General features: G+C 36.0%; 2 protein-coding genes across 4 annotated transcripts in view; both read left to right on the plus strand.

The window, feature by feature from the left end:
* The first annotated feature begins 1,384 nt into the window (after window positions 1–1,384).
* Window positions 1,385–115,851, plus strand: LOC101895038 (glutamate receptor-interacting protein 2). Of its 3 annotated transcripts, XM_059121951.1 has the most exons (10): window positions 1,385–3,241; window positions 67,715–67,837; window positions 93,067–93,279; window positions 96,216–96,406; window positions 100,217–100,512; window positions 100,701–100,864; window positions 112,205–113,450; window positions 113,519–113,721; window positions 114,947–115,422; window positions 115,485–115,851. In XM_059121951.1, the coding sequence occupies exons 1-10, from the start codon at window positions 3,118–3,120 to the stop codon at window positions 115,584–115,586; spliced, it is 3,138 nt and encodes a 1,045-aa protein (XP_058977934.1). In that variant the 5' UTR covers window positions 1,385–3,117; the 3' UTR covers window positions 115,587–115,851. The 3 variants fall into 3 exon arrangements, with proteins under 3 accessions (XP_058977934.1, XP_058977936.1, XP_058977937.1); XM_059121953.1 differs by lacking the exons at window positions 1,385–3,241; window positions 67,715–67,837 and adding an exon at window positions 92,745–92,911; XM_059121954.1 differs by lacking the exons at window positions 1,385–3,241; window positions 67,715–67,837 and adding an exon at window positions 92,852–92,957.
* A 24,961-nt stretch (window positions 115,852–140,812) lies between these two features.
* The window catches only part of LOC101899359 (pancreatic triacylglycerol lipase), a 7,593-nt gene continuing 4,226 nt past the window's right edge, over window positions 140,813–144,179 (plus strand). Inside the window, exon 1 of the mRNA XM_005183196.4 lies at window positions 140,813–141,279. Within this exon, the coding sequence (XP_005183253.1) occupies window positions 141,162–141,279 (118 nt within the window). The 5' untranslated portion in view covers window positions 140,813–141,161. The remainder of the gene's footprint in view (window positions 141,280–144,179) is intronic.

Below are 144,179 nucleotides of genomic sequence, written 5' to 3' on the forward strand. Positions count from 1 at the left end.
CATTCGGTATTTTTAAGATTTTAACGGAATTTTTAACGGATTTTATTGTTTTTGAGAACTGCCAAATTCGTTCCAAATGGTGGAGGGTATTCAAAGTTCGGCCCGGCCGAACTTACAGCTTTTTTACTTGTTCTATCATAGGAGTTATTTTAAAATAACTCCTTTTGAGAATATTCCAGACAAAAGACAAGGGAGCTGATGAGGGTCTTAAACTGTAATTTCAACGAGGCACGTTTTGGCCGTGTCAAATTATATATCAGACTTATGGCTGAGGGTATAAAAAGGGGATGTTAGTTAGACAGCTTATAACTTAAAGATGGCTGGAGGGATTTTTACAATTCTCACCAATTCAGAATGGCCTTTTGGCAAAAAATTATAAACAGCTAGCAAAAAAATTATCTTGCGATATTTTTTATGTCTTGTCATATTTTTTATCGCATGAGATTTTTCCAATTTGACATATAATATTGAATATTACATTTTGCAATGTTTTTCACACCTCACAGCCCTGTGTTGGGGGAGTCTATGTAGGTCGCAATTATCGTCTGATTTTCACGAAATTTTGAATGGGGTAGGGTTTGGATCAGAATGGAAGCATATTATTATTATTTTTATTTTTTTACATTTTCGCAAAATATTTATGGGTTTAAAATGAAAAAAAATGTTAAATAAATAAAAATAATTTGTTGAGATTTTCCAACTAAGAAGCAGTAGACATTGAATTTTTAATGACGTTAGACTTCAGTATAGAGCAGAGTAACTTAGCATTTTACGAAATCACAAATATTCATATTAATTTTTCAATGTAGGTCCAAATTTCGCAGTAGCGCCCACAAATAGGTACTTCCTGATTTAAGTTATTTCAAGGGATATGGTCACAATTTCTAATAGATTTGGCTGAATATTAACATTTTAGTTTTTCCTAAAGAATATATTAATTATAGGCATATATTTCGGTACAGTCCCCATATAAATGAGCCTCACAAATCCATTTCCCCATCACATTTGGTATTCTAAGCAAATGTTTTAGGTCAGAAGAGCCCAAAAGGGGTATTGAAAGTCCATACAAATTGTTTATTTGGAGGGCAACATTTAATATTTGTTTTTGTGCAATATGTTCATTAGTTAAGACACAAACCCCTGAGATATTCTCATTTCCGTCAACATGTTTCATGCCTTGGCAAACAAGCAACTCACACACACATACGTATAGGCCCCCACACAAAACATTCGCGTATCAACAACAGTGCTCACACAAACAAAACGGATGCAAAGGAACCCCTGGCGCTAATGTCAACGCCGGCAGCGACGTCAACGTTACCATGCCAACAGAGGCCTGCCATGCATTGCTGATGACAAATCGCCTATGTTAGTCAAGCAAAAGCCGCGTATGAAGCAACAACGTGATTTGGAATAACGGGAAAATTGCTCCAAATTTTGCTCTGTTCTCCCCAAAATAAAAATTTGTTGAAAATTCGTATTTGTTGTAAAGAAAATGAGAATGAAAGTGAGAGCGCAGAGAAGCAACAGTTGTTGAGTTGATTCTTGGATGTTTGTTTGCAAAAGAAGAAGAAGAAGAAGCCCTCTTACACTGAAGTGAGGCGAATTGTTGTTAAGTGTGTGCGTGAGTGCGTGATTTACAGGCTATTCCTTTTGGTGAGGAAAATCGGGCCACATGAATGTAGATCACTGTTGAGTGCGTGTGTTGTCGGCTCGACTCCTCTCATTTGGGGATCAGTGGCCATAGTAAAATATCGTGTGGCCGTGTAAAGACGGTCGTTGTCGGTATTCTTGCTTGGGATTGTTGCGTTACGCCGTTGTGTTGTGTGGAAGCAAAGCAAAGAAAAAAATAATTCTAATTGGAAACCAGGCAGATAGGCCTTAAAATATATCGGAAAAAAGAAGAAGAAAAAAAAATTGTGAAAATTATGTGACGTTATAAAGAACTAATCGAGCGTAACGGAGTTCAAAGAAAAATGTGAAAAAAACCCAAGAACAACAAAAACGGAAGAAATAAATTTATGCTTGAAATCGAAATAAATGATAGCTCGCGGGTCGTTTGAATATTGAAAGTGAAAACGGTTTCCTTGATGGTTTTGTGTTGTGGCGACCAAAATACGCTGAGTGAACATCGAAACGACATAGTTTTTCTTTTTTGGTTTTGTGAAAATCCAAGAAAAACAAAACACTAATGAATCCCCCAATATTGGATACGCTGACCTAAGTCATTCGTGTAGCGGTCTACGCAATTTTTTTCACTTTAACATTTTCAAGTTTTATGGTTGATTCATTTTCACTTTTCGAATCGAGAAAAGTTTTTGTTTTTCGATTTTCTGTGGGCTGGCTGTAACGGTGGCGGCCAAAATTACGAAAAACGTGTGCCAAAGTTTGTTTTTGTTTTTAGCTTTTTTTTCTTCTTCTTCAACAAATGAGTGACGTCGTAAGTGTGTTTTGTGTCGTCTTGGTTGTCGTCGTCGCCGCGAATCGCTGAGTTCATTTGAATTGTCTGGTGAATTTCGTGCAAGAAGGGGGAAATTTATCCCCCTTTGCTATATAACCTATAAAAAAATAGCATCGTTGTCTGACAGAATATTCTTGCACCACAGCATGACAAAGATAGCCAGCCAGCAAACAGACAAAAAAACAACAACTATAACAACAATAACGTGAAAAATATATATTTAAAAATAAATGCAGTTTTGAAGAAGAGCCACCAAACATCATCAGAAAATAGCAAAAACACCAACAAAAAATAAAGCAAAGAAGAAGCAGAAAATTCACAACAACAACAAAAATCATTGAAAAGTTCTTTTCTCTATTCGGATAAATTTCGTATTCTATGAAATGTAAACAATTTCTCGTATTGGTCTAAAATCCAAAAAAAAACCGAAATAAATTTATAAATATTTTATTAAAAATAAATAAAACAAAGTAAACAAAAGAAGTTGATTTCAACAAAACAAAAAGTGCCTAAACAAAATGTTGTGCTTACAAATGTGAGAAATTTCTAAAATTTCAAAAAAAAAATATTTTGAGTGTTGAAAAAAATTTTGGCATTTGAATTGCAAAAAATAAGAAAAATCGGATATCCAATAAAAAGAAAACCCTAATTTCAAAATGAAGCTGTGGAAAACCAAAAAACCCATTAGCTGTGTTTCCGGCCGCAGTGGCCCCCTGAAAAATGATGACAAACATGATGCGGTTGGGAATGGGGCAATGCAGTTGGCTCCCATGTTGTCGGGTAAGTTTTAATACTTTTAAGTTGAACTAACCGAAAGTCGGATGAAACTTCCGATGTCCGATGCGTATTCGGTTTGACTTCTGACCGAAATTTACCGGACCGAATTCCCAGGGACCCAGCGGAAATTCGGAAGGAAAACTGGAGTTGTCGCACCGGTCTAGGACATTGTAAGCATTTCTGATTTTTTTTTTGCCGACGTTCTAACAGTTTACGGACCGAGTTCGGAAGAATGGTCTCTGATGTACATATTAAGTTCTGATATACATATTAACAACAACTGTCATAATGTAATGACGAAAGCAAATAGCAATAACATCTTTCTTAATAACTGTTGAGAGAGAGAGAGAGAGAGAGAGAGAGAGAGAGAGAAAGGTACTCTATTTATTATCTTTATTATAATTGCTCAGAATTCGGATCTACGTTGGTCCGACGAGTCGGGCAAAACTTCAGACTTTGAGCAGATGTGTCGGACGTCCGACAATTGGTTCTCTGGGTCGTTTCGCAAGTTATGAGATACATAAATACTGAAAATTGTGACCGTTTTCGGGGGAGGTATCAGAAGAGGGCCGATTTTGTAAGTAGAAATACTAGAACTTTCGAAGTTTAGAAAGAAACATATGTTAATTTTGGATTTTATGAGAGTTATAATTATTCAAAATTTTGATCCGTGGTGGGGAGAGGTACCAGAAAGAGTAAACCGATATATCCCATCACCATTCCGGATAGGTTGTTAATAAAAATATTGGTATGCGTGACCCGTTGTGTTGGAGATAGCAGAAGGAGTGGTCCGATATATTTCATCTTCATACGAAATCTTGTGTTGGTAAAATGTGCGAAATTTGAAGAGGATCGGATAGTAAATTCGCATTTTATGAGACATATATGAATTCAGAATTTTGACCCATTATGGGGGAGGTACCAGAAAAAGTGTTGTGTTGATAGGCATATTGACATGTACTGATGCTTGTTTCGCATTTTGTGAGCTTCATGGTTATTCGAAATTTTGACTCATTTTGATATGGTGGGTCGACATTGTCCACTTTTGCATCTGACCTAGCACTCACAAAAATAAAAAAAAATATATATTTTCTTTGAAATTTTGCAACTTTTCTGGGGGAGGTACCAAAAAGAGTGGACCGATGTAGCCCATCTCAGAATTCGATCTAAGTTTGACAATAATTTTAAAATGTACTAAATTTGGGCCAAATCGGGTATTCCAGCAAGGCAGACAGAGGCACAGACGGCCACTCCTAGATCGATGCCGAATGTCCTGAAACGAAATTCCAAACGATAACTATAAATATTTTTTCCGTAACTGATTTTTTTGAGATTTGACACTATGTGAGTAAGAGAGCTATAGGTGCGAGAAAATGTGATAAAAACATTTAAATATCAAATTTTATGTTTTTCAAGTACCTACCTAAAATCGTCTGTAGAGTATATGAATGTCAAAATATATGTTCTCGTTACACTTGTTTTACCGTTCGAGAAAATGAAACAAAATGATACGAAAAATATTGAGTTATAAGGCTTCCCTAAATAAAGACATGTCATCTCAGAAAATATATATAATTTAGGGCCACTAGCGATAAACTCATTTCGCCATAACTTACTACATAGACTTCTCAATTTTGGAAATTAATTTTGAAATTAAAATTCTAAAATTTGGAAATTTGTTAAAAAGTTGCAAAAATTATGAAAATAGTATCATCTTTGGCTTAACATTGTCTATGGTTTCATTTTGCCAAAAATAGACTTTTAAAGTAATATTATCCATGGAAGGCATTGATAACTTTTATTAACCCATACGGCCAGCTGTTTCCCCTTTACGCTTTCCTTGCAATGTCTGGAGCTTTATCACTTCCCAAAGATGTAATCCTTCCAATTTAAGAGCCATTAGCATCATAAATTTGACTCAAATCTTAATCTAATTGCCTGTCATTCATTCGGTAACAATTTCATTGGATGAAAAGCAAAACAATGCATTTCTATTGAAACTAAACCAACCCCCCACCACCCCAAAAGCACATTCGAGGGGGGTATTTTCATGGACCTTCTTCATTAATACAATTTCAATTTAATTTAAATTTATGGCTATTTGTTAGCTTTAACTTAGCCCCCCCATCCCCTTACCCCATATGTTGCACTTACATGCATACATACTTATTGGCGGGTATTCATTATTTTTTTGTACTCAATTGTTTCTTTATGGTATTGTTTATGATATTCCGCTCCATATGTGTGTGTGTGTGTATGTGTGAGGGAGAGAGTGTGTGTCATTCGCTATTAGACAATTTCAAGTGAATCGTAACGCGTGGCCCACTAAAGGCCAGTAAAATCGTACGCCATTCATTTATTCTTAAAGTTCAGCGTATTAACATTTCGATTAATGCAACATGTTTGTTCGCTGGCTGGTTGGCTGTCTGACTGTCTGTCCGTCTGTTTCTCCGTTCAGTTATAGACATTAGAAATTCGAATGACAAAGCTCATTTGGTGTGCCTTAAATTGTTAGTTAAATTTATTTGATATGAGATTTGTTTTATTTTAATAACTGTAATTGATATGATTTTGACATTGTTGTGTGTGTGTGTGGGTGGTAGTGGGAGAAAATTGAATTTTAATATAGAAGATAGGTAATACTGATTTCTTTTTATATCCTCAGTCATATAGCTAGAGAGGGTATATACAGGGTTGCCCATAGTCGACGGACCCATCTGGCAACGCCATAACTTTTGACAGAGATGTCACATCGCTTAATGACATACCGCGTTTGAAGCGTCAGTCTAAGCAGATTTTTACCATGAACCAATACACGCCACGCGAGCGCTCTGAAATAGTTGAAATTTACATCCAACAGAAGAAGTCAATTGTGAAAACTCAACGTGCTTTTAAAACATTAAAAAATGTGAGAAGTGCGCCTTCGAGTGGTAAGGCTCTTTCTAATCCGAAGAGGCCATATAAAAGTAGACCAAGGCGATCGGCCGAGAATATCGCTGCCGTACGAACCAGTGTTGAGAGGTCCCCAAGAACATCCCAAAAACGCCGTTCTCTGCAGTTGGTCATGGCTCGGTCCACTTTACAACGGATTATTCGCATTGATTTGCAGTTGTTCCCGTACAAAATTCAATTGACGCAAAGAATGTTGCCTGCGGACAAGCCTCGTCGATTGGAAAGGGCCCAAAGAGTCATGGGTCCGTCGAATATGGGCAACCCTGTATCATTTGATACGGCCAAAATGTGACTCATCGATATAACGATTTTCGAACCTAGGTCTCTTTGGACCAAATCCGTTTCAGAAGTCGATCTAGTGATGTTCGTCCGTCCGTTTGTCCGGCTGGTGCGCACGATAACTCTGGAAGGGAGTATACGATTTGGTCTAAACTTGGTACATCGAAATGGTATTATCAAACATAGATTGAGTTCGGAGATGGGCAATGTAGGTCAACTCCCTTTTGTTACCTCCCCCACAAAAAGCATAAAATTCTCAAAGAAAATAATGTACCAAATAGCACGAGAAAAGGATCATTCGATTTTGTTTAAAATTTGCAAGTCCCATCATTTTTGCCAGTCCTAGATCAGGTGTGTAAATGGACCGAATCGGACCACTCCATCAAGTACTTCCCCCACAAAGGGTCAAAATTTTGAATAATTGTAATTCGTATAAAATGCGATGACACACATCACAATATTTTTATTAACCCAAGGTCCAGTGTGAAGATGGGATATATCGGTCCACTCCTTTTGGTACCTGCCTCACAAAAATTTTAAATATTCATGAAGCTCATAAAATGCGAAATCAACATTCGATTCCATTCAGACTTGACAGATCTCAATATTTTTATCACCACAGGATCTGATATAAAAACGGTAGAGATCGGACCATTTCTTCTAGTACCTTCCTCACAAAGGGTCAAAGTTTTAAATAACCAAAACGATTATAAAATCCGAAGTAAGCATCCCGATCTCTTAAAATTTCGCCCAACCCGTTATCTTTACTAGCACAAGATTTGCTGTGAAGACGGTCCACTACTTCTGGTACTTCCCCCACAAAGGGTCAATATTTTGAATATCCATGAAAATCATAAAAGGCGAGATTAACATCCGATTCCATACAGAGTTGGCACATTTCAATTTCTCCATCAATTTAAGCGGTATTTTTTTTTACCCACCACTATAGTATGGAGGGTATATTAAGTTTGTCATTCCATTTGTAACACCTTGAAATATACATTTTAGACCCAACAAAGTATATATTTTCTTGATCAGCGTCCGTCTGTGGAAATCACCTTAGCTTCCGAACGAATTGAAATAGGTAGATACAATTTTACTCAAATATATAGGTCCACGTTTATGTATTGCCCCTACATAAGTGTACCTCCCTAAATTCGGTAGTTTAATCATTTTAGCGACATTGTTCCCCGACAGAGTTTAAAATTTCGTATTTTAAGTTTTTAATAGGTACTACAGTTATAACGAGTAGTTTTATCTGGGGCTGAGGTGAGTTCAGTCGTTGCCAGGATCATCCTAAGTACCCACAAATCTTAAATAGAACACGAGTGCTTATAATTTCAGAGTTTTTATATTACGACTAATATATGAAGAACATGGGGTGATTTTTAGATTGCTCGATACGTATGCAGGGGGGGTTATTGTCGATACGGAGCTATCTGGGTCGTTTCTCAGCTGGTCAGAGTTCGTGAGTTGTCGGTTCGGGAGTATTCGGGTAATCTGAAGTTGTCTTAAGTATTCGTGTTGAGGGCGACTTGGAAGTAGAGAGTTATCGGATTGCTGTCGGCTCTTAAGTATTCGAGTTGATATCGATTCTAGTTCTCCGAAGTTTTTGGGTTGCTGTCAGGAGAAACTTTAATTAGTGGGAGCGACAAAGCGTTAGGTGCTGGCTATGAGCTTGGAGCTCACTAAGAGCGTGGAGTTTGCTATGAGCGTGGTGCTTGCTGAGAGCGTGGAGCTTGCTATGAGAGTGGAGCTTGCTAAGAGCATAGAGCTTGCTATGTGCGTGGTCGAAGTATTTGCTAATTTCATTCGTAATTTGTCGGCGGAATCCGACAATCTCGGTGATGATAACTAAACTATAAATCCGGGTTATGCAGTTAAGTGAATGAGAATTTTTTTGTATGAGTTTAAAAAATACTGGTTTATTTAGAAGATGCAAGATAATGAAACGTTCACGTTCCACAGTCTATGACAGAAAATTGTTTATGTAGGTCCAGGTCTTCGCATAGCCCCCATATATCGGTACCTCCGTATATTCGGTATTTTGATGATTTTAGCGACATTGTTCACCGGAATTGTTTCAAACTTGGTATTTGAAGTTCGTAATGGATACTACAGCCCGTGACAGAAAATTGACTATGCAGATCTACGTCTTCGTATAGTTCTCACATAAGGATTTTCATTTGAGCGAAGTCATCGGATTTTTTTTTAAATTTTAAAAGTTCCTTCCAAATGATGGAGGATATTTAATGTTCGGCTCGGCCAAAGTTAGCAACTTGTTTACTTGTTATACCACTTTGTGTTGGGGATATTATAAGTTTGATTGGGTCAAAAATTATGTAACACCACGAAATATTGATTTCCCACATAGGAAAGTATATATGGATCTTCCTATCTCGCCGAGCTGAGTCGATCTAGTTATGTATGTCCGTCCGTCTGTCCGTCTGTCCATGTTAATTTGTAATCACTCTACAGGTCGCAATTATAACCCGATCTTCACGAAATTTAAAATGTAGGTGGGGTTAAGGTCAGAATAGAACCCTATTTCTTTTGGAGATGATCGCATAATATTTAGGGGTTGAAATGGACCAAAAACTGAAAAATTTCCTGATTTTGCAGTTGTTCTACAGGTCACAATACTAGATCAATCGAAGCGAAAGTCAGCATGGGGCTAGAGCTTTGGGCTGGGTAGAAGCCTTCCAATTTTGATGGTCATCGGGTAATATTTAGTGTGTGAAATAGGCCACAGCATTTGTGATAAGTTAAAGTGAAATTTTCCATTAACCGCGAATATTTTTAATGCCGGAGAAATCACAAATAGACGAACAGGCCAATTCTGACCGTTAGGTAGATGCCGATAGTAAAAATATCGGATATATATAGAAAAATATATACAATGTATATATACAAAGGAAGGGTTTGTTAGCTAGAATGCTTTTATCTCCAGAATGGCTGGAGCGATTTTGTAAATTTAGAATGTCCTTTTGGCATAAAATTATAAAATCTAAAAAATCGCATAAAAAGATGCCAATAATGATGTTAAAATAGGTTTTGTAGAATTTTGTGACATATTTTTATTTTTTCATATTTTTTATCGCATGCGATTTTTTCATTTTTTGAAGTATGCATTTTGTAATATTTTTGTCACCTTACAACACAGGTTGGGCCCTGTTATATATAGATTGCAATTATCGTTCGATCCTCACGAAATTTTTGACGAAGGTAGGGTTAGGCTCAGAAGGGCTAAGTCTATTGTTTTCAAAGATGTCCGCGATATATTTAGGGGTTGAAATGGACCAGCAACTCAAAATGTTCCTGATTTTGCATCCATTATAAAGGTCACAAATAGAAACCAAAGGACACGAAATCTTGCATGAAGTTAGAATTAAAGACAGCGGGTAGAATAGACCATTACTTTTGTGTGAAAAAATACCAACATTTCTTACAGGCGATATCCGAAATACACAATAGGCGAACTTCTGGCTTTCTTATGTTGATTTCGTTGACCAATATAGCCAACGTAGACAAGCAAATCATATAGATGAGTCTAAATTTAGAGATATAGAGGAGCCTCTTGCTTTTAAAGATGATTGCGAAGTAGTTTAGTTATATTGACCCAAAAACAGAAAAAAATTCCTGATCACACAATTAAAGCCGATCGTCACGCCTAAAAAGAGAGATAAGAAAAGGGAAGATTTTGTCATTGGATTATATATAGCTGTGAAATGGACCACAACAACTAACAGCACGACGAAGTGCGTAAATATTGGGCAAATGTCCATGATCAAAATGCTAAGGGTTATATCTGGGCAGTGCTCCATGAAATAATTTCAAAAGCGAAATCTTCTAAAAGGGATTTGGACTTATGTGGGGGCTTCTAACATATTGTAGTGTTGTTGGGTATCACATGGTCGGCCCGCACGACTATATCCTTTACTTAATTGTTTTAATATAAACCTTCACGAAGTGATATCAGGCACTCTATAGCAATGTTATTTGGTATAAAATACAAAAATTATCTCTATCAGATTTAGTGAAAATCGATGCAGAATTGGATATGCCTCCCATATATTGGGTTCCTCTGAAACCAAACTATAACCGCTTTAAAGCCAAATGTTGATAGGTGGTATTATCTACTTCAAATAAATTCTTTTGTTACGGGAACTCTACTAAATATGCAATGTGGTGTAGGGTATCATATAGTCGGCCCCGCCCGACTTTTGACTTTTCCTTACTGGTTTTACAATACCTTTTAATGGGTTATTCGGCCCTTATAGCTTCCAAGTGTTTGCTGGGAATCAATTTAGGAGAGCGTATAACGAGGTGATAATTTTTGTGTATTGTGTCGCAGATATATTGCAGATATTTCAACAACACCAACAACAATGATATCTTCTCGATAAGAAACTGGCGTTTAATTTAGCCAAGAAGAATGCACATTTTTCCACAAACTTCCTTATTGTCTGGGCAGAGTTAGAGTCCCTGTGTGTGTGTGTACGTGTGAAAGGAATGCTTTTTATTATAAACGATGTCTTCGACTTTCTTTAATGGCAATGTGTGACTTTCATTGTGTGCTTCGCTGGTTGGCTGGCAGGCTGTCTGGCTGACTGCCTGTCTAACTGACTGGTAATCATCAAATATTTTCTGCTCTAGCGTAAACCACATCACGTTTTTGTTGATGGTTGACTTTCAATTGAGTGTGTGCGTGTGTGTGTAGGCATTGCAGTTTTCTCAAGTTCTATAGAGACAAACAAAAAATTGAAGAAAATTCTTTATGCTCTGCCCATGTGAGTGTGTGTGTGGGCACTTGTGTGCGAAGTTATTTGGTGTGTGTGTGTGTTAGTGTGAGTGTGTTTGAGAATTGCATTTAATGAATTTATGGCATTTGTACGCGTAATTAAGAATTTAATTAAAATTTCTCATACATCTGCACACACACAGAAAGAGAAGACATCCATATGTTTATATCTCTGTGTGGGTATTGTAAACTTGCACATGTCGCTCTGTGTGTGTTGTCATAGTTATTTAATGGAATTATTCATCATCTATTGTAGCTAAATTTGAAAATATTTGATTTTTTTTTGGATTGAAGAAATATTCTTGGAATTCCTTTGCCATTCATGTGTTTGCAAAATAATTGTAATCAGAAAAAAATTCTTCGTCATAAGGAAATTCTGTTGAAAAATGTAAGCAGTTTGTTTTTGTTGTTGGTTTCTTTGCTTTAATTATGCCTGGCAGCCGTCAGTTTTTATTTCGGTAATAAATTGTTATTTTTGGGACAACACACTAAAACGCTTTTTAACACCCACTAAAATTTCGTACAACAAGAGAAGAGCACTTTTTCTTGTGTTCTTCTTCTTCTGTTATTGTTTCGATTTAATTAATCATAAAAAAATTGTATTGTACTGCAAAACAAAAAAAGAGTGTACGTCGACGCTACCATATGTTATTTTTAAATGATTAATGAAATATTGTTTACCGAAATTCTTTAAATGTCCATTATTTTGGAGAAAAATATGTGTATATTTAACTATCTGTAAAGAGATTTTGGAAATTGTGTATCTTGCAAATGAGAATTGGCGGGGTATTCAAAATAGGGTCGGTATCCTTGTGTGAGAGCGTCCAGTGTGCAAAATTAAGTGTATTTGGCAATAGTCCCAATAAAAATTTGAGGAAAATTGTATCCCAAAGCAGATTTTGGTTACTTTAAAAAAAAAAAAAATATATTTATATATAAAAAATAAATAAATAAAAATAAGTAAATAAATAAAATAAATTAAAAATTCCCTTTAAACGGTATGAAAGCAAGTCAAAATCTCCAAAAAAATTATTTGTCATAAAATTCTACTATAGCTAAAATTTTACCTTAAACCCAAGAATTTATAAATATTAAAAACACGTTCTAGGTTTAAAGCCTTATGTGAGCTTATGAAAAATGCTCCTATAAACCATAATTGTTGAAAGAAATACAAATAGTGGGATTTACAAAGGTAGAGCAGAGTCGTAGTATCCATTCTTTTTCTGTGCAGTATTTTTTTTTTTTTTTGAAAATTTCGACGTTTTCTTGGGAGAGGTACAACAGGGAGTGGACCGATATTGCCCATCTCCGAACTCGATCTAAATTTCATAGAAATATTACGATGTACGAAGTTTGGGCAAAATTGGATACTCCCTTCGAGAGTTATCGTTCGCACTAGCCAGCCAGACAGACAGACGGACGGAAGAACAAATATCGCAAGATCGACTACAAATTTCCTGAAACGGATTTGGTCCAAAGAGCTCTAGATTCGAAAACCGTTATTTCAATGAGACATGTTTTGGCCGTATCAAATGATATATTCCCTCTCTGTAGCCATATGGCTGACGGTATGAAAAACAGATAATTCGGAAAAAAATGCAGATAATATTGAAAATTTTTTTTTAAGACCAATATTGTTAATATATATATATTTTGTTACATATATCAAGTATACCAGTATCTTTTGTGCAGAGACTCCATAAAATTTTATCTTGAATATTTTCTGCTTTGAAGCTCTCAACAAAAAATGAAGTATTATCGGAGATTTTGACATAGAATAGAAACATGTTGTATTAGCAATAAAAAAACATAAGCATAAAATTTTCACTCATAATATATACATTTCGAATGTAATTTTCCTAACAACTATTAAACCTAGATATATGGTTTATTTTAAGATATACACAGTGTTAAAAAAAATTTAATTTTTTTTTTAAATTTTATTGAATGAAAACAACCCAATTAAAAAGCAGTAAGTTCGGTCGGGCCGAACTTTGAATACTCTCCACCATTTGGAATGAATTTGGAAAATTTCAAAAATATAATCTGTTAAAAATTCTGTTAAACTCTTAAAAATCCCGAATATAGCCGTTATATTGGGGTCTACATGGGCATTGTTTGTCATAAGCTATTACCAAATAAACGGTGAATAATGTAATTGACATCATTAAAATACCGTATATAGGGAGGTATCGTTATATCGGAGCTATACCAAGACCTGGACCTGCAAAGACAATTTTCTGTCATATGCTGTAGCATCTATTACGATCTTCAAATACGACATCTCAAACAATTTCGGTGAGTATTGTACCTAAAATCGTTAAAATACCGAATATAGGGAGGTACTGACATATGGGGTCTATACGAACACCCGGACCAGCATAGACAATTTTCTGTCATAGGCTGTAGCATCCATTACGAACTTCAAATACGACATCTCAAACAATTTCAGTGGGTATTATACCTAAACACGTCAAAATACCGAATTTGGGGAGGTACTGATATATGGGGCCTAAACGAAGACCTGGACCTGCAAAGAAAATTTTCTGTCACAGACTGTAGATCCCATTACGAATTCTAAAAACGTAATTTGAAACAATTCCGGTGAACAAAGACGATAAAATCATCAAAATACCGAATAATGCGAAGTATCGTTATATGGGGGCTTACGAAGACGTGACCTGCATAGACAATTTTCTGTCGTAGGCTGTAGCATCCATTACGAACTTCAAATACGACATCTCAAACAATTTCAGTGGGTATTGTACCTAAACACGTCAAAATACCGAATTTGGGGAGGTACTGATATATGGGGCCTAAACGAAGACCTGGACCTGCATAGACAATTTTCTGTCACAGACTGTAGATCCGATTACGAATTCTAAAAACGTAATTTGAAACAAGTCCGATGAAAAATGACGATAAAATCATCAAAATACCGAATATCGGGAGGTTCCGTTATATAGGGGCTATACAGGGACTTGGACCTGGACAGTCAATTTTCTGTCTTAGGCTGAAGTCTCCCTTTGGAACTTCAACTACCAAATTTGAAACCATTCCGATGAATAATGTCGCTAAAATCATCAAAATACCAAATATCGGAAAGTACAGTTATATGGGGGTTATATGAAGAAGTGGACCTGCACAGACAATTTTCTGTTTTAGGCTGTAGTCTCTCTTTGGAACTTCAAATATCAAATTTGAAACAATTCCGGTGAATAATGTTGCTAAAATCATAAAAATACCGAATATTGGGAGGTACAGTTATATGGGGGTTATACGAAGAAGTGGACCTGCACAGACAATTATCTGTCATAGGCTGAAGTATCAATTACGAACTTCAAATACCAAATTTAAAACAATTCCGGTGAATAATGTCGCTAAAATCATCAAAATACCGAATGTCAGGAGGTACCGTTATATTGGGGCTATATGAAAACGTGGACCTACATAGACAACATTCTGTCTTAGGCTGTAGTCTCCCTTTGGAACTTCAAATACCAAATTTCAAACAATTCCGGTGAATAATGTCGCCAATATCATCAAAATACCGAATATAGGGAGGTACAGTTATATGGGGGTTATACGAAGAAGTGGACCTGCACAGACAATTTTCTATTTTAGTCTGTAGTATCCCTTTGGAACTTCAAATGCCAAATTTGAAACAATTCCGGTGAATAATGTCGCCAAAATCATCAAAATACCCAATATCGGGAGGTACCGTTATATGGGGGCTATATGAAAACGTGGACCTACATGGCCCATTCACGAACTTAACCTGCCTACTGGCAAACTAAACATGTCTGCGAAATTGTAGCCTTCTATCTCGATTCGTTCGAAAGATAGCGTGTATTTCGAGGAGTTACAAACGGAATGACAAAGTTAATATACCCTCCATAGTTTGGTGGGGGGTATAAAAATAATAATAATAAATAAATAAATAATATACATGATCAAAAAACAAATTCATATTTTGACCGGCAAGTTTTCTGGGAGTTCATTTGCAAGCACTACCCGTGTCTAACCATATTTTCCTAACCTAATACTTGCAATGCGAAATAAAATAATCAATCTCAAACAAATAATCGAAATTTTTGTCTCCCATGGGGCACATTGATTTTGATTTTCAATAATCCAGACTTGTCCATGGGGTTATGTTTTCTCTTCTCCATTTGGAAGTAATTTATCTGGCATTTAATAATTTCATGGCGCCACTAAATGTCTTTAATTACCCTTAATTTTAAAAAGAAAACATTTTATTGATTCATTTAAATTATCACCAAATTTATGGGTGTTAAGAGACATCTTCACCGAAGTGAACATGACAATGAGAGAGAGAGAGAGATCATTGCAATGATCTTGACTCAAACACATAAATAATATATATGTGTGTGTGTGTATGTTCCTAAGCAAGAGAAATAACAATAATGTTATTTTTTTGAAAATAAACAAAACAAATTGTTATCTTAAGACAGATTTTCAAAAACAGGGTACCTCTTCTTGGAATACATCTTAAAACTCTCAATTGATATTAATGTTTTAAGTGTCTTCTTAAAAGTGGTGTTTGTCATGGTGGTGGCGGTATTGTAGGAGACACATTTTATTAGGATACCATATGAACCTTAGAGCCTTTTTGAGCATTGGATCAAGTACTCGAATTCAAATGTGTGATGTTGTGTAGAAACAACATTGATTGTGTTTGATTTGAGCAAGAAGATGATGGGGTGTCAGAAAATAACATTCGCTAAGCATCCGGGCATTTTTTATTTGCTCTTAGTCCTGCTGCTATTTTCTTGACTCTTGCAGTTTCATGTTAGTTTTTTATACCCTCCAACATACTATGGAGGGTATATTAATTTTGTCATTCCGTTTGTAACTCATCGAAATAATTATTTTAGACCCAACAAAGTATATATATTCTTGATCAGCGTAAAATTCTAAGACGATTTAGCCCTGTCCGTCTGTCCATCTGTCTGTCCGTCTGTCTGTCCGTCTGTTGTAATCACGCTATCTTTCGAACGAATTGAGATAGAAGGCCAAAATTTTGCACACATGTTTATTTTTTCAGTAGGCAGGTTAAGTAAATGGGACATGTAGATCCACGTTTTCATATAGCCCCCATATAACGGTACCTCCCTATATTCGGTATTTTGATGCTTTTAGCGACATTATTCAACGGAATTGTTTCAAATTTGGTATTTGAAGTTCGTAATGGATACTACAGCCTATGATAGAAAATTGTCTGTGCAGATCTACGTCTTCGTATAGCCCCTATATAACGGTACCTCCCAATATTCGGTATTTTGATGATTTTAGCGTCATTATTCACAGGAATTGTTTCAAATTACGTATTTAGAGTTCGTAATGGGAACTACAGTCTGTGACAGAAAATTGTCTATGTAGGTCCAGGTCTTCGTATAGGCCCCATATATCAGTACCTCCCTATATTCGGTATTTTGACGATTTTAGGTACAATACCAACCGAAATTGTTTGAGATGTCGTATTTGAAATTCGTAATGGATGTTACAGCCTGTGACAGAAAATTGTCTATGCAAGTCCAGGTCTTCGTATAGCTCCGAAGTAACGATACCTCCCTATGTACGGTATTTTGATGATTATAGCTACACTATTCACCGTTTATTTCAAGATTCGAATTTAAATGTGGTAGTGGCTTATGACAAACAATGCCTATGTAGGTCCACGTCGTATAGACCCCAATATAACGGCTATATTCGATATTTTTTAAAATTTTAACAAAATATTTTAAGTATTTTATTTTTTGAAAATTTCCAAATTCTTTCCAAATAGTGGAGGGTATTCAAAGTTCAGCCCGGCCGAACTTACTGCTTTTTAACTTGTTTTTTTTTCAACTTTTCTCTTTTCTTTCTCTTTCATATCTACATTGATTTTATCGGTAGGTACAATGATCAATGTCAAATACTATGCCAAATTCTGCGTAGTCTAAACTTGAACATTTCCTGTTTTCAAAATTATTTTCTGTTCTATATTTTTTATACCACAGATGTTCCCGAACACATTTCATTTCCTCAAATAATTTTCTGCCATTCAATCATCAGTTTGACCACATTCTATGGAATCGTTGACATTTTCATGTTTGTAATTATTTTGACATTTTCAATGAATGCTTAGCTTGATTAGAAACGATCAATAGATCAATTTATTTTGTTCTACTTGTTTGCTTCTATTGCTCGTTGTTGTTTTTGTTGGGTTGAAAAGGAGTTTATGGTTGGGCAATGAAGATGAACTATCGAGAACGCCCACCCAGTAGTGTCTTGATATATTGTAGTTTGTTTTGAGTCGAGTTGACTGCTAGTATTAATACGAAACATTTAATTAAAACTGAAATTCTTTGAAAAAAAAAATACGTTATGGGAAAATGAGATGGGTGAAAAACGATGAGACATACTCGGTGAAGTTGAGACATACTCGGTGAAATTTACAAAATTTTCCATTCTTTTTTTATACCCTCCACCCAACATACCAAAATGGCTTGAGAATAATATTACAATAAGCTTATGAACATAAGCCTTAAGCTTGAGAAAATCTTGAGAAAACATTGAAAAATGTTTGTGTAACAAGTATAGAATAATCGAAACGGAACCCTTATTTATAAGCTTATACTTGAAATTGTAGAATAAGCTTACGAAAATAATAGTATATTAAGCTTATTTTTGTAATAGTATAAAAATTATTTTTTTAATTTTTAATCATTTTTCACATTTTTTTCTTGATGGACATCCCAGTAGTTACTGCCTCATGTGGCCTTGATACCCTGACGCTTTCTTCTCCCTTATTTGAACTTCTGCATCTCTTCCACTAAGACTACACATCTATTGAATTCCTGCAACTTTTTTGATGCTTCCAATCTGAAATGGGATTGGAATAATTTATGTGAAAGATTCCCGGATTTATTATCCATCCATACCTTAAGGGTTCTTTCCAGAAATGGGTCCTAAATTCACGTGATTTTGTTTTTTGCCAAAGAAAATAATTTCTTGCTGACAATTTTCACAAAATATCAAAACTAATTTGTCAACAAAGAACAGATTTGAGAAATGTTTGTGGAACATAAGTGTTTCTCAAGCATTGTTGAAAAATTATATTTTTATAATATTGTTCTGAAGCTGTATTGTATTTTTGGTATGTTGGGGTATATTAAGTTCGTCATTCCGTTCATCGAAATAATATAATCATTTTAGACCCAACAAAGTATATATATTCTTGATCAGCGTAAAATTCTAAGACGATTTAGCCCTGTCCGTCCGTCTGTTGTAATCACGCTACAGTCTAAACGAAATAAGATAGGAAGCCAAAAATTGTGCACAGATCTCTCTTTTGTCTGCAGGCAGGTCAAGTTCAAAGATGGGCTATACACCCTCCAGAATATCTTCGCGATAATATTCGGCATTTATTTTGCTGCCGCGGTCGATTAATACGAGCGGTGAGCGACCATCGGCTGTTATTGCGGCCCACACCATCACCATAAATAGGATAGACCAATAGACTGGGATAGACCAATGTATCCCATCTCCACAGCAGATCTTGTGTTAGTAGAAATATTGAGATGTGTGGAATTTGAACAGAATCGAACTCTTATTTCACATGTTATAAGAGTTATAATTATTTTAAATTTTGACCCTTTGTGTGGGAGATATTTGAAAAAGTGGGCCAATATTGTCCATTTTCGCACCTGAAATAGCAGTGACAAAAATATTGGGATTTGCAAAGTTTGAAGAAAAATGGATGATCATTTCGTGATCTATGCGGTAATTCATTGTTTTGTGAAAATTTTGCCTATTTTCGAACTCGATCTAAGTTTGATAATAATATTAAGATGTACCGAGTTTGAATCAAATCGGATACTCCAGCCAGCCAGACAGATGGACGCCCCTAGATCGACTCCAAATGTCTTGGAACGGATTTAGTCCAAAGAGACCTAGGGTCTAAAACAGTAATTTCGATGAGGCCCGTTTTGTCCTATCAGCCATATGACTGAGGGCATAAAAAATGCGATATACTGATAAATTGAATAAGTATAACTATTAAAATTGGTCCATGTTTAGAATAGAAGCTATATATAGATGGATTTCAATTTACATATCGAAATCGCAATAAATAATAAGAATAAGGAGCATTCTTAAGCTTTTGATTTAATTTCGCTATTGAATTTCGTAAAATTTATTATTTTGATTTTTCTGAAAATAAAAGATCGGCTGGAAAAATTGGCAACTGGCCCTAAGTGCTTAGGATGCCCACATATAGGGAAATTCAAAGTTTCGAAAGTCAAATTTACATTTTAAATGTGGAACTGGCGTAAGTGAACGTCCTTCTTTAACTAATATCCTTATTCAGCCTAATGCGGTCCTCTTCAATTCCATTTGTTCCACTGTACCAAGCGTTTTATTACAACAACAAAAATTGGATCCTATCATGTCGTACCAGCGATATTAGTGACATTACAATTGCTTTTGTTGTTGTTTGTTGTTATGCTGACATACACATATGTAGGCATATGTGTTTGTGCTCTTTCTCTTTATTTATGTTGTTAATGATGGTTCTTCAGCAATGTTTTGATTTGATGACTTTTGCGGCTGCCGCTGTTGTTGGCAGGTTGACTTCACTGACTGACTGGCTGCCTGACTGCTCTTGAAGTTTCTGGTGATGATGTTTCCCGCATTTTTCCTGGCAATTGCATTTGTTCCTTTTCCTTTCCTCCACTCCTCTATGCCTCCACCACCATATGATGCATTTTTGTTGGCTTTGTTATTTGTTTGCCTATGAAATGTTCCTCTTTAGGGGTTACATTTGGTGGAAGATTATTATTGTTGTTACAGTTTTGCTTCGTTTTTTTTTCTGTTATTATTGCTTATGTCTGCTCGCTCATACGTATGAGATGTGGAGATTTTGTTGCTACCAATGTCGCTTGCAACCAAAAAAAAAAGAAGCGAAACGAAAGCTTCGCAATGTTTGTTTATTTGATTTCGTCGTTGTTGCTGGGAATATGCCAGCAAAACAGTAGCTGCCGACATAAACAATTTGTTCATATTTTGATGCTTCGAAAAACATTTCCAAGTGGTATTTGGAGTAAATGTTGTCGACTTTGTATGAAAGTATGTGCCCTAAAAATATTCGGGTGGTTCGTATCAAAACTTCGGGTCGAGAAGACGGCAAGACGGCATAGAAGAAGACTCAAAATATTGTCACAGCAGTGGATTTTACCTCTGTTGTTACGATATCATCGTAACATTAGGTTGTTTTAAAAGCCAATGCAATTTAAAATGAATTGAAATCAACAATGGAATATAATTTTGAGTTCAATTTTTTGATTTATAGGAAATTTTCTTTTGTGAGACTGCTCTGTAATTATGTTTCTGTGCTAACATGTCTCTTTCTCTGATTAAAAACCAAAGGAAAGGTCTCCCCCAGTCCCAAAAAATAAAATAAGGGCAGTTGTGTATTTGAAGTTCGTAAGACATAAAATTGTCTATGCAGGTCCACGTCTTCGTATAGCCCCCATATAACGGTACCTCCCGATATTCGGTATTTTGATGATTTTAGCGACATTATTCAGCGGAATTGTTTCAAATTTGGTATTTGAAGTTCGTAATGAATACTACAGCCTGTGACAGAAAATTGTCTGTGCAGGTTCACGTCATCGTACAGCCCCCGTATAACGGTACCTCCCGATATTCGGTATTTTGAGATTTTAGCGACATTATTCACCGGAATTGTTTCAAATTTGGTATTTGAAGTTCGTAATGAATACTACAGCCTATGACAGAAAATTGTCAGTGCACGTCCACGTCTTCGTATAGCCCCCATATAACGGTACCTCCCGATATTTGGTATTTTGAAGATTTTTGCGACATTATTCACTGGAATTCTTTTAAATTATGTATTTGAAGTTAGAAATCGATACTACAGCCTAAGACATAAAATTGTCTGTGCACGTCCACGTCTTCGTATAGGCCCCATATAACGGTACCTCCCGATATTCGGTATTTTGTTGATTTTTGCGACATTATTCACCAGAATTGTTTCAAATTTTGTATTTGAAGTTCGTAATGGATACTACAGCCTAAGACATAAAATTGTCTGTGCAGGTTCACGTCATCGTACAGCCCCCATATAACTGTACCTCCCGGTATTCGGTATTTTGATGATTTTAGCGACAATATTCATCGGAGTTGTTTCAAATTTGGTATTTGAAGTTCGTAATGGATACTACAGCCTATGACAGAAAATTGTCTGTGCAGGTCCATGTCTTCGTATAGCCCCCATATAACGGTACCTCCCGATATTCGGTATTTTGATGATTTTAGCGACAATATTTACCGGAATTGTTTCAAATTTGGTATTTGAAGTTCGAAATGGATACTACAGCCTAAGACATAAAATTGTCTGTGCAGGTTCACGTCTTCGTTCAGCCCCCCCACAAAGTTACAGTATTTTGACGATTTCTCACCGAAATTGTTTGAGATGTCGTCCTTGAAGTTCGTAATGGATGCTACAGCCTGTGATAGAAAATTGTCTATGGAGGTCGGTATTTTGAAGATGCTACATAATACCCGTTTATAATATGGTAACAAACAATGCCTATGTAGGTCCACGTCGTATAGACCCCAGTATAACGGCTATATTCTGTATTTTTAAGATTTTAACAGAATTTTTATCGGATTTTATTTATTTATTTTTTTTTTTTTTTTTTTGAAAATCGTTCCAAATGGTGGAAGGTATTCAAAGTTCGGCCCGGCCGAACTTACTGCTTTTTAACTCCCGATATTCGGTATTTTGATGGTTTTAGCGACTTTATTCACCAGAAATGTTTCAAATTTGGTATTTGAAGTTCGTAATGAATACTACAGCCTGTGACAGAAAATTGTCTGTGCAGGTTCACGTCATCGTACAGCCCCCGTATAACGGTACCTCCCGATATTCGGTATTTTGAGATTTTAGCGACATTATTCACCGGAATTGTTTCAAATTTGGTATTTGAAGTTCGTAATGAATACTACAGCCTATGACAGAAAATTGTCAGTGCACGTCCACGTCTTCGTATAGCCCCCATATAACGGTACCTCCCGATATTTGGTATTTTGAAGATTTTTGCGACATTATTCACTGGAATTCTTTTAAATTATGTATTTGAAGTTAGAAATCGATACTACAGCCTAAGACATAAAATTGTCTGTGCACGTCCACGTCTTCGTATAGGCCCCATATAACGGTACCTCCCGATATTCGGTATTTTGTTGATTTTTGCGACATTATTCACCAGAATTGTTTCAAATTTTGTATTTGAAGTTCGTAATGGATACTACAGCCTAAGACATAAAATTGTCTGTGCAGGTTCACGTCATCGTACAGCCCCCATATAACTGTACCTCCCGGTATTCGATATTTTGATGATTTTAGCGACAATATTCATCGGAATTGTTTCAAATTTGGTATTTGAAGTTCGTAATGGATACTACAGCCTATGACAGAAAATTGTCTGTGCAGGTCCATGTCTTCGTATAGCCCCCATATAACGGTACCTCCCGATATTCGGTATTTTGATGATTTTAGCGACAATATTTACCGGAATTGTTTCAAATTTGGTATTTGAAGTTCGAAATGGATACTACAGCCTAAGACATAAAATTGTCTGTGCAGGTTCACGTCTTCGTTCAGCCCCCCCACAAAGTTACAGTATTTTGACGATTTCTCACCGAAATTGTTTGAGATGTAGTCCTTGAAGTTCGTAATGGATGCTACAGCCTGTGATAGAAAATTGTCTATGGAGGTCGGTATTTTGAAGATGCTACATAATACCCGTTTATAATATGGTAACAAACAATGCCTATGTAGGTCCACGTCGTATAGACCCCAGTATAACGGCTATATTCTGTATTTTTAAGATTTTAACAGAATTTTTATCGGATTTTATTTATTTATTTATTTTTTTTTTTTTTGAAAATCGTTCCAAATGGTGGAAGGTATTCAAAGTTCGGCCCGGCCGAACTTACTGCTGTTTAACTCGTTTTTCTTTAATAAAATTGGCATATGAAATTATTATAACAACAAGAATTGACTTCCTGGTTCGTTCTTATACTCCTCTTTTTTTCCAATTTTTCGCTTTCGTTTTGATTTTCATCATCACCTATTATTTCAGAGTAGACCTACAGCACACAGCTTAATTTATAGCCCGCACAGGCCCAAGGCAAAAATCCCTCCACTTTCACATCAAAAGTGGATGCTTCTCAAAAGACCAATATTGAGGATAAAAAAAGAGTTCATGAAATGGTGTTGATGAAAACTTCTGTAGAAGATTTTTCAAAATATTCTCAACGACGATGATGATGACGACGATTATTATTTTTATGTTGCTCTTGAGGACGGTGTTGATGATGTCTATAGGGGTTTCCGTTTATGTTTTCCTTTTGCATTTAGGGGTAAATATTTATTATTATTCTTTTTTTTTGCTTTCTTCTTAGGATCCCAAAACATTACCCATTTATTCCAATTCCTTTTCAATATTCCAACAAAAAATGTGGTTGTCGATGAGTTGGGCAGTCGTGTGACTGTTTGTGTTTAATTCGTATTGTGTTTATGTTCCGCTGCTCTTACGTTGCCTTAACGATGTGTGAAAAATGCCACAAATATTGGAAATTCATGTTTTCCGAGATTTTTAATGACATATGTTGGCACATTTCAACGAATGCATTCGGTAATTTGGAATCGCTTACACTTTGATGTAGAAAGGAAAATGTTGGATTTACATGGGCTCCCTCCATTGGACATTTGGTGGCGTTGTTGTTGTTGCGATATGTTTTCCTCCACAGTGTAATTTCTCAGAAATTTCAACATATGTATTAAATTTCATATTTGATTTTCATTTGAGGGGCCACGAAGTTTCCTATATTGGGCAATCGTAAGCCATATCAATGCATGTTTGTCGTTTTTTTTTTTTGTACAGGTCCTTAAAGGTTTTTTTCATGTTACTCTTCCTCGGATAAAACACTGCCGTTAGGCATTTTTATAGCAAAATCAGCTGAAACCTGACATTTGGAGTTTTTGAAAAGTCTGTTCTCTTCTTGCAAAAAATGTCTGATTAAGGTCCACCAATTGGTATTTTTAGTTTTTTTTCAAGTTTTTCCCCACAATTTCCAAAACAAATTAGTTAATAATATGGGTTTCGCTATTTGAATCATTTTTTTATATCCTCAGCCATATGACTACAGAGGGTATATATCATTTGATACGGCGAACATATGCCTCATGGAAACAACGGTTTTGGACCCAAGGTTGCTTTGTACCAAATCCGTTTCAGGACATTTGGAGTCGACCTAGGGGTGTCCGTCGGTTTGGCTGGCTGATGCGCACGATAATTCTCGAAGGGAGTATCCGATTTAATCCAAACTTGGTACATCGTAATATTATTGTCAATCTTAGATCGAGTTCAAAGATGGGATATAGGTCAATTCCTTCTGGTAAATCTCCCACAAAAGGTCGACATTTCCGAAAAAAAAAGAAAAAAAAAAAAGACAGAAAGAGAAAGGATAATACGATTTTGCTCCAACATTGGAAATCTTAATATTTCCATTAGTGCTAGGTCAGGTGCGGAAATGAACAGTATCGGTCCGGACACAAAGTGTCCAATTTTTGAATAAGTATAACTCTTGAAAAAGTTTTGAATAACCAAAACGATTATAAAATCTGAAATTACCATCCGGTTCTCTTCATATTTCACACATCCCATTATTTCTACTAATACAAGATCTACTGTGAAGATATAATATATCGGTCTACTCCTTCTGGTACCTCCCCCCAAAAAGGGTCAACATTTGGAGTACCCATTTAACTTATAAATCGCGAAAATAATATCCGATTCCACGCAGATTTAGTACATCTCAATATTTCCATCTGCAAAAGATCGATTATAATTATGGTAGAGATCGCACCTTTTCTTCTGGTACCTCCCCACATATAGTTCAAAATTTTGATAAAAAAACGCTCAAAGAAAGCGAAATAAGCATCCAACTTTTTTAAATATTTTTTCCAAGGACCAAAGGGCCAATAAACGTGGATTTTTTAAATATTTTTTTCCAAGGACCAAAGGGCCAATAAACGTGGATTTTTTAAATATTTTTTTCCAAGGACCAAAGGGCCAATAAACGTGGATTTTTTAAATATTTTTTTCCAAGGACCAAAGGGCCAATAAACGTGGATTTTTTAAATATTTTTTTCCAAGGACCAAAGGGCCAATAAACGTGGATTTTTTAAATATTTTTTTCCAAGGACCAAAGGGCCAATAAACGTGGATTTTTAAATATTTTTTTCCAAGGACCAAAGGGCCAATAAACGTGGATTTTTTAAATATTTTTTTCCAAGGACCAAAGGGCCAATAAACGTGGATTTTTTAAATATTTTTTTCCAAGGACCAAAGGGCCAATAAACGTGGATTTTTTAAATATTTTTTTCCAAGGACCAAAGGGCCAATAAACGTGGATTTTTTAAATATTTTTTTCCAAGGACCAAAGGGCCAATAAACGTGGATTTTTTAAATATTTTTTTCCAAGGACCAAAGGGCCAATAAACGTGGATTTTTTAAATATTTTTTTCCAAGGACCAAAGGGCCAATAAACGTGGATTTTTTAAATATTTTTTTCCAAGGACCAAAGGGCCAATAAACGTGGATTTTTTAAATATTTTTTTCCAAGGACCAAAGGGCCAATAAACGTGGATTTTTTAAATATTTTTTTCCAAGGACCAAAGGGCCAATAAACGTGGATTTTTTAAATATTTTTTTCCAAGGACCAAAGGGCCAATAAACGTGGATTTTTTAAATATTTTTTTCCAAGGACCAAAGGGCCAATAAACGTGGATTTTTTAAATATTTTTTTCCAAGGACCAAAGGGCCAATAAACGTGGATTTTTTAAATATTTTTTTCCAAGGACCAAAGGGCCAATAAACGTGGATTTTTTAAATATTTTTTTCCAAGGACCAAAGGGCCAATAAACGTGGATTTTTTAAATATTTTTTTCCAAGGACCAAAGGGCCAATAAACGTGGATTTTTTAAATATTTTTTTCCAAGGACCAAAGGGCCAATAAACGTGGATTTTTTAAATATTTTTTTCCAAGGACCAAAGGGCCAATAAACGTGGATTTTTTAAATATTTTTTTCCAAGGACCAAAGGGCCAATAAACGTGGATTGAATGGTTGGTTTGCTCTTGATTTCTGTAAGGCAATACCCTTCATGTATAAGTATGTTTGTTTTATATAATGTCTCAAAGGTTGTTTTCTATAAAAAATTATATCTTATATCCAAATGAAAATAATAACATTTTTAGCTCTCCCTAAATTTTTTCATTTAAATCATTTCAGTAACATTGCCTTTCCCACCTACCACACACCCACCCTCCCTCCTAATTTATGATGCTGCACCACGAATGTGCAACACTTTGAATACCAGATTTAGTAGTCTATAAATCCATATTGCTTGTTGTTTTTAGTAACATTCGTTTTATGCCCACTTTCCGTTTTCGTTTTAAATGTTGCACCACCACGTTTGCCTGTCCTCCTCTCCCTTGTGACACCATCGTGGCACATCTCAACCCACAATCATCAATTTCCCCCACCAAAAAAGTATTATGATTTTTAACATTTCACTCATTTTGCTTTATTTGGAGAAAGTTTTATCATTCCAATTTTCGGTCTCCCTATCCGCGATGCACTGCAACGACTCCATGGAGAATCGGTATTGTTTTGCCTACCCCTTTGGGGGTTGGCAGCATGCATAGACATTAAATGCTGGATAGATGCTTGATGACATGGCTGATGGCTGCTAGCCTGTTTTATGATTATATTTTTTCTCAAACTATAGTCGCACTTATTAGAGAAATTCCAACGAATTAAGGATACCCCAAAAATAGCCTAATGGAGGGGAGTGTTGAATAAAATGTAAAAATAGAAAGATATAGACTTTTCATTAGATTTACATTTTGGTTGATTTTCAAAAAAATTTAAATCAAACAATTCAAAATCCTCCTTTGATGGGCTGGGCGATAAGGTCAATACGTACCAAAAGAAAGTGCTTCGTTAATTTTAAATTTCCAAAAATTTCTACGGAATTTATATTAAAATCAAGTTAGAAATGATCAGCCGGTTTTTCGAAAGATGTATATCCTTCGCCAATGTGGGTTTATAAAAATAAATTTTGACTTGCGTTATAATTATTAAAAGGTTGACCCTATATTGGGATGGTACTGAAGGGGTGTTGTTTTATTAAATATTACAACGCGCCAGATTTGGGCTATATCGACGACTTCCTTTACATGCAAGATTTTATAATTTTTTTAAAATTTTGAAATATGCGTGAGTTTCCAGATATGCTGATAAAAGTTCCTCTAATGCCGATAAAAAATATTGGGACTTGAAAAATGTAATGGAAATCGAACAAATATTTCCAATTTTTATTCTAATATTTATTAATCAAAATTTTAACCTATTGTGGGGAAGGAAGTCAAGGAGTGGCCGTTTACATATTCCATATTCACCTCAGATCTCTGTTTCAGCAAAATATTAAATATGAAAAATATATGGAGGAGAGGTACCAGCGGCTGAGCAGATTTTTATCAATTATAAGTAAAAATATTAAAATATGTGAAATTTGAAGAGAATCGGAGGCTTATTTCGAATTTTATGATCGTTTTGTCATTTAAAATTCTTACCCCTTTGTGGGGGAGATACTTGAAGGAGTGGTCCGATATCCATGATCTTCTCACCAAATCTTTTGTTGGTAGAAATATTGAGATGTGTGAAATTGGATGAGAATGAGAAGAATGAATCGGATGTTTATTTCACATTTTATGATCGATTCTGTTATTCAAAATGTTAACCCTCTGTGGGGGAGGTACCAGAAGAAGTGGACCGATATATCCCATCTTTACACCGAATCTTCTCTTGATAGAAACATTGGAATATACGAAATTTCAAGATAATCGGACTCTTATATCTTTTTTTTTATGAATTATAATTATTCCAAATTTTGACCCCTTGTGGAGGAGGTACCAGAAGGAACGAACATATATATCTTATTTTTGTACCAGATCTTGTGTTGATATAAATATTGAGATATACTGAGTTTGGAAGGCATCGAATGCTAATTTAGCGTTTTATGAGCTTCGTGGCTATTCCAAAATCTGACCGTTTTTTGGAGGTACCAGAAGGAGGAGACCGATATACCCTATTTTCACACCAGAACTTGCGCTATTAAAATATTGAAATGTGTAAAATTTTATGAGTATTTTATTTATTGGCATTTTATGAGGGATATAATTATTCACAAATTTGACCCGTTGTGGCGAAGGTACCAGAAGTAGGGGACCGATATATTTCATCTTCACACCAGATATTGTTTTCATAAAAATATGGCGATGCGTGAAACCTGAAGAAAATTGGACTCTTATTTCGTATTTTATAAGAGTTATAATTTTTCCAAATTTCGAACGTTTGTGGGGGGAGGTACCTTGATGGAGTGAGCCGATTTTGTCCATTTTCACTTACAAAAATATTAGGCTTTGCCAAATTTGAGCAAAATCGGTTGAGCTTTTCTTCGTCTACGAAGTAAAATATTTTCTTTGAAAATTTTGAATTTTCATGCGGGTGGTATCAGAAGGTGTGAAACGATGTCGCCCATCTCAAAATTGATCTAATATTATGATTTACCAAGTTTGGACCAAATCGGAGACTCTCTTCGAGAGTTATCGTGCGCACCAGTCAGACAGAAAGATCGACTACAAATGTCCTGAATGGATTTGGTCCAAAGAGATCTAGGGTTAAAACCCGTTGTTGTGATGAGGAACGTTTTGGCCGTATCAAATGACATATACCTTAGCCATAGAGTTGAGGGTATTATAACCCAAATAACGAAACCCATATTATTATCTAATTCGGTTGGAAATTGTGGCAAAAAAACCTTTAAAAATCCGAAAATCGGGAGGCTCCGTTATGTGGGGGCTATAGCAATTAATAGACCTGAATTGGACATTATTTTCAAGTAAAGAACAGACCTACAAATAACCCCAAATGTAAAGTTTCGGCTAATTTGGTTGGAAATTGTGGTAGAAACTTTCAAAGTACCGAAAATCGGGAGGTACCCTTATATTGAGGCTATACCAATTAGTGGACCTTTAGCGATTTTTTTTGGAAAGACCTATCGAGAACTCCACTTGTCAAGTTTCAGCTGATTTGTTTGGAAATTGTGGTAGGATGCTTAAAAATACAGAAAATCGGGAGGTACTGTTATATGGGGGCTATACCAATTAGTGGACCTGATTCGAACGATTTTTGCAAGAAGAGAACAGATCTACCGGTAACTCCAATTGCCAAAATTCAGTTTATTTGGTGGGATTTTGTGGCAGAAACCTTCAAACTACCGAATATCAGAAAATACTGTTATATGGGAGCTATACCAATTGGTGTACCTGAATCGGACAGACCTACTGTGAAGTCCAATTGTCAAGTATTATCTAATTTGGCTAGAAATTTGGCAGAAACCTTAAAAATACCGAAAATCGGGAGGTACCGTTCTATGGGCGCTATGCCAATTAGTGAACATGTAGCGAACATTTTTGGTAAAGATAGGACAGACCTACCTACCGAGAACTCCACTTGTCAAGTTTCAGCTGATTTGTTTGGAAATTGTGGTAGGATGCATAAAAATTCAGAAAATCGGGAGGTACCGTTATATGAGGACTATACCAATTAGTGGACCCATAACGAAAATTTTTGGGAGGATAAAACATACCTCCCGATAACCTCAATTGTCAAGTTTCATCTAATTTTGTTGGAAATTGTGGCAGATATCTTCAAAATAGCGAAAATCTGGAGGTACCGTTATGTGGGGGCTATACCAATTTATTGACCTATAGCAAATATTTTTTGCAAGGAGAGAACTGACCAGTCAGATGTAAAGTTTTAGCTGATTTGTTTGGAAATTGTGGCAGAAACCTTCAAAATTCTAAAAATCAGGAGGTACCGTAATAAGGGAAGGAAGGAGACATTTCAAGAACCCCAAACCAATTTCAGCTGATTTGGTTGGAAATTGTGGCAAAAACCCTAAAAACACCGAAAATCGGGAGGTACCGTTATATGGAGGCTATATCTAAACATGAACCAATATAACCCATTTGCAAGATCACATATTTTTCTTTTTTGATATTTGATATCCAAATCTAACATGTTCCCTCTCTTTCTCTCTCTCTCTCTCTCTCTCTAAAAATTCCCATCACTCCAATTCGCATATGACATCGTTTCCCTTTCAAAACAAAAAAAACTCCATTGTCCCGAACCAAAGCCTCAGGGGAAATATGATTTTGTCTATTCTCCACTGGAATTAGAAGAGGATGTCTATTACGAAAAAAAAAATTAAAAAAAAAAACTCCACAAATAATGATGCTGATGGGATATCGTCTATTATTTGAAATACCATAATTTCAGTCGTCCCGAAACTGAAACCAACAAAAAAAACCCCAAAACTAAAAATATCCCACTCATTATATTTGTTTCTGAATTTGGTTAATCTGCGACTTTTTTTCTCTGCCATTAGAATTTTATGCTGTCTTGCAAATGTCTCTGTCTCTCTGTCAACTGGGTTTTCGCATTAAAAAAGGGGATGTAAATTTTCTTGGAGTATGAGTTGTGTTTTCCGTGCATTTTCAGCAGACTGTATGCGTCATTATGTATTTTATTGGAGTGCAAATTTTTGTATTCGAGTTTTTTTTTTCGCTGGTTTTGTGTGGACACGTGTTAATTAAAGATGTATTCAGCAAAAAAAAAAAAAAAAAAAAAAAAAAACGCTTACCCGCCCAAAGAACCTCAAAAAGGCAGAGGATATGCTTGTTTGCATTTTGAGAATTAATTTTTTTTTTTGGTTATTATGGGGCATTCCATGTAAATTACTTTAGAATTGTAATGGAATGAAGGGGGTTTCTTACGAGAAATTCTACAAATAGGCGGCTTTTGAAAAAAATGAATTAAAGTCCTTATAAGGAAGGATTTATACCAGGTATTTTGCATATTGCTCATTTGACATTTTTTCTACCAAAAATTACTTTTCGAGGGACCCTTGAAATGCTTCCTTATCAACTAGAGTTCCGTTAAAAATTTTAGGTCAATCGAAGATATTTGGACGATAGATGTTTTTTACAGAAGATGTTTGGTCTGCTTACCAATACGTTTGAAAGGTTTCCAGCTAATGCAGATCTTTTATTTTGGTAAACACACAGTAGACCCACACTGCAAATTTTCTATCCAAAACTACTTCAACGTCTCCATATGTAAACCCTAAAAACCAACAGTGACATCAATCTCATATTTCCGAATTTCAGTTCTATCCCTCCATCCAATAACAAATTAAGTAATATTCAGTACGCATATCCAAAACGGTCGGCGTCTCTTCATCCTAGACACCAACAATGATCCAACATAAGTACCATTTTGAGCTTTTCGTACAATTTCGTACTTATTTGCAAAATCGTTCCATAACTCTTCTTCTTGTAGACGCCAACAGATATCATAATATAAAAATTCACAATTTTAAATCTATTCCTTCACTCAATACTAAAATTTAGTACCACCTAGTACTTTTCGAACAACTAAAGTACGAATTTCTAAATCCACATCCAAATATCAACCTCAGATGACAAAAGTTATCTAAATATCAAATTTCAAGATTTCACCTCTATTCCTTCATCCAATACCAAATTTGGTACCATTTAGTGATTTTCTTACAATTATAGTACACATTTCCAAAACCACCTCCACATATCAATAGGAGATACCAACAGAGACTTCAATATCAAATTTAAAGATTCCAGCCCTATTCCTTCACCCAATACCAAATTTAATACCATTTAGGACACACTTCCAAAACCACCTCCACATATAAGTTGAAGATATCAACAGGGACCTCAATATCAAATTTTAAGATTCCAGCCCTAATCCTTCACCCAATACCAAATATAGTACCATTTAGTACATTTCTTAAAAAAATATAGTGCACATTTCCAAAACAACCTCCACATATCAGTTGGAGATAACAACAGGGAGCTCAATATCCAGTTTAAAGATTCCTGCCCTATTCCTTCACCCAATACCAAATTTAATACCATTTAGTACTTTTCGTACAAGTATGGTACACATTTCCAAAACCACATCCACATATCAGTTGGAGATAACAACAGGGAGCTCAATATCCAGTTTAAAGATTCCTGCCCTATTCATTCACCCAATACCAAATTTAGTACCATTTAGTACTTTTCGTACAAATATAGTACAAATTTCCAAAACAACCTCCACATATCAGTTGGAAATAACAATAGGGACCTCAATATCCAGTTTAAAGATTCCAGCTCTACTCTTTCACCCAATACCCAATTTAGCACCATTTAGTACTTTTCGTACAAATATAGGGCACATTTCCAAACCATTGCCAAGTCCCAAAACCCAGATACCATCAGTAATCTAAATATAGAATTTCAGCATTTTATCCCTATCCCTTAACCCGATACCAAATGGTACACATTCCTTCCCCCGATGCCAAATATTGTACCACTCAGCACTTTTTGTACAATTTTAGTACATATTCCCCAAACCACCTCTATATGTCCAGGCTCCACATGAACAGCCACCCTCATATCAAATTTCAGATGTCAAGTACTATCTGTTCCTCCAATGCCAAATTGTACCAAATGTAGTACCATTTACTACACATAAGTACGAATTTCCAAAATTTCGTACATAACCCAATCCTATACTTTCAGGATTCCAACTCCATCGGTTCATCCAAATCCGAATTGTTCCAAATTTAGTACATTTTAGTACATATAAGTACAAATTTCATATCTACCTCCATCACACAATCCAATATAAATCCTATTTCAAAATTTCAGAACATAATCTCTACCCACTCTCCCCAAAATTAAAATTGCACCAAACTGAGTACCATTTAGTACACATAAGTACGAATTTCCAAAACTACCTACATACCCTAAACCTAAAATGCTACCATAATATTATTTCCAAATTTCAGGACTTCAAAATTTAAAATTTTTTTATTGTACCAAATTTAGTACCATTTAGTACACATAAGTACGGCTTTCCAAAACTACCTACATACCTCAGTCCTACAATGCAATAGTCTTCTTTTTAATTTCAGCATTCTAGATCTACCGGTTCATCTAAATCGAAACTGTACCAAATTTAGTACCATGTAGTACTTTTCGTGCACATAAGTACGAATTTCGAAAACTTTCTTCACATCCCAATCCTACACTCCGTCAATAATGTTAATTTTAAAATTTCAAGATTCCAGTCCCATCCGCTCGCTAATATTCCAAATTGAAATTGTACCAAATTGAGTACCATGTAGTACTTTTCGTGCACATTAGTACGAGTTTCAAAAACTTCTTCCACATCCCAATCCCAATGTTAATTTCAAGTTTCAGGATTCTAGTCCCCTCCGTTCATCAGTATTCCAAATCGAAATTGTACCAAATTAAGTACCATGTAGTACTTTTCGTGCACATAAGTACAAATTTCGAAATCTACTTGCATATTCCAATCCTACACTCCCCCAGTAAAGTTAATTTCAAATTTTGGGTTTCCTGTCCCAGCCGTTCATTCAAGTTCAAATTGTACCAAATTTAGTACCATTTAGTACTTTTCGTATATATGACCCTACACCCTTTCAAAACTACTTCCTTTCATCTATCCCACTCGTTAAACTTGATTTCCCTTCCCAATTTCAAGTTTTTACCTCTAATCGTACGACATTGTACCAAATATAGTACCATTTAGTACTTTTCGTATATATGTAGTGCGAAATTTGCAAAACCCTTTGGTCTATTCATCATACACTTCATAAGAGACTTTCATTCCAAATTTAAGAGTTCTAGCTCTACTGGTTCATCAAATACCAAGAGTACAAACTTCTAAAACTAGGTAGGGTGAATATCCCTACCCCTCAAACTTCAGTCCCATTTCTTCCCAAATTTCCAGTTTTTAGCTCTAGTACACAATTCCGAAATCTCTTTGGTATATCCATCATACACTGCATCAGCGACTTTTATTCCTAATTTAAAAGTTCTAGCTCTACTGCTTCCTCAAATACAAAGGGTTCCATATTTAGTACCTTTTAGTACTTTTTGTACGAATTTCCAAAAACCCGGCCTTATTTGGTACCGAGAGATCAAGAGTGACTCTCACCAAAAATTTTAAGATTCCAGTTTCTGCCATTTCCTATGGGCGTACACCTAAAATTTAATATCCAGGAATTTCCTTAAATCTCACCAAAGGTTGACCGTTTAGGTACGCCTTTTTAAAAATCCCTTCAAATCCCACCCAAATGTGATCCTCATGATTATCAATGGCCCCACAAAAAAATATTGTGAAATTTTTTTTAACTTTTAGTATTTTTCGAAATTTTAAAGTACGAATTAACCAAATATAGACATGTCCTCCAAAGATCCTCTACAAAACCTTCTTTCAATAGACAACCTCCGAGATATACTTCTAGATTTTGTAGACTTTTTCCAAGGCATTCTATCTATAGCATTTGGATTAAGACCTAGAAGCCTTTTGATCGATTGTAATATTTTCAGATGTTTATTCAGGTCTCTAATTTGTAGAAGAACTCTATGAAAATCCAGATATGTAGTTTTGAAATTTCTCTCTATCTCTAGAAGGCGTTTTGAGATTAATGTAACCGTACTGAGTCCTCTTCCCCTATTAAATTTATGAGACCAACAAACAAAGACTGTTTGTTCCATAATTTCATAATGAACAACCCTTTTATTTCGTTTCGTACATTTCATCCACATCCAACGAGGACAATGACCTGTCCCCTTTTAATGCCGCCATTTCCATCACCCTGATTGATGTTATCGCAGCCAGTTATTGTCTACCACTTTGTTATTTGGAAATTTAACGCTCTTTAATATTTAGCCAAACCAAATTTCTAGACAAATGAATATCTAATGAGTTTGGTCATCCGAACCACTTGAGGGTTTTTTTATCTTTGTGCAGCGATAATAAGGGTGTCTTTTTTTTGGTTGACTCGCTCCCTGACAGTGACACTGTCACGGAGAGCACTTTCGTTTTGTTTGTTATTAATTATTGATTTATTTTTGATGATAAACCCTCAAAACGCAATTGGGCCGAACGAATGCGCCGATCCGTCGATTTGAAATGCCTTTTATTTAATTTGCGGGAAAATGCACTTCTCATTAGTCGGGTTACGCCCCGACGCATAAGTATGTACTTTCGCTCATTGACAAATTATTTTTCCATTGTAGTTTTCATCCAGTTCCTGTGGGATTTTGTAACAATAACAACAACAATTATTGTTTTGAGAATTTTGATGGAAATTCGATTTTTTGTCGCCCCTCGAAAAATAATCTCCATAGTCGAGGGATCTATTTTTATCTCTCTAAAAGTGGAAGTGTCATTCTATTTATTTTCCATTTTGGGGAAAAGTGCCTGGCCAAGTGTGTGCGGGTGTGACATTTTTTCTAGTGAAAGGATCAATATTTATTTAGGTGTTCGCTTGTGTGTGTGTGTTTGACACAGTCATAAATTAAAAGGGGTTTATATTAAATCCATGTCTACCCGTGTCTATCTCTTGGCGTATCGCAACATCTGTCTTTTAGATTTCCACTTTTTTTTTTTGTTTATTTTCATTATCTCCTCAATATCTTTTATTGACCCCTCATTTTAGGCAGAGAGATGATTTTGCCGGAAAGTTTTAAAATCACCAATCTAACAATACTAAATCATCGTTTCGTCAACAAACAGACCTAATGGAAGATCATTCTTCCTTTTGGAAGGACTTCGAAAAGAGTTTTTTGTTTTTAGAAGCCACTAGAATATGCATCCAAAATGTACCTCATCGAAATAAAGACCTTATACCCTTTAAGCGAAAACCGTTTCAGGACTTTGGGAAGAGATATATTAACGTCCGTCTACCAGATGTCAGTCTGTATTTTGAGCTGGAAAACAGTCGAAATAACACAATTAGATGGTAAAGTTATTATTTCAAAATATTTATAAAACTATGCGACAAAATTTTTTTTTTCAAAAATTAGTGAATTTTAATCGAAAATTGTTTGCAAGGAAAGATCAGACTCAAGGAGAACCAAAAATGTCAAATTTCAGCCAATTTGGTTCACAATTTTGGCAGAAAACCTCGAAATGCCGAAAATCGTAAAATACCATTGTATGGGAGCTAAATCTATTAGTGGACTTGAATCGGAAATTTTTTGCAAGGAAAGAACATACCTCTCAAGAACCCCAAATGTCAAGTTTGTAGTGGATATTTTTTGCAAGGAGAGAACAGAACTGCCGAGAACCCCAATCGTCAAGCTTCATTTAATTTGGTTGGAAATTGTGACAGAAACCTTCAAAATATCGAAAATAAGGAGGTACCGTTACATGGGGGCTATAACAATTAGTTGACCTGTAGTGAATATTTTTTGCAAGGAGAGAACAGACCTACCAAGAACCCCAAATTTTAGGTTTTAGCTGATTTGGTTGAAAATTATGGCAGAAACCGTCAAAATACCGAAAATCGGGAGATACCCTTATATGGAGGCAATACCGATTAGTGAACCTGTATTGAATATTTTTTGAAAGGAGAGAACATTTTGACAGAAATTTTCAAAATCCCAAATTTTTAGGTTTAGCTAATTTTGTTGGAAATTGTGGCAAAAATCTTCAAAATACCGAAAATCGGAGGGTACTGTGTTTTAAAGGCTATAACAATTAGTGGACCTGCAGCGAATATTTTTTGCAGGGATAGAACAGACCTACCAAGAACACCAAATGTCAAGTTTCAGCTCATTTGGTTTAAAATTGTGGGAGAATCCTTCAAAATACCAAAAATCGGGAGGTACCGTTATATGGGGGCTATATAAAATAGTGAGCCTAAATCGAACATTTTGCAAGGAGAGAACAGACCTACCAAGACCCCCAACTGTAAAGTTTCATCAGATTTGGTTGGAAATTTTGGCAGAAATCTTAAAAATACCGAAAATCTGGAGGTAACGTTGTATGAAGGTTATGCCAAATAGTGGACATGTAGCGAATATTTTTGGCAGGCAGAGAACAGACCTACAAAGAACCCCAAACGTCAAGTTTCATCCAATTTGGTTCAAAATTGTGGAAGAAAAATTCAAAATTCTAAAAATCTGAAGGCAAAGTTATATGGGGGCTATTACAATCAGTAGACCTTAGTTGGACATTTTTTGCAATAAGAGAACAGACCTAGAGAACCCCGAGAACCCCAATAGTCAAGTTTCATCCAATTTGGCTCAAAATTGTGACAGAAATCTTCAAAATACCGAAAATCGGAAGGTACCGTTCTAGGGGGCTATACCAATTAATGGACCTGTAACGATTTTTTTTTTTAAAAGGGTGGGAACAGACCTAGCGTGAACCCCAACTGTCAAGTTTCATCCAATTTGGTTGGAATTATTGACAGAAACCTTCAAAATATGGAAAATCTGGAGGTACTGTTATATGAAGGCTATACCAATTAGTGGGCCTGCAATGAATATTTTTTTCAGGGAGAGAACAGACCTTTCAAGAAACCTAAATGTAAAATCGTGGCAGAAACCTTCATAATACCGAAAATCGGAAGGTACCATTATATGGGGCTATACCTAAACGTGGACCAATATAGGCCATTTTGAATACCAATCAACCTGCATATATTATAAATCTTTGTGCTAAATTTCAAAGCTCTAGGTTAAATAGAGTACACTATCGTGATTTCAACACACAGACGGACATAGCTAAATCGCTTTATAATTTTATTCCGATCAGGAATATCCAACGAACATTTCGATATGTTGCAAATGGAGTGGAAAATTGACTTATTTTTAATTATAGGTCACTAACCCTTTCCCGTTTAAGCAGTAACCACTCCATGCCACTACTTCTCTTCTTTGTATGCAAATTAATAAATATTTGCTTGTTTAACAAAAGATTTTCACATTAACATGACGACGGCGTCATTTTTTTTCTTTGTCTTGTTTTTTTTTTTTTTTTGGCATGGCAATTTTCAATTTTTTTTTCATATTTTTTTCAATCTATCCATTTTTTTTATCTCCAGTTTCCCTCAAAGTTTTTCCTTTCATTCAAAATTTTCTCCGACAGCTCTGCCTCTCTCAGCTTCTGTCCATAAACAATGTTTATCATATCTATTCCTTGCATTCTCAACAGCTGACGTCATCCCACCAGCCAGCCACCCATCCATCCAACATCCATCGTCAACAAGGAGCTAAAGAAAATTGCTCAAAATTATGTGGCGGCATCAGTGGTGTTTTTTGTTGTCGTTGTTGTTACTTTTTTTGTACACTTGATATCTCTTGAAATCAGTTGACTTTAACAGCTTTAACAGCAGTCTGGAGGGGATGACTGAATATTAATGCAATGCAGAAAATAGGATGAAATATAATGGGGGTAAAACAAGACGTTTTTTATTTCATTTCGTTGTTGTTGTTGTTGGAATTGTTGGTGCTGCTTCTGCTGCCTTATTTGTACTTAATGAGCATTCGCCATGAGATCAAGAAGTGCGTTTACATTTCATTGTCTGTCATGGTGAAAACAATTTGTAAAATACTGAAAAAAATTACAGACTTGGTAGATCTATTCAACTCTATGAACATTATGAACATGTCGTTTTTAGAGGTGAGGTCGATCTTTATGTGACCCAAAAGATAAGGTAGAAACGCTCTTCTTCAAAAAATGAAAATGAATGAATAAAAAAAATCGATTAAAGACTTTAAGAAGAATTTTATAGACAGAAGGCATTTTTTATAGAATATCTTTTATACAGGAAGAAACGGCAACTAACTTCAGACTTCTGTCATTTCTAAGCCACTCAACCGACAGCTGTTAAAATTATTCCAGTGACAGCTCATTATATTTTTTACAAGCGTACAAAAGCATTTTGGTGAGAATTTTCCAGAAAAATTGAGTTATTCGTGATGGAATTCAAGCGTGACAGTGCGATTTCTTTATATTTGGCTGGAAAACCACAAATGGCTATCGTTTGAGCACTCCAGCATTTAAATGTGAATAAATCTTTTATGTGTCGCACCATCGCTCGTTACCGTGTAGCGTTACCGGTAGTGTAGCCCGACGTCAAGGAAGTAGTCGGAAATGGTTCGAAAAGTAAAGAAGCGACTTGGTCGGAACCCGCGTCGCAGTGTCCGAAAAATGGCTCGTGAGCTCAATACATCGCAATATTCCATTCGGCAAATATTGAAAAATGAGCTCGGGGTAAAGCCATTGAAATTCCAAAAAGTGCAAGAACTTACACCGCAACTGAAAGAAAATAGACTCGCTTAGCTTGGCTTCGCTTGGCTTCGCTTGGCTGAAAGTGGTGAACTGCCGAATTTGGTTTTCTCCTATGATAAAACATTCGTTGTCCAGCAGTTTGTAAACAAATAAAATGATCGCGATTACTTGACAAAGAGGTCAGCTGAAAATGAACACCTTCGGTTGGCCACCAGGACTCAAGCGCCGGCCATGGTGATGGCGTGGGCCGCCATAACAGCCGATGGTCGCTCTCCGCTCGTATTAATCCACCGGGGTATCAGAATAAATGCTTAATATTATCGCGAAAATATTGTGGAGGGTATATTAAAGCCTTGGGTGCGCAAATATTTTGGCCGCAGACCTTGGACATTCCAACAGAACTTAGCACCATCGTACTCAGCACGCGCCACCCAAGAATGGTTGCAAAATGAGGTTCCTCGACTCATTTCCAGCGCACAATGGCCACCAAAATCTCCGGATAACAATCCGTTGGACTATTGTGTATGTAAACCTATATACCTTCTAGAGATTTTCCATTGCTATCAGAGTCAAAAAGCTGTAAGTTCGGCCGGGCCGAACTTTGAATATCCCCCAGGATTTGTAAAAAATTTTGACAATTTTCAAAAAAAAAAAGGATAAATCTCGAAGGGAGTATCCGTTATCCGAAACTAGTTACATCGGTATGTTATTTTCAAGCTTAGATCGAGTTCGGAGAAGGGTAAATCAGTTCACTACTTCTGATAGCTATCACAAAAAAGGTCGAAATTAAAAAAAAAAAAAAAACGTTTTAATGCACGGAAGAGATAGGATAATCCGATTTTGTTCCAACTTTGCAAATCCTAATATTTTCTTAGTGCCAGGTCTGGTGCGAAAATGGTCAATATCGGTCCACTCCACCAAGTACCATTCCCACAAAGGGTCACAATTTTGAAAAATTATAACTCTTATGAAATGTGATATCCGATTCAGAGTCCGATTGTCTTCAAATTACACTGATCATAATATTTTTATTAACCCAAGGTCTGGTGTGAAGATGGAATATGTCGGTCCACTCCTTCTGGTACGTCCCCCACAAAGTGTCAACATTTTGAATACCCAACTAAGCTCATAAAACGCGAAAATAACATCCGACTTCATTCAGACTGGGTACATCTCAATATTACCATTAACACAAGATCTGTACTAAAGATGGTTGATATCGGACCATTCCTTCTGGTACCTCCCCTACAAAGGCTCAAAGTTTTGAATAACCAAAACTATTATAAAATTCGAATTAAACATCCAATTCTCTTCATATTTCATACATCCCATTATTTCTACTAACACAAGACCTGCTGTGAAGATGGGATAGATCGGTCCACTTTTTCTGGTACCTCAGTCAACATTTGGAATAGCCATGAAATTCATAAAACGTAAAATTAACATCCGATTCCATTCAGACTTGGCACATCTCAATATTTTCATCAACACAAGATCTGTTATAAAGATGATAGGGATTCCACCGTTTCTTGTGGTACTTCCCGACATAGGGTTCAAGGTTTTAAATAAAAAAACGCTCAAAATAGCAAAATAAGCACCCAACTCAAATTTCAACAAATTTCAGACAATCAAATATTTTTGCCAAGACAAAAAGTTGATAGATATCTGCCAACCTCTTCTGGTACCTCATCCACCAAAGGTCACAATTTATATTTTTTCTTTGTCATATCTTGCAAAAAACAAGTCAGCGATTCTTTCTAACTCGCTCTATCTAAATATTTCTCTCAATCAGAATCAGAAACCTGGGATGAATGTGAAATTTATGATCTCGCATAAAATTGGGTATAAATGTTCGATTTTCTTGTAATTTTGCCCATAACACTATTTGTATCTGTATTAGATGAAGTAGGAAAATGAAATACTTCGGTGGACATTTTCTAAAATTTATCACATTTGTCACATAAAGCAAAAAGTAGTCGAAACCTGGCAAGCCACAATATTTACATCATATTTATTTAGGTCCGATACGAAATGGACAATATTGGACAATTCCTTCGGCACCTACTCCATAGAGCATCAACAATTTGAGTAATCATAACAGAAGTCAAAATATATTTAAATAATCGAACAGTGGCTGAGGGTATACATCTCTCGGCATAACCACGACTGATACTTTTTAACTTGTTTCGATGAGGCACGCTTTGGCCGTATCAAAAGATATATATATCCTATCTAAACATATGGCTTTTTTCCGCCACTTTATGAGGAAATATTCTCTCCGTGTATCCGATTTGAATACTTTGGAGTCAACTTCAACACCCACCACTTTTCCATACTTTTATTATTTTTTAAAATGCCACCGTTTTATCCATGACTTCTAATATAAATTACCAACACCCGAACATAATTCATTTGTATAATTTTGGTTCATTGATAATCCTATGCCTTACCACCACCATCAAGATTATGAATATTTTTTATTTTTTATTGCAAAAAAGGCGATGACTTGTTGACTTTTGTGGTATTCGAAAGAAAAGAAAGAAACAAACCCCAGACAAAGGAGGAAAAAAAAAACCGACAATGAAAAACGCAGCTACCAAACGCATGCAATTGCATTTCATAAAGGGATTAGTCCAAGGAATTTGTCGTTTTAACCATAGACGAAGAAAAAAAAAACGAAAAAACAAATAATGCCATAAAAGGCATTAAGCCACTAAAGAAAAAAGGAACTGCAAAGTTTTTCCACTCGCCGTTTTTTTTTTTCATAAATCAATTTTTGAAAAAAAAAAAAAAAACAGCTCAAGATCATAAGTTAAGAGGGAAATGCCGCCACCGCCTTCAAGTCATCATCTTGTATGGCTGGTGAATTATTGAATTGTTGTCTGTACCCGGTCGGTCGACAACATGTGTGAGTTAGCTAGCTACTGCTCTAAAAGCCAAATAACCCTAAAAACTTCTGCATTTGTTTAAATTGGGGAAGTGAAAAAAGTAGTCATTGTAATTCCACCACCATTTCAAGTTTTTTTTTTTAATTTTTTGCAATGTAAAGCAGGCCAACCATTGCCTACTAACTAACCGACCAAGCAAAAATTCATCCATTTATTTATTACATCTCTACTTTTTGGAGGTGGGTGGAGTGAGGGGGGACGTGTACTTACTCACACTTGAAGTTAATTTCAAAGGAGGAGAGTAACAATGAAATAAGCCTGCCAAAGAAAGGGCTAATAAATGAATAAACCGCGTTTCGTGGACATAATATAAAATGAGCTGTCATTTTTAAGCTGAGAAAGGGTGTTGGCAAAGGGAAAGATGAATTTGAAAAACGAAATTAACTCAATTTTAAAACATTTAAAATTAACGGTCAAAGATGTGAACACGTGTGTGTGAATAAACTCTCCACATAAAAGAGAGAATCAACGCCCCGACGAAACAACTGAAGCTAGAATCTTGAAATTTTGCATTTCGGAATTTTTTAGCGTCATTCTTGGTGTTTAGGCGTGTGATAGGGCTGGGTTTTTCAAATTTGTACTAAAGGTAAAAAAGGTATGACAAGTACTAAAATGTACTTAACATTTATTACTTTGTATTAGACAAGCGGAAATTAGGAATGGGAGTCACGGATGGAGTGCAGGATAGATGAAGCAAAGGTGTCATTGAAATTCCAACTTTAAGTTTACAACAAGTTAAAAAGCAGCAAGTTCGGCCAGGCCGAACTTTGAATACCCTCCACCATTTGGAACGAATTTGGAAATTTTCAAAATATAAAATCCTTAAAAAGTTCTGTTTAAATTTTAAATATACCGAATTAAGCGGTTTTATTGGAGTCTTTACGACGTGGACCTACATAGGCATTGTTTGTCATAAGCCATTACCATATTCAAATTTGAAACTTAAAATAAACGGTGAATAATGTAGCTAAAATCATCAAAATATCGTATAGGGAGTATACCGTAATATCGGAGCTGGACCACCATAGACAGTTTTCTGTCATAGGCTGTAGCATCCATCACGAAGTTCAAATACGACATCTCAAACAATTTCGGAAGCTATTGTACCTAAACTCGTCAAAATAACGAATATAGGGAGGTACTGATATATGGGGCCTATACAAAGACCTGGACCTGCATAGAAAATTTTCTGTCACAGACTGTAGATCCCATCACGAATTCTAAATACGTAATTTGAAAAAAAGCCGGTGAACAATGCCGCTAAAATCATCAAAATACTGAATATAGGGAGGTACCGTTATATAGGGGCTATACGAAGACTTGGACCTGCACAGTAAATTTTCTGTCTTAGGCTGTAGTATCCATTTCGAACTTCAAATGCCAAATTTGAAATGACTCCGGTGAATAATGTCGCTAAAATTATCAAAATACCGAATATCGGGAATATTATATGAGGGCTATATGAAGACGTGGACCTGGACAGACAATTTTCTGTCTAAGTCTGTAGTATCCATTACGAACTTCAAATACCTAATTTGAAACAATTCCGGTGGATAATGTCGCTAAAATCATCAAAATACCGAATATTGGGATGTACCGTTACATGGGGGATATACGAAGACATGAACCTACATGGCCTATTTACGAACTTAACCTGCCTACTGGAAAAATAAACATGTGTGCAAAATTTTAGCCATTTATCTAAATTCGTTGGAAAGATAGCGTGATTACAACAGACAGGGGGAAATCGCTAAATCGACTTAGAATTTTAAGCTGATCAAGAATATATATACTTTGTTGGGTCTCACATGAGTATTTCGAGGAGTTACAAACGGAATGACAAAGTTAATATACCCTCCATAGTATGGTGGAGGGTATAAGAAACTTCTAAAATATAGAGGATAGAGCTAAACACATCAAATTTGGTGTGAGAAAAAAATAAGTTTTGTATATGAAGGTGGTTTTGGAAATGTACGAAAAGTACTATAATTGTACGCAAAGTACTAAATTGTACTAAAATTGGTATTCGTTTAGGGGACAAAGATACAAATCTGAAATTTGATATTTACATAACTGTTGCCATATGAGGTTTGGGAGTGTTTTGTATTATGAGTTCTGTATTTGTATGAAAAGTACTAAGTGGTACTAAATATGGTATTTGGTGAAAACATAGGGCTGGGATCCTCAATTTTGATATTGAAGTCTCTAGTTGGTATCTGGAAATAAGACATGGAGATGTGTTTGAAAATGTGTACTAAATTTTGGGACAATTTGGTTAAGGGTCAACGGATGATCCAGTAATTTTAAAATTTTGTATTGGGATCCTTGTTTGTTGGTAGGTTTGTCATAAAAAATAAACATTTTGGAAATGGGTATTTCAAATGCACGAAAATTACTAAATAGTACTATATTTGGTATAATTTGGCATTAGCTGTTTGAAATCTGAAATTTGGTATTGGGTTCGCCACTGTTCATATTTAGCCTCTACATATGGACGTAGTTTTAGAAATGCGCACTATAACTGTACGAAAAGTACTAAATAGTACTAAGTTTGATATGGGGGGAACAGATAGTCTTAGAATTCTGAAATTAGGTATTGGGATCGCTATTCATGTGTAGCAAGGGAATGTGGAGGAAGTTTCGGAAATGCGCACTATAATTGTACGAAAAGTACTGAATGGAAGAACACTTGTTATTGGTTTGAGGGAAAGGCCTGGAATTCTCAAATTTGATTTTGGATATGTGTACCACACGAAAAGTTCTAAAATGGACTATAATTGTTACAACATGGTATTGAAAATATAGTGGTATAAGGGTCGCTGTTCATGCGCAGCCTAGATATATGGAGGTGGTATCGCAAATATGTACTATAGGGTGAGGTAAAAAAACTGCAACAAAGTCAAATGCCATAATTTTTACAATTTTTTTAATTTTAGAATAAGTTTAGATTTGCTCGAATCGGTCACCTTTGGCACGAATTATGGCCTTTAAATGGTCAATGAAACCGTCACACGCTGACCTAAAGTTGATCTGCGGCATCTTGGCCCTTTGGTATTTTTTAGTGCCAACCTTGCTTTCCAAAATACTCCAGAAAACGGATTGGCATCCGGAGATTTTGGTGGCCATTGTGCGCTGGAAATGAAGCGAGAAACCTTTCGGACAAGCGAAGCAACTCTCTGCCTCTTTTGAGTCTATTTTTTTCTGTTGCGGTGTAAGTTCTTGCACTTTTTGGAATTTCAATGGCTTTATCCCGAGCTCATTGTTCAATATTTTCCGAATGGAACACTGCGATATGTTCAGCACATGAGCCATTTTCGGGCACGGCGTCGTGGGTTTCGATCAAGTCGCTTCTTTACTTTTCGAACCATTTCTGCTGATGTTGCAGTTTTCTTCCGTCCACTTTCCGTTCCGTCCATACGGTAAACAGCGATGGTACGAGACACAAAAGATTTATTCACATTTAAATGCTGGAGTGCTATAACGATAGCCACTTGTGGTTTACCAGCCAAATATCAAGAAATCACACTATCACGCTTCAATCCCATCACGAACAACTTTTTTCGGGAAAATTCTCACCAAGATGCTTTTGTACTTGTAAACAATATAATGAGCTGTCACTGGAATAATGTTAACAGCTGTCGGATGAGTGGCTTGGATATGATAGCAGTCTGAAGTTGGTTGCAGTTTTTTCATCTCACCCTGTATGCATGGATTCCCATATTAAAAGGAGGACTGATGTCTCAAATGAGGGTTTGTTAATTTCAGAAAAATATTGTCCTGATTTTGTCAATACTATTACGGAAGACCCTTATACTTACCCGACTATTTTCTAAACTATAGAAATGTGTGGAACTTCCCCGCTCTATTGTGGTTACCTTCCGGTGCAAAATCCGAAATACATGTCTCTTTTTTTAGCTTTACTTTCATAGTATTTTCGGTAAAATTGGTCTTTTGTCTCACAGTGAAATTTCAATCAAATCGGATACCCTCTGCGATTCATAAAAGGTTTTCCCTTTGAAAATTTTTGTGTAGGTCCCAGGGGGAGTGGACCAATGTAGCCGGAATACAAAATCGATCTAAGTTTGACAAAAATATTTCGTTGGGCAAGGTTTGGACTTCCTTCGATTATGCATCAGCCAGATAGGCGACGGACTCCAAATTTTCTCGAGCATATTTCGTCCAAAGTGACATGGGGTCTAAAAACCATTTACTACGATAAGGCTCGTTTTGTCCCCAACAAATGTTAGCCATAATTCATAAAACTATAGATTTTATCTGACCAATTTTTCAGTGTCCCCCTTGGCTTTTGTCATCCGCATGTTGTATTTTGTTCGCTCCGGGAAGTTCGCCGTAAGTTATAGACCATTTCTGCAATCATAAATTATCATCATTTAAAGTTGAAGTTAAATGTGCCATTACGCGTGTTGATGGGCACAAACTAAAGTAAATTCCTGAGGCTTAACTTGTGGTGTGTGAGGAGTATGTTTTTCCACAGGAGGGCAAATACAGATAAGCCTCATTGAATGCGAAAAAAGTAATTTTTTTCAAAGTAGAGGCCACTATTATTCCAAAATTTTATTTTGAATATAAATTGCACATTTTCCAAATTTAATTTAATTTCTTGGTATGCCCTTCATCTACGGAGTACCACCAGTACTTAATACTCACAGATAAGCCTCATTGAATGCGAAAAAAAGTAAATTTTTTTAAAACCGAGGCCACTATTATTCCAGAATTTTATTTTGAATATAAATTGCACATTTTCCAAATTTAATTTAATTTCTTGGTATGCCCTTCATCTACGGAGTACCACCAGTACTTAATACTCACAGATAAGCCTCATTGAATGCGAAAAAAAGTAAATTTTTTTAAAACCGAGGCCACTATTATTCCAGAATTTTATTTTGAATATAAATTGCACATTTTCCAAATTTCATATCATTTCTTGGTACCTTCCCCCCATCCCCGGAGTACCACCTGTACTTAATACTCAATATTTCAATGTGTTTTTTTTTTCTTTTTTTTTTTTGGTTTGTGGCTGCTCATGTGGGGGAATTATCTTGATGACATTCTTATAAGGAACTACACTTGAGTTAATTTAATTGGTTTTTCTTGTCTCTACGTTGTTTTTGCTGTTGCCGTTGTTGCGTGTGTTAATGTGTTAAAAATGAAAAGTATGGTATAATTGTAGTAGTAGTAGTAGTAGTGGGTGACATACAAGACAACAAAGCATTTTTCGTGACCAATGGAAAAAAATCAACAAAAACATTTTGCAATTCTTCATTTGCCACTCAAAACTGTCTCATGGCGTGTTGATATTGAGATCAAAAGGGGGAGAAGCGATTGGCCTATGAATGCAAAATTCAATATCCCTTTTGTATGGCCACCATGTGCAGTTGGAAGTGCTTATGAATATTCTAAAAAAAACAAATTCTGGAAATTTGTGGTTTTATTCGACATTTTTGACATATTTTCACACCATATTTAAAAAAAAGGTTGTTGATGACATTAATGTAAGAAATTACATTAAACCAGTAAAGAAAGTCCTAAAGTCGGGCGGGGCCGATTTTATGATACCCTACACCACTTTGCTAATTTAGTTGAGCTCCACTTAAAAATTAAAAGTTTTTATGGGAGAATTCAATCATACACGCCATGATTATAATTATAATTTAAAGTTCAAAGGACTAAATATGCCGAAGCATTTTTTTATCTTTTAAATTCGGACTTGTATTGTCAATTTGGTGCAAAATTAATTTGAAATCATATAAAGATATATATGGGAGCTATATCCAAATCTGAACCGATCTCGATAAAATTTGGCAAAGAAAGACAAGAATACATGGACAGACGGACGGACGGACGGACAGACGGACTGACATGCATAAATCAACTCAGAAAGTGATTCTATGCAGATCATCAAAAGGAACTATGGGTCTATCTCGTTTCCTTTTGCCTGTTACAAACAAATGCACAAAGACATAATACCCTGACCACCTTGTGGTGTAGGGTATAAAAAATAAAATAGTAACAATCGGTTTTGCCGACAGATGTATACCCCCTTGATTGAGTTATGATTATTCAAATTGTTGACCCTTTGTGGTGGGAGGTTCCGAAGCAGTTGGCCAATATTGACCAATTCGTATTAAATATTACAACATGCCAGATTTGAACTAAATCGACTACTTCCTATACTTTATATGAAATATCTGCAAATTTTGGGAAAATGAGGAAATATTCCTGAGTTACCAGATATAGCGAACCGAAATATTCCATTTTCATATTTCACCTAAAACAGATAAAAATATTGGTGTTTGCAAAGTTTGAAGGAAATCGAACATTTATATCAAATTTTTTGCGAAATCATAAATTTCGATAAATCGTATTTTCATATCAGATTTCTGGTTAAGAAAAATATTTAGATATAGCAAGTTGTACAGAATCGCCGACTTGTTTCGCATGTTATGCCAAATATGTATTCGAAATTGTGACGCTTTGTGGGTGAGGAACCAGAAGGAGTAGACCGATACATCCCACAGCAGATCTTGTGTTATTGGAAATAATGGGATGTGTGTATTTTGAAGAGAATTGAAAGCTTATTTCGCTCTTTTTGAGACGTGCCAAGTGTGAGTGGAATCAGATGCTTATTTCTTGTTTTATGAGCTTCATGAATATTCAAAATCTTGACCCTTTTGTAGGGAAGGTACCAGAAGGAGTGGACCGATATATTCCATCTTCACGCCAGACCTTGGATAAATAAAAATACTGTGATATTTGTAATTTGAAGAGATCAGGTTGCTTATTTCGGATTTTTGATCGTTTCGATTATTCAAAATTTTGACCCTTTGTGCGGGAGGTACCAGAAGGAATGATTCGATCTCTACCATCTTTACAACAGATCTTGTGTTGATAGAAATATTAGGCGGTGCCAAGTCTGAATCGAATTGGATGTTAATTTCGCGTTTTCTGAGCTTCATGAATTTTCAAACTGTTTGTGGAGGACTTACCAGAATGAGTGGACTGATATATTCCATCTTCACAGCAGATCTTGTGTTAGTGGAAATAATAGGATGTGTGTAATTTAAAGAGAGTTGGATGCTTATTTCGTTCTTTTTGAGCGTTTTGTTTTTCAAAATCCTGAACCCTATGTGGGGGAGGTACCAAGAGACGTGCCTAGTGTGAGTGGAATCGGATGCTTATTTCTTGTTTTATGAGCTTCATGAATATTTAAAATGTTGACCCTTTTGTAGGGAAGGTACCAGAAGAAGAGAACCAATATATTCCATATTCACACCAGACCTAGCACTGATGAAAATATTAGTGTTTGCATAATTGGAGCAAAATCTGGTTATCTTTTCTCTTTCTGTGCACTAAAATATTTTTTTGAAAATTTCGACCTTTTGTGGGGTAGTGCAAATTTTCTTATTCCTAAATTGGGTCGTGGAAAATTCCAAGTGTATCTGATAGCACTCGGTTTGTAGACCAAAACCCCAAAAAAGTTTCGGTTTTGATGGATAAACTTTTTTAAGACCTTTATATAAACATGACAGACCATATACAAAGGGACCCTAAAATCTGTTTTTATTATATGAGAATTCCTGGCGTATTTTTACCAAAGACCCAACATGTATATATAATATCAAGGGATTCCAATGAATCTTAATTCGATCATTTCAGAAAATAAGGAAGATTATTATGGTTATTTAGATTTTTTCCCATTTTCCTTTAATTATTTTTTGTGTTGTTGTTATACCCCAAAACCCGGTTTTCTTCGTCCTCAACATCATCTCGAATTTTCATTTCAACCACGGCCCTCTATCAGTAGGCAGCCTTTGTTATTTATGTTTCATTTCAAATTAATAAACCAAAATATACTATTTTATCATAGAAATTAAATTTTCCCCACAAAATTATAATTACCCCATTCAAATTCCACACATCATGTAGGCCATTAAAACATTGTAAGGAGACACTCCTTTTATGAATTACACTATCCTTAAATGACTCTAGTCGAAACGTGACTAAAATGATAATTATTTTCTAGGTTTTCGTTTCTGATTACAATAATTATCTCAAAACTCTGAGTGCCATAATGACTGTCTACAATTTGACTACCACTACAACAACTGATTTAATGTTATGCCTGTCTCTCTGTGGGTGTGTGTGTGTGTTTGATTGTGAGTGTAAAATATTAAAAAAGGCAAATTTTCAAAGGAAAAACTCCGAGAAACCGGATATATGCCTCTTTAAATTATCGTTGCTTTTAAATATTAGAAAAATATCATATCATCATAAATAGTCTGCACTATTTGAGAGACATACTTAAAAATAGGATTATTATCATTGGCTATAATAATGATGGTGTTAATGATGATGACGATCGCAGCATTTAGTGGAAATAGACTCAAAAAAAAAGACGTCTCCATGAAAAAGTCAAACATCAAAATAGACGGAGAATGCAAATTGAAATTGCAACTGTTCACAATAAATTAGCAATGATTTGCAGTTTTCTGCTTTGTGATGGTGCTGGCTGGCCTCCTGGCATGCCTCCTCTTCTCTACTGCAATTAAATTTCAATGAAACGGAAATTAAACAAACATACAAGAGGCGGATGAATATTTAGAGACAAACACAGAGGTAAACTGAAAACGCGTAAAGCAGGCCTCAACATTATTTTAAATAGCAAAGGACCCACACGATTTTGCTTCTAAAAGTCGACTAAGTATTAATGATCTTTATCACATAGAAGCCTCTTCTGTAAATCGAACTACTTTAGATTACCTGTTCGGACTCCCTCCGAAATTGATACATTTTTGTCATTATTTTGGTAATTTCTCTTATAGAGAGAGAGAAAGAGAAAATGTATATAAACTAAAGCTGAGCAAAATCAAATAAAGAGATTATTTAAGAGAATAACAGGTAAAATAGTATCAGTCGGATTTTCTGGCAGATGTACAGGGTGAGATGAAAAAACTGCAACCAACTTCAGACTGCTGACATCTCTAAGCTACTCGTCCGACAGCTGTTAAAATTATTCCAGTGACAGCTCATTATTTTGTTTACAAGCGTACAAAAGCATTTTGGTGAGAATTTTCCAGAAAAAAGGTATTCGTGATGGAATTCATGCGAGATAGTGTGATTTCTTTATATTTGGATGGAAAGCCACAAAAGTCTATCGTAAGAGCACTCCAGCATTTAAATGTGAATAAATATTTTGTGTCTCGTACCATCGCTCGTAACCGTCATGCTGGTAGTACTAGACCGACGACAGGGAAATGGACGGAAGGAAACAGCAACATCAGAAGAAATGGTTCAAAAGTAAAGAAGCGACTTGATCGAAACCCGCGTCGCAATGACCGAAAAATGGCTCGTGAGCTGAACATATCGCAATATTCCATTCGGCAAATATCGGAAAATGAGCTCGGGTAAAGCCATTGAAATTCCAACAAGTGCAAGAGCTTACACCTCAGCAGAAAGAAAATAAACTCAAAAGAGCTAAAGAGTTGCTTCGCTTGGCCGAAAGTTGTGAACTGCCGAATTTGGTTTTCTCCGATGAGAAAACATTCGGTGTCGTTGTCCAGCAGTTTGTAAACAACAAATGATCGTGTTTATTTGCCAAAGAGGAAAATGCGCCCTTTCGGTTGGCCACTATAACTCAAGCGCCGCCTATGGTGATGGTGTGGGCCGCCATAACAGAATATTATCGCGAAAAAATATTATCGCGAAAAAATTCTGGAGGGTGTATTAAAGCCTTGGGCACGCAAATAATTTTGGCCGCAGACCTTAGGACTCAGCACCATCGAACTCAGCACGCGCCACCCAAGAATGGTTACAAAATGAGGTTCCGCGCTTCATTTCCAGCGAACAATGGCCACCATAATCTCCGGATACCAATCCGCTGGACTATTGTGTCTGGAGTATTTTGGAAAGCAAGGTTGGCACTAAAAAATACCAAAGTGCCGATTACCTCAAGCAAGCGCTTCGCCGGGAATGGGCCAAAATACCGCATTCGGGCATCGTGCGACGGTTTCATTAGCCGTTTGAAGGCCATAATTCGTGCCAAAGGTAAACAAATCGAACAAATCTAAGCTTGTTCTAAAATTTGATGCTGTTTCCGACATTTTTCACTTTCATTCAATCAAATTTAAAAAAGAAATCTAAAAATTATGGTGTTTGACTTTGTTGCAGTTTTTTTGCAGAGCCGGATGCTTATTTCAGATTTTATAATCGTTTTGGTTATTCAAAATTTTGGCCCTTTGTGAGGGAGGTACCAGAAATAGTGGACCGATATATTCCACACTCAAACCAGACCTTTGATTAATAAAAATATTGTGATGTGTGCAGGTTGAAGACAATCGGGCTCTTAGATCACATTTAAAAGGAGTTATAATTATTCCAAATTTTGACCCTTTGTGGAGGAGGTACTACATTGTCCAATTTTGCACCTGGCCTAGCACTTATGCAAATATAAGGATTTGCAAAGTTGGAGCAAAATTGGATTATCATTTCTCTTTCTGTGCAACAAAATATTTTTTTTTTTTGGAAATTTTGCCTTTTAGTGGGAGAGGTACCAGAAGGAGTGGACCGAAATTAGCAATCTCCGAACTCGATCTAAGTTTGACAATAATATTATGATTTTCCAAGCTTGGATCAAATCGGTTGCTCCCTTCGAGAGTTATTATGTGCACCAGCCAGACGGACATCGCTAAATTGTCTCCAAATGTCTTCAAACTGATTTGATCCAAAGAGACCTAGGGTCTAAAACCGTTATTTCGATGAGACACGTTTTGGCCGTATCAAATGATATATACCCTCTCCAGCCATATGTCTAAGAGTATAAATGTATATGGGATTGCTGAATTCAGTCGTATGTGCAAGAATCCGATTTAATACATAATAAACCTGAAGTCGGAAGATATATATGGGAGCTATATCTGCCTCGATCTTGATAAAATTTGGCAGAGGACTTTCTGAGATGTATTTAATATATTTTCCGGAATAGCATTGTTATGAAGTTCATATTATGACTGTGGGAGACTTAAAATAACAAATCGGATCGGTATAGCTATATCTGAACCGACTTTCACCAAATTTGAAGTACTTCCTCCAAATCTAAATTTGGTTGAATGTGTCAAATTCCATCCTACATGGGCTAATTTTACATATTTGGTGGACAAAAACAAAAATACGGACGAACATATGTGAGAGAGCTCCAAATCTGATCCGATTATCTCCAATTTTAAAAGGTATCGTTCTTGGGTCAAACGAATGACCTGTGTAAAATTGTTGGAGAACAATTGGATTATTCTTTATCTTTCTGTGCAGCAAAATATTTTTGTGAAAATTTCAACCTTTTGTGGGGGAGGTACCAGAAGGAGTGTACCGATATTGGCCATCTCCGAACTCGACCTAAGTTTGACAATAACATTACGATGTACCAAGTTTGGATCAAATCGGATGCCCCCTTCGAGAGTTATCATGTGCACCAGCCAGACGGACAGAGAGACAGACGGACGGACGGACATTGCTAGATCGTCTTCAAATGTCCTGAAACGAGTTTGATCCAAGGAGACCTAGGATCTAAAACCGTTATTTCGATGAGGCACGTTTTGGCCCTATCTAATTATACATACCCTCTTTATGTCTGAGGGTATATGTCTGAGGGTATAAATGTATATTGGAGTGCTGAATTCTGCCCATTTGGACTGATATTAACGATTTGATATACAATAAACCTGATGCCGGACGAAGATATATATGGGAGCTACATCCAAATCTGCCCCGATCTTGATAAAACTTGGCAGAGGACTTTCTGAGATGAATTTAATATATTCTCCCGAATAACATTGTCATGTAGTTCATATTATGGCTGTGGGAGACTGAAATAGAAAATCGGATGAACCCTATATACGTGAGTTATAGTTATCTGAACCGACTTTCATGAAATTTGAAGTACTTGCTTCCAGTCTAAATTTGGTTGCATGTGTCAAATTCCATCCTATATGGTCTGATAATACATATTTGGTGCACAAAAAAAAAAATAATAAAATAAAAAAATAAATCGGACGAACATATGTACGGGAGCTTCAAATCTGATCCGATTATCTCCAATTTCAATAGGTATCGTTGTTGGGTCAAACGAATGCCCTGTGTGAAATTTTAACTAAATCGGATCATTAATGCTGCATTTTGTTCATAAGTCCCAAGATGGAATAAAACGAATGGACTGTATTGAAGAGCTTTTGTATATAGGGCCTTCATGTCTTCTGTAATAAAATACCTACTGATACCTTTTTCAATAGAAGACATTCTTAAGAATTCTGCTGTTCCTATAGATATTAGTAAAACTTATTACTTTTTTCATTGCGTAAAGTTCACCAAAAGATAATTTTCGTTTAAATTGTCGTAAACATTGAACATTTACATTGAAAAATCTGACGCGGGTACACACAGTGGCATCTGACCAAATGAAAATTTATGGTTAAATGAATGAATGGCTGAATAAACGGATGTTGTAATGAAGCGTTACACCCAAGCATGAAAGGCAAACAACGATCTCAACGATCAGTGACTCCCAGTCGAAGCAACAAAGAATCAAAAACGAAGAGAAAAACATCAACAATTTCAAAATATATGAGCGGACCACGTGTCATCATATGCTCCAATTCTCGGCACAACTTGGTGGTCGTCAAAATGTTTGAATTTTCAGTTCCTTTTTTATTTTGCTTTGTTTTTTTTGGTAATTATCATGGAAAAATATGACTTGGAGCGGCTAGTCACTTAAAGAATTTATTTGAAACTAAAAAGAAAATTTTAAACTAAAGGCCAAAAAATTTTTGTAGGGAACATTTGGAACTACATATGCTAGCACCGATTTTTAGTAGTAGAACTTGTTTGTGAAGTTATGTGTTTACACAACCTTTGCCCTTCCTCTGAAGAAATTTTGTTTAATTTTTGGGATTTTATTTTTCAATAAGTACCTACGTAAAAGGTGAGTTGTTTATAATGAAGAAAATAAAAATTAGGCACTCAAAGAGGTTCACTGATTCTTAAGTGCTGGGAGTTGTTTTAATTGAAGTATGTGGTTTTTGTGGCTATTTATCCGGAAAATAAACAAAAAATTTAAGGGCAAGTGTAATATTTTGATAATCATGGGTTAAAAAATAAGGAGCTCAGGAAATTTTATGGAAAAATTAGGTTTGGCGGAATATTTTTTTATACCCTCCACCATAGTATAGAGGGTATATTAAGTTTGTCATCTCGTTTGTAGCACCTTGAAATATACATTTTAGATCCCACAAAGTATATATCTTCTTGATCAGCATAAAAGTCTGTGTCGATGTAGCGATTTTGGTCCATCCGTCCGTCTGCGGAAATCACTTTAGCATCCGAACGAAATTAAGTAGATTGATAAAATTTTACTCAAATTTTTATATTATTTATGTCTATATTATATTATGTCTGAAGGACTTTTGGTATTGAAAATGGGCCATGTAGGTCCACGTTTTGGTAAAGCCCCCATATAATGGTACCCCCCCCCCCCTTTTTCGGTATTTTGGTGATTTAAGCGACATTCTTAAGCGGAATTGTATGAAATTTGGTATTTGAGGTTCGTAATAGATAGTACAGCCTAAGACAAAAAATTGTCTGTGCAGGTTCATGTCTTCGTAAAGCCCCCATATAACGATACCTCCCGATATTCGGCATTTGGATGATTTTAAAGACATTACTTACCAGAATTATTTGAAATTTGGTATTTGAAGCTCGTAATGGATACTACAGCCTATGACAGAAAATTGTCTGAGCAGGTCTACGTCATCGTATTTCCCCCATATAATGGTACCTCCCGATATGATGATGATTTCAGCGACATTATTTACCAGAACTATTTCAAATTTGGTATTTGAAGCTCGTAATGGATACTACAGCCTATGACAGAAAATTGTCTGAGCAGGTCTACGTCATCGTATTTCCCCCATATAATGGTACCTCCCGATATGATGATGATTTCAGCGACATTATTTACCAGAACTATTTCAAATTTGGTATTTGAATCTCGTAATGGATACTACAGCCTAAAAGAGACAATTGTCTTTGCATGTCCAGGTCTTCGCATAGGCCCCATATATCAGTACCTCCCGATATTCGGTATTTTGATGATGTTAGCTACATTGTTTACCGATTTTTCAAGTTTCGCATTTGAATATTGTAATGGTTTATGACAAAAGTTGGCTATGAGGTCCACGTCGTCGTATAGACCCTAAAATAACGGCTATATTCGGTATTTTTAAGATTTTAACAGAATTTTTTAAGGATTTTATTTTTTTTGAAAATTGCTAAATTCGTTCCAAATGGTGGAGGGTATATGATAATGTGGTTTCTTTATATTTGGCTGGAAAACTACAAGTGGCTGTCGCTAAAGCACTCCAGCATTTAAATGTGAATAAATCTTTTGTGTCTCCTACTGTGATACTGGTAGCGTAGCCCGACGTCAAGGAAGTGGACAGAAGAAAACAGCAACATCAGCAGAAATAGTTCGAAAAGTAAAGAAGCGAATTGCAGTGCCCAAAAAATGGCTGAACATATCGCAATATTTCCTCCGCAAATATAGAAAAATGAGGTCGGGGTAAAGCCAGTAAAATTCGAAAAAGTACAAGAACTTGCACCGCAACAGAAAAAAATAGACTTAAAAGAGCTAAAGAATTGCTTCGCTTGGCCGAAAGTGGTGAACTGACGAATTTGGTTTTCTTCGATTAGAAAATATTCGTTGTTCCGCAGTTTGATCGTGCTTGCTTCTCGAAGAGGTCAGCGGAAAATGTACCGAAAATGTGGGCCGCCATAACAGCCGATGGTCGCTCTCTGCTCGTATTAATCAACCGTGGCATCAGTATAAATGCCGAATATTATCCCGAAAATATTCTGGAGGGTGTATTAAAGCCTTGGGCACGCAAACATTTTGACCCCAGACCTTGGACATTCCAACAGCTCTCAGCACCATCGCACTCAGCACGCGCCATCCAAGAATTTTTTAACCATTCCTTGCTTCATTTTCAGCGCACAATGGCCACCAAAATCTCCGGATACCAATCCGTTGGACTATTGTGTCTGGAGTATTTTGGAAAGCAAGGTTGGCACTAAAAAATACCAAAGTGTCGATCACCTCAAGCAAGCAAGCGCTCCGGAAATGGGTCAAAATACCGTAGAGCAACATTCGGGGAGCGTGTGACGGTTTCATTGGCCGTTTGAAGGCCATAATTCGGTAACCAATTCGAACAAATCTAAACTTATTCTAAAATTTGATGTCATTTCCGACATTTTTTGCTTTGATTCAATAAAATTTAAAAAAGAAATGTAAAAATTATGGCGTTTGACTTTGCTGTAGTTTTTTTATCTCATCCTGTATGGATATAAATCCAAATCTGAACCGATTTCAATATAATTTGGCAAATTTATTTTTTTGTGTCAAATTCCGTTATGTATTCCAAATTTGGAGACTGTATCTGTAATCTATCAATAGATCTGTGCATATAAAATCTAAATTTTTGGGATGTACATCCGATTCTGATGTCATATCGCCAGTTCTAAGTGGATTTTCAATAATGTTTATAGCCTATGTTACTTTCAGGCGATGTTGAGATTTTCAGGAAAATTTGTTCATCGGTTTTCGAGTCCATAAATTACAAACAAACATACAAATATTCTTCTCTTTTATAGATACAGATGCATAAATTCATAATCTAAAGGATACAATTTCTCAGGGTTTGCTGGGAGTGAGCTCTTTGAAATATAGCCGTCTTTAATATCTTAGAAATTTATTTGCCAAATAATTATTCTTATGGTTTATACGATATTCAGAAATTAATACTCTAATGGATTCAAGATTTTTGGGCTTCGTCAGTATCAGCTCTTTAAAATGAGAAAATTTTTAAAATTTGGCTATTATTTTTATTATTTAAAACAAGCACGTCCATTTGTCCATTCCAAGCAAATTAATTTATATTTTTTCTTCAAAATATTACACAACTGTTTATCGTCTAATCCTCAAGTGTCCTCCTATCACATAAAAATTCCAAACAAACAAATTTTAGAAAAAAAGAATAAAAATAAACAAAAGAATTTTTATCTGGTCTATGTAAATTTCGAGTACTTACCAAAAAAAATCTACTTCAATTTAAATGCCCACGTTTTTTGCTTTTTTTGCGCAATAATTTGGCACAGCCATATCATCCAAATTTTTCTTAATAATCCAATCCCATCCAATACCCAAATCAGTTCTCATTCAAGGAAAAACGTTTATTTTCAAAATAGCAGATTTCACTTGAAATCTTTTCAAACAAGTACAAAATTACAAATGACCTTCAGTTTTGTTTTATTTATGTGAGACTCGTGCGCCAAACAAGGCAGGCGAAATAAAATTAAGAGAAAAAATAACTAAAACAAGAACATAAACATTTGTTGCAATATTTCAAATATTTACAAAAAAAGAAATACATTTTAAAATAACATGAATGAATTCAAGATTCGTGCAGATTCATCATTTTTGGAAACTGGTAATTATATGTTTGTTAATTTATTGGGGAAATTTCAATAATGAACAAGAAAATCGAATACATTGTATTTATGTGAATGATTGAAATATTTAGAAATAAATGTGGCCAATACTCTTCCTTCTCAAAGGATGTTCTTCGGATGTTCGGTTAATGGAATAATTTTTGTACTCAGGAGTAATGTAGATTAGTAAATTTTCGAATTCTATGAATAAACCAGTGATTCAAGTGAAGGGAAACTTTTTCGAACAAAATTTTGACAGATCTTATAAAAAGGTTGAAGGAATTGCCTTTGGGGGGGTGTTTTATGATAATTTTCCATCTATTGTTATATTCAAAATTATTTATGTTCAGAAATTAGACCGATCATACCCGATCTTAACAGCCCAGGGCACAACACGCCCTTCTGAACGCACCAAACATGTTGCACCCATAAACATTTGGGCGCCACATGAGTTGTATAACCCATTACAAGATAATGCAAACAAACTCCCCACAAAAGGAGTACCCTGTGAGTACATTACCCCCTGGAAGAGAATTGTCTATATAGGTCCACGATATCATATTTCCCATACATAACGGTTCCTCCCGATATTCGGTATTCGGATTATTTTAGCCAGATTTTTTTTAATGGAATTATCTTAAAATCAAATAGGTCTTAAATCTAAATAGGACCATGTTTTAATATAGCGCCCATATAACGGTGCCCCCAGATATTCGGTATTTTTATGAATTTTGTAAAATTATACACCGGACAAATTTCGTATATAAAGTTCGGAACCGGAACCGTTGCTACCTACCATATAGGTCTTCGTATAGCCCCCATATAACGGTTTTCATTTGAGCGGTATTTTGACGTATTTTTTTGAAATTTTTGAAATTTCTTCCACATGGTGGAGGGTATAAAAAGTTCGGCCTTAGCTGCTTCTTTACTTGTTGGGATTTTTACATTTTTTTTCTGTCAAATTACATGTGGGTGATGACCACCAAGTGTAATTCTATTCAGAAAAATTTAATTCTGAACCAAATTTTTCGGAAGCGGATATAGATGACCTAGACCGGGAGGTCGAATGAAGGTCATGGGGGGTCAACACTATGCGTTTGGGGCCAAAAAGTTTGTAACACCTCGAAATATTGATCCTGCACATAGGCTGCTATATACGGATGTTCCTATCTCGCCGATCTGAGTTAATCTAGCTATGTATGTCCGTCCGACCGTCTGTCCATATTACATTGTACTTCTCGAAATTTTGCATGGAGATGGGATTGGAGTTAGAATAGAACTCTACAGTTTTTAGATGACTTCAAAACATTCAAGGGTTGAATTGGACCAAAAATTGAAAAATTGCAAATTTTATAGTTGGTTGGTAGATCACGCGAAATTTTGCAAAACTTTAGGGTGGGGCTGAAGTCTTTCAATTTGGATAGTCATAAGAAAATATTTAAAGGTTGACAATAAAGCATAACTTTTATTTGAAAAAAAAAAAAAAATTGAGTAAATTGCTATTACATATAAATCCAGCAGAATCACATACATACACAAAAAGGTCACTTCTGACCGTTACATTGATGCTGATATCCGAGATATAGCAAATGTAGAAATATATATACAATCTCAAATATGGGGATAGTCGGTTTTTAAAAATTCTCACCATCACCAGCTCCGATATAGAAACATTGTGCACGTTTTCGTATAGCCCCCGTATGACGGTACCTCCCGATATTCGGTATTTTGATGGTTTTACCCACATTCTTTAATGGATTTATTTAAAAATTGGCATTTGTAGCTCTTAATGGGTTCTAGCTCCGGTGGCAGGACATTGAATATCTAGGTCCACGTTTTCCTATAACGCACATATAACGTTTGCATTCGACATTTTGGCGATTTAAACCATATTTATACCCTACACCACAAGGTGGTCAGGGTATTATGTCTTTGTGCATTTGTTTGTAACAGGCAAAAGGAAACGAGATAGACCCATAGTTCCTTTTGATGATCTGCTTAGAATCACATTCTGAGTCGATTTATGCCCGTCCGTCCGTCCCTCCGTCTGTCCATGTATTTTTGTAACAAAGTACAGTTCGCATTTATTGCCCTATCCAGATGAAATTTTGCACAAATCATTTGTTTGGCCCAAGGACGAACCCTATTGAAATTGGAGATAATCGGTCAAAATTTAGATATAGCTCCCATATATATCTTCGTCCGATTCGCCTTTTATTATGCACCAAACCTGTAATATCACCCCGAATAGTATGGAATTTTGCATATACAACCAAATTAGGCCTGAAAATATGTATGCCAAATTTGATCGAAATCGGTTCAGATATAGCTATAGGTCCCATATATATTGTTCATCCGATTTGTTATTTTTGTCCTCGGCAGCCGTAATATACACCCCGTAACAACAATATTTGGGGACATATATTAAATACAGCTCAGAAATACATTTGCTAAATTTTATCGAGATCGGTTCAGATTTGGATATAGCTCCCATATATAACTTCGTCCGATTTACATTTTATTGTCCACCAAACCTCTAATATTTGTCCAAATGTGATGAAATTTGGGACTTACGACCGAATTGAGTCTGGAAGCTAGTATGTCAAATTTGGTGAAGATCGTTTCAGATATAGCTATAGCTCCCATATATACTGTTCATCCGATTTGTCATTATTGTTACCCACAGCCGTAATATGCACTCCGTAACGACAATATTTGGGGACATATATTAAATACAGCTCAGAAATACATTTGCTAAATTTTATCGAGATCGGTTCAGATTTGGATATAGCTCCCATATATATCTTTATCCGATTTCAAATTAATTGTGCACCAAATGGGCAATACAAGTCCGAATTTAAAAGATACAAATGCTTCGGCATATTTAGTCCTTTGAACTTTAAATTATAATCATAGCGTGTATGATTATGCCGATTTCTACTAAATTAGCAAAGTGGTGTAGGGTATCATAAAGTCGGTCCCGCCCGACTTTAAGACTTTCTTTACTGGTTTCTAATAGATTTGTGAAATAGACATTGAATTTTGGTCGGTTCCACAATCAGCGTCAAAACATTGTCCATATCGGTCCTAGTCATCCTACTCATATTTACTCAAGAAATTACGTAAAATTGGGTATTTAAGACCCGCAATAGATTATAATTGTCTATATAGGCTCCCGTTTTTAGCATTGCCAACAATTTTTTGTTAAAAAATACCAAAAGTTACAGAATCACAGATACATAAAAGGGCGCACTTGTGATCCGATCCTAAAATTGATGCTGATTTCTTTAACGAATATGGCGAAATATCGGAGATATACAGAAATCTAAATTTCTAAATGCTACGGAGATTTGCATGACTTGCATTTGGACAAGAAAGAAATGAAAATAAAATGTTCAATATGCATGGAAAAAAGAAATCTAAATGCAAAATTTCTGTTCTTTCCGAAAGAGTGAATAAGTTTCGTCAAATACCAAAGCTTTTTTAGAGATTGTATATTTTTGGAAAATATTGTTTCCAGATGAATATTGATTATTCGAAGAGAGGAGAGGAGCAAATAGGTTCAACATCTGCTTTCAAAATGTAGTAGATATTAGGATATTTCTTAGTACAATCTTCATTCTCCTCAAAAGGGTTTCAGATCTGCAGAAACGTTATCGCAAACTGTTGAGTTGTAGGTTATCCAATGGTTGGCCAACTATTGCATTGTTTACAAATTCAAATGCAAAATATTATTTAGAACCATTAGATATTAAACGTCGACAAATTCCCCTAATATGGGTGTTTTCGAACCAGTTAGGGTGATTCTAACGAAAAAATCCGACAATCAATCATAGATCAGAAAATAATTTCAAAGTTGATCGAATTTGTATTCTTGCTTTCCAAATACAAAAAAAAAACATATTTCTGCTTTTGATGTTCATCTTTATAATACTGTGTTGTAATTTCGGATATAACTCTTTCAGTTGAAAGAAGCATTCATTTCTCATAATTTGTCCTCTGCAAGACATATACAACCCCACAAACCAATAGACCCCACAGGAACATCCATCGTGCATTTTTCTAAAATCTCCCTGTGAGAACTCAGCGTCTTTCACCAATAAAGTTGTGTTGACTAATGAATGTCCACCCGTTGTGTTTGCATAACCTCAACGTACAATTCCAGGTTGTCAGCCAGCCACCGCATACCTCTTGAATGTGGGATGTATGGAGTTGGTCATTGTGACTATCTGATATATTTTTGGCTATCTGCTAAAAAAGATCTTCATGTAAATTAAAGTAGTAACAACAGAAATTGGTCGTGTAATGTGTGTGTGTGTAGTTGTGCCTTATGAATGTGTGTGCTGTTAAGAGTCGTTGTGGAGAGAAAAAAAGCGTTGCAGCAGTTGTAGTAAAACCAAAAAAAGAGAAAATAAAAAGTCTACAACATTTTTGATTTAATGGAAAAGTGTACCATGCAAATTGGCGAAAAAAAGAACTAAGTCGACATAATGCCAGGCACGTTGCACATTCGTATGACCGTCTGGTCATTTGATGTACAATGAAAACTACGGTGCATATGAATGCGTGAATACGGCGGCTGCCTAGATTTCTGCATTTCACTTTGATGTTGTGCATTTTTGCGGCTCTGGCGCTTGTTTTTTTTTTTCATTCGTTTCGCCAGTTTCAATATAATTTTATGTAAACAGTAGCGGGTGTTGAATAAATTAAGAAATTAAATTATGTTACACAGAATTTTTGCAGTTACATGACTAATTTGAAAAGTTGTTGTGGCAAATTTGAATTTTCTAAAAATATTTTGTTGAAAAAAAAAAAAAAAAAAAAAACAAATAAAAAAGTAGAAATTCCCATTTAATATATATAACTCCAAACAATTGCTCCTAAAAGACCCTAAACGGTCATAAGGATGTTCGAAATATTTTTCGGGGCTATACGTTAGGGCAATTTTTCTAGGCCAAAAATTTAAAAATTTACCCAGAAGGCGTTAAGGATCTCCTAATATTTATGTCCAGATTTAACCCTGAAGTAACTAGTTAAATAATATCAGTCGGTTCTGCCGACAGATGTTTACCCCCCGGTCTTGGGCCTGGATTATTCAAATTGTTGACCCTTTATGGGGGAAGTTTCGAGAAGTAGGTCAATCCACTATTTTCTTTTGCCGGCAGATGTATACCTTTAGCCCATATCCGTTTATATTTATTAACAAGTTAAAATGTATCAATCGGTTCTACCGACAGACGTATACCCTCAGCCAATGTTCGATTAATTAAGTGTGTTTAGACTTCTGTGAAATTTGAAGAGAGTTTGATGCTTTGTTTCTTTGAGCGTTGAGTATTTAAAATCTTAAACTCTATGTGGGGAGGTACCAGAAGAAGAGGTCAAATCTCTACCATCTGTATAACTGATCTTGTGTTGATGGAAATATTGAGATGGGCCAAATCTGGAATGGAATCGGAAGTTATTTCGCTTTTTATGAGCATCGTGGATATTCAAAATGTTGAGCCTTTGTGGGTGAGGTACTAGAAGGAGTAGACCGATATATTCCATCTTGACACCAGATTTTGGGTTTATAAAAATATTGGGATGTGTGAAATTTGAAGACAATCGGACTCTTATATAACATTTTATAAGAGTTGTAATTATTTGAAATTTTGACCCTTTGTGGGGGATGTACTTGATGGAGTGGACCAATATTGTCCATTTTTGCACCTGCCCTAGCACTTACGCAAATATAATGATTTACAAAGTTGGAGCAAAATCGGATTATCGTTTCTCTTTCGGTGTAAAAAATATATATATTTTTTTAAAATTTCGACCTTTTGTGGGTGAGGTACCAGAAGGAGTGGACCGATATTGACCATCCGAACTCGATCTAAGTATGACAAAAAATTTAACGATGTACCAAATTTGGACCAAATCGGATACTCCCTTCTGACGGACGGACGGACGGACATCGCTAGATGGACTCCAAGTGTTCTGAAACGGATTTGGTCCAAAGAGACCTAGGGTCTAAAACCGTTATTTCGACTAGGCCCGTTTAAACGGTATCAAATGATGTATATAAATTGGTATAAGCAAAATTTAAAGGAATTCGAACATTTATTTCCAATTTTATGCGAACAAATGATAATCAAAAAGTTTTTGTGGAATGGGCCTATTTTTACAACAGATCCCTTGTTGAGAGAGATATTAGATATACCACGTTTGGAAAGAATCGCTGGCTTGTTTCGCAAGTCATGAGATATATAAATACTGAAAATTGAGACCCTTTTGTGGGACCAGAGGCCGTGGGCCGAAATCTACCATCTTTACATCAGATCTAGTGTTAGAAGAAATATTGGAATATGCGATGTTTAGAAGGAATCAGGTGCTTGTTTAGCATTTATTCAAAATTTTGACCCATCGTGGGGGAGATGCCAGAAGAAGTTTATCGATATATCTAATCTTCAACCCGATGTTTTGTTAATGAAAATATTGGGATTTGTGGAATTTGAAGATAATCGATTGATTATTTCGCCTTTTCTGAGATATTATTTTTCGAAATTTTTACCCTTCGTGGGAGAGGAAGCATAAGCAGTGGCCCGATATATATCATCTTCATATCAGATCTTTTGTGTGATGTTAGATACGCGAAATTTGAGGACAATCGGTCCTTTAAAATTTCAACATTTGACCCTTGGTTGGGGAGGTACTTGATGGAGTGGGACGATATTGTCCATTTTTGCATTTGTCCATTAGCGCTGATACGAATATTCAGATTGGCAAAGTTTGAAGAAAATTTGATGATATTTTCTTGATCTATTAGGTCAGTTATGTGAAAATGAATGAATGGTTGAATATCTACCCTCTTCAGAACATATCTTGTGTTTGTAGAAATATTGAGATGCGTGAAATTTGATGAGAATCGATGCCTTTCTCGCATTTTATGAGAGATATAATTATTCAAAAATCTAACCCGTTGTTGGGGAGGTACTAGAAGGAGTGGATCGATATAATTCATCTTTACATTTAATATTGTGTTGATAGAAATATAAAGATATGCCGTTGCTAATTTCGTCATTAACGAGCTTCATAGCTTTTCCAAATTCTGACACTTTGTGGGGGAGTGGACCGATATGTCCCATTTCAAAACATAATAAAAATATTGGTATCTGTAAAATTTGAAGGCAATATGACTCTTATTTCAAATTTTATAAGAGTTATAATTTTGCCAAATGGTGTCCCTTAGTGAGTGAGGTACTTGAGAGAGAGGGCCGATATGGCCCATTTTCGCACTTGATCTAGCACGCATAAAAATTTTGTGATTTGCCAAGTTCGGTTAAGGCTTTCTTCTTTATAAGGCAAATTATTTTCTTTCAAAATGATAATCTTTTGTTGGGGAGGTACCAGAAGGAGTAAACAGATATAGCTCATCTTCGAACTCGATCTAAGTCTGATAATAATATTACGATGTGTCGAGTTTCGACCAGATCGGACACTCCCTTCGAGAGATATTGTGCACACCAACTAGCCTGCCAGACAAAAAGACGGTCGGACACCGACTCCAAATGTTCTGAAATGGATTTGCCCCAAAGAGGCTTAGGGTCGAAAACGGTTATTTAGATGAGCCTCATTTGGGCGTATCAAATTATATATACCCACTGTAGCCATACGGCTGGGGCTATCCGTTTCTTCTTCTCTAAAACAAAATTAGAAATATCCCCCCCACCCATATTCCTGCAATACCGCCATAAAAGATTAGAACAACAATGTTTTCTTCCATGGCAACTTTGATGTGGTTCACTTGGCCATCGATGTGGAAAAGTTTATATCCTTTTTGTCACCTCGTAAAAAGTGTGAAAAGTGAAAACAAATAAATCCTCCGCCAACTTTGTTGATGTTTTGGTTGTAATTTAAAAAACAAGCATGATTCCCTTCTTGGATAAGCAGTAAAACTATGTTTATGGCTGTTTCTCTTGTGTAATTATGAATGGTGGAACATTGCACAAACAAGCAAGAAAATTGGAAATTAAGGGAAGGATATTTGAAAATCAATTTCAAGGCGGATAAATGGAAAATTTATTGAATTGTGGGAGGGGTTTGTTTAGGGGAAAGATTGTAATAAAAATCGAAGGTGGGGGTGTTTAGTGAACATTTGCAATAAACATTGTTTGTGAAGATACTGTAATTGAAAATTAAAATTTGTTTTAATTAGTTTATGGGGAAGAGGGGAAAAATCGGCACATAAAAATCTGCACTATAATTAACAAATCCGTTTAGCAGAATAATATTAAACTTTCTTCATGGAAATCGTACAATTTAATGTCGTTTTCTGACATGTGACACATATATAATTAACTCAAATTAGATGGTTTTTTTTTTGCTATGTTCTAATTATACATTTTTAAATATATCTCCTTTTTTTCTGTAATAACTTCTATTTCATTGATCACTGCTAATATTTATCTGTTTTTAATTTTATTCATTTTTCCATTTTGTTATTATATCCAAAAATTCATTTATTTTTACGCCATTGTTTATGTATTTGTGTTCTTCTTTTTGTTTCATTTCATTTTGCACACGTTTTGCGAAACCAGTTGATCGTGCCATGAGTCCAGCTCAATCGGAAGATTCGGGATTGGCACCCGAAAGAGGCACCACATATGCCACCATAACATTGCCACGTGATAATACAACAAACATGGGAATAACATTAGCTGGTGAGTTACATTTTTTTGTTAATGATTTCTAATGCAATATATTTTACTGAAACGGTAGAGCCAACTTGCCTTATTGTACTGTGAAATGCCAATCTATAGTCAAATAACGTTTTAAATGCGTCGTAAATACCTCAAGGAGACTATAAACAAATATAGGGGTCATTTTGAAAATTCCGCGCAGCGATGATTTTTATCCACTGAGAAATTTAATACGAAGCATTCGTTAGAAAATATGACTAAAACATTAAAATATTTAAAATTGAATGGCAAAAAATTGCCATATAAATAAATATTGCATATTTAGTAGAGCTCCCGTAACAAAAGAATTTATTTGAAGTAGATAATACCGCCTAGAGCAGTTATAACTTTGTTTCAGATGGAGGCAGATCCAATTCTGAATAGATTTTCACCAATTTTTTTGTACTTGCTTCTAGACTGAATTCGATCGGATCTGCCAGGTGATTTGAACTGATATTGGCCATTTGGTGCACAATCAATCCGAATTGATCGCGATAAAGTTTGGCAAAGGTATTTCTGGGCTGCATCTCATATCTGGTACCAAATATCATTGTTGTGGAGTGTATATTACGAGTGTGAGGGACTTAAAGACCGAATTGGATGAAACAAACATATGGAAGCTATAACTATATCTGAACCAATTTTCACCAAATTTGAAACAATTTCGGTAAATAATGCAGCTAAAAAAATCAAAATACCGAACATAGGGAGGTAGAGATATGTGGGGACTATACGAAGACCTGGACATGCATATGCATGTTTCGGTCACAGGCTGTAGAATCTATTACGAACTTTTTTTTACGAAATTTGTAAAAACTCTGATGAAAAATGTTGCTAATATCATCAATACTTGCTTCTAGACTGAATTCGGCCGGATATGCAAAAATTCAAATCAATTGGACTGATATTTTTCATTTGGTGCACAATTAACCCGAAATCGGTTGAAGATATTTATGGGGGCTATATCTACATTTCAACCGATTCTCACCAATTTCAATAGGGTTCGTCCTTGGGCCAAACAATTATTGTTTGGAAGACTTTATCTCAATCGGATAATAAATGCGACTTGCATTTTGTTCACAAAAATATATGGACAGACTGACATGCATGAATCGACTCAGAAAGAAATTCTATGAAGATCATAAAAAGGAACTATGGGTCTATCTCTCTTCCTAGTCCATATTACAAACAACTACACAAAGACATATTATCCTATGTGGTGCAGGGTTTAAAAAACTGTTAAATTTTTTATACTCTCCACAATTGGGGGAAAAAATTATTATTTACCCTACACCACAAGGTGGTCAGGGTATTATGTCTTTGTGCATTTGTTTGTAACAGACAAAAGGAAACGAGATAGACCCATAGTTCCTTTTGAGAATCACATTCTGAGTCGATTTATGCATGTCCGTCCGTCTGTCCGTCCGTCCGTCTGTCCATGTATTTTTGTAAACAAAGTACAGTTCGCATTTATTGCCCGATCCAGATGAAATTTTGCACAAGTCATTTGTTTGGCGGACGAACCCTATTGAAATTGGAGATAATCGGTAAAAATTTAGATATAGCTCTCATATATATCTTCATCCGATTTGCCTTTTATTGTGCACCAAACGTGTAATATCAGTCCGAATAGTATGGAATTTTGCCCCTACCATCAGATTGGACCTGAAAATAAGTATGCCAAATTTGATCGAAATCGGTTCAGATTTAGCTATAGCTCCCATATATATTGTTCATCCGATTTGTTATTTTTGTCCTCCGCACCCGTAATATGTATTCTGTAACAACAATATTTGGGGAAATATATCAAATACAGCTCAGAAATACCTTTGTTAAATTTTATCGAGATTGGTTCGGATTTTATTATATCTCCCATATATAACTTCGTTCGATTTACTTTTTATTGTGCACCAAACGTCTAATATTTGCCCAAATGGGATGGAATGTGGCACTTACGATCGAATTGAGTCTAGAAGCTAGTATGTCAAAATTGGTGAAGATCGGTTCTGATATAACTATAGCTCCCATATAAATTGTTCATCCGATTTGTGGTATTTGTTACCCACAGCCGTAATATGCACTCCGTAACAACGATATTCAGGGAAATATATCAAATACAGCTCAGAAATATATTTGCCAAATTTTATCGAGATCGGTTCCGAGTTGGATATAGCTCCCATATATAACTTCGTCCGATTTACTTTGGATTGTGCACCAAACGTCTAATATTTGCCCAAATGGGATGAAATTTGGCACTTACGACCAAATTGAGTCTAGAAGCTAGTATGTCAAATTTGGTGAAGATCGGTTCAGATATAGCTATAGCTCCCACATATACTTTTCATCCGATTTGTCATATTTGTTACCCACAGCCGTAATGTGCCGTCCGTAACAACGATATTCAGGGAAATATATCAAATACAGCTCAGAAATATCTTTGCCAAATTTTATCGATTATTCCGATTTGGATATAGCTCCCATATATATTTTTATCCGATTTCAAATTAATTGTGCACCAAATGGGCAATACAAGTCCGAATTTAAAAGATACAAATGCTTCGGCATATTTAGTCCTTTGAACTTTAAGTTATAATTATAATCATAGCGTGTATGATTGAATTCTCCCATAAAAACTTTTAATTGTTATGCGGAGCTCTCCTAAATTAGCAAAGTGGTGTAGGGTATCATAAAGTCGGCCCCGCCCGACTTTAAGACTTTCTTTACTGGTTTTTTATATGTTCCCAATATATTGACAAATTGAAAAGCGTAATCCTAATAGATGCATTATCAATGGACTTATTGAGAGTCGAGTTCGATTTTATTTCTCGTTCGGGACCGGCCAATTTCCCCCTTAAATCGTCCGATTTAACGCATTTAGACAATTTTTTGTAGTGCTATGTTAAAAGTCATGTCTACACAGACTAACCCTTTATTTGTTTTTCTTTTTGGAAATCTTTCCTATGGCTCTTAAAAATCGCCCTTTATAAATCGTTTAACAACAATAAATGTTCTAGCAAACAAAATAACAACAAGTAAAAAAACAGTAGCTTCGGCCAGGTCGAACTATGAATACCCTCCACCATTTGAAAAAGAATTTTGAAATTTTCAGGCTAATACGTACTAATACTAACTTCAAATTCGAAATTTGAAAAAAAAAATCCGGTATAATATCAAAATACAGAATATAGGGAGGTACAGATATACGTGGGCTATACGAAAACCTGGACCTGTATATGCAATTTTCTGTCACAGGCTGTAGTATTCATTACGAAGTACAAATACCAAATTTGGAACAATTACGGTGAATAATGCAGCTAAGAAATCAAAATACCGAATATCGGGAGGTAAAGTTATGTGGGGGCTATACGAAGACTAGGACATGCATAGGCAAGTTTCGGTCACACGCTGTAGAATCCATTACGAACTTTTTTTACGAAAGTTGTAAAAATTCTGATGAACAATGTTGCTAATATCATCAAAAATATTGAATATAAGGAGATACATTTATATGGGGCTATATCTAAACGTGAACTTATATAGCTCATTTTCAATATCAAAAGCCCTGCAGACCATACACACATTTGAGTTAAAATTTATCAACCTACTTCAATTCGTTCGGAAGCTATAGTAATTTCCACAGATGGACAGACGGACAGACAGACGGTCGGACATGGTTAAGCCGACATAGATTTTTTTGCTGATCAAGAATACATATACTTGCAGGATCTAAAATGTATGTTTTAAGGTGTTACAAACGGAATGACGAACTTAATATACCCTCCATACTATGGTGGAGGGTATAAAAAATAAAGAAGTCTAGTATTTCAAAACTAGATTGACAGTGTAAGACTTGGACATATTCTTGGTGGTTTCTATCCGTTAAGAACCTAAATGCGGACTGGGTGAAAAAATACATCTAGCCCATCAACATCGGAAAGTACAGTTATCTAAGGTCATATGTTGTTTTTAAATTTAAACCTCCTATTATTGGAGAAGGATTGTACAGCAGTACAAATCTGGTAAAGAACAAATTTGAAAGAAAAATCGGTTCTTCCAACGTATATGTAGTCATATGAAATAACCAAATCGCAGTGGTTTCTTATGCCCTCGATAGCCTCAAAATTCCTTTATATGATATATAAAACTGACACTATGCTGTTGGCTTAGACCTTATTTTTCCCGTGGTTCCAAAGGAAGAAATCGCAAGGTGTTAAATCGTGACTTACTTGTTGTGCGAGAGATAACACGGTCCTAAAATTTCTCCATTGTGTGTCAAGTCTTATTTATTAATTATTAATTATCTACGGGCGGCGCAATGCATTCATCATTAATGTGAAGTTGGTACTTCATTTTTGAAAAAAAAATATGGTCCAATAGCCCTTCGCTTATAGCCCATGTTTAAAAAACAAGCTAATTTAAGATTTTATTTGGAAGAGGGTACACAAAAATCCAGCCCTGCCGATTATGAAAAGCATATATGTATAGAGACTATGAAACACGTGCTACCCATTCCATTATTATACCCTACACCACAAGGTGGTCAGGGTATTATGTCTTTGTGCATTTGTTTGTAACAGGCAAAAGGAAACGAGATAGACCCATAGTTCCTTTTGATGATCTGCATAGAATCACATTCTGAGTCGATTTATGCATGTCCGTCCGTCCGTCTGTCCATGTATTTTTGTAAACAAAGTACAGTTCGCATTTATTGCCCTATCCAGATTAAATTTTGCACAAGTCATTTGTTTGGTCCAAGGACGAACCCTATTGAAATTGGAGATAATCGGTCAAAATTTAGATATAGCTCCCATATATATCTTCGTCCGATTTGATTTTTATTGTGCACCAAACGTGTAATATCAATCCGACTAGTATGGAATTTTGCTCGTACGATCAGATTGGACCTGAAAACAAGTATGCCAAATTTGATCGAAATCGATTCAGATATAGCTATAGCTCCCATATATATTGTTCATCCGATTTGTTATTTTTGTCCTCCGCAGCCATAATATGCACTCTGTAACAACAATATTTGCGGAAATATATCAAATACAGCTCATAAAAACATTTGCTAAATTTTATCGAGATCGGTTCAGATTTGGATATAGCTCCCATATATAACATCGTCCGATTTACCTTTGATTGTGCACCAAACGTCTAATATTTGCCCAAATGGGATGAAATTTGGCACATACGACCGAATTGAGTCTAGAAGCTAGTATGTCAAATTTGGTGCAGATCGGTTCAGATATAGCTATAGCTCCCATATATACTGTTCATCCGATTTGTTATATTTGTTAACCACGGCCGTAATACGCACTCCATAACAACGATATTCAGGGAAATATATCAAATACAGCTCAGAAATATCTTTGCCAAATTTTATTGAAATCGGTTCCGATTTGGATATAGCTTCCATATATATCTTTATCCGATTTCAAATTAATTGTGCACCAAATGGGCAATACAAGTCCGAATTTAAAAGATACAAATGCTTCGGCATATATAGTCCTTTGAACTTTAAATTATAATTATAATTATAATTATAGTGTGTATGCTGAATTCTTCCATTAAAACGTTTAATTGTTATGCGGAGCTCTACTAAATTAGCAAAGTGGTGTAGGGTATCATAAAGTCGGCCCCGCCCGACTTTAAGACTTTCTTTACTGGTTTAGTTTTAAGATAGTTTTTCTGACAGTAAAACGCCGAAAATTGTCTTCATTAACACTAATTACAAAACATTTTTGTTAGGAATGTGGTCTTTTAATAAACCTCTTTGAAATCGAGCAACTCAAGGTCACGAACATAGGCCAGATATGAAAATGATAAGTCAGTATTTCCTTTTCCTCTGTTCAAGTACATCTGGACAAATTCGGAAGTACTTTTCTGAGATATAAGGCAAGTGTTGAGTATATTCCAAAAAAAAGAGTACTTTAATAATATTTAAAATTCAATTTTCCTGCCTTTTTACACACACACGCCAACAAATATATTTACATAATTGTTATAGATTTGAAGTGTTTGAAAACATGAAAAACACTCAAAAAAAGATACGCATAATTGCGTCATGAAATCATACGAAACCAAAAAGAAAACGTATAGTTTTTCACTTATGGACGCAATGGTTGAAAAACCAAAAAATAGAAACCCAAATGAAAACAACACCATTTGACATAAACCGTTGACGGAAATGTCGGAGAAATAAAAAGCTCTCCGAAGCGTATTCATTACGCATAGAGGAAAAGTTCATCACGGATGAAGGGATTCACTGAACATAAATACATTCGCGCCCAATTTTGTTTTCGTTTTTTCTTTTTTCTAAGCATTTGGAAAACGTGTTCGTTCTTTGTTGGTTAGGAAACATTTTGGCAGCGACCTCAAAAGAACACAGTCTAAAATAGACGACTTCATTGAAAAAACTTACAAAATATACGAATATTTTTTTTTGGTGAAAATTGATACTCTACCAAAGAAAAAAGGCGGAAACGTTATTTCACTTCATTCATTGCTTGTTGGCACGGTACTAATTTCTATATTCGAAAAATAAGGAAGAGGGCTGGATTGACATCAAGTAGAACATATAGACTTATGGATTCGGCCTATTTTCTGTGATAGTCGTTGCTATCGGATTTTCGCATTTTTTGTCGATGTTATTATATAATTATTTGACACCACCACACCTCCCCCCCCAAATTTTCAATTTTACTAAATTACAGTTGCACCGTAAAGTATCAATCGACTTTGCCGACAGAGGTATTCCCTCAGCCTATGTTCACTTATTTAAATATATTTTGACCTCTGTTATGATTTTCCGATTAGTTGACACTCTATGGAGAGATTTTACAATTTTTTGACCCTATATGGAGTAGGTTTCAAAGGAATGGGCCAATATTGTCCATTTCGTATCGGACCCAAATAAATATGGTATAAATATTGCGACGTGCCAGATTTGAATTACTTCGACTACTTCCTTCATTTTTTATGTGGTATGTGTTAATTTTTAGAAAATGTTAAAATGTGCGTGAGGTATCAGATATAGTCGACCGAAGTATTCCATTTTCATACTTCATCTAATACAGGTAAATATATTGGTATGGGCAAAATCACAAGAAAATCGAACACTTATATCCAATTTTATGCGGAATTATAAATTTCATATTCATCTCAGCTTCCTGGTTGAGATATAGGAAGTTGTAACAGGTGACTTGCTTCGTAGGTTATAACAGAAAAAAATATTGAAGATTGTGACCCTTTGTGGGTGAGATGCCAGAAAGAGGTTTGCAGATATATTATATCATCTTCACAAGAGATCTTGTGTCTGGAAAAACATTTGTATTTCGCTTTCTTGGAGCGTTTTTCAAAATCTTAAACCCTATATGGGGAAGGTACCAGAAGAAATGGTCCGATCTCTACCATCTTTATAAAATATCTTGTAATAATGAAAACGTTAAGATCTATCAAGTCTAAATGGAATCGGATGTTAATTTCGCGTTTTATGAGCTTCATGGATATTCAAAATTGTGACCCTTTGTGGGGGAGGTACCAGAAGGAGTAGACCGGTATATTCCATCTCCACAGCACAACCAGTGTTTGTAAAAATAATGGGATGTGTGAAATATTAAGAAAGCCAGATGAATATTTCGGATTTTATGATCGTTTTGGTAATTCAAAATTTTGACTCTTTGTGGGGGAGGCACCAGACAAAATGGTCTGATCTCTGCCATCTTTGTAACAGATCGTGAGTTGAGGGAAATTTTAAGATGTGCCAAGTCAGAATGGAATCGGATGTTAATTTCGCGTTTTATGAGCTTCATGGATATTCAAAATTGTGACCGTTTGTGTGGGAGGTACCAGAAGGACTATACCGGTATATCCCATCTTCACAGCACATCCAGCGTTAGTAAAAATAATGGAATGTCTAAAATATTAAGAAAACCGGATACTTATTTCGGATTTTGTAATCGCTTTGGTTATGCAAAACTGTGACCGTTTGTGGGGGAGGTAGCAGAAAGAAAGATCCGATCCTACCATCTTTATAAAATATCTTGTGTTGATGGAAATATTGATTGATCGTTTTCTGTACTTCATGGATATTCAAAATTTTGACCCTTTGTGGGGGAGTTACCAGAAGAAGTAGACGGATATAATCAATCTTCACAGCAGACATTGCGTTGGTAAAAATAATGAGATGTGTGTAATTTGAAGAGAATCGGATGCTTATTTCGCATTTTATAATCGTTTTGATTATTCAAAACTTTGACCCTTTGTGGGGGAGGAACCAGAAACAATAGTCTGATCCCTACCATCTTTGTAACAGACCGTGAGTTGAGGGAAATTTTGAGATGTGCCAAGTCCGAATGGAATCTGATGTTAATTTCGCGTTTTATGAGCTTCATGGGTATTCTAAATTGTGACCCTTTGTGGGGGAGGTACCAGAAGGAGTGGACCGGTATATCCCATCTTCACAGCACATCCAGTGTTAGTAAAAATAATGGAATGTGTAAATTATTAAGAAAACCGGATACTTATTTCGGATTTTGTAATCGTTTTGGTTATGCAAAACTGTGACCGTTTGTGGGGGAGGTAGCAGAAGGAATGATACGATCTCTACCATCTTTGTAACAGATCGTGAGTTGAGGGAAATTTTGAGATGTACCAACTCTGAATGGAATTGGATGTTAATTTCGCGTTTTTTGTACTTCATGGATATTCAAAATTTTGACCCTTTGTGGGGGAGGTACCAGAAGAAGTAGACGGATATAATCAATCTTCACAGCAGACATTGCGTTGGTAACAATAATGGAATGTATAAAATGTTAAGAAAGCCGAATGCATATTTCGGATTTTATAATCGCTTTGGTTATTCAAAATTTTAACCCTTTATGGTAGAGGCACCAGACAATGGTCCGATCTCTAACATCTTTGTAACAGATCGTGAATTGAGGGAAATTTTGAGATGTGCCAAGTCCGAATGGAATCGGCTGTTAATATCGCTTTTTATGAGCTTCATGGATATTCAAAATTGTGACCGTTTGTGTGGGAGATACCAGAAGGACTAGACCGGTATATCCCATCTTCACAGCACATCCAGCGTTAGTACCACAAGAAATAGAGGGATATAGCCAATCTTCACAGCAGACATTGCGTTGGTAAAAATAATGAGATGTGTGTAATTTGAAGAGAATCGGGTGCTTATCTCAGATTTTATGATCGTTTTGATTATTCAAAACTTTGACCCCTTGTGGGGGAGGCACCAGAAGGAATGGTCCGATCTCTACCATCTTTATAACAGATCTTGAGTTGAGAGAAATTTTGAGATATACAAAGTCTGAATGGAATCGCATGTTACCTTCGCGTTTTATGAGCTTCATGTATATTCGACATTTTGACACTTTGTGCGGGAGGTACCAGATGGAGTGAACCGATATAACTTAACACTAGACCTTGGGTTAATAAAAATATTGTGATGTGTGTAATTTGAAGACAATCGGAGTTATAATTATTCAAAATGTTGGCCTTTTTGGGGCAGGTACTGTGGAGAGGATCGATATTATCCATTTTCACACCTGACCTAGCACTGACGCAAATATTAGAATTTGTAAAGTTGTAGCAAAATCCTTTTTTGAAAATTTCGATCTTTTGTGGTGAAGGTACCAAAAGTAGTGGACCGATATTGACATCTCCGAACTCGATCTAAGTTTGATAATAATATTACAATGTACCAAGTTCGGACCAAATCGGATACTCCCTTCGAGAGTTATCGTGCGCCTCGGCCAGCCAGCCAGACAGACGGACGGGCAGACGGACAGACATCGATAGATCGACTCCAAATGCCCTGAATATTGGCACACTCATTCTGTACCTCATCATCATTTCTTCAGATCAATGTCTTAATAAATTTCAGAATTTTAAATCGTCGTATGGACTTGCTGATTCCTTAAGAACATTAAATCTCTAGGTCCAAAACAAAAAAAAAAAATCTTCTTGCACTAAAAATAGTATTGGAGATTTCTTGTTATCGTGTACCTTGTTATTTGAAATTCAATTTGACTGGCGAAAAACCTAATTTTTGTCATTACTGTATTCTTAAATTTGATATATTTCCCAAAAAAATACATCCCAAACCTAGGTCATTTTAAAATTTTGTACTGGTATTCAATATTTATTTTCAACAATGTTTTGTTGTTTCGAAATCAGTTTTGCGCCTCTAGTACCATTGCCAAGCTAAAATGACATAATTTAAAAACTATGCCATTCCAAGTAATAAATCAGTTTTAAAACCATTTCTTTTGGTTATTGCGATGACGATGATATCTTAAATTCAATTTAGAACCCATTCACATAGAAAAAACTACAAAAAAAAAAAAATAAAAAATAAAACAAAAAACAATATTAATAAATAATAAAAAAATGTAATAAAATTGTATGTTTTATTAGAACATTAATATTTTCTCTAAATGTGATTTATTGCCAAATTAAATCAAGCATTTGCTGCGAAGCGGCAGAAAATGTGTACAGAGGCACAATTTCGTTTAAAGATATATTGTAGAAGAAAAAAACGTATGTATACAAGTACGAAAACGAACAGGGTGCTTTGGTAATCCAGTGCTATTAAAGAGTCTGAGAATCGATTGAGTCATAACTTGTTAGAAGTTTATATTTTTAAGAAGACATGTGACCTGTCTGTTTTTATACCCCCTGCCATATGGCTACAGAGGGTATGTATCATTTTATACTGCAAAAACGTGCCTCATCGAAATAACGGCTTAGATCCTAGGTCTCTTTGGGCCAAACCTGTTTCAGGACATTTAGAGTCTATCTAGCGATGTCCGGCCTTCCGTCCGTCTGTCTGGCTGGTGCACACAATTACACTAGAAGGGAGTATCCGATTTGGTCCAAAATTGGTACATCATAATAGTTTTTGTCAAACTTAGATCGAGTTCAGTGATGGGCAATAGTGGTCGACTTCTTCTCGTACCTCCCCCACAAAATGTAAACATTTTCAAATAAAAATGAAAAATGATAATCCGATTTTGGTTCAACTTTACAACTCCTAATATTTGCATATCACTGCTAGGCCAGGTGCGATAATGGACAATATCGGTTCACTCCATCAAGTACCTGCCCCATAAAGGGTCAACATTTTGAATAATTATATCTCTTATAAAATATGATGTGAGAGTCCGATTATCCACATCACAATATTTGTATTAACATAAGGTCTGGTGTGAATATGGAATATATCGTTCCACTCCTTTTGGTACGTCCTTCACAAAGGATCAACATTTTGAACACCGATGAAGCTCAAAAAACGCGAAATTATTATCTGATTTCATTCAGACTTGGCACATCTCAATATTTCCATCCAAGAACTGTTATAAAGAAGGTAGAGATCGGACTATTCCTTTGGGTACCTCCTCCAGAAAGGGATACAGTTTTGAATACCCAAAACGATATAGAAACCGATATCAACCGATTCTCTTAATTTTTTACACATCCCATTATATCGATTTTCTGTCTTAGGCTGTAGTATCCACTACGAACATCAAATACCAAATTCGAAACAATTCCGGTAAATAATGTCGTTAAAATCATCAAAATACCGAATATCTGGAGGTACCGTAATATGGGGGCTATACGAAGACGTGAGCCTGCACAGACAATTTTCTGTCTTAGGCTGTAGTATCCATTACGAATTTCAAATACCAAATTTGAAACAATTCCGTTGAATAATCTCGTTAAAATCACCAAATTACTGAATATCGGGAGGTACCGTTATACGGGGGCTACACGAAGAACCTTAACTTCACAGACAATTTTTTGTTTTAGGCTTAAGTATCCATTACGAACTTCAAATGTCAAATTTTAAACAATTCCGGTGAATAATGTCGCTAAAATCATCAAAATACAAAATATCGGGGGGTACCGTTATATGGGGGCTATACGAAGACGTGGACCTGCACAGACAATTTTCTGTCATAGGCTGTAGTATTCATTTAAAACTTCAAATACTAAATTTGAAAGAATTTCGTTGAATAATCTCGTTAAAATCACCAAATTACTGAATATCGGGAGGTACCGTTATACGGGGGCTACACGAAGAACCTTAACTTCACAGACAATTTTTTGTTTTAGGCTTAAATATCCATTACGAACTTCAAATGTCAAATTTGAAACAATTCCGTTGAATAATGTCGCTAAAATCCTCAAAATACCGAATACCGGGAGGTACCGTTATATGGGGCTGTACAAAGACTTGGACCAGCACAGACAATTTTCGGCCATAGGCTGTAGTATCCATTACGAACTTCACCTACCAAATTTGAAACAATTCCGGTAAATAATGACGCTAAAATCATCAAAATACTGAACATCCGGAGGTTCCGTTATATGGGGGCTATACCAAAACCAGGATCTATATGACCCATTTTCAATACCAAAAGTCCTGCAGACATAATAAACATTTGAGTAAAATTTTATCAATCTACTTCAATTCGTTCGGAAGCTAGAGTGATTTGCACAGAGGGACGGACATCGCTAAATCGACATAGAATTGTATGCTGATCAAGAAGATATACACTTTGTGGGGTCTAAAATGTATATTTCGAGGTGTTACAAACAAAATGGCAAACTTAATATACCCCCCATACTAGGGTGGAGGGTATAAAAGTCACAAAGCAGAATATTGGCTTTATGTAGCACTTAAATATATCAAATTATTTTTGATTCTTCCCAGAAGTTTAGCACTGATACCAAGTTACCTCTTTGAAAATTATGGTTTATTATTCGAGAAATCAAATTTCAAATCTATAATCTAAAAACGTTTTTCTCGAAACTGATTTTTTTTGGAGATGTGACGACACTCTTTTTGAGTAAATGAGCTATTTCTTTTTATTGCGAGGAACCCTAATTTATGACAAGAAGCTATTTTGCTCCAAGATTTATTAATTCCATTTTTTTTTATAATTTATTTCTCAAAAAATTTTTTTGATTTCTCTTCTCAATCTATAAATCTATTTCCCTCAGCTCAGCGAAAAGAAATATATATTTTTTAATGACTAGTGGGTGTTTTTTTCTTCTTCGTCTTTAAGTTCAATTGTGTTCCATAGGAAGAGCATGCACGTACGTACATATGTAAGAGTATGTATAGATATACGACTTGCAAACTTGTGTAGCTACAACATCCATTAAATAATATTCCTGAATGTGTTTTCTTGTCGCCTTCTCTCGCATCACTCTTTAATTTCCGTTCAACTTGTAATCGTAAATGTTTTCTTTTTTTCGTTTGATTTTTATTTGTTTTAAGTATTTGAAGTAGATTTTATGACTTGGAAAACATGTCGTCGCTGTTCCGACAACATGATTTTGACATGAAATTTGTTACTACAGAAAACGATGTTCCTTTTTTATGGCGACTAGTGTAGTTTTTTTTCTGCCGAAAAAAAGTTGTAACAAGAAGTAACATTTATTTATGATTTTCTATGTTTGGAAAATTTATTTTAATGATGAAATAAAATATTGCATATAACTTGGAGATTCTGAAATTTAACAAGTTAAAACGACAGCTTATGGCCATTAGATTTAAGATTTCTTGAAATTCTTACATTTGAGGTATAAGGTATGCATTCGTTTGTAACATGCGGTATGAAACGAGACAGACCCATAGTTCCTTTTGACGATTGTTCCCCGCCCCACTTTTCGCATTTCTTTACAGCATCTTATACCCTCCACCATAGTATGGAGGGTATATTAAGCTTGTCATTCCGTTTGTAACACCTCGAAATATACATTCTAGACCCCACAAAGTACATATATTTTTGATCAGCGTAAAATTCTATGTCGATTTAGCGATGTCCGTCCCTCTGTGGAAGTCACTCTACCTTCCGAACGAAATGAAGTAGATTGATAAAATTTTACTCAAATGTATATTATGTCTGCAGGACTTTTGGTATAGAAAATGGGTCATATAGGTTTACTTTTTTGGTATAGCCCCCAATTAACGGTACCTCGTGATATTCGGTATTTTGATGATTCTGCGACAATATTCATCGGAATTGTTTCAAATTTTGGTATTTTAAGTTTGTAGTGGATACTGCAGTCTATGACAGAATTTTGCCTGTGCAGGTCCACGTCTTCGTATGGCCCAAATATAACGGTACCTCCCGATATTCGGTATTATGATGATTTTAGCAACTTTATTCAGAGAAATTGTTTCAAATTTAGTATTTGAAGTTCGTAATGGTTACTACAGCCTGAGGAAGAAAATTTTCTGTGAAGGTCCACGTTTTAGTATAGCCCCCATATAATAGTACCTCTATAGTATAGTACCGATTTTTTTTCAAGTTTCGCATTTGAATATTGTAATGGCTTATGACAAAGGTTGCCTATGCAGGTCCACGTCGTCGGTTAGGCCCTAATATGACGGCTACATTCGGTATTTTTAAGATTTTAACAGAATTTTTAACGGATTTTATTATTTTTTTTTTCAAAATTGCCAAATTCGTTCCTAATAGTGGATGGGAAGATTCGGCCCGACTGAACTTACTGCTTTTTTACGTGTTGTTTTTCTTCCGCTCTACAGCATAGCCATTATTTGCACAATAAACCTGAAATCGGATTAAGAATATTTATGGGAGCTATATCCAAATCTGCGCCGTTCTCGATAAAATTTGGCAGAGGTATTTTCGAGCTCTATAAGATATCTGATACTAAATATCATTTTGTCGAATGTATATTACGAATATGAGGGATAAAACATATATATGGAAGCTATAGCTATATCTGAACCATTTTCACCAAATTTGATGTTTTTGCAACTAACAATAAACCTAAAATCGGCTGAAGATATAATTTGGGCTTTACCTGATATCTGGTACCAAATGTCATTGTTGTCGAATGCATATTACGAATGTGAGGGACTTAAACAGCAAATTGGATGAAACATATATATGGGAGTTATAGCTATATCTGAACCGATTTTCAATTTTAAATTTGATCAACTTGCTTCTAGACTAAATTCTGTCGAATGTACCAAAATTCAGGACTTTTGGACTAATATTGCCCATTTGGTGCACAATTAACCCGAAATCGATTAAAGATATATATGGGAGCTATATCCAAATCTGAACCGACCTTGATACAATTTGACAGATGTATTTCTGGGCTGTATCCGATATCTGGTACCAATTATCATTGTTGTCGAATGTATATTTCGAAAGTGAGGGACTTAAACACCAAATTGAATGAAACATATATATGGAGTTATAGCTATGTCTGAACCGATTTTCTCCAAATTTGATGTACTTGCTTCTAGACTGAATTTGGTCGGATGTTCCAAAATTCATTCCATTTGGGCTGATATTAAGATATGTGAGGCTATATCTAAATTTGAGATTTCATCTCAATCGGGAAATAAATGCGACCTGCATTTTCTTCTCAAAAATACATGGATAGGCGGACTGACATTCATAAATCGACTCAGAAAGTGACTATATAAAGACTCTCAAAAGTAACTGTGGATTTATCTCGCTTCATTCTCCCCGTTATAAACAAATGCGCAAAGACATAATACCCTTACGCTTACGGGTATAAAAAGTTGGCAACATAAGGTTTCAAGAGGACAACGCTATGTGCCATACAGCCGAAGGTACAATCGTTTTTCAAAACCTATAGTTTTCCCTGTTTTTGCAACGTTAAAGCTTATTTTTGATATGAAATGAAAATATGTAGTCCCATTTATATACCTCAGAAAAATCAGTGGATTCCAAGAAAGATTAATCTGAAATTTCAAAAATTTAATTGGAAAGGAGTGGAAATTTCGACTTTATTTAGGCTTCAAGACGTCGATATACGTTTGGAGTTTTCTTGCAATAATTTTTTGTGTTGCACAGTGTTATTATCCACCTCAAACAGTTTTTTTTTACTATTTTTCGTAGGATTTATAATAGTACATATGTAGCTTTCAATTTGACCCAATAAATCTGTCAAACATTGCAAAAATATTCAAAGGAATATGCTGACAGAGGATTGGAATGGTCTCTTTTGTGTAGGTGTTTTTTTTTAATTATATACGGCAGTCTAATTAGTTTTCCCCAAAGAACATTTAGTTTTCGTAGCAAAAAAAAAAAAAAAAAAAAAATTAAATAATTTTGGCATCGTTCTAAATGTCTGCAAATTTCAAAAGGCATTGCTTTTCCATTTGTGAGAGATTTATCTCACACCTCAACGTTATTTTTTGCTCGTCATTTTTGAATAATTACAGACGTCTAATACTTTTCCGTTAGTTTGACACAATTATGATATTTTAATTTGACAATAAATTAGTCAAAATCCAACAAAAAAAAAAAATAGGAAAAGAATATACAACAAAACTCACGACGAATGTGATGAAAAGCATAGCATATTTAATGGGCGCAGTTCTCTTAATCTCCTCCACTGAGCAAAATTTCGTTTAGCTATACATAACTTAATGAGCCCCGCCTGGATGGTACGTTTTGGTACGCCTTTGGCCTTTTCATTATATCAAGAATATTGTCTTTGCCAGCGATGTGAAAACCTGAAGCCTAAAAAAAATAAACAAATACAAATCTAAAGAACCAGAACATCTATACATGGTATTGTGGTAATGAATTGGCCTAGATGTCTAGACATTTAGAATATGTTCCGTATGCTAATGTTTGTTATTGTAGGAAAATATAATCTGTACGATATGGGTATTTCCATGAAGAATTTTAAAAAGGGAAAAATTATAGAAAATCTAAGGGAAATGTCACAGAAGGATAAAGGATGGAAAATGTCATTGGCTGGTTTCGAATTAGATTTCAAAATTTAGGAGAGATCATCACAATAATATTTATTTTTCCAATTACCACAATATGTACTTGACCTTTCATCTGGTGGGCCGAAATTCTGAAATTCGATATCGGGGGGAAATTTCAATTGAACTTATTATAAATATATCTATTTTTGCTGGATTAAGCTGAAAATTTATGTAGTAATGGCTAAATGGCATGCTGAAGTTAAAACCCAATTTTTATACCCTACACCACAAAGGGGTCCATGTTTGTAAAATGGAAGATATATCCATAGTTACTTCAGAGGATCTTCATAGAAACACTTTCCGAGTCGATTTATTTATGTCAGTCTGTCTGTCCACGTATTTTTGTGAAAAAAATGTAAGTCGCATTTACCATCCGATTAAGATGACATTTTCCAAAAAATATTTGGTTGGCCCAAGGACGAACCCTATTGAAATTGTTGAGAATAAGTTTAGATTTATTCGAATTGGTCACCTTTGGACGAATTATGGCCTTCAAACGGCCAATGAAACCGTCATACGCTGCCCGAATATTGCTCTGCGGTATTTTGGCTCATTCCCGACGAAACGCTTGCTGGAGGTGATCGACACTTTGGTATTTTTTAGTGCCAACCTTGCTTTCCAAAATAATCCACACAATATTGTGTGTCCAACGGATTGATATCCGGAGATTTTGGTGGAAATTGTGCGCCGGAAATAAAGCGAGGAATCTCATTTTGTAACCATTCTTGGATGACGCGTACTGAGTGCGATGGTACTGAGTCCCGTTGGAATGTCCAAGGTCTGCGGCCAAAATGTTTGCGTGTCCAATTCTTTAATACACCCTCCAGATTATTCTCGCTATAATATTTGGCATTTTTTCTGATGCCGCGGCCGATTAATACGAGCGTAGAGCTACCATCGGCTGTTATGGCAGCCCACACCATTACCATGGCCGGCGCTTGCGTTCTGGTGCCCACCCTCAGGTGCACATTTTCAGCTGACCTTTTTGGCAAGTAAGCAGATCATTTTGTCCTGTTCGAATGTCCAAGGTCTGCGGCCAAAATGTTTGCGTGCCCAAGGCTTTAATACACCCTCCAAAATATTTTCGCGATAATATTCGGCATTTATTCTGATGCCACGGTCGATTAATACGAGCATAGAGCTACCATCGGCGGTTATGGCGGCTCACACCATCACCAAGACCGGCGCTTGAGTACTGTTGGCCAACCGAAGGTGCACATTTTCAGCTGACCTTTTTGGCAAGAAAACACGATCATTTTGTTTGCTTACAAACTGCTGGACAACGAATCTTTTCTCATCGGACAAAACCAAATTCGGCAGTTCACCACTTTCGGCCAAGCGAAGCAACTCTTTAGCTCTTTTGAGTCTATTTTCCTTCTGTTGCGGTGTAAGTTTTTGCTCTTTTTTGAATTTCAGTGGCTTTCCCCGAGCTCATTTTTCCATATTTGACAATTGGAATTTTGCGATAGGTTCAGCTCACGAACCATTTTTCGGCCACTGCGACGCGAGTTTCGATCAAGTCGTTTCTTTACTTTTCGAACCATTTTTGCTGATGTTACTGGTTTCTTTCGTCCACTTCCTTGACGTCAGCCTACGCTACCAGTATCACGCTAACGAGCGATGACACGAGACACAAAAGATTTATTCACATTTAAATGCTGGAGTGCTCTAACGATAGTCACTTGTGGTTTCCAGCCAAATATAAAGAAATCACACTATCACGCTTGAATTCAATCACGAATAACCCTTTTTTCTGGAAAATTCTCACCAAAATGCTTTTGTACGCTTGTAAACAATATAATGAGCTGTCATTCAGCCTAAAAGCAAGTGCTTCAAATTTTGTTGAAAATCATTTCAGATATAGTTATAGCTCGAAAATACCTCCGTCAAATTTTATGGAGATCTGTTCAGATTTTTATATAGCTTCGATATACATCTTCATCCGAGTTTACGGTTACTGCTCACCATACATATATGTAATATCAGCCCAAATTGAATAGATTCTTTTATATTCAACCGAATTTTACCATTTGGCGAAACTCGGTCCGGTATCCCTATTGCTCTAATAAATATACAGCAATGTTATTTGGTTCATAGTTCTACTTCATATAAATTCCCAATATAAACATTTTTGTTACGTGAGCTCTACTAAATACGCATAGTCGTGTAGGGTATCATATAGTCGGTCCCGCCCGACTTTTGACATTTCCTTACTGGTTTCTATTTTTTATACCCTACACCACAAGGTGGTCAGGGTATTATGTATTTGTGCATTTGCTTGTAACAGGCAAAAGGAAACGAGATAGACCCATAGTTCCTTTTGATGATCTGCATAGAATCACATTCTGAGTCGATTTATGCATGTTCGTCCGTCCGTCTGTCCATGTATTTCTGTAAACAAAGTACAGCTTGTATTTATTGTCCTATCCAGATGAAATTTTGCACAAATCATTTGTTTGGCTCAAGGACGAACGCTATTGAAATTGGAGATAATCGGTCAAAATTTAGATATAGCCCCCATATATAACTTCGTCCGATTTGCTTTTTATTATGCACCAAACGTATAATATCAGGCCGAATGGTATGGAATTTTGCAAATACAACCAGATTAGGCCTGAAAATAAGTATGTCAAATTTGATCGAAATCGGTTCAGATATACCTGTAGCTCCCATATATATTGTTCATCCGATTTGTTATTTTTGTCCTCCGCAGCCGTAATATGCAGTCTGTAACAACAATATTTTGGGAAATATATCAAATACAACTCAGAAATACATTTGCTAAATTTTATCGAGATCGGTTCAGATTTGGATATAGCTCCCATATATAACTTCGTCCGATTTACATTTTATTGTCCACCAAACCTCTAATATTTGTCCAAATGGGATGGAATTTGGGACTTACGACCGATTTGAGTCTAGAAGCTAGTATGTCAAATTCGGCGAAGATCGGTTCAGATATAGCTATAGCTCCCATATGTGCTCTTCATCCGATTTGTTATATTTGTTACCTACAGCTGTAATATGCACTCCGTAACGACGACTTTCAGGGAAATATATCAAATACGGCTCAGAAATATCTTTGCCAAATTTTATCGAGACCGGTTCCGATTTGGATATAGGTCCCATATATATTTTTATCCGATTTCAAGTTAATTGTGCACCAAATGGGTAATACAAGTCCGAATTTAAAAGATACAAATACTTCGGTATATTCAGTCCTTTCAACTTTAAATTTTAACTATAATCATGGCGTGTATGAACTTTTAATTGTTATGCGGAGCTCGACTATATTGGCAAAGTGGTGTAGGATATCATAAAGTCGGCCCCGCCCGACTTTAAGACTTTCTTTACTGGTTCATCTTTATCATTCTTCATTTTTATCAATCTTTGCGAAGCATACAAATATTTCTTTCTGTAGAATTTTTTCGATGTCGAATGCCTGAATTTTACCCCTGATTTTTGTAGATCTTCAAGAGTGTCCTTTAATTATTTTATTTTCAGTTGCAATTTCCCATAATATTTTCTAAATTCATACAGATAACCTCCCTCTACTCAGCACACCCCAATATACCTTCGCTCTGACTGTCTAGCCAAACAGATTTCCTTGGCGACATCTTATCCATGCGTAAAAACTGAAAATAAAACGTAATCTAAAGTATGAAAAATCATCACATCACATCAATGCAATTGAATGAATCCCACCAAGTATAAAAGAAAATTGAGAAAAACAACAAAAAGAACAACAACAACAGCAAACGAATTGGCAATTGCACCGAAAACGATTCGTCACACGAAAAAAATGTCAGAATATTCTTCATCCCACCCCGCCACGATTGGCAAAGAAAATACGAAAGAGAAAAAAACACAATTTTCTGCCTTCTTCTCTTATTACCAAATTACCGGCAAATATTTAATTTCTTCAAACGGTCTCGTGGTCATTGAAAATGAATAATACTCGAAATATATTGAGATGTTTCAAAATAAAGGAGAATTTGGAAATATCTTAGAAAAAAAAAACCTGCAACAAATTCAAACGCCATAACTCTTATATATATTTTTTTAAATTTTATTAAATGAAAGCAAAAAATGTCGATAATAGCCTTAAAGAGGCCTAACATTTTTAAGGATATAAGGAACATAATTCAGAGATTTTTTTAAAAATTAATGTTTCAAGGATTAACAGAACAGCTTTTTAAGGACAGACAAACCATATTTTAAAAAACAACCTAAGCCTTCGAGGTGGATTTTTAAATCTTACTATCACAAGGATATGCAGATTGACCTTTTAAGGATTTTTCAAAAGGTTTTTTTCTTCAAGAGCCAACCATTTTAATGACCAACATACATATTTTTATGGACAATCAAAATCTTTAACCTTGGTTTTTTAATATTATTTTATCAAGGATCTAAGGATCAAAGACCAACAAACCATATGCAAAGTAAATATGTAAAAAAAATGATTTCAAGGACCTACCGAACATTATTTCCTACTACTACAACGTAGGTTTTATGAAGATTAATTTTCCAAATTTACGCTATGGACAGAAAACCTTCAGGAGGTTTTCTTTTCTTAGCAGATTTTCGAGATAGGTCTTCTATAAATGGAAGGCCCTAAAAAGGCGTAACGTAGATGGAAGACCTTCAAAATATATATTAATAGATATAAGGGCCTCAAGAGGTTTTCGGAGGTCCTCAAGAGGTTTTTAAAAAATTTCTGTAGATAAAATCGTTGGAATATTAGTTTGAAGACTCAAGAAATGTTTTGTAGTTAGACATTTTTCGAGAGCTCTTCTATGGTTAGAAGATTCTTAAAAGCACCCTTTTCAGGGGCCCTCATTGGCTTTTTGGATCTTTAAGAATATTTTCTTTAAAAACCTTTAAAAAAATATTTATTTCAAGAATCGTGGATCAATGGATTTTTAAGAATACTTTTTCATCTTTCATAGACAAGCCAAGCATTCACCGAGGAACATCCAATCTATGAACGTGGAATTATAAAAATCATTTTTTTTGAGGATCTAAGGAACATAATTTGGAGGATTTTTTTTAATTTATTTTTTCAAGGATCAACAGACCGTCTTTTTTCAAAGACCAACAAACCATTCCAACCTTCGAGGTGGATTTTTAAATATTATTTTCTCAAGAATATGCGGATTGTCCTTTCAAGGATTTTTCAAAAGTTTATTTCTCAAGGGCCAACCGTTTCAAAGACCAACAACCCCTGTTTGATTGATTGATTGTCCTTATCAAAATCTACAACCTTGTTTTTTTAATATTATTTTTTCATGGATCTAAGGATCAAAGACCAGCGAACCATATGCAAAGTAAATATATAAAAAAAAAAACGGACCTATCGGACACTATTTCCTTTTCAATAGACTAAGGCTGTCGAAGGCTACAACGTAGGTTTTATAAAGATTATTTTTCCAGGGCCAGCAGGCCATTTTCAAGGACTTTCCAAGCCTGCAACGTTGGTCTGTTAAACTGTTGTATTTCAAGAACCAGTAGACCTCGGCTTCAAGGACTTCCCAAGCCTGCAATATGGGGTTTTTAGAAACGTTTTTTCAGGGACCTACCTACAGACCACCCTTCTTCTATACAGGGTGAGATAAAAAACTGCAACAAAGTCAAACGCCATAATTTTTACATTTTTTTTTTAATTTTATTGAATGAAAGCAAAAAATGTCGGAAAAGCATCAAATTTTAGAATAAGTTTAGATTTGTGCGAATTGGCCACCTTTGGCACGCATTATGGCCTTCAAACGGCCAATGAAATAGTCACACCCTGCCAGAATGTTGCTCTGCGGTATTTTGGCCCATTCCCGACGAAGCGCTTGCTTGAGATGACCGATACTTTGATATTTTTTAGTGCCAACCTTGCTTTCCAAAATACTCCAGACACTAAAGTCTAACGGATTGGTATCCGGAGATTTTGGTGGCCATTTTGCGCTGGAAATGAAGCGAGGAACCTCATTTTGTAACCATTCTTGGGTGGCGCGTGCTGAGTGCGATGCTGCTGAGTCCTGTTGGATTGTCCAAGGTCTGGGGCCAAAATGTTAACGTGCCCAAGGCATTAATACACCCTTCAGAACATTTTCGCTATAATATTCGGTATTTATTCCGATGCCACAGTTGATATTTATTATTAGCGGAGAGCGACCATCGACTGGTCACGCTATCCTTCGAACGAATTGCGATAGAAGGCTAAAATTTTGCACACATGTTTATTTTTCCAGAAGGCAGGTTAAGTTCGTAAATGGGCCATGTAGGTCCATGTTTTCATATAGCCCCCATATAATGGTACCTCCCGATATTCGGTATTTTAATTATTTCAGCAACACTATTTACCAGAATCGTTTCAAATTTCGTAATGGAAGATCCTAATGGGTATTACAGTTCATGGCAAAAATGTTGTATGCAGGTCCAGATCTTCGTATAGCCCCCATATAACAGTACCTCCCGATATTCGGTATTTTGATGATTTTAGCGACATTATTTAACGGAATTGTTTTAAATTTGGTATTTGAAGTTCGAAACAATCACTACAACCTATGACAAAAAATTTTCTGTGCAGGTCCACGTCTTCGTATAGCCCCTATATAAGGGTACCTCCCGATATTCGGTATTTTGAGGATTTTAGCGTCATTATTCACCAGAATTATTTCAAATTATGTATTTAGAGTTCGTAATGGGAACTACAGTCTGTGACAGAAAATTATCTATGCAGGTCCAGGTCTTCATATAGGCCCCATATATCAGTATCTCCCTATATTCGGTATTTTGACGATTTTAGGTACAATACCCACCGAAATTGTTTGAGATGTTGTATTTGAATATCGCATGCTCGTTCAGGTCTTCGCATAGCTCCGATATACCATAGCACCTCTCTTTATACGATATTTTGATGATTTTAGCTACATTATTTACCGTTTATTTCAAGTTTCGAATTTGAATATGGTAAAGGCTTATGACAAACAATACCTATGTAGGTCCACCTTGTATAGACCCCAATATAACGGCTATATTCGGTATTTTAAAAATTTTAACAGAATTTTTAAGGATTTTATTTTTTTTTAAATTTCCAAATTTGTTCCGAATGGTGGAGGTTATTCAAACTTGTTGAAATTACAATGACTTTAGCTCGAGCTCATTTTTCAATATTTGCCGAATGGAATATTGCGATATGTTCAGCTGACTAGCCATTTTTCGGCCACTGCGATGCGGGTCTCGATCAAGTCGCTTCTTTACTTTTCGAACCATTTCTGCTGATGTTGCTGTTGTCTTTCGTCCACTTTCCGTTCCGTCCATACGGTAAACAGCGATGGTACGAGACACACAAGATTTATTCACATTTAAATGCTATAGTCCTCTAACGATAGCCACTTGTGGTCTTCCAGCCAAATATAAAGGAATCACTCTATCACGCTTGAATTCCATCACGAATAATTTTTTTTCTGGAAAATTCTCACCAAAAAGGCTATTGTACGCTTATAGACAATATAATGAGCTGTCCCTGGAATAATTTTAACAGCTGTCGGACGAGTGGATTAGAAATGACAGCAGTCTGTAGTCGGTTGCAGTTTTTTTCATCTCACTCTGTATATACTTTGTGGGGTCTAAAATGCTTATAACGTGCAGTTACAAACTGAGTGGCGAACTTAGTATGCCCTCCAAAGTATCATAGAGGATATAGTAAAATATCACCATGATATATAATGAAGGCTTATCATACAAGGCCTCACATGCGATATGCTGAGATATATGTTTCAAACTTTTCAAATACACTTCCCTATTATACATTACGTATCTATTATACATATATATGTCGTCGTTTGCCAAATCGACTATCGTCTCAACTTGCCAGACAAACACACCGAACATAACGGAAGTGACCACATTTTGACTCGGCATGAATGGCACAAAAACAACACACAAACAGAAAAAAATATATATTTAAAAATTTGGCACAATATGTACGTAATTTTCAATAAGAACCAGTTAAACGAAAAGAAAACAACACAAAGACAGGCAGACAGCCGGGGGAGATTTATTTATTTAAATTGAAATTTAAGACAAGAACAAACAGCAGACGTGCGGCAAGTTAAGGCGTGAGGCCACCACCATCATCAGCAGCATGTATCATCTAATAGATGAAATCTTGCAGATATACCATGGCCAAAGATATGTTGCCCTGCAGAGGAAAGGAAACATTCACAAAGACCGGAGAACAAATAGTGTTTAACCACTCGCCTCCGCCACTCTAAACAATTATCGAATAATGTCAGCCACTCGGGCCTCATAGTTCTTTTGTTTACATGCACTTTGTTATTGTTTATGTTTTCTTTTTTCGATTTCATTAATTTTTTATTTTTCTCTCTTTGTTTTGCAGAACGCAACGACCTTTCGTATCCACCTGTTATTGCTGCCCTAAGTCCATTGGGTCATGCTGCCGATTTCCTAGCACCTGGAGATCGTCTCCACCAAATCGATGGCATCTCAACAATTGGGTTAACAAATCAACACATTATGAGCATGCTGTGCGGCGGTGGCTCAGCAGATGGTCCTGCCGTCGTTGAAATTGAATATTCCCTGCCAGAGTACAGTGAGTAAAAACATAAATGCCACAACAGTGGGTGGTTGCAACAATGTTGGGTTATTTGGGAAGAAATTGAATTTTGATTTTTATGACTTTTAAAACTTTGGTGAGGATATTGGCATGGATAGGTCTCTCCTGGGCTGGAGTTATCCCCAAGCAGCTGGGGGAAAAAAATAAAAACGATTTTGTGAATAACAAGAAAAAAAAGTTGTCAGTTCGGTCGGGACGAATTCTGAATGCCTTCCACCATCTGGAACGAATTTGGTAATTTTTAAAAAAAATAAAATCCGTTAAAAAATTCTGTTAAAATCTTAAAAATACCGAAGGTAACCGTTATATTGGGGTCTATACGACGACGTGGACCTGCATAGGCAACTTTTGTCATAAGCCACAAAAATATTCAAATGCGAAACTTGAAAACACAAATCGGTGAATAAAATCATCGAAATACCGAATATCGGGAGTACCGTTATATGAGGGCTATACGAAGACATGGAGCTGCACAGACAATTTTCTGTCATAGGCTGTAGTATCCATTACGAACATCACATGCCAAATTTAAAACAATTCCGGTAAATAATGTCGCTAAAATAATCAAAATACCGAATATCGGGAGCTACCGTTGTATGATGGCTATACGAAGACGTGGACCTGCACAGACAATTTTCTGCCATAGGCTGTAGTTTTTGTTACGAACTTCAAATACCAAATTTCAAACAATTACGGTGAAAAGTGTCGCTAAAATCAACAAAATACCGAATATCGGGAGGTACCGTTATATGAGAGCTATACGAAGATGTGGACCTGCACGGACAATTTTCTGCCATAGGCTGTAGTATCCATTATAAACTTTAAATACCTAATTTGAAATAATTCCGGTAAATAACGTCGCTTAAATCATCAAAATACCGAATATTCGGAGGTACCGTTATATGGGGGCTATACGAAGACATGGACCTGCATAGACAATTCTCGGCCATAGGCTGCAACATCTTTAACGAACTTCAAATACCAAATTTGAAACAATTCCGATAAATAATGTCGCTATAATCATCAAAATACCGAATATCGGGAGGTACCGTCACATGGGGGCTATACGAAGACGTGGACTTGCACAGACAATTTTCTGTCATAGGCTATAGTATTCATTACGAACGTCAAGTACCAAATTTGAAATAATTCCGGTTAATAATGTCACTATAATCATCAAAATACCGAATATCCGGAGGTACCGTTATATGGAGGCTATATGAAGGTGTGGACCTGCGCAAGCAATTTTCTGTCTTAGACTGTAGTACCCATTAGGAACTTCAAATACCAAATTTCAAACAATTCCGGTGAATAGTGTCGCTAAAATCAACAAAATACCGAATATCGGGAGATACCCTTATATGAGGGCTATACGAAGACATGGAGCTGCACAGACAATTTTCTGTCATAGGCTATAGTATCCATTACAAACTTCAAATATCAAATTTGAAACAATTTCGGTGAAAAATGTCGCTAAAATCATCAAAATACCGAACATCGGGAGGTACCGTTTATGAGGGCTATATGAAGACATCGACCTGCACAGACAATTTTCTGTCTTGGGCTGTAGTATCTATTACGAACTTCAAATACCAAATTTGAAACAATTCCGGTGAATAGTGTCGCTAAAATCAACAAAATACCGAATATCGGGAGACACCGTTATATGGGGGCTATAGGAAGACGTGGACCTGCATAGATTATTTTCTGTCATAGGTTGTAGCATCTATTACGAATTTCATATACCAAATTTGAAACAATTCCGGTGAAAAATGGCGCTAAAATCATCAAAATACCGAACATCGGGAGGTACCGTTATATGAGGGCCATACGAAGACGTGGACCTGCACAGACAATTTTCTGTCATAGGCTGTAGTATCCATGACGAACTTGACATACCAAATTTGTAGCAATTCCGTTGAATAATGTCGCTATAATCATCAAAATACCGAAAAAAGGAGGTACCATTATATAGGGTCTATACCAAAACGTGGACCTGTACAGACAATTTTCTGTCATAGGCTGTAGCATCCATTTCAAACTTAAAATACCAAATTTGAAGCAATTCCGATGAATATTGTCGCAAAACTTATCAAAATAACGAAAATCGGGAGGTACCTTATATGGGAGCTATACCAAAACGTGGACCTACATGGCCCATTTTCAATACCAAAAGTCATGCAGACAAAATATACATTTGAGTAAAATTTTATCAATGTACTTCAATTCGTTCGGAAGCTAGAGTAATTTCCACAGACGGACGGACTGACGGACATCATCTCGATTTGATGAAGATATTGGCGGGGATAGGTATCGCCAGGAAATAAATGATTTCTATATATTAAAAAAAAAATATTAAAATAAAATAAAAAGTCAAATCAATAAAATTTTGTGATGTGGACACCCCTCCCTATAAAACCCGGCTTCGCCAATGTCTTCACATTTTGTCATTAATCAAATTTGTTTCAAATTTATTTCATTTTTATTTTTGTTTTTATTTATATTCCTCTTCCCTTTTGATTGCATTTCCGATTTTTCACTCCATCTCTATCTCTCTCTCTTTTTATTTCTCCACATCGCACTTCCTAATGTTTATGATGATCGTATGCACCCTCACAAATCTCACACCATGATCGGCTGTGATATAACACTTGGATTCATAATTCTTGAATAAAACAAACGCGTGCTATGCTGCCTGCCTTCCTGCTGCTGCTGCTGCTGTTCGACGACAAACGTTTTATGTCGGTCTCATCTTTCAACACCGCTGAATGCACTCCATCAACAAAACCAACACAAACAACACACTTTGAACGGAACATCATTACGCCATTGCCATCATCACCGCTAACAACACGGAAAACCAACCAAACAACCAACGATGGGTCGCAATGCCGGCGTCGCATCATCAATAGTTTCCCAAAATAGCCTTTGTGTAACATCGAAGTTGGCTCAAATAACAGTGGAACGTGAAAGCGGCTGCCTGGGCCTGACACTGAGAGGAGGTGCTGATTATCCCTTGATTGTGACACATGTACGGCCACATGGACCGGTATACAAGACGGGCAGGATTAAACCCGGAGATCGACTGCTAAGGGTGGATAATGTAAGTACAACTAATTATTGATTACAACGGTTCTGTTAAGGTGAACGGAGCTGGAAAGGTCTTCCAGTAAGGCCTTGCTTCTAATGGGGTCTTTCTTGAAACAAATTCACGCTATGGGAAGAAAACCTTCAGGAGGTTTTCTTTTCTTAGCAGATTTTCGAGAGAGGTCTTCTATAAATGGAAGACCTTAAAAAGACCTAACATAGATGGAAGACCTTCAGAATGTATATTAATAGATATAAGGGCCTCAAGAGGTTTTCGGAGGTCCTCAAGAGGTTTTAAAAAATTTTCTTTAGGTAAAGTCGTTGGGATATTATTTTGAAGATTCAAAAGATCTTATGTAGATAGAAATTTTTCGAGATCTCTTCTATGGTTAGAAGATTCTGAAAAGCACGCTTTTCAGGGGCCTTTATAGATGGACGTCTTGCCTAAGTCTGGAGCATTCCCTCATTGGTTTTTGGATCTTTAAGAACATTTCCTTTAAAAAAAAAAAATAAAAAAACCTATTTTTTCAAGGGTCGTGTTTTGATCCTATGGATTTTTAAGAAAACTTTTTCATCTTTCATAGACCAGCGAAGCATTCACCGGGGAATATCCAAGCTATAAACGTGGAATTTTAAAAATATTTTTTTTTTCGAGGATCTAAGGAACATAATTTGGAGGATTTTTTAAAATTTAATTTTTCAATGATCAACAGACCGTCTTTTTTCAAAGACCAACAAACAATCTTTTAACAGAAAATCCAAGCCTTCGAGGTGGATTTTTAAATATTATTTTCTCAAGGATATGCGGATTGTCTTTTCAAGGATTTTTCAAAAGTTTATTTCTCAAGGGCCAACCGTTTCAAAGACCAACAATATTATTTTTTCATGGATCTAAGGATCAAAGACCAACAAACCATATGCAAAGTAGATATGTAAAAAAACGGAACTACCGGACATTATTTCCTTTTCAAAGGTCAATAGATCAAGGCCCTCGAAGGCTACAACGTAGGTTTTATAAAGATTATTTTTCCAGGGCCAGCAGCGTTGGTCTGTTAAATTGTTGTATTTCAAGAACCAGTAGACCTCGGCTTCAAGGACTTCCCAAGCCTGCAATGTGGGGTTTTTAGAGACTTTTTGCAGGGACCCACAGACCATCCTTCATCTATACAGGGTGAGATAAAAAACTGCAACAAAGTCACACGCCATAATTTTTACATTTTTTTATTGAATGAAGCAAAAAATATCGGACATAGCATCAAATTTTAGAATAAGTTTAGATTTGTCCGAATTGGTCATCTTTGGCACGAATTATGGTCTTCAAACGGCCAATGAAACCGTCACACGCTGCCCGAATTTTGCTCTGTGGTATTTTGGCCCATTCCGGGCGAAGCACTTGCTTGAGGTGATCGACACTTTGGTATTTTTTAGTGCCAACCTTGCTATCCAAAATACTCCAGACACAATAGTCCAAGGGATTAGTATCCGGAGATTTTGGTGGCCATTGTGCGCTGGAAATGAAGCGAGGAACCTCATTTTGTAACAATTCTTGGGTGGCGCGTGCTGAGTGCGATGGTGCTGAGTCCTGTTGGAATGTCCACGATCTGTGGCCAAAATGTTTGCGTGCCCAAATTCAGCAGTTCACCACTTTCGTCCAAGCGAAGCAACTCCTTAGCTATTTTGAGTCCATTTTCTTTCTGTTGCGGTGTAAGTTCTTGATGTTTCAAAGGAATACCTATAGATAGAAGGCTTCCTTAGACCTTAACCCGCCGGTATTCTTAAGATGAGGTTTTTATTGGTCGGAAGTTTTTCTAGTCTTTCTTTATGTAAAAGATTTCCCAGTTGTATTCTGAACAGACCTTTGAAAAACTCACACGTATTCGAGTAAATAGTGAAATTGAGCGGGAGAACTCCTAAGAGTAGAAGAAACAAAGCCAGTAAACTCTATTTTTCGGTTTCCCTCGAAAAAGGAGAGTATACTTTGGGAGAGAAATTAGTTCGAAATCCAGCAAATTCTACTCTTGCCGAGCACTCTTTTGGGTTTTGTCATGCCTTTGTTGTATTACCTTCATAGGTAGAATACCTTAAAGAGGACTACTATATAGAGAATACATTAGAAAGTTCATTTGTGGATAGGAAATCTTCAGTAGGTCTTTTATGGAGAGATATTGCAGAGGTCTTTTTTGGATGGAGATTTTCAAGGGGTTTTCGAAATATAAGAAGGTTTGAATGTAAGAAGGTTTTCTGGGCTTTGAACATCTTAAAGAGGCTTAAGATGAAAAGCCTTAAAAGGGTTTTTTGTAGGTAGAAATCATTCAGGAGGTCTTATATAGGCAGAACACATTTTAGAGGTTCTCTATGGATAGGGTGGCTTCAAGAGCTATTTTTCGAATAGACGATCTAACAGAGGCCCATGATGCACAGTTGACTTTGAAGACTTCTTTTATGGATAGTAAAAAGAAATCGGTTGGTATTCGATAAACATGAGATATTTTAGATGTTTTCTTCTAGAGGCGTTTTATGAACGAGTATCTTCAAGAGGATTTTATGGATTGAGAAAGAGTCTTTGATGAGGACTTCTTTGTATTGAAAACCTCAAAGAGACCTTTGGGATATTAGTTGGGTCTTATAAAGAGAAAACATTGATGAGGTCTTCTTTTTAATAGCCTTCTATAAATAGGCTACATTCAAGGGGTCTTCAAGATGTTTTCAGGGGACATAGGAACTCAAAGGGATCTTCTAGGGATTAACAACCTTTACAAAGTATTTTAGGTACTTAGAAAACTTTCAAGAGGTCTTCTGTGAGTAGAGAAAGGAGTTTTCTATGCATTGAAATAAATAAGACATTAAAGAGGTTTAATCCATACTGAAAACCTTTAAGAGATTTTCTTTGGACCAAAAAGGAAGACGGAAGGAATTAGACCTTCGTAGTCTTTTGCGGAAAAGAAAACCTATAACAGATCTTCTAACTATTCGAGATTTAAAACGGGCCTTCCATATATATAAGACGTTAAAGAGGTTTTCTGTAGATATACACTTTCAAGAGGTCTTCTGTGCAAGACTCCCTTCAAGTGGTATTTTATGGATAAACGACTCTTTAGAGATCTTTGATAGACAAAAAACCTTTAGGAGAACTTTTATAGATATAAAATCTTTATGATATGCCCCGTACATGGGAAAGCATTAAGAGGTCTTATATTCCTTTAAGTCCTTCGAGATGTCATGTGGTGATAGAAGACCTCAAAGAAGTCCTTTCTAACCGGACACTTTTTGAGAGACATTCTAATGTATATTTAAATTTAGAAGACCTTTAATAGGCCTTCTACTGATAGAAGACTTCGAAAAATCTTTTGTGGACAAATGATCTGCAGTAATAATACTTCTAGCGATGAAAAGCACTCATATAGTATTCAATACGTAAAACACCCTCATGAGATTTCCCTCAAATGAGAAGGTCTTTAAAAGGTATTTCATTGATTGAAGACATTCAAGAGAACTTCTATAGGTAGAACATTTTCAAAAATCTTCGATTTATAAAAAGAACTGATCTAGAGGACTTTTAATAGATCTTATATATAGCATGGATATATATGTAGGATCTTTAAGAAGTTTTTTAGCAATATTTTCCAGAAATGGAAGGCCTTTTATAAGTTGACCACCTTTTAACGGTCTTGTACAGGTATGGGTTATTCGACAGCTGTATGGCCTTTAATAGTCATTTTACCACTTAAGGAACTTCCAGTAATCTTCTGTACAACTGAGGCCCCTAATAGACCTTCTATCCAATTGACATACACTTGATATGCCTTAATATTTATTTCCTTTTCAGGTTTCTCTCATTGGCAAAACATTGGCCGAAGCGCAACAGATCATCAAATGTGGTGGTCACATTTCGGGTTATACAAATCTAACCATTGAATACGATGTGTCGGTGGTGCAAAGTGTTGAATTCTCTATGGGACCTCTGTTAATCGAGATCGAACGTCCCATGAACGACAAATTGGGTTTGGTGTTGTGTAATTATAATTCAGCCGCAGCCGGTCTGGCGGATCACACGAAAATCGATGAAGTTAGTCAGGCGGGTGTCTATATTGCCAGTATTTTGCCAGCGAGCATTGCTGATCGGTAAGTTACAAATTCAATCACTTCTTTTAATGGAGAGAAAAATCTATTTATTGAAATGGTAAGAATATAAAAGTTGGGGAATAATTCGACTGTTATTTTTTTAGAAGAGGATTTCAGAAAATCTCTTATAATTTTCATGGTTTCAATATTTTTTTTTTGCTTTTATTTTGTATTTGTCTCTTTCTTAGATGCGGTGCTCTTTCCGTTGGCGATCAAGTACTTTCCATTGATGATATTAGTATTGAAAATTCATCGTATACACCGGATGAGGTTATGACAATTTTGGATACCAGTTCTGGACGCGGTTATACCCAAATGCAAATAATGCCTGCCCATGCATTGGCACGAAGAGGTGAGTGGAAAATGTCTAAGTTAAACAATATACGTCATCATTTTAATTAAAAGAAAAATGGGCTATACAAAAGCGAAAAGTTCGGCCGGTCCGAAGTAAAGAAAAACTTTGTATAAAAAAAATTAAAATTATATATAAAATAAAAAAAATAATGGAGTCTTCAAAATACCATAATGTTGATGGATACCGATGGATACCGTCAATAAATTTTCTGTCACTATCTATTATGAGTTTCAAACACCAATTTTGAAACAATTCCATAGAAAAAGTGGATAAAAGTCAGCAAAATACAAAACCTTGTGAGGTGAGGTTAGATGGGGGCTAAATGAAAACTGGACCTCATTCCAGCTCATTTTCAGTGTCAAAGCGATGAAGAGTACAGAAAAATACACATACATAAAAATACAATGATATGAGAAATGAGAAAAAATAAAAGAGTGCTTAGCAGGAGTAGAATCTGCTCGAATTTAAGCGAATTTTGGTCTCACTCAAAAATGAGGAAAATACGCTCACTCATATTCAAGCAACATCGAATAGTTAAATTTTCTCGATTTTTATACCCTCCACCAAATTTGTCATTCCGTTAGCAACATTTTCGAAATCTTCGTCGGAGATCTAAAAAAGTATGTATTATTCCTGATAAGAATAAAATTAGAAGGCGATGCAGCGATGTCCCTCTGTTGGATCCGTCCGTACTTATGTCTGTGTGTTAAAATCACGATAGAGTCCACATTATTTAATCTAGAGATTTTAAATTTGGCACAAAGGTTTTTATTATACGCAGACTGATTAATATTGAAAATGGGCTATATTGGTCCACGTTCGGGTATGCCCCCATATAACGGCATCTCCGGATTTTCGGTATTTTGAAGGTTTCTACCACAATTTCCAACCAAATTAGATGAATCTTGACAATTGGGGTCTTTGAAAGGTCGGCTCTCTCCTGACTACAAAAAATTCGATACAGGTCCACTAATTAGTATAACCCCCATATATTGGTACCTCCCGATTTTCGGTATTCTGACGATTTAAGCTACTTTTTCTAACGGATTTGTCCCCAATTTCGTATTTGTATTTCGAAATGGGATTTAGCTAGGGTGGGAGAACATTGTATGTACAGGGTGAGATGGAAAAACTACAACCAACTTCAGACTGCTGTCATTTCTAAGCCACTCTATAACTAACATATATACAGAGTGAGATGAAGAAACTGCAACCAACTTCAGACTGCTGTCATTTCTAAGCCACTCGTCCGACAGCTATTAAAATTTTTCCAGTAACAGCTCATTATATTGTTTACAAGCGTACAAAAGCATTTTGGTGAGAATTTTCCAGAAAAAAAGTTATTCCTGATGGAATTAAAGGGTGATAGTGTGATTTCTTTATATTTGGCTGGAAAACCACAACCACACTCCAGCATTTAAATGTGAATAAATCTTTTGTGTCTCGTACCATCGCTGGTAGCGTAGCCCGACGTCAAGAAAGTGGACGGAAGAAAACAGCAACATCAGCAGAAATGGTTTGGAAAGTAAAGAAGCGAGTTGGTCGAAATCCGCATCGCAGTGGCCGAAAAATGGCTTGTGAACTGAATATATCCCAATATTCCATTCGGCAAATATTAAAAAAAGAGCTCGGTATAACCCTTTAAAATTTCAAAAAGTGCAACAAAAAGAAAATAGACTCAAAAGAGCTAAAGAGTTCCTTCGCTTGGCCGAAAGTGGTGAACTGCCGAATTTGGTTTTCTCCGATAAGAAAACATTCGTTGTCCAGCAGTTTGTAAACAAACAAAATGATCGTGTTTACTTACCAAAGAGGTCAGCCGAAAATATGCACCTTCGGTTGGCCACCAGAACTCAAGCGCCGACCATTGTGATGGTTTGGACCGCCATAACAGCCGATGGTCCCTCTTCGCTCGTATTAATCGACCATGGCATCAGAATAAATGCCAAATATTATCGCGAAAATATGCTGGAGGGTGTATTAAATCCCTCTCCATAAAGCCATTCCAACAGGACTAAGCACCATCGCACTCAGCACGCGCCACCCAAGAACGGTTACAAAATAAGGTTCCTCGCTTCACTACCAGCGCACAATGACCACCGAAATCTCCGGATATCAATCCGTTGGACTATTGTGTCTGGAGTATTTTGGAAAGCAAGGTTGGCACTAAAAAATACCAAAGTGTCGATCACCTCAAGCAAGATAAAATTTGGCAAAGATATTTCTGAGCTGTATTTAATATATTTCCCTAAATGCCGTTGTTATGGAGAGCATATTACGGCTGTGGGTAACAAATATAACAAATCGGATTAACAGTATATATGGGAGCTATAACTATATCTGAACCGATTTGACATACTAGCTTCTACACTCAATTCGGCCGTAAGTGCCAAATTCCTTCCCATTTGGACAAATATTAGACGTTTGGTGCACAATAAAAAGTAAATCGGACGAAGTTATATATGGGAGCTATATCCAAATCTGAACCGATCTCGATAAAATTTAACAAAGGTATTTCTGAGCTGCATTTGATATATTTCAGCAAATATTGTTGTTACAAAGTGCATATTACGGCTGCGGAGGACTAAAATAACAAATCGGATGAACAATATATATGGGAACTATAGCTATATCTGAACCGATTTCGATCAAATTTGGCATACTTATTTTCAGGTCCAATCTGATCGTACGTGCAAAATTCCAGACTATTCGGACTGATATTACACGTTTGGTGCACAATAAAAGGCAAAGCGGACGAAGATATATATGGGAGCTATATCTAAATTTTGACCGATCATCTCCAATTTCAATAGGGTTCGTCCTTGGGCCTAAAAAATGATATGTGCAAAATTTCATCTGGATAGGGCAATAAATGCGAACTGTACTTTGTTTACAAAAATTCATGGACAGATGGACGGACGGACATGCATAAATCGTCTCAGTTCAAAAAGAACTATGGGCCTTTCTCGTTTCCTTTTGCCTGTTACAAACAAATGCACAAAGACATAATACCCTGACCACCTTGTGGTGTAGGGTATAAAAATTATGGCGTTTGACTTTGTTGGAGTTTTTTTTCTCACCCTATAATATAAACAAAATCTGACACTGATTTCAACTTTCCCGGAGGTTTTTTTTTTATTATTTTTCAAAACTTTGATCTGTTGTGGGAGAGACACAAGAAACAGAGCTCAAATATCGTCCATTTACGCTTCTGAACAAAACCTGCTTTAATTATGACCATGTGCTGAGTTTGGGACTTTCCTTTCCAGAAGGAATGTACCGACGTGTACATGTACCTTCTAGGAATTTGATCCAAGTTTGAAAAATGTATTACGATGTACGAAGTTCGGAATAAATAAAATAGATATTCCCTTTGGCGTAGAGACCGGCGGATATTAACAAACAACTCCTAATGTTCTGAAACGAATTTCTTCCAAAGAGAAATCGGGTCTGAAACCATTATTTCCTTGAGACACATTTTGACCGTATTGTGACCCCTGTATCCATAAGTTTGAGGGCGTAAGAATGTCCCACCCTAACGAAGAAAACTGCGGAAAATGGAATTCAAGACAAATCATAAATTCGTAAAACAACAGTTGTTTCAAAGAGCTTGTCGGGGGGCTCATGTTATGACAAACAGAAGACAACATTACGATTTCACAGACGCACAACACAACTTGTTTTCCATGCCTGAATGACGCCTCGGTTATTTCAACAACAAACCCAAAAAAAAGAAAACACTTTTGCCATGATTCTGTTAATGTCATTCGTGCAAGGGGAACATAGATTTCCATTTACCCAACCTACCCCCCCGAAAACATCCGCAAATATTTATATTTTTTACAAAAATCTGAAACGAATGCTGTCTATTCCAGGGGAGATCTCTATACCCAAAACTATTCCAAATTACTTGATGTTGTTGTTTTTGTTGTCGGTTAAATGTATTTTTTATGATCGACAAATGTCATCGAATGACAGGAAGACGAGCAGCGAACGCAGATCGTCAATAGAAACGTAGCATTCGGCGAGGTGATTGGACAACGACATCCATTCAGCGGCAATCACTGAGAGTGGGTGCACACCCCAATGGGCGGATGATGGCATCGACGAGGCGATGTGTGTGTGTCGTATAAGTTATTTATGACCATTTCGGATCATATTTTGATTGAGAATGCGGACGCATTATCATCTGAAGATGATGGCAATGATATTCGACTATGCGTTTTTGGGAAATAATGAGGCTTTGACAATATTTGCCGATAATGTCATTGTGCGTGACCGTTTTTCCTTCGTGTCACCACAAATAAAGGCTAATCGATACTTTTCACAATTTATGTGGGGCTATGTGCAAAGAGAATTAGTTAAGTAATTAGAGATTTTGAAAAATTGAAAATCACGAAAGTAGATTTAATTCAAATACGATTCCAGTCTCCAACATTTGTGGGGAACTACCCCACAAAAGTTCTCATTACTAAACAATGAGCTTAAGTATCTTAGCCCCTTATTTCAACATGGACATGTCGTGGGAAGTAAATATTCAGTAAACTACCGCCAAGATCCAAAAAATAAGTATAAAATTCAGTTAACCGATTTTTAGAACACTAGTGTTGAATTTGTGTTTAACGTCAAGGCTCTTCATTGCTATACCCTCCACTCTACCTAGAATGGAGGGAATACTAAGTTTGTCATTCCATTTTGTAACTCTGCGAAATAATATGCTTGGTCAGGGTAAACTTCTAAGACGATTTAAACGTGTCTGTGGTAATAACTCTAAGTTTCGAGGGGATCAACCAAATATTTGGTCACATCCATATGCATGTCTAAAATTGTTATTTAATTGAAAATGGGGCATATTGGTCAACGTTTTCGTATAGCCACCCACATATAAGAGTTCTTCCCAATATTAAGCGGTTTTGTTGTTTGTTCAACGAAATTGTATGATATTTGGTATTTGAAGTTTTAAGTGGATACCAGCTGCTCAGATAGAAAATGGTCTAAGTTTTTTCCCATAGCCCCAAATATAAATGTACTTCCCTACATTCGGTATTTTGATGATTGTGGTCACATTTTCCAATGGGATATTAAGAAATTGTGTATTAAATGCTCGTAAATATGTCTAAAAATATTTATACCCCACTTAAGAATACATCCCGATATTCAGTAATTTGATGATTGTGGCCACTATTTATACCCTCAGCCATATGCCTAGAGAGTGTACATATCATTTGATATGGCCAAAATCATCATCGAAATAACGGTTTTAGATCGAGGCTGGGATTATACGAATTAGTCCAAACTAAGTACATCGTAATATTATTATTAGATCGAGTTCGGAGATCGGCAATATCGGTCCTCTCCCACAAAAGGTCGAAATTTTCAAAAAAAAAAAAAGTGTTTTACTGCACAGAAAGAAGAAGGTCAGTGTTAGGTCAGCTGCGAAAATGGACAATATCGTCCACTAAATCTAGTACCTTCCCCATAAAGGGTCAAAATTTATAATAGTTATATCTCTTATAAAATATGATCCGATTGCCTTCAATATTTTTATACCCTCCACCATACAAAGTATGGAGGGTATATTAAGTTCGTCATTCCGTTTGTAACTCCTCGAAATGCTCATGTCAGACCCAACAATGTATATATATTCTTGATCAGCGTAAAATTCTAAGACGATTTAGCCGGGTCCGTCCGTCTGTTGTAATCACGCTACAGTCTAAACGAATTAAGATAGGAAGCTAAAATTTTGCACAGATCCCTCTTTTGTCTGCAGGCAGGTCAAGTTCGAAGATGGGCTATATCGGTCCACGATATCGTATAGCCCCCATATAACGGTATCCCCAGATATTCGGTATTTTGATGATTTTAGCCACATTGTCTAACGGAATGATCTGAAAATCCACAGAAGGAGTTTCTTGTAGTTACGTTATCCCTTGGAAGATAATTATCTCTATAGGTTCACTATATCGTATAGCCCCCATATAACGATACCCTCCGATATTCGGAATTTTGATGATTTTACCCACATTTTTCAACGGAGTTGTCTGAAAATCTACACAAGGTGTACTTTATATCTCGGAAGAGAATCATCTATATAGGTCGACGATATCGTATAGCCCCTATACAACGGTACCCCCAATATTCGGTGTTTTGATGATTTTAGCAATATTTCCTATTGTATTGTCTAAAAATCCACACAAGGAGTTCTTTGTGAGTACTTCATCCCTTGGAAGAAAATTCTCTATATAGGTCCTCGATATCGCATAGCCCCCATATTACCTCCCGATATTCGGTGTTTTCATAATTTTAGCCATATTTTCCTATGGTATTGTCTGAAAATCCACACAAGGAGTTCTTTGTGAGCACTTTAACCCCTGAAAAGTAATTGTCTATATAGGTCCACAATATCGTATATCCCCCCTGATAAAGCACATTCCGGTATTAGATATTTTAAAGATTTTAACAGAATTTTTAATGGATTTTATTTTTTGAAAATTTTCTAATTCGTTCCAAATGGTGGAGGGTATTCAAAGTTCGGCCCGGCCGAACAGCCGATTCCATTTAGACTTGGTAATCTCAATATTTCCATCAACACAAGATCTTTTGTAAAGATGGTAGATATCGGACCATTCCTTCTTGTACCTCCCCCGCAAAGGGTCAAAGTTTTGAATAACCAAAACTATTATAAAATCCGAAATAAGAAGTGAACCAGATCACTTCATATTTCACACATGCCATTACTTCTACTAATGCAAGAGCTGCTGTGAAGATTGAATATATTGGTCGACTCCTTCTGGTACCTCCACTCCTTAAATGCGAAATTAACATCCGATTACATTTAGACTTGGCACATTTCAATATTTCCATCAACACAAGATCTGCTGAAAACTTATAACTTATTTATCGAAGTTACAATGAACTTCTCCTTTCGGTAGCAAAAATAGACAGACAAATTTTCAATTAAGTTCTTACAAGCAAACAGAGCCTTATTTCTGCTTCTCCTAATTACGATACTGGTTTGCATTCTCATATTATATTTCGTTCAAAGTTCACGACTCTCTCTCTCTCTTTCGGTTATGGAGCTGTTGATATTCTTGCTCTGTTCATATTAATGCTAATGTCAACGGTATTGCTAGCCAATATCGGGTTTTCTACAATTAGCATAACAAGGTAGAAAGAGAAAAACAGAGGGCGAAGAATAACACGGACCAATGTGGGGTATGTTCAGTAAAAGCTACAGTGATGCTACAGTAGCGTTTCTCACATAAACAGCGTATAACCTCTACAGACTTTCTAACGAGTTTTTTCTATGGATGAGCTTGAAAAGATCATCTTCTCTTTACAGAAGACCCATGGAGGAGCTTTCAGGGGTCTTCTATTCTCAAGTGTCAGCTTAGGTAGTCTACAATCTGTTAAAGTATTTAAGAGGCCTTTTAAAAGGCCTCTATGATATGATGATCCCAAACAATCAACCCTCTTAAGCCTGGCGTATCCAACGACAACAACAACTCATTGACGAATATTGACGTGAGGTTTCCTTTGGCGATGACAAACTAATTAAATCGAAATGACATTTTATCACTTCGTTTCTAATGAAGTGACATCACCCAAAAGAACATCACGGGCAACAAAAATTGACAAAAGCGGATGTTGGAACTTTTGACAATTATGGCCATAAAAGGAAAACAATCACCCGCCCTGTCCGTCTGTCCTTCTTTACATTTTGTGGTAATACAAAAACGCAATCAATGCTGACAAATACAAATGTCACGGAAATCTCATCAAATCAAACGAAATCAATGAACAAAACGTTGTGACAACACTCAGGGCCAAAGAAAATTTTCAAAAAAAAATCGAAAACTTAAAATTGCTCTCCAAAGTGACACGATGATCAGAGTCACACACTCCCCCCATTTTGGGGAAGGGAAATATCAAAATCTGTTTCTTCCCTCCCCCACAATTCACAGCGGAATGAAGATTGTGTTTGTTGTTGTTGCTATTCGCTCCATATTGAAAGCATTGATATTTTTGGAACTCTGACAGTATTTATTGGCTGACATTTATTTCAATATTGAGATTTATTTTAAAAGATGATCGAACGCGGAATTAACCGAAACGACCGAGCGACTGGCAAATGTAAACAGCTTTCAGTTTTTTTGGGAAATTTTTTGTCAAAATGAATTTGGTGTAGCACAGTGGTGTCAGAAGTAGGATAGGTAGCAAGAGAAGAAGGATTCCAAACTCTGATACAAAAGGTCAAAAATATTAAAAAAAAAATTACAACAACAACACAAAACCAGTAAAGAGAGTCTTAAAGTCGGGCGGGGCCGACTTTATGATACCCTACACCACTTTTCTAATTTTGTAGAGCTCCACATAACAACTAAAAGTTTTTTTTTTGGCAGAATTCAATCATACAGGCTATGATTATAATTATAATTTAAAGATCAAAAGACTAAATATGCCGATGTATTTCAATCTTTTAAATTCGGAGTTGTATTGCCCATTTGGTGCACAATTAATTTGAAATCGCATAATGATGTATATGGGTGCTATATCCATATCTGAACCGATCTTGATAAAATTTGGCAAAGATATTTTTGAGCTATATTTGATATATTTCCCTGCATATAGTTCTTACGGAGTGCATATTACGGCTGTGGGTAACAAATATAACAAATCGGATGAACAGTATATATGGGAGCTATAGCTATATCTGAACCGATCTTCAGCAAATTTGACATACTAGCTTCTAGACTCATTTCGGTCGTAAGTGCCAAATTCCATCCCATTTGGGCTAATATTAGACGTTTAGTGCACAATAAAAGCTAAATCGAACGAAGTTATATATGGGATATATAATCAAATCCGAACCAATCTCGATAAAATTTAGCAAAGGTACTTCTGAGCTGTATTTGATATATTTCCCCAAATATTATTGTTACAGAGTGCATATTACGGCTGCGGACGACAAAAATAACAAATCGGATGAAAAATATATGTTGGAGCTGTAGCTATATCTGAATCGATTTCGATCAAATTTGGCATACTTATTTTCAGGCCTAATTTAGTTGTATGTGCAAAATTCCACACTATTCGGGCTGATATTACACGTTTGGTGCACAATAAAAGGCAAATCGGACGAATATATATATGGGAGCTATATCCAAATTTTGACCGATTATCTCCAATTTCAATAGGGTTCGTCCTTGGGCCAAACAAATGATTTGTGCCAAATTTCATTTGGATAGGGCAATAAATGCGATCTGTACTTTGTTTACAAAAATACATGGACAGACGGACGGACAGACGGACGGACGGACATGCATAAATCGACTCAGAATGTGATTCTATGCAGATCATCAAAAGGAACTATGGGTCTATCTTGTTTCCTTTTGCCTGTTACAAACAAATGCACAAGGACATAATACCCTGACCACCTTGTGGTGTAGCGTATAAAAATAACTATAGGAAAAATCTAGCAGATTGCAAATACACGTACACGTTTGCGTGCCCAAGTCTTTAAAACACCCTCCAGAATATTTTCGCGGTAATATTCGGCATTTATTCTGATGCCACCAACGGCTGTTATGGCGGCCCACACCATCACCATGGCCGGCGTTTGAGTTCTGGTGGCCAACCGAAGGTGTACATTTTCAGCTGACCTCCTTGGAAAGTAAACACGATCATTTTGTTTGTTCACAAACTTCTGGACAACGAATGTTTTCTCATCGGAGAAAACCAAATTCGGCAGTTCACAGCTTTCGGCCAAGCGAAGCAACTCTTTAGCTTATTTTGATCTATTTTTTTGTTCTGTTGCGGTGTAAGTTGCTGCACTTTTTGGAATTTCAATGGCTTTACCCGAAGCTCATTTTTCAATATTTGCCGAAGGAATATTGCGATTTATTCAGCTCACGAGCCACTTTTCGGCCACTGCGACAAGGGTTTCGATAAAGTCGCTTCTTTACTTTCCAAACCATTTCTGCTGATGTTGCTGGTTTCTTCCGTCCCTTGACGTCGGGCTACGCTACCAGTATCACGGTACGAGACACAAAATATTTATTCACATTTAAATGCTGGAGTACTCTAACGATAGCCACTTGTGGCTTTGCAGCCAAATCAACCAAAGAAATCACACTATCACGCTTGAATTCCATCACGAATAACTTTCGTGTTTACTTGCCAAAGAGGTCAGCTGAAAATGTGCACCTTCGGTTGGCCACCAGAACTCAAGTGCCGGCCATGGTGATGGTGTGGGCCACCATAACAACCGATTGTCGCTCTCCGCTAGTATTAATCGCCCGTGGCATCAGAATATATGCCGAATGTTATCGCGAAAATATTCTGGAGGGTGTATTAAAACATTGGGCACGCAAACATTTTGGCCGCAGACCTTGTATATTCTAACAGGACTCAGCACGCGCCACCCAAGAATGGTTACAAAATGAGGTGCCTTACTTCATTTCCAGCGCACAATGGCCACCAAAATCTCCGGATACCAATCCGTTGGACTATTGTGTCTGGAATATTTTGAAAGCGAGGTTGGCACTAAAAAATACCAAAGTGTCGATCACCTCAAGCCAGCGCTTCCCCGGGAATGGGCCAAAATACCGCAGAGCAACATTCGGGCAGCGTGTGACGGTTTCATTGGCCGTTTGAAGGCCATAATTCGTGCCAAAGGTGACCAATTCGAAAAAATCTAAACTTATTCTAAAATTTGATGCTATTTCCGTCATTTTTTAGTTTCAACAAAAAATTAAAAAAAAAATATGGCATTTGAATTTTTTGCAGTTTTTTTAATCTCACCCTGTATTCCTCCTTTTATCATTTCTATACTTATCGCAAAAACAAAAAAATATCACCTTTGTTGATCATCAAAAAAATTCCCGTCAAACCACTGTGCATTGGCAGCATGTTCCTTCTCGCCTATGGTGAAAAGCCCTTTTTGGAAAACACATAAATTTCAACGTCAACAGAGGAAAATCTTGTGAAGAGATTCGGAAGCTTTAGTCAAGACATTGACATGCTGAAGGGGGGAATTCCAACACACGCACACTCTAGCAAACATATATATGTAAATGGACAGATTTACACACCAAATGACAGACAAACAGACAGACAGACCGGGGGACGGACAGCCGCACGGAAAGGAAAAACTAAAAATACTTTTAAAAATCTAATTGATGTCGAAGTGGAGGAAATCTATGTAGGCGCAGCAGTTGGAAAATATCTTTTTGTTGTTCCCTTTTGCTGCTGCTCATTAATGTTTTTCTTTCTTTTTTGGCTGTGTTACATTTTCTTATGCTTCTTCTTCTTCTTTTTGTTTGCTTGTTCGGTTTGCAGGTCATGCCGCCTTGAACAGTCCAAAATATGGTTTCAACACTTTAGAATCACGGAAATCTCGTCAGCGTCAACGTTTTACGCGTAAAAGTTCTTTGCCATTGGAAACAACAACAACAACAACGGGTGGAGGCGTTGGCGGCTGCGGAGGAGGAGGTGGTGGTGGGACAAACTCAAACAGTGCAGCAAGTGCGGCCGGCAGCAGTGTCAGCGGTCCCAGTAGCAGCAGTGTCAGCGGCAGCAGTTTGGGGGCCAGTGCCACAACCAGCAACAGCAGCACAACTTCCGGTCTACATCATTCGTCCAGCATGGGCATCTGTAGGGCGGAAACATTTCCGGTTCTGTTGGACTGCAGCATGGGTTCCGGCCTCGTTTTGGGCACACAAACCGCCTGTGGCCGGGCGGTAAACATTTCGAAAATCATACCCGACTCCGTGGCCGATCGTTGTGGCTGCATCCAGAAGGGAGATCGCATTGTGGCCATAAACAAAATGTACAACCTGGATGTCCAGACAATGCGCCAGCTATTGGGTGACTTGGGTTCCAGGCCACCACACAGTCCAGCCAATTGGCTGGAGCTGGAAATTGAATTTGATATGCCGGATACAGTAGTGCCCTCAAGTGGGGTATTCAATGTCAAAGTATTACGCCTGGGTAAGGCCGGTCTGGGTCTAAGCATCAATGGTTCTAGTCATGGTGGTTTTGTCATATCCGATGTGAAACCTGGCAGTCCTGCCCATCGCACAGGTTCCCTAAGATCCGGTGATATACTCCTGGCCGTTGACAATCATCCAGTACAACATTTCAATGTGGATTCTCTGCTGAAGGATGGTTCCCATGGTGATTTTTCCACGCTGACCGTAAAGCGGGTTATGTTACCCGACTTCCTTTTCGATGCCCAACAGAAAATGCCCAGCACCCACATTTACAGTAATTGTCCCAGTAGCCCCACGACGGATCATGACCTCTACAGCAGTGCCTATGTGGCGAATAAATATGCCGAAATGAAATACCAAACGGATTGCCTCTCAATGAAATCGAGTACACCACAACCGGAATATTTTCGAGGTCCCACCCTAGAGGATAACACAATGACATCGGTACAGATACGCCATCATTTGACGGCACCCAATTGGGGTACCATGGGTCGTTCGTTTAATCAAAATACTCAAAGTCTGACCACCGAGTTGCCGGATGATGAAAATTCCTACAATGAATTCGCTGGTTACGATTTGGATAGATATGCCAGGTAAGTGAGGGCGGGAGGGGGGATTTTAATGGGAAATATGTAAATTAATATTGAATTTTTTATTGCAGTGCGGACTGTACTAACCTGCCTCCACCAATGGAGAATAAAGTTTATGGTTCAGCGGCTAGTTCCAGCAGTAAAAGCAGCGGCACCAGTTTACATCAGATTATTTTCACCGTTCGCCTTGAACCCAAGGGTGGTCTGTTGGGCATAACTTTGGCTGGCAGTGAGGATATTTCGAAGCCCATAACTATTAGCGGCATTGTTGAAGGTAAGATATTTCAGGTGGTCTCTAGAAATGTGTTCCGCTATTCTATCCAAAGAAATCCACTTAGGAAGACCTTTTGCTCTTCTGTGGGGAGAACTTTGGTCTTCTCTGGAAATATTTTTTGCTCTTCTCTGAGAAGACTTTTTGTGGCACGAATACTTTTCGTTCTTCTAGAAGAATACCATAAGTTCTCGTAGGAGAAGACCATAAGCTATTCTAGGAGAAGACCATTCAGGTCTCCTCTGAGAAGACCTTTCAGCTCTCCTCTGAGAAGAGCTTGAAGGTCTTCTCTGAGAAGACCTTTCAGCTCTCCTCTGAGAAGACGTTTCAACTCTCTCTGAGAATACCTTTCAGCCCTCTCTGACAAGAACAAGAGCTGGAAGGTCTTCTCTGAGAAGACCTTCAAGCTCTTCTACGAGAAGACCTTTCGGCTCTTCTGTTCGAAGACCTTTGGCTCTTCTAGGAGAAGACCTTCAGCTCGTCTAGGAGAAGACCTTCAGCTCGTCTAGGAGAAGACCTTCAGCTCGTCTAGGAGAAGACCTTCAGCTCGTCTAGGAGAAGACCTTCAGCTCGTCTAGGAGAAGACCTTCAGCTAGTCTAGGAGAAGGCCATAAGCTCACCTAGGAGAAGGCCATAAGCTCACCTAGGAGAAGACCTTCAGCTCTTCTAGGAGAAGACCTTCAGCTTGTCTAGGAGAAGACCTTCAGCTTGTCTAGGGGAAGACTTTCAGCTCGTCTAGGAGAAGACCTTCAGCTCGTCTAGGAGAAGACCTTCAGCTCGTCTAGGAGAAGACCTTCAGCTCGTCTAGGAGATGACCTTCAGCTCGTCTAGGAGAAGACCTTCAGCTCGTCTAGGAGAATACCTTCGGCTCTTCTAGGAGAAGACCTTCATCTCCTCTGGGAGAAGAACTTCCAGCTCTTCTATGAGAAGACCTTCCAGCACTCCTTTCTTCTTTCAAGCTCTTCTCAGAGAAGACATCCGGCTCTTCTATGAGAAGACCTTCCAGCTCTTTTAGGAGAAGACCTTCTATCACTTCTCATAAAAGTCCTGTGAAACGGCCTTCCAGCGCTTCTATGAGAGGACCTTCCAGCTCTTCTATGAGAAGACCTTAAACTTTTCTAGGAGAAGACGTTGTGCTCTTCTATGAGGAAAACTTCCAGAACATCTTATCTGTGTACTTCTGCTTCTAAATAACCAATTACAATTTTAAAATCTCTTTTTATTCCAGGTGGCATTGCACACAAAAATGGACAAATCCTAGTTGGTGATCAACTGCTTGCAATTAACGCCGAATCGGTGCAAGGTATGCCACTATCACATGCCACAAATCTATTGCAGAATCTCGGTGATATTGTAGATTTGAAAATTCTACGGGCTCATGATGTTCAAAACAATTATGGCCCGACGTTGGAAACGAACAATTTGCCACAGCCACAAGCCATCTATGCCAAGGTGCAGCGAAGACCCAGAAGTCCATCAACAAATACCGACAATGGTTCCAATAGCGGTTCGAGCAGTGGTGGTGGCAAAACTGAAAAACAAAGAATATTCCATGTTACCCTCTTCAAGGATAAAGTATACGACGACTATGGGTTCTCGGTCTCAGATGGTCTCTACGAGAGGGGTGTATTTATAAATCGTATACGATCGGGTGGACCAGCAGACAAGTGTGGCATGTTAAAGCCATTCGATAGAATTATGCAGGTGGGATAAGTTCTGTGTTCTTTTGCAAATATTGAAAATTAAAAAATGGTGCTTCTTTGCAGGTCAATGAAATGAAAACCCAGGATTTTGATTGTTGTCTCACCGTGCCATTGATAGCTGCTGCCGGCGATAAAATTGAAATGATCATCCAAAGAACGGAATAGAGTTTAACTGCCAGCTAGCCAGCAGTAGTGCCTTTTTTGCGAATAGATTTTAAGTGGACGTTTTTACACTTATTATTATTACTACCACTACATATACATGTATACTATTTTTACACATACATACGTATATAGAGATAGAGTTTAAGATGAATCCAAAAAAAAAAAAATGAATATAATAATTATGTAGTTTTTAAGAATAACCTGGACTATCCGACGACCCTTTACTCAAAGGAGGAAAATATATTCTAAGCCAAATTTGAAAATAGTTTCAAGGATTTTAATGTTTGGTAAAAATATGTTTCGAAATTGAAGATAATTAAAAATGCTAGCATTACTCCATATATTGAGGAGAGGCATATTTTTTTAAGCTGTCAATCAAGAAAATAAGACGAAATATTATCGAATTTTCGGTCGGTCGGTTTTCATGTAGCAGTGGGGGGACTGGCAAATTACTGAGTTGTAGATTTATTCGCATATACGGTCCATATTTATATCCAGTTATATTCTCAATTTTTTAATCAATATTTTGGAGAAATTCGATTATTCCAACTTTCAAATTTGTATACCAAAAGTCAAGGTTAGATTTTATATAACGGAATAGTCTCAAGATTAGAATAATAAAAGCAAAGTTAATGGCCTCTAAGATCTATATCTCGGAACTCGATCTCGTTCCGTGCGGAATTTTTCTTTTTTTTTTCTCTTTTTGTGTTATTTCCATCCAACACCTCTTAAAAGTCTACCTTTTAAAAGACGTAAATTTAGCTCCCTAGTAGACCTATTAAAATTAAAAGTAAGGAAGTATCATAAGTCGGGCGGAGCCGACTATATGATACCCTACATCACTATGCATATTTAGTAGACCTCTCGTAAAAAAAGAATTTATTTGAAGTAGATCATACCACCTATCAATATTTGGCCTTTGAGCAGTTATAGTTTGGTTTTGGAGGGACCAAATATGCGGGAGGCACATCCAATTCTGAATCGATTTTCACTAAATTTTACGGAGATATTTTAATCTTATGTACCAAAGAAGGATTATATTAAAAAAAAAACAAGTTAAAAAGCAGTAAGTTCAGCCGGGCCGAACTTTGAATACCCTCCACCATTTTAAACGAATTTGGAAATTTTCAAAAAATAAAATCCTTAAAAAATTCTGTTAAAATTTTAAAAATACCGAATATAGCCTTTATATTGGGGTCTATACGACATGGACCTACATAGGCCTTGTTTGTCATAAGCCATTACCATATTGAAATTCGAAACTTGAAATAAATGGTGAATAATGTAGCTAAAATCATCAAATATCCTATAAAGGTAGGTTCCGTTATATCGGAGCTGTGCGAAGACCTGGACCAGCATAGAAAATTTTCTGTCACAGGCAATAGCATCCATTACGGACGTCAAATACGAAATCTCAAAAAAATTCGGTGGGTATTGTACCTACCGAATATAGGGAGGTACCGTTATATGGGGGCTATACGACAAATTTCTGTCATAGGCAGTAGTATACATTTCGAACTTCGAATACCAAATTCGAAACAACTCCGGTGAATACAGTCGCTAAAATCATCAAAATGCCGAATATCTGGAGGTACTTATATATGGGGGCTATATGAAAACGTGGACCTACATGGCCCATTTACAAACTTAACCTGCCTCTGGAAAAATAAACACGTGTGCCTTCTATCTCAATTCGTTCGAAAGATAGCGTGATTACAACAGACAGACATCGCTAAATCGACTAAGAATTTTACGCTGATCAAGAATATATTTGTTGGGTCCGACATGAGTATTTTGAGGAGTTACAAACGGAATGACAAAGTTCCATAGTATGGTGGAGGGTATAAAAATATGTATATCGGAGCCGAGTTGCACAAATAGAAAAGTACGTCCCAAAATTCACTACATTTGGGCTGATATTAGCCATTACTTGCACAAGAAACCAAATCTTAGCCGTTCTAGATAAAATTTGGCAAAGGTATATCCGAGGTCTATAAGATATCTGGTGCTAAATATAATTGTTGTGGAATGCATATTACGAATGTGATGGACTTAAACACCAAATCAGATGAATTATATATATGGGAGCTAAAGCTATATCTAAACCGATTTTGATGAACCAAATTTTAATTTACCTGCTTTTAGACTGAATTCGGTCGGATATGCCAAAATTTAGGTCATTTGAACTGTTACTGGCTATTTGGTGCACAATTAACCCGAAATCGGTTGAAGATATATATGGGAGCTATATCCTAATCTAAACCGATTTCGATAACATTTGACTGAGTTTTTTTCGAGCAGTATCTGATGTCAATCATTCTTGTCGAGTGCATATTACGCATGTGAGGGACTTAAAACGCCAAATCGGATTAAACCTATATATGGGAGCTATAGCTATAACTGAAGCTATTTTCTCAAAATTGATGCACTTGATTCTAGATTGAATTCGGTTGTATGTGCCAAAATTCAGGTCATTTGGACTTATATTGGCCATTTTATGCGCAATTAAACCGAAGGATATATGTGAGCTATATCTTAATCGGATCCAATTGTCACCAATTTGAATAGGGTTCGTCCATAGACAAATAAATATTGTTTGCTAAATTTAATCTCAATCAGATTGTAAAGGTCTTTGTTTACACCATATACCAAATTTAGTGTCATTTAGTACTGTTCGTACACTATATAGTCTGGGTTTTCAAATCCATCTTCATATCTATACTCAAAATGGTATCTTTACCAATATTCAGAATTTTGGCCCTTTTTTGGCATTATATATCAAATTTAGAACTATTTATTGATTTTCCTACTTTTTAGTACGTATTTCCAAAAGAACCTCCAAATTTCAAACCTATACACAAACAGTGACCATGCCAAATCTCAGATTTCAAGCAGATTTCCGATAATTCAATACCAAATTTAGTACTTTTCATATAATTATTTCAAAATCCTATCATAAAATTAACACTACTTTCGAAATTGAATTATGTTACGAAATGTCAAGATTTTAGCTCGCTCCGTACACATAAACGGTACCCAATTTAGTCTTTTAGTCGGCTAGTTGAGCATAATGGAAAATTTGTATGCAGCAAGTGAAAAAGCAATAATAAGAAGTTCTTGTGAGTATTTTATCCCCTAGAAGAGAATTATCTATGTAGGACCACGATATCGTATAGTCCCCATATAACTTTACCCCCCGATTTTCGGTATTTTGATTATTTTAGCCACATTTTTTCAACGGAATTGTTTGAAAATTCATACAAGAATTCCTTGTGAATATTTTATCCCCTAGAAGAGAATTGTCTATATAGGACCACGATATCGCATAGCACCCATATTAGGGTACCACCCGATATTCGGTATTTCTATGGAATTTTCTTAAAATCCACAAAAGGAATTCCCAGTGAGTACATTACCCCCTGGAAGAGAATTGTCTATATATAGGTCCACGATATCATATAACACCTGTATAACGGTTCCTCCCGATATTCGGTATTTCGATGATTTTTGCCACATTTTTTAAGGGAATAGTCTTAAAATCCAGACAAGGGTTTTCCTTCTAAGTACGTTTCCCCCTAGAAGAAAATTGTCTAAATAGGTCCATGTTTTAGTATAGCGCCACATAACGGTGCCGTTATGTGTAAGTACGTTTCCCCCTAGAAGAAAATTGTCTAAATAGGTCCATGTTTTAGTATAGCGCCACATAACCAGATGCTCGGTATTTTCATGATTTTTGCGACATTATTCACCGGATTTTTTTTTTTAAATTTCGAATATAAAGTACGGAACCACAGGACCACGTCCTCGTATAGCCCCCAAAACGGTTTTCATTTGAGCAGCATTTTTCTACGGGTTTTTTTTAAGTTTTTTTAACAAATGGTGGTGGGTATAAAAAGTTCGACCTGGCCGAACTTAGCTTCCTTTTTACTTGTTTGCGTTGAAAAATCATGCTAATATCATCAAATTACCGAATATAAGCAGGTACAGGTATATGGGGGCTATACAAGACATGGACCTGCTTGTGCAATTTTCTGTCATAGGCTGTAGTACCCATTCGAAAAATCAAATTCCAGATTTGAAACATTTCTGGTGAAAAGTGCGACACAAATCATCAAAATACCGAATATCTGGAGGAACAGCTATATTGGGGCTATACCAAACCTTAGACCTTTATTGACAGTTCTATGCAAGGAAATTTCTTACACAACATACTGCCAATTTACAGGACATTTGGTTTAAAATTGTAGCAAAACACCCGAAAAACCTTAAATTTGTCGGTGCTGTTATATGGGGGTTATACCAAAACGACGACCTATAAAGCCCATCTTCAATACTAAAAATCCTGCATTCCTAACACACATCTGAGTAAAATTTTATCTACCTATTAAATTTCGTTCGGACTAGAGTGATTTCCGAAGACGGATGGACATCACTAAATCGACATCCAAAATCCAAACTATTTCCATTTTGGTTTGGAATTATTGATATTTTAAAACTTCATTGGACCACACATAACAAAACTAAGATTCAACACACACACACACCCACACCTAAATGCCAAAAATTTTACTTAAAAGTACATACTTAGTATATATTTAGTATTTATAAAATCGATTTAGTTTTTTAAGAAATATAAAATATATTTTTCGAAGCCAAGGACATTACAGACGCACACCATATATTTTTTTTTATTAAAAACAAATAGCTTAACAAACCATAAAACCCAAAGGGATTTATTTCCATTTTAACTATTATTATTACTTCTTACTATGATTATTTTCAGTTTAGAAATACTTGTTTTGAAAATTTACAAATAAAAAAAACCATAGAATATACATGACAATAATTTAATATTTTGTAAATGAGCTGAATATGACAAGTGCTTTTTGGTCAATATTTTTTGGAAAAAAACAAATATTAAGTTTGTATAAAAACAAGATAAATATGCTGAAATAAAATGGTGTTTTCGCTTTAATTTTACACAATACAGACAACAAATTCAATAATAAAATTAGTTTAGTATAAAAAAAAAATATTGCGGACAAATTTTTTATTTGAAGTAATAGAGGGCTGATCAAGACGTAATAAATTTTAGGGTAATTATTTGGGGTGAGAAATTCAAATTTTGAGTGAACAGCGCTTACTTGAAGTGATCGACACTTTGGTATTTTTTAGTGCCAACCTTGCTTTCCAAAATACTCCAGACACAATAGTCCAACTGATTGGTATCCAAAGATGTTGGTGGCCATTGTGCGCTGAAAATGAAGCGAGGAACCTCATTTTGTAACCATTCTTGGGTGGCGCATTCTGAGTGCGATGGTGCTGAGTCTTGTTGGAATATCCAAGGCCTGCGGAAAAAATATTTTCCAGAATATTTTCGCTATAATATTCGGCATTTATTCTGAAGCCACGGTCGTTTAATACGAGCGGAGAGAGATCATCGGCTGTTATGGCGGCCCACACTATCAACATAGACAACGCTTGAGTTCTGGTGTCCAACCGAAGGTGCACATTTTCAGCTGACCTCTTTGGCAAGTAAACACGATCATTTTTTTTTTGTTTACAAACTGCTGGACAACGAATGTTTTTCATCGGAGAAACCCAAATTCGGCAGATCACCACTTTCGGAAAAGCGACGCAACTCCCTAGCAATTTTGAGTCTATTTTCTTTCTGTTGCGGTGTAAGTTCTTGCACTTTTTGGAATTGCAATGCCTTTACCCCGAGCTCATTTTTGAATATTTACCGAATGGAATATTGCGATATGTTCAGCTCACGAGTCATTTTTCAGCCACTGCGACGCGGGTTTCGATCAAGTCGCTGTTTTATATCTCTGTCTTAGGCTGTAGTATCCATTTCGAGATTCAAATACCAAATTCGAAACAATTCCGGTGAATAATGTCGCTTAAATCACCAAAATATCTAAAATAGGGTGTTACCATTATGTGGGGGCTATACCAAAACGTGGACTTACATGGCCCATTTTCAATACCAAAAGTCCTGCAGACTTAATATACATTTGAGTAAAATTTGATCAATCTACTTCATTTCATTCGGAAACTTGAGTGATTTCCACAGACGGACGTAGAATCGACTGGAATTTTATGCTGATCAAGAATAATTCTTTATGAGGTCTAAAATGTATATTTCCAGGTATTACGAACGGAATGACAAACTTAATATACCCTCTATACTATAGTGGAGGGTAACCTAATTTTTCCATAAGATCTGTTGCAACTTTGCTGGGCTCCCTATTTTTTATACCCTCAGCCATATGGCTAGAGAGGGTATATATATCATTTGATACGGTCAAAACGTGCCTAGTCGAAATAACGGTTTTAGACCCTAGGTCTCTTTGGACCAAATCCGTTTCAGAACAATTGGAGTCGATCTAGCGATGATCGTCTGTTAGTCTGTCTGCTGGCTGGTGCGCACGATAATTATCATGTGGGTCCAAACATGGTACATCGTAATACTATTATCAAGCTTAGATCAAGTTCGGAGATGGGTAATATCGGCCAACTCTTTCCGGTACCTCCCCCACAAAAGGTCAACATTAAAATATTTTACTGTACAGAAAGAGAAATGATAAACCGATTTTGCTCCAACTTTGCAAACCCTAATATTTGCATCAGTGCTAGGTCAGGTGCGAAAAGTACCATGAAGTACCTTGCCTACATACGATAAAAATTTCGAATAACTATAACTTTTATAAAATATGATATAAGAGTCCAATTGTCTTCAAATTACACGCATCACAATACTTTTATTAATCCGAGGTCTTGTGTAAAGATATTATATATCGGTTCACTCCTTCTAATAAATCCCCCACAAAGGCCTAACATTTTGAATATTAATGAAGCTTATAAAACGCGAAATTAACATCCTATTCCATTCAGACTTGGCACATCTCAATATTTCTATCAACATAAGCCCTGTTATAAAGATGGTAGAGATCGGACCATTTCTTCTGGTACCTCCCCCACATAGATTTCAAGATTTGAAAAACAAATCGCTCAAAGAAAGCGAAATAAGCATCCAATTCTCTACAAATTTCACACATATAAACACATTGACTGAGGGTATACATCTGCCGGCTGAGACTTTTTAACTTTTTTTTTTTTTGGATATTCGTATTTTATAGTGTTCGAAGAGTATGAAATTTGGTAAAAAGTGGAAGAGAAGAACTGAAATTATGAATTTGTGTATAGATGTAGAGAATGTAGGGGTGGAATTATAAATGTTGGTATATAGACAATGGGGTGTTTTTTGGAAATTCGTACTCTATAATGTACGAAAAGTAATAAATTGCACTAAATTTGCTAAAAAGTTTAGGAAAAAGACAAAAATTTTGAATTTTGATACAAGAGTTACAGTGTGTGTGTAGGATTTAGACAATGGGTTGTTTTTGAAATGCATACTGTGTAGCGAACGAAATTTGGTATAGAATGTAAGAATAGACGTGGAGTTATGAATTTTAATATAAGGGTCACATTGGGTGAATGGGTCTTAACAATATGGTGTTTTTGGAAATGCGTACTTTATTGTGTACGTAAAGTACAAAATGATACTAAATTTGGTACAAAGTCTAAGAATTAGAATGTTATTATGAATTTTGGTGTAATGGTCACTCTGGATGAGTAGAATTTAGACAATTACGTAATTTTTGAAAATGCCTTCAGAGTGTAGTGATAGAGCTAGAAGTCTGACATTTGGTGAGATGATCAATGTTAGTGTGTTGGTCTAGAGAAAGGGCGTTATGGTATTAATTTTTAAATAGGAAATATCCTATATGCAATTACATTTAATATCATTGGATTTTTTATGTAAAGGGTGATTTTTTTGAGGTTAGGATTTTCATGCATTAGTATTTGACAGATCACGTGGGATTTCAGACATGGTGTCAAAGAGAAAGATGCTCAGTATGCTTTGACATTTCATCATGAATAGCCGAATGATTTGCCACAACGTCGAATTTTCAGTGAATAGGCCCTAGAAAAGTTGGCAGAAAATCCGCTTTTTTATCGACAAATTTTGTTCAGCGATGAGGCTCATTTCTGGTTGAATGGCTACGTAAATAAGCAAAATTGCCGCATTTGGAGTGAAGAGCAACCAGAAGCCGTTCAAGAACTGCCCATGCATCCCGAAAAATGCACTGTTTGGTGTGGTTTGTACGCTGGTGGAATCATTGGACCGTATTTTTTCAAAGATGCTGTTGGACGCAACGTTACGGTGAATGGCGATCGCTATCGTTCGATGCTAACAAACTTTTTGTTGCCAAAAATGGAAGAACTGAACTTGGTTGACATGTGGTTTCAACAAGATGGCGCTACATGCCACACAGCTCGCGATTCTATGCCCATTTGAGGGAAAACTTCGGAGAACAATTCATCTCAAAAAATGGACCGGTAAGTTGGCCACCAAGATCATGCGATTTGACGCCTTTAGACTATTTTTTGTGGGGCTACGTCAAGTCTAAAGTCTACAGAAATAAGCCAGCAACTATTCCAGCTTTGGAAGACAACATTTCCGAAGAAATTCGGGCTATTCCGGCCGAAATGCTCGAAAAAGTTGCCCAAAATTGGACTTTCCGAATGGACCACCTAAGACGCAGCCGCGGTCAACATTTAAATGAAATTATCTTCAAAAAGTAAATGTCATGGACCAATCTAACGTTTCAAATAAAGAACCGATGAGATTTTACAAATTTTATGCGTTTTTTTTTTAAAAAAAGTTATCAAGCTCTTAACAAATCACTCTATAAAAACCAGTAAAGAAAGTCCTAAAGTCGGACGGGGCCGACTTTATGATACCCTACACCACTTTGCTAATTTAGTAGAGCTCCACATAACAATTAAAAGGTTTGATGGGCATTTGTATCTTTTAAATTCGGACTTGTATTGCCCATTTGGTGCAAAATCAATTTGAAATTAGATAAAGATATATATGGGAGCTATATACAAATCGGAAACGATCTCGATAAAATTTGGCAAAGATATTTCTGAGCTGTATTTGATATATTTCCCTGAATATCGTTGTTACGGAGTGCATATTAGGGCTGTGGGTAACAAATACAACAAATCGCATGAACAATATATATGGGAGCTATAGCTATATCTGAACCGATCTTCAAATTTGGCATACTAGCTTCTAGACTCAATTCGGTCGCATGTGCCAAATTACATCCCATTTGGACAAAAATTAAACGTTTGGTGCACAATAAAATAAATAATCGCACGAAGTTATATATGGGAGCTATATCCAAATCTGAACCGATCTCGATAAAATTTAGCAAATGTATTTCTGAGCTGCATTTGATATATTTCCCCAAATATTGTTGTTACAGAGTGCATATTACGGCTGCGGAGGACAAAAGAAACAAATCGGATGAACAATATATATGGGAGCTATAGCTATATCTGAACCGATTTTGATCAAACTTGGCATACTTATTTTCAGGCCTAATTTGGTTGTATGTGCAAAATTCCATACCATTCGGCCTGATATTACACGTTTGGTACACAATAAAAGGCAAATCGGACGAAGATATATATGGGTGCTATATCTAATTTTTTACTGATTATTTCCAATTTCAATTGGGTTCGTCCTTGTGCCAAACAAATGTTGTTTGGAAAATTTCATCTCAATCGGATAATAAATGCGACCTGCATTTTGACGGACGGACATGCATAAATCAACTCAGAAAGTGATTCTATGGAGATCACCAAAAGGAACTATGGGTACGAGACAGACCCATAGTTCCTTTTGATGATCTCCATAGAATCACTTTCTGAGTTGATTTATGCATGTCCGTCCGTCAAAATGCAGGTCTGTATTTTGCCTGTTATAAACAAATGCACAAAGACATAATACCCTTACCACTATGTGGTGTAAATAGCCAAAATATCGAGATAACGAGGATGTTATCTACATACTGGAAACACGATCTGCATAATTCAGAATAAAATTGTGACAAAAGTTCCAAAAGTTCTCCGGACTTAAATACATCTGAGTATTTTTTTTATCAAGTCAACTTAATTTCCACAGCAGGCAGAGGGACGGGTTTATATGAATAAAACGACATTATGGGGTTTAAAATAGCTATTTTCAGGTCTTACAAACGGAATGACAAATTTAATACACTCTTCATGTACAACTTTCAAAATCCTCAAATCAATTCTGAATTTTCACCTTATGATTCGCACTGGGATTACCAAAGACCTAATAAAACTATATTTAGCAAAGTATTTTACTCTACATTGCTTTACGCCAATCACCTACAGATAATGATAATAAAAAAATAGCAAGGTCGCAAACACACAAAATATAGAATAAAACGCATTATGAGTCCGAACCTAAACCCAAATTTAATTCAAATTATTCATAATCTCTTTTTAAATTATTTAATACATAATTATTTGAACCTTGTCACCCCGAATTCGTGCGTTAATGTCATCGATGATGGATGCATTGATGCAAAAGACGACATCAAATGCGACTTCTTTAAATGAAAAGATAATCCGGTGGCGTAATGCATCAGCGATGGTTGTTTATTTTGAAATCGATTAAAAATGCAAAGAAAAACACTGCGATGTATTTAACTTTTATTTATTTCAAGTTTACAAAAAACAATATTTATTTGCGATAATTTACACGTATATGTACATATATATACGTCAGCCATAAAAGCCATGCTCTGAAACAAAAAATAATAACAATTTGTTGTGGAATATTTCATATGACACTTCACGTTATGCCCAGCGAGAACTTTGGACTTTGATCTACACTCATAATAGAATATGTTTTAGAATCAACAAATGTTTTCTAACCGATTTTCTAAATATATTATTTTTATTATCTCTATGGAGCATAGAATTATGAATTACATTATCATTACAAGGCAGAATTAAGGTGAGATTAAACATCATTGATGAGATTGCTACCATGTTTGTTGTGGTCAATGGCAATTTTATCGCACAAGCGTGAATTTCTGACTTGGCTGGTTGAGCAATGTTTCTTCGGGAAAAGTTTTCATTTTTTTAAAATGGGGTCCATGAGCCATTAAAAGCAGAGAAGAGACCATATTTAAGGAATGGCGGGAATGTGGTTTTTGAAAGGAGTGACGAATGGAATTGCTGTTTTACTACTCCAGAGGAGAACATATGTAGACAACAATCTACCAGGGGATGAAGTACTCAGAAGGAAATACTTATGTGGATTTTCAGACAATTTTATTGAAAAATTTGGCTACAATCATCAAAATACCGAATATCGGGGGGTACCGTTGTATGGGGGCTATACGATATCATGGACCTCTATGAACAATTCTCTTCCAGAGGGTAAAGTACTCAGAAAGAACTCCTTGTGTGGATTTGACGATTCTATTGGAAAATGTGGCTAAAATCATCAAAATATCGAATATCGGGTGGTACCGTTGTATAGGGGGTCATAAGATATCGTCGACCGATATAGCCCATCTTCGAATTTGACCTATCCGCAAATAGTGATCTGTGCAAATTTTAGCTTCCTATCTTTATTCGTTTTAACTCTAGCGTGATTACAACAGACGGGCAGACGTACGGTCGGACAGACGGACGGACAGGGCTAAATCGTCTTAGAATTTTACGCTGAATATATATAGTTTGTTATGTCTAAAATGATTATATCGATGAGTTACAAACGGAATGACAAACTTAATATACCCTCCATACTATATACGGTAGATGGTATAAAAACCGCAGCAAAGTCAAACGCTATAATTTTTAAATTTCGGAAATAGCATAAAATTTTACACGAAGTGTAGATTTGTTCGAATTGGTCGCCTTTGTCACGAAATTTGGCCTTCAAACGGCAAATAAAACCGTCACACGCTGCCCGAATGTTGCTTGAGGTGATCGACACTTTGGTATTTTTTAGAGCCAAACTTGCATTCCAAAATACTCCAGACACAATAGTCCAAGGGATTGGTATCCGGAGATTTTGGTGGGCATTGTGCGCTGGAAATGAAGCAAGGAACCCCATTGTTTGTAACCATTCTTGAGTGGCACGCGCTGAGTGCGATGGTGCTGAGTCCTGTTGGAATGCCCAAGGTCTGCGGCCAAAATGTTTGCATTCCCAAGGCTTTAATACACCCTCCAGAATATTTTTGCGATAATATTCGACATTTATTCTGATGCCATGGTCGACTAATTCGAGCGGAGAGCGATCAAAGGGACCACCAGCGGCCCACACCATCACCGTGGCCAGCACTTGAGTTCTGGTGGCCAACCGAAGGTGCACAAACAAAGCAACTCTTTAGCTCTTTTGAGTCTATTTTCTTTCGGTTGCGCTGTAAGTTCTTGCACTTTTTGGAATTACAATGGCTTTATGTTCAGCTCACGAGCCATTTTTCGGCCACTGTAACGCTGGTTTCGATCAAGTCGCTTCATTACTTTTCGAACCATTTCTGCTGATGTTGCTGATTTCTTCCGTCGGGCTACGCTACCAGTAACACACGGTAAGGAGCGATGGTACGAGACACAAAAGATTTATTCACATTTAAATGCTCTGGGTTTCCCAGCCAAAAATAAAGAAATCGCTTGAATTCCATCTCGAATAATTTTTTTTCTGGAAAATTCTCACCGAAATGCTTTTGTACGCTTGTAAACAATATAATGAGCTGTCACTGGAATAATTTTAACAGCTGTCGGACGAGTGCCTTTGAAATGACAACAGTCTAAAGTTGGTTGTAGTTTTTTCATCTCACCCTGTATATAAAAGAGTAGTTAAACAATTGACTGACTTATAATCAAGAACCAAATGAAACGACTGAAGCTAAAGTCTTGAAATTTTGCACGAAGATCAGTCTTGGTGCGTAGACGTGTGATGAGGCTGGGTTTTTGAAATTCGTACTAATAGGGTGCGAAAAATACTAAAATGTACTAAAAATTTGAAATGAGAGTCACTGATAGTGTGCAGGATATATGCACAAATGGTACTACATTTCGAACAGTCTACTTTAGAGTGAAGCTGAGTGATGAAGCTGAAATTTGTATTGGGATACCTATTGTTAGTAGGTTTGTGATGAAGATGTGGTTATGGAAATGTGTTTTACATGTGTACGAAAAGTACTAAATATGAACTATATATTTGCTACAATTTTGGTATTGGGTGAAAAGATAATCTTCGTAGTTTGAAATTTTGTGTAAGGGTCGCTGTTTTATGTGTAGCCTAGATATATGGAGGGATAGATCTGAAATTTAATTCTGAGGTCACTGTCGGTTTATCGAGTTTAATTAGGGATATTTTTGGAAAAGATGGATGTTGATTAGGGCTGCCATTTTTTGCCGATTTATCGACATTTGACGATTTTTTACTCTAAAAATGAGAAATTCAGATTTGCAGATTTTTGCCTCCAAAAATGACGATATTTTAATGATCACAAATTGACACAAATTGTCCCACATTTTAAGTAAGCATAAAACGTGGAGAAAAACTCACATGAAAATTCTAAAGATTACCTATCCTATTACCTATTACTAACTCCAATTGTTTTAATACCAAACTTGGCAATGACTTACTTAAAATATGTAATGAAACCTGCATAATCCGTAACGTAATTAGAGTTTAGTAGGAAAAAAATAACCACAAACAGACACAAGTTTGTGATAAAATAAAAAAAAGAAAAACCCGTTTCGAAAAATACGGGTCTTTTTTTAATAAATATATACACTGTGCAATATCAATATCATTAATTAAATACCTTATATTTTTAATTTTATGCACATTAATTTTCTGTGCTACTAATTGCTCTATTCCAGAATCTGGAAGAATGTTAAAATGTTTTGTTTATGACTCTGCATGCATTCACATATAATTTTGAATTTTGAAATTTATTCAAGAAAAATCTACGTTTAAAAAAATGTTTTGTCCTTCTGTATAGAAATGCATAGTTGAACATATTTATTTTCTGTTCTTTACAGGGTGAGATAATGAAAGAATTGCAACCAAATTCAGACTGCTGTCATTTCTAAGCCACTCGTCCAACAGCTGTTAAAATTATTCCAGCTCGTTATATTGTTTACAAGCGCACAAAAGCATTTTGGTGAGAATTTTCCAGAAAAAAACTATTCTTGATGGAATTCAGGCGTGATAGTGTGATTTCTTTATATTTGGCTGGAAAACAACAAGTGGCTATCGTTAGAACACTCCAGCATTTAAATGTGAATAAATCTTTTGTGTCTTATATCATCGCTCTTTACCGTGATACTGGTAGCTAGACGTCAAGGAAGTCGACGGAAGAAAACAGCAACATCAGCAGAAAAAGTTCGGAAAGTAAAGAAGCGACTTTATCGAAACCCGCGTCGCAGTGGCCGAAAAATGGCTCGTGAGCTGAATATACCGCAATATTCCATTCGGAAAATTTTGAAAAATGAGTTCGGGGTAAAGTCAATGAAATTCAAAAAAGTGCAAGAACTAACACCGCAACAGAAAGAAAATAGACCCAAAGGAGCTAAAGAGTTGTTTCGCTTGGCCGAAGATAGTGAAGTGCCGAATTTGGTTTTCTCCGTTGTCCAGCCGTTTGTAAACAAACAAAATGATGGTGTTTACTTGCCAAAGAGGTCAGCTGAAAATGTGCACCTTCGGTTGGCCACCTGAACTCAAGCGCCGGCCATGGTGATGGTGTGGGACGCCATAACAGCCGATGGTGGCTCTCCTCTCGTATTAATCGACCGTGGCATCAGAATAAATGTCGAATATTATCGTGAAAATAATTTGGGGGGTATATTAAAATCTTGGGTACGCAAACATTTTGGCTGCAGACCTTGGACATTCCAATAGGACTCAGCACCATCGCACTCACAACACGCCACCCAAGAAGGGCTACAAAATGAGGTCCCTCGCTTCATTTCCAGTGCACAATGGCCACCAAAATCTAGGGATACAAATCCGTTGGACTATTGTGTCTGGAGTGTTTTGGAAAGCAAGGTTGGCACTAGAAATGATCAAAGTGTCGATCACCTCAAGCAAGCCCTTCGCCGGGAATGGGCCAAAATACCGCAGAACAACATTCGGGCAGCGTGTGACGGTTTCATTGGTCGTTTGAAGGCCATAATTCGTGCCAAAGGTGGCCAATTCAAACAAATCTAAACTTATTCTAAAATTTAATGCTGTTTCCGACATTTTTTGCTTTCATTCAATAAAATTTAAAATAAAATTTAAATATTATGGCGCTAAACTTTGTTGGAGTTTTTTTATCTCACCCTGTATGTACTAAAAAGCACCAAATTGTACTAAATTTTTTATACGGTAAGGGATAGAGTTGGAAATGTGAGGTGTTGTTGAGATATGGAGATGGTTATTAAAATACGTACCCCACACAGAGGGAAATTCGAACAATAAGTGTACAGAAATACTAAAATACACTAAATTTGGTATTTGAAGGCCTTTTTGTGTGAAAAATAAACATTTTCCAACTATTCTTTCCGAAAAAGGAAAAACTTGAATAAAATATAGAACCGTGAAGACTGAAAATTTAATAAAATGTATAAGGTTCTGATTAGTTTTTTTTTTGTCGAATTGAACAAGTTGTGCATTTTGAGTACTAACAAGTAAGCATTAAGTTCGGTCATGCCGAATTTTCATAACTAACTTTTCAATAATAAGTAAAAAACAGTAAGTACCCTTATATGGAGGATATAGGAAAACGGGGAGCTCTATAGACAATGATATGCCACAGAAAGTGAAACCCACTACAAGCTGTAAATGCCAAAGTCAAAAAAAAAAAAAACAAGTTAATAAGCTGTAAGTTCGGCCGAGACGAACTTTGAATACCCTCCACCATTTAGAACGAAATTGGAAATAAAATCCTTAAAAAATTCTGTTAAAATTTTAAAAATACCGAATATAGGCGTTATATTGATGTCTATACGACGTGGACCTACAAGGGCATTGTTTGTCATAAGTCGTTACCATATTCAAATTCGAAACCTGAAATAAACGGTGAATAATGTAGCTAAGATCATCAAAATGTCGTATATAGGGAGGTAGCGTTATATTGGAGCTGTGAGAAGACCTGAACCAGCATAGACAATTTTCTGCCTTAGGCTGTAGTATTCATTACGAACTTTAAACACCAATTTTAAAACAATTCCGGTGAATAATGTCGCGAGGTACCGTTATATGGGAGCTATATGATAACGTGGGCCTACATGGCCTATTTACGAACTTAACCTGCCTGCTGGCAAAATATACATGTGTGCAAAATTTTAGCCTTCTATCTTAATTCGTTCGAAAGATAGCGTGATTACAACAGACAGACGGACAGACAGACAGACTAAATCGACTTAGAATTTTACGCTGATCAAGAATATATATACTTTGTTGGGTCTGATATGAGTATTTCGAGGAGTTACAAACGGAATGACAAAATGAATATACCCTCCATAGTATGGTGGAGGTATAAAAAATTAGTTAAAATGACAAAATTACTGAATATCGGGAGGTGCATAAATTTGCGCTACATGAAAACGTGGACATATATATATATATATATATACAATGTTCTGCTACCGGATCTAGAACCCATTACGAACTACAAAAACCAATTATTCAAATATTATTTGAGAAAAGTGCAACTCTTCAAATATCTTCGGCTCTGTTCAAATATGAATTAGATTGAATTTTTTTATACCCTCCACCATACTATGGAGGGTATATTAACTTTGTCATTCCGTTTGTAACTCCTCGAAATACTCATGTCAGACCCAACAAAGTATATATATTCTTGATCAGCGTAAAATTCTAAGTCGATTTAGCGATGTCCGTCTGTCTGTCTGTCTGTCTGTCCGTCTGGCTGTTGAAATCACGCTATCTTTCGAATGAATTGACATAGATGGCTAAAATTTTGCACACATGTTTATTTTTCCAGTAGGCAGGTTAAGTTCGTAAATGGGCCATGTAGGTCCACGTTTTCATATATCTCCCATATAACGGTAACCCCCCTATATTCGGTATTTTGATGATTTTAGCGACGTTATTCACAGGAATTGTTTCAAATTTGGTATTTGAAGTTCCAAATGGATACTACACCCTAAGACAGAAAATTGTCTTTGCAGGTCCACGTCTTCGTATAGCCCCAATATAACGATACCTCCCTATATTCGGTATTTTGATGATTTTAGCGAAGTTATTCATCGGAATTGTTTCAAATTTGGTATTTGAAGTTCGTTATGGGAACTACAGTCTGTGACAGAAAATTGTCGGTGCGGGTCCAGTTTCGAATTTGAATATGGTAATGGCTTATGACAAACAATGCCTATGTATGTCCACGTCGTATAAACCCCAATATAACGGCTATATTCGGTATTTTTAAAATTTTAACAGAATTTTTTAAGGATTTTATTTTTTGAAAATTTCCAAATTCGTTGCAAATGGTGGAGGGTATTAAAAGTTCGGCCCGGCCGAACTTACTGCTTTTTAACTTGTTTAATCTTTGAACAATCCTGTTCTATAAGGTATATCTTCTGAATCCTGACTTCATAGTTTTAAGATATTTTTTGTACTGTATTTTCATTAAAACGGTTTCAAGTCCAAAGGCAAAATAAAATCACTATTAAACTTTGATCTCTTCTTAGTTTTTAAACTACTTATTAATTGTGTTTATTTATAGCTAACGGATCATTCAAATGAGATTAAAAACCTATTTTCATTCATTTTCTTTTACTTCACTCATCGCTCTCATCAATAGGGGTGTGTGCACATGTTTTTTTTTCTTCGAAGCTTTTCATGTCGTCCAAAGGTTTTGTGCAACGTGTCCATTTTTTTTTTTTCAATTTGCAGCGTTGTTTCTATCTGTTTTTCCTCCAAAGATTGAAAACAAGCGGTTCATTTTTGTGTGATAAGCGCGTTCGCATTGACTCCTTGACCACCTATGGTCAACCATTGACGTCAATAGACGAAATCCAAAGCTCAATAATCCTGTATTGTGTTTATTGTTATTGCAACCACACCGCTACAAAAATAGTCGAATTTTAAACGAAATGGTTACTTTCCACAAGACAAACAAACGAAAACAAAAAACAAAAAAAAAAAACAACTTCTCGAAAATATTGGGTGGGGGCACAGTGTATGAAAACTATCGGAGAGTTTACGGGGCGCATTGAAAGGAAGACAATATTTGTTTTTTGTTATACCAAAATCGATTAAGGGACCAGGGATAGATAGTGAGTATATGCCACACGACTTGTCAAAAGTCCGTTGCATGGAAATAAGAGGGATTTAAAGTCCCATATAACTATGTTCAGGAAAAAACGCCGTTCAGGATATTTGAAGTCAAATTAACTGATTCCATCTTTGTATCTAACTGGCAGTTGTGTGCGACAGCTAATTTCGAACCGCAAATATCTATATATTTCTACCTTCTTCTAAATCTGCAATCACAATCTAACATCTCAACCACAAATGCTGAATATTCAGTAATTTAAAAAGGAGGTTTAAGGAGGTTTCGAATCGTACTAAATGTTATCGATCCAAACTTCTTGATATCTTCAATACAAATGGTCAAAATTTGAAAATACCGTAAATTTTATGTACCGCAAGGTCATCTCCAATACGACCTAAGTGTTTGAGATTGTTTTTTTTTTTTTGACTGTCCTAAATAAATCTCCATAACTATAAATTTTATACCCTCCACCATAGTATGGAGGGTATATTAAGTTTGTCATTCCGTTTGTAAAACCTCGAAATATATATCTTACACCCCACAAAGTATATATATTCTTGATCAGCATAAAATTCTATGTCGATTTAGCGATGTCCGCCCGTCCATCTATCCGTCTGTCCGACTGTGGCAATCACTCTAGCTTTTGAACAAAATGAAGTAGGTTGATAAAATTTTACTCAAATGTATACTTTGTCTGTAGGACTTTTGCTATTGAAAATGGGCCATGTAGGTCCACGTTTGGGTATAGCCTCATAATGGTACCTCCCGATATTCGGTATTTTGATGATTTTAGAGACATTATTCACCGGAAATGTTTCAAATTTGGTATTTGAAGCTCGTAATGGATACTACAGCCTATGAAAAAAAATTGTATGTGCAGGTCCGGTTCTTCGTATAGCCCCCATATAACGGTATCTCCCGATATTCGGTAGTTTGATGATTTTAGCGGCATTATTCCCCGGAATTGTCTCAAACTAGGTATTTGAAGTTCGCAACGGACACTACAGCCTAAGGCGAAAAAATTGTCTGTGCAGGCCCGGTTCTTCGTATAGCCCCCATTCAACTGTACCTTCCGATATTCGGTTTTTTTATGATTGGAATTGTTTCAAATTTGACATTTGAAGTTCGTAATGGATACCACAGCCTAAGACAGAAAATTGTATTTGCATGTCCACGTCTTCGTATAGCCTCCATATAACGGTACCTCCCGATATTCGCTATTTTGGTGATTTAAGCGGCATTAATTACCGGAAATGTTTCAAATTTGGTATTTTAAGTTCGTAATGGATACTACTGCCTCAGACAAAAAATGTTCTATGCAGGTCCACGTCTTCGTATAGCCCCAAATAACCGTACCTCCCGATACTCGGTATTTTGATGATTTTAGCGACATTATTCACCGGAATTGTTTCAAATTTGACATTTGAAGTTCGTAATGGATACTACAGCCTAAAACAGAAAATTGTCTGTGCAGGTCCACGTTTTGGTATAGCCACGGTACCTCCCTATATTCGGTAGTTTGATGATTTTAGCTACATTATTGACCGATTTTTTTTTCAAATTTCACATCTGAAAATTCTAATGGCTTATGTCAAAAGATGCCTATGCAGGTCCACGTCATCGTATAGACCCTAATATAACGGCTACATTCGGTAGTTTTAAAATTTTAACAGAATTTTCAGCGGATTTTTTTTTTTTTTTTTAAGGGCCAAATTTGTTCCAAATCGTGGAGGCTATTCAAAGTACTGCCCGGCTTTTTATAGCCTACACCACAAGGTGGTCAGGGTATTATGTCTTTGTGCATTTGTTTGTAACAGGCAGAAGGAAACGAGATAGATCCATAGTTCCTTTTGATGATCTGCATAGAATCACATTCTGAGTCGATTGATGCATGTCCGTCCGTCCGTCCGTCTGTCCGTCTGTCCATTTATTTTTGTAAACAAAGTACAGGTCGCATTTATTGCCCGATCCAGATGAAATTTTGCAAAGATCTTTTGTTTGGCCCAAGGACGAACCCTATTGAAATTGGAGATAATCGGTCAGCTTGAGAGCTCGCCAATGGCTATAGTCCAAACACTGTGCTACTATCTTCATTTCAGCTTCATTGTTCCTTCCCCCTGTCCATATTCGTTTTCTGTTTTTCTGGTGGTAGACCAATCAATCTTCGAGGTCAGACACTGTGATACTTTCTTTCTGGCATTCTTCATCTGCTACGCTGTGAACGAAGCCAACTGCTTGGACTTTGCTACCATACACAAAAATTTCCGAATACCGTCAACGACGGGCTTGCTGCAACATTACAAAAACAATACAACGTTGGCTTGTTCCGAAACGAATGCTGATCCGCATGCCGAGACAAACGGCGTGCGCTTCAAGATTACGAGCAATGATAAATCCCGAAATTTCAAACCGAAAACCAAAAAGAAAAAATCTTCTCCGGTCATAATTTTAAATGGTCCAAAAGTCAACAACAAGAACAATAAACAAAATTTAATAATCTTTCAGCGGCGAGACATAATTCATTTATAAATTTGACTTTTTAAGTAAACTTTTAAAGAAACACAAATAGTTTGGACATTTAACGATGGGAATTGAGAAAGAAGAAGAAGAAGAAAACTACTACTGACATAATTCTCTAATTTTGAAAAGATTAAAAAGATTTAGAAAATTTATTTAAAATTTTTTTAATTTTGGAAAAGCTTGAATCTCTATGCCACAGCTAATTGGCCACATGTGGACTTGATGGCAGATTAGGGAGACCACTATCGTTATGAGGGATATGCAAACTAAATTTTTGCTTTTCATTAATGATCTGAAGAAGTAAACAGTTTTTTTTTAGATTAATGGATAATGGTCATATGGATCACCATATTCTCACCATGAAATGAAAAGTTACTATTACCGGTTCGAAGATATATACCGGATCTATATACTCTTCCTCTATATCTATAATTGTTTGTATATATCTATTTATTGTTTATTTGTAATTTATAGACTCAACGCTCTTTAGTTATAAGTGGTCTAACTAACGTCCCCTTCTTTGATATATGCTGATAGATATCATCATCAATGCAACTTTCAGAAGTGACCTATTCGTGATTCTGCTGAAATTAAAAATATTCAGGGTTTAATGAAAATTTTAGTATTTTTTATACCACCAGTTATATGGCTAGAGAGTCAAAACGTACCTAGTCGAAATAACGGTTTTAGACCCTAGGTCTCTTTGGATCAAATCCGCTTCAGGACATTTGGAGTCGATCTAGGAATGTTCATCCGTCCGTTTGTCTGTTTGTTTGTCTGGCTTGTACGTACGATAACTCTCGAATAGTATCCTATTTGGTATAAACTTGGTACATCTTAGTATTTTTGTCAAACTTAGATCGAGTTCGGAGATGGACAATATGGGGCCACTCCTTCTGGTACCTCCCCCACAAAAGAGAAACGATAATCTGATGTTGCTCTAACTTTGCAAGTTCAAATATTTGCGTCAGTTCTAGGCCAGGTATGAAAATGGACAATATCGGTCCATTATACTAGTACCTCCCCCACTAAGGGTCAACATTTTGAATAATTACAACTCCTACAAACTGTGATGTAAGAGTCCGATTGTCTTCAAATTTCATAAATCCAAATAATTTTTTTTAACCCAAAGTCTGGTGTGAAATTGGGATATATCAGTTCATTCCTTCTGGTACACCCCCCCCCCCCCAAAAAAAAAAAAAGTTCGAAATTTTAAATATTCATTAAGCTCATAAAACACGAAATTAACATCCGATTCCATTCAGAGTTAACATATCTCAATATTTCCATCAACACAAGATCTGCTATAAAGATGGTAGAGATTGGACAATTTCTTCTGGTGCATCCCCCACAAAGGGTCAGCTTTCTGAATTACAAAAACGTTTATAAAATTCGGAATTAGCATCAGGTTCTCTTTATATTCCACATACTTCATTATTTCTACTAACACAAGATCTGCTGTAAAGATGAAATGTATCGGTCCACTTATTTTGGTAGCTTCCCCACAAAGGGTCAAAATTTTGAATATTCATGAAGCTTATAAAAAGCAAAATTAACATCCGATTCCATTCAGACTTGGTGCATCTCAATATATCTATTAACACAAGATCTGTTATAAAGATGATAGAGATCGGACCATTCCTTCTGGTACCTCCTCCATAAAGAACCAAAGTTTTGAAAAACCAAAACGATCATAAAACCTGAAATAAGCATCAGGTTCTCTTTATATTCCACACATTTCATTGTTTCTACGAACACAAGATATGTTGTGAAGATGGGATATTTCGATCCTCTCCTTCTGGTACCTCCCCCACGAAGGCTCAAAAATTTGAATATCCATGGAACTCATAAAACGCGAAATTAACATCCGATTCCATTTAGAGTTATCATATCTCAATATTTCCATTAACAAAAGATCTGCTATAAAGATGGTAGAGATTGAACCATTTCTTCTGGTACTTCCCCCACAAAGGGTCAAAGTTTTGAATAACAAAAACGTTTATAAAATCCGAAATAAGCATCCGGTTCTCTTTATATTTCACACATTCCATTATTTCTACTAGCCCAAGATCTGTTGCGAAAATGGGATATATCGATCCTCTCCTTCTGGTACCTCCCCCACAAAAAAACAACAACATTTTGAAAATCCATGGAGCTCATAAAACGCGAAATTAAAATCCGATTCCATTCAGAGTTAGCATATCTCAATATTTCCATCAACACAAGATCTGTTATAAAGATGGTAGAGATTGGACCATTTCTTCTGGTACCTCCCTCGCAAAGGGTCGAAGTTTTGAATAACCAAAATGTTTATAAAATCCGAAATAAGTATCAGTTTCTCTTTATATTTTACACATACAAACATTTTTGCTAACACAAGATGCTATATATCTGCGAATCCTTTCTGGCACGTCACCCAAAAGGCATCGCACTTTATATAATTGGGTTGGAAATTGTGGCAGAAATCTTCAAAATGCCAAAAATCAGGAGGTCCCGTTTTATAGGACCTATACCAACTAGTGAACCAGAATCTGACATTTTTTGCCAGGATTGGACCTACCGAGAAACCCAATTGTCAAGTTTCATCTAATTTGATTGGAAATTGTGTAGCCCGTTATATGGGGCTATACTTAAACGTGAACCCATATACCCCATTTTCAATACCAATCAGCCTGCTTATAATATAAACCTTTGTGCCAAAGCTCTAATTTAAAGCAGTAAAGAAAGTTTTAAAGTCGGGTGGGACCGACTTTATGATACCCCACACCACTTTGCTAATTTAGTAGAGCTCCGCATAACAAGTAAATGTTTTTATGGGAGAATTCAATCATATATAACTATAATTATAATTTAAAGTTTGTATCTTTTAAATTCGGACTTGTATTGACCATTTGGTGCACAATTAATTTAAAATCGGATAAAGATACATATGGGAGCTATATCCAAATCGGAACCGATCTCGATAAAATTTGGCAAAGATATTTCTGAGCTGTATGTGATATATTTCCCTGAATATCGTTGTTACGGAATGCATATTACGGCTGTGGGTAACAAATATAACAAATCGGATGAACAATACATATAGGAGCTATAGCTATATCTGAACCCATCTTCACCAAATTCGGCATACTAGCTTCTAGACTCAATTCGGTCGTAAGTGCCCAATTCCATCTTATTTGGGCAAATATTAGACGTTTGGTGCACAACAAAAGCTAAATCGGACGAAGTTATATGTGGGAGCTATATCCAAATCTGAACCGATCTCGATAAAATTTAGCAAATGTATTTCTGAGCTGCATTTGATATATTTCTCTAAATATTCTTGTTAGAGAAAAGTGCATATTACGGCTGCGGAGGACTAAAATAACAAATCGGATGAACAATATATATGGCAGCTATAGCTATATCTGAGCCGATTTCGATCAAGTTTGGCATACTTATTTTCAGGCTTAATTTGGTTGTTTGTGCAAAATTCCATACTATTAGGGCTGATATTACACGTTTGGTGCACAATAAAAGGCAAATCGGACGAAGATATATAAATGGAGCTATATCTAATTTTTTACCGATTATCTCCAATTTCAATAGGGTTCGTCCTTGGGCCAAACAAATGTTGTTTGGAAAATTTCATCTCAATCGTATAATAAATGCGACCTGCATTTTGTTCACAAGAATACATGGACAGACGGACGACGGACGGGCATGTATAAATCGACTCAGAATGTGATTCTATGCAGATCATCGAAAGGAACTATGGGTCTATCTCGTTTCCTTTTGTCTGTTACAAACAAATGCACAGAGACATAATACCCTGACCACATTGTGGCGCAGGGTATAAAAACGTGGACTCTATCGTGATTTCGACTTAAGATTTTACGCTAATCAAAAATATATACACTTTTTGAGATCTCCGACGGAATGATAAATTTAATACATCCTCCTTTTGAAACCCCAATTTTTTGTCTGTGTACTCTAAACTACATTAAAAATCTATCCCTAACTGTTTAGGCGCGCAAAAGAATAACAAGATCTGCTTTGGTTTACAAATGGGATTCTTTGCGGGATCATTCATTGCACGAAAGTCAGTGGCCAGTAGCAAAGCATGGGGGGACTTTGGTATAAACGGCTTAAAGCCAGCAAAAAACCACAACTGATAAACAGAGCAATGACGATGATACCGACGGAAGATTCAAATCAAGCGGAGACCTAAGAGGCAAATGAAAGGAGGCTGTTGTACTTTAAACTGTCGCTCTCTCACTCTCTCCAAATGAAAATAAAACGGAAAACAATTGAATTTGAGTAAAAGAATAACAAAAACAACAACATCCAACCATTTGGGGGGCTTGAGCGAAAATAATAACAAATACATGTGGTCAAGATGAGATTGAAAAGAGCGGTGGCCTGGTGGTCAAAGCGTGCGAGAGATCTTTCAACAAGTGAAGAGTATTTCATTGGCGGCTGATCGGTATAAAATTCCTAACAAACGTTCGGTAAATCTCAGTACAGCGGTGCATTTCAAACAAGAAGGTCTATGGAAGACTTGAAAAAAAAGAAGAAATAATACGGAAAATAATATTCAAACAAAATACAAACATTAATTAAATAGTTGACGTTATTGTGAATTGTTGCTATTTTAAATGATAAGTGGAAATATAAAACAAACGTCAAAGAAAAAAACGGAATATAACATAGAACTATAGACTGTGACTCTAGTACTACAAAATATAAAATTGATAAGACAATTTCAGTTCGTAGTAAAATAAATTGTGGAACAACAACAAAAAAAAAGAAAAAATAAGAGAACAACAAAAACAAATATCGCAAATACTGCATTGCATTTAATTGTAACGCCGCAATGTATGTTGCAAATTCCACCGGCGGTCTGATGCTGCAGACCATGCTGTATTTGGCAAATCACACAAATAGAGCAGCCATTGATACGCTGATCGATGTACCGGCCTCTGCAAAAGCTGGTAAGTAATTAAAACACCCAAATGGTCAATTATCACAGATGCAGATTCAGATGCAGTTGCAGTTGCTGCTGTGGTTTGGCTTTGTTATATCTCGAAAATTCCCCTCAATTGTGGAAACATGTAAAAACAAAACACACAAAAATTGGGCAACAAAACTCTAGAAGTATTCCGACTTGCGCTAACCGCTGTTTTGAGGCAATTCAACGTGACTGTAACTAATTTGCAGCACATGCAAGCGTGTGCTGTAATAGCAGGAATTATGTTTTAATAGCCCACTGGGTAGATGTCTTTGCGGTTTCGTTGTTTTTTTTTTTTTTTTTTTTTTTTTTTTTTGGGGGGGGGTTTCTCTTTGAGAGATTTTTGGAGTATGAAATAGCTTCGGAGGCCTTTACTAAAAAAGAGAACAATAATTAAATTCCACAATTTTAGAGGTCATCCGCCTCTAAATGGGTTAGTAATTATGAGACAAAATGTCATGCTCCTTTATGTATACCACGGTCTTACTGAAATCTCCTTCAATTTTAAATTCCATTTAACAACAAAAATTAATTACAGGAGAAATCCAGCAGATTATGAAAGTAGAGCTAAAATCGGCGTTTGAAAGTTTACATAGCAAATTGACCAAAGTAGAGCGGACAAATTCTCCAAACTTCCACATTTTCTGAAATTTTCGGAGTAGAATTCCTTGAAATCCGTTGATTTTAGACATATAGTGTCCTCGGCAATATTATAGATAATAATACGAGGATTATGTTGGTCAGTAACTTTAATCCTCTGCCGAGTCAACAAAGGGGTCTTCTTAGTCAACAGAGGGGTTTTTCTTGGATCCATGGAATCTGTTGATTTTAGGTATATGGTGTCTCCGCCATCGAAAATGTGGATTCTGACCCAACTCTAACGAAATCCAAATACCAAATTTAAAATCTATTTGTCAAAATCCACAGTTATAGGCCAGTTAATACTTTTTTTTAATCCACAATAAATTGAATTAATCTTTAAAAAAAAATAATAATAATATTTAAAAAAACCCATGGTCTGTTAAAATGTTTTAAAAAATTAAATTATGGGTCTTTAAATATATCTTTAAAAAATCCACAATTATGAGTCAGTTGATCTTTACAAAAATATTTTTAAAAATCCACGATTATGGGTCCCTAGAAATATTTAAAAAAGCCAAGATTATGAGTCAGTTGATCTTTTCAAAAATATTTTTTAAAATCCACGATTATGAGTCAGTTGATCTTTTCAAAAATATTTTTTAAAATCCACGATTATGAGTCAGTTGATCTTTTCAAAAATATTTTTTAAAATCCACGATTATGAGTCAGTTGATCTTTTCAAAAATATTTTTTAAAATCCACGATTATGAGTCAGTTGATCTTTTCAAAAATATTTTTTAAAATCCACGATTATGAGTCAGTTGATCTTTTCAAAAATATTTTTTAAAATCCACGATTATGAGTCAGTTGATCTTTTCAAAAATATTTTTTAAAATCCACGATTATGAGTCAGTTGATCTTTTCAAAAATATTTTTTAAAATCCACGATTATGAGTCAGTTGATCTTTTCAAAAATATTTTTTAAAATCCACGATTATGGGTCTTTAAAACTATTTTTAAAAATCCACGATTATTGGTCTTTGAAACTATTTTTAAAAATCCAAGATTAAAGGTCCCTAAAAATATTTTTAAAAATCCACGATTATGAGTCTCCATGATTATGGGTCTCTAGATTAAAAAAAAAATCTACGATTATGAATCTATCGAAAAAATTAAAAAAATCCACGTTTATGGGTCTCAAGAAAGTTTTTTTTTTTTAAATCCACGATTATAGGTCACATGATTTTTTACAGAATATTTTTTAAAATCCATGATTATTGATCAGTTGATCTTTGGAAAAATATTTTATAAAAATCCACGATATGAATATTTGAAAAAATATTTTCAAAAATGCACAATTTTTTTTTTTTTTTTTGAAATTAACGATAAAATATTTTTAAAAATCCAAAAATGTGGGTCAGTTTATATTTTTAAAAAGGTACGATTATGGGTCTTAAAAAATATTTTTAAAAATCCACTTTTAGGGGTCTTTGCAAATTCCCGATTATGGGTCTCTAAAAATATTTTTAAAAATCCGCATTTAAGGGTCTTGAAAAAATATTTAAAAAATCTACAATTATGTGTTTCTAAAAATATTTTTAAATATCCATGTTTAAGGGTCTTGGAAAATATTTTAAAAAATCTACCATTATGGGTTTCTACAATTATTTTAAAAATATATTTAAAAATCAACGATCATGAAACTTTAAAAATATTTTTAAAAATCCTCGATTATGGGTTTCTAAAATTATATTAAAAATATTTTTAAAAATTGACGATTATTGGTCTGTCTCTCTCTCTCTCTCTCTCGCGATTATTTGTAAAAATCCACGTTTATGGACTTTTAAAAATCCACGATTGTGGGTATTTATTAAATATCTAAAAGTCTTAAAGCCCCAATAGCTTCATCTGAATTTCTAGTGCATATCTCGATGCCTCACAAATGAAAGTGACCTAAATTATAAATCCAAAATTAGGTCACATTATTGACCTATTTCAATGAGCCATATATTTCTTGCTGCAAAAATGTACAATGTAGGCCTAATTCTGCAAATTTCTTAGTAGATCAAAGGCTTTACAAGCAACTTCGCAAACTTATAACCAACAAATGCCAAAGCTCTTATCTCAAATTATATTCTCATGTATACAGAAGTGAAGGGTTCAAGCGTGCAATTCTACACTTAGAAACACCATATATATAAAAGAATTTTTTCTATATAAGCCATCAGTTACTATAAAATTTATAAATAAATTCAATTCATTTCGAAATCATTATTAGAGATAAGAAAATTGCCATTTGTA

This window comes from Musca domestica, unplaced genomic scaffold (genome assembly GCF_030504385.1).
Source record: "Musca domestica strain aabys unplaced genomic scaffold, Musca_domestica.polishedcontigs.V.1.1 2, whole genome shotgun sequence".
Taxonomy (NCBI): Eukaryota; Metazoa; Arthropoda; class Insecta; order Diptera; family Muscidae; genus Musca; species Musca domestica.

Excerpts from the sequence above, each read along its gene's own strand:
- LOC101895038 (XM_059121951.1), top strand. The coding sequence starts at position 3,118 with ATGAAGCTGTGGAAAACCAAAAAACCCATTAGCTGTGTTTCCGGCCGC. Across the intron at positions 100,513-100,700 it reads CCAGCGAGCATTGCTGATCG|ATGCGGTGCTCTTTCCGTTG; the intron begins GTAAGTTACAAA and ends TCTCTTTCTTAG. Across the intron at positions 115,423-115,484 it reads CATTCGATAGAATTATGCAG|GTCAATGAAATGAAAACCCA; the intron begins GTGGGATAAGTT and ends GCTTCTTTGCAG.